General features: G+C 56.6%; 1 protein-coding gene and 2 long non-coding RNA genes across 6 annotated transcripts; 1 reads left to right on the top strand and 2 right to left on the bottom strand.

The window, feature by feature from the left end:
- Positions 1-57,709: 57,709 nt before the first annotated feature.
- On the bottom strand, positions 57,710-103,203 carry TLE3 (TLE family member 3, transcriptional corepressor). Of its 4 annotated transcripts, XM_064480766.1 has the most exons (21): positions 103,131-103,184; positions 102,115-102,980; positions 101,462-101,562; positions 100,929-100,992; positions 99,907-99,951; positions 82,804-82,866; positions 81,202-81,276; positions 74,163-74,367; positions 72,596-72,612; positions 68,970-69,089; positions 68,089-68,139; positions 67,326-67,478; positions 66,786-66,918; positions 66,101-66,300; positions 65,260-65,336; positions 64,241-64,490; positions 63,619-63,866; positions 62,679-62,826; positions 61,776-61,926; positions 60,773-60,849; positions 57,710-59,651 (listed from the first exon to the last, which is right to left on the bottom strand). In XM_064480766.1, the coding sequence occupies exons 2-21, from the start codon at positions 102,136-102,138 to the stop codon at positions 59,544-59,546; spliced, it is 2,310 nt and encodes a 769-aa protein (XP_064336836.1). In that variant the 5' UTR covers positions 102,139-102,980; positions 103,131-103,184; the 3' UTR covers positions 57,710-59,543. The 4 variants fall into 4 exon arrangements, with proteins under 4 accessions (XP_064336836.1, XP_031296783.2, XP_064336837.1 ...); XM_031440923.2 differs by having other exon boundaries at positions 102,115-103,203; XM_064480767.1 differs by having other exon boundaries at positions 66,116-66,300; positions 102,115-103,203.
- Positions 103,204-107,514: 4,311 nt separating this feature from the next.
- Positions 107,515-112,688, bottom strand: LOC135319581 (uncharacterized). The gene is made up of 2 exons (XR_010378351.1): positions 109,448-112,688; positions 107,515-108,207 (listed from the first exon to the last, which is right to left on the bottom strand). It is a non-coding gene; the product is annotated as an uncharacterized LOC135319581 (long non-coding RNA).
- Positions 112,689-115,222: 2,534 nt separating this feature from the next.
- LOC135319545 (uncharacterized) lies at positions 115,223-120,739 on the top strand. Its single transcript, XR_010378222.1, has 4 exons — positions 115,223-115,469; positions 119,145-119,375; positions 120,044-120,095; positions 120,304-120,739. It is a non-coding gene; the product is annotated as an uncharacterized LOC135319545 (long non-coding RNA).
- Positions 120,740-140,048: the final 19,309 nt, after the last annotated feature.

Here is a 140,048-nt window from a genome sequence, read left to right as displayed (position 1 = left end):
CTGAGTCTCCAGCATTTGTGGACACCTAGGAACTCGGTGCTTGAAAGAATTTAAGCACTGAAGTCCTGACCTCTCATTTTAACATAAAGGTAAGGAATCCCATTTCATTGCATGGGTGCTGGCTCCTAAGGGCATTCACTCGGTCAGAGGGGCCCAGGACACAGGGGACCCAGAATCCTGGGCTCTCCCCACTCTGCCGGCCTTTGGCTGCCCGCTCTCACCCTGGTGCACACACTTAGAGAAGAGGGGAGAAGGGGACTGGGTAACACCAGCGCACCTCCATGTTCCACTTTTCTCAGAAAGGGTTATAAGAGTCAAGCCAGATTATATGATATGTGGCTACGAAAGGATTGATCAAACTCTAAGCACCATCAAAAACCAGACATTATTGTTACCAGGAAATGACAGACTCAAGATTCCCTTCACACAAAGTCTGACTTTCCCCGAGGAAATAATGGTAAACCAAGCTGCGTGTAGGGTGGAGAAGTCACTTAGAAAATTGAGCCGACATCACCTCCCAGTGAGTCACCAGCTCAGTCCCATGCCCCTCCCGCCCTCTAACCCCCCAGCCCTCCTGTTGCCTGAACTTGGGGAGACGGGTGACTGACCAACAGTCCTGGTTTGTCTGGGACAGAGAGGTTTCCTGAGTTAACAGCTGCCTGGCAAGACTCACCAGCACCCGTACCAGGGCCATGTTCTTTTAACTTCCATCTCCCCCTGGACCCAGAGCCCCTGTTCTCTCTCTTACCCCAGAGCCTGGCACGTGCTCAGCTCAGCTCAAATCCACCCAACGTCCTGTGCCTCTGTCCGTGGTTCTGAAACTTTTTCTGCACTGAGACAAGGCTAGTTCTCCTAACCCGGGGATACCTGCTGCTTCATCCAGGTATTCATTCAATAAATATCTTTGTCTGTTAGCTTTGGCTGTATAGTAAACCATCCCAAAACTTAATGGATTAAAACAAAAACTTCTTTTCTGCATAATTCTGTGGGTTACCTAGACCATTCTGGTTTGGGCCATCTTGGCTGATGTGTGGTCAGCTGGTAGCTCGGCTGAAGCTGAATAAGCTAGGATGCCCTCACTCATATGTCTGGTGACTGACACGCTGTTGGCTGGGGCACCTCAGTATCTTCCATGCAGCCTCTCCAGCACGTTAGCTCAGACTTACTTGTATGGTGGACCCAGTGCCTCGCAAGCTCCAGTGCTCAAGTTCTTTTCAAGTCTCTGTCACATCTGCTAATGTTCCACTGTCCAAAGCAAGTCACATGGTCAGGGCCTGAGTCCATGTGGGATGGGGGCCCCCAAAGGCCCAGGCACAGGGAAGGGAATGATTGTGGCTGTTTTTTTAAAAACAATCTGCCACTTCTCCCATTATCCTGTACCCCCAAAGCAAGACTACAAATAATGGGATGAACCCACGGAGACCCCATGGAGAAATGAGTTTGCCCCTAGTGCAGTTTTAAGCTAAGAAGCTGCTTGGCCTCCTGAAATCACTTTCATAACTGTACCAGCAACAATTAAAAGGCTCTTTGAGCCCTCCCTCCAACACACAGGGCCACACTGTCAGTTCTCACTGCATCAGAGAAGAACTTTTCTTTTTCTACTTCTAAAAAAAAAAAAACCTTCTGAATTGCAAGCCTTTTCAACAATATTCAGCAATAATTTTGAGTTGTGCTTGGCTGGGCAATGAACCCTTAAGTTACCTTCTTGGATGAGTGCAAAAGAGGGGAGGGGTACAGTAGAATTCCCTGGTCCCCAGCTCCCCAGAAGGCAGGTGGCTTTACAGAGCACCTTCTAGGGGCCAGACCCTCACATAAATTCTCACTTAATCCTTACAACAGTCCCTCCTTGACAGTGTTTCCATCTCCACTTCACAGAGAAAGAAACTGAGGTTGGGGAGGCTAAATGTGTTGGTCAAAGTCAAAGAGGTGGCAAGTTGCATGGCAAGACTTCAGACCCAGGAGTTCTGACGTTAGTGTCAGAGTTCTTCCCACCACGCCATCACCGCAGGGCTGCAGCATGCTTAGATGCACGGCAGACTCAGGGTCTGGGGCACAGGGGCTTCGATCCCAGCTCTGCCCCTGGCTCCTGTGTGGCCTTGAAACACCCTCGTGTCCTCTTTGAGCTGTTGTCCCAACGTCACAACAATATCGGAACACCCGCACTTGCTAATCCAGGCTCCTACAGGGCACATGCGAAAGTCCTCAGGCTGCCCTCCGCCCCGCCCTGTGGAGAGAAAGTTCAACTGGCCTCTCTGGAGAGAGATTTTGGCAGCATCTTTCAAAATTTTCAATGTGTGTGTTCCTGACCTGGCAGCTCTACTGCTGCAAATTCATGTTAAAGATACATGTCTGCACGTGAGTTAGGATATACGTGTGAAGATGTTTATTCCAGCATTGTTTATCATATCCAAGAAGCCCAGAAATAATATAAATGTCCAAATGCATTACGCCTACATGTGCTCCAAGGAAATATCATTTTAAAAGGAGGGGAGAGACCCGCTGATGAAGAAACCCAGCCAACATACACTGCTGAGAAGGAATAAAGTAGACCTACACATGGCGGCACAGGAGGGTCGCCGAAACACACCTGCGTGCCACGATAAATGCTAGGATGGCAACGCTTACAAGTGCTCACTTACGCGGAGGGAGGGAGGGAGAACCGCATCTGGGAGGAGACACACCGGGCTCTGGACAACTTCTGCCTCCAGTAATGGTTAAGAAGAGGGTGGGTTCGTTTTTTTTTAATTTGTTTTCACTTTCCATATTCCCATACTATTGAACATGTTCATAACAAATACGTACTGTATCCGTAATGTAAAGAGAGAGCAGAATTCTAGTGCTGGAAGAAACTGTGAAGATGACCACAGCCCACGGGGAGAAGCTGGCTTGTTGCTGTCAGCGCCAACCACTGGTCGAGCCAGGCTGAGACCCCGACCTCCAGATACCCAGCCCAGGCTGCTTTCAGTCATAAGGGTGAGCCCATCAGAGAGCAGACAAGCCAGATCAGCCTGAAGAATCACGGATGGAGCACAAGGGGAAAGTCCTGGTCAGCCTGGAGAGCGTGGCGTTGGGGCGTGGCTCTGCCCCCACCTACCAGGCAGCCCCCCCGCACTTGTCCGAGCTCTGTCTCAGCAGAGCGAGCTGGACTGACGATGTCCACCTCCCACGGCTGTTCTAAGCCTCAGATAAGACAGGCAGCAGGTCCTGGCAGCAAACACGTGAACCTGACCCCTAATCAGGTCTGTGTTCAATTATTCAGTCCCCTTCTCTGAACCCTGGACCTAGCAAAACACATCTCACTGGGTTGTTGGAGAACCAAGATGACAAAATGCATGTCAAATACTTGGCATGGTCTAGGGACTCAATTCGGGAGCCACCATCACGATGCGAAAGTTCGGTGAAGACTGACTGGGGCTTCGCGAGGCTCACCATTGGACAGCAGGCAACAGGGTCTTGTGACCACGGGGCTGGCTTCCCCTTCTGGCCTCCTCTTTGTACCCTTTCTCATCTCCCTGAAGCAGGATGCAAATCCCCTGATACCCCGGGGCTCCAGCCTCATGGGAGAACTACTCTCCTGACACAGCTGCTCCCAGGCCAAGGTCAGGAGACAGCTGTACGTCTGCGGTCCTCACAGGCGCAGGGCCTCCCCTGCGGGAAGAGAGACGCACCTGGGATCTGGAATCAGAGACAGGTTCAAATCCTGAATTAGCCCCTTACAGGTCTTATGAGCTTTTGACTTCATTCCGCAAGCAACAGGGAACCATGGCCTGATTGGAGAGATCAGGTTTGTGTGTGAACTCTTGTCTGTGTTCACAGCCTCAGGAATGTAAGAAAGGCTGTCCTTCCCTGTGTCTTTTAGGATGGATGGAACCCACACTGCATCTCTCCTCCATCCAGTACAGAACGGGCTAAGTGAGAGCAGGAGACAGAGAGAGGCACCTGCCTCGGGGCGTGGAGCACGGGGGCGGTCTTTCCAAGTGCCTCTCCGTGCTCAGGGGAAACGCTGCCCCAGGGTCTCGGGTCAGGCCTCTGCTCCGCAAGTAAACTTCACGCTCCTCCAGCCATCCTCCCCGATCCCCCTCTGTTCCTGGCTCTGCCCTCCCCCTCAGCACCTCGGGCACCCTAGACACATGGCGCAGACGGCACTGGGTCCTGCCAGGGAGGCCAGGGATTGCTGGGTGGCACGTCTGGCCACTGCCGGGGAGGGAGGGGGGACATCTGCGCTCTGGGACCGACTCAGGCCAGGGTATGACTTGGCATTCAGCTAAAGGCCAAGACTGACCCACCTAGGCCCCCGCAGGGTGCCGTGATCAGCCCCCTTCACACCTCATCAAGTCAACTTCCCCATCTGTCCTGGATTCAGAGAACGGTCGTCGCGGGCCCGCCGTGGCCTCAGCCCAGTGTGGGTCCCCAAGCAGCAGCTTTGCTCCCCTGCCCCCTCCAGACACCCCCCACCAAGCACCACTAGAGCTTATGGCTCCCCCACCTTGAGAAAGCACGACCTGAACGCACGAAGCGGCGGCGAGTCAGCGGGCGGCGTGCGGGTCTGACTGTGAGCCAGGAGGGAGGGCAGGGCAGGGAAGAGCCCGAGCGGCCCCTCCCGAGCCCGGGCCCGTGTCCCCGCAAGGGCCGGGCTGCGGGCAACGCCAGCGCGGCTTGTGACCAAGGCCCCCAGGGAATGGTTTTCTATGTTCAGGTCTCTAAAGGAAGGCAGGGGCGGGGGGACCGTGAGGAGAGTCACACGGGTTGAGTCACTGAGGTCTGAGAAGAGACAACCGGAGTTCTAAGCATAGAAGGCAAAGAGGAAGCAAAGGTCTATTCCGGAGAAAAGAAGAAGCAACTCTGAGTCTCCTGCTGCCACTCGGCCTCTGCTTCTAGGTCTGGACATGGCTTTGCATATCCCTGCAAACGACTTCAGGAGGGTTTGCCGCTTCGCTTCTATCGAAGTTCTCGCCCTGCCCCGCGGAGCGAGGGCGGCAGGGTCCCAGGACCCTCAGTTCTGAAAGCGGAGTCTCTGGGCCGGGGCACCTCCTGGGAGCTTGTTGGAAGGGCAGTGTCTCAGATGCTGCCCCAGGCCTCCTCGGCCAGAACCTGCACTTGAGTGAGATTCTCAGGTGTTTCCGGAGCACGCCGTGTGCACGCGCGCGTGTGTGTGTGTGTGTGAGAGTGTGTGTGTGTGTGTGTGTGAGTGTGTGTGTGTGAGCGAGAGCAAGGGGCGGCCTGAGCTCCAGGATGGGGTCCCCCTTGCGGGGCGCCCTCACGCCACAGGCAGGCACGCCCCTGGCCTTCAGGGGCACGAGGGTGAACAGGCACTGTTTTAATAGCTAACTTTAACGCCGCTTGTAGCAAATGATGCATCACTTACCGAAATGGTAAACTGGCATGAATTGGTATGTTTTAAAAAGTGAGTCGACTTAAAGGAAACAGGCACTGACTAACAGTAAGGGCCTTCAGAGAAGGGACGAGAATGACTGTTTCCAGAGTGCTGACCCAGGGCGGGTCCTCACACGGGCTGCGGTGAGGAGGCGGCTGCACAGAGAGGGACGCGGCTTGCTAAGGTCGCTCCGTGAGAAGACGAGAGGCAAGACTGCAGCCCACAGCCCCATCCAGGTCAGCAGCCCGCTGCCCGCCCTCTGCCCTCTGAGCCAGTCACCCAGACCTGAGCCTGCAGCTGGAGCTGCAGCCACAGTGGCAGCAGGGACAGGGACATCTGCAGGTGACACTAGGCAAATCAGCACAGTAAATCGCTGTTGCTGGAAAGGAAGGTATCACGTGACCCGTGGAGGCTGAGGACGAGTCATTTCTAGATAAACCGTCTCCTGCCCCCCAGGGGCCCCCAGCTCTTCACACATGAATAAGCGTTTTGAGGGGCTCCGTGTAGGCTGGGAAGCTGAGTGTGTCCTCGGGTGTCGTTCGCTGAGGTTCTGCGGGCAGGAAATCTGAGGGAGCAGAAAGGTTGGCCAATTATCTTCCCAACCTGGCTAACAGAGGTTTGCTCAGACCGCTGGGATAAGAGCATTCAAGCTGCTTCACAAAACCAAAACAAAATGACTTCACAGCACTTTTAGGTTTTCTCAGCCCTACCTGAACCACCTGCGCCTTGGTGTTGTCTGTATCTGTCCAGCTTCCCACTTTTTCTACAACACAAAATTAAGGTGTAAAACTTGTCAAGTCTCTTGTCCCCTTCCCATCACCCTGTTCCAGGCTCCTTGTCCTGGCATTCAGTGCTGCCATCAGTATGGCCTCAGCCTAGCTTTCCAACCCAGCCCCCACTCATCTCTTCACCTCAGGTCCCAACCAAAAATATACCAGGAACCACGTGTGGCCAGACCATACCCACCATCCACAAACTTCCCACCTAGCATTCCACAAAAGCTATGCCACCTGCCTAGAACTCTCTCTCCACCCTTGAAATTCTTCTCCTCCAAGGTCCAGTTTAAATGCTCTCGCCTCCAGGAAGCCTCTTTGGATTGTTCCCAAGCCCTGCTTGAAACTCCCACAGCCCTCTATGGCTACCTTGTTACGATGTTTAGAACAAATTTCCAAGGTTGTGGGTAGGTCTTCCCTTATCTCTGTGTCCCAGGCTTCCTAGCCCAGAGCCCAGCTCCCAGAAGTCCCACCAGGATTGAAGACCCTGGGCCTGGACAATTCTTGGATTTGGCTGGCAGCATCAGTTCGAGTGTGACACTGAGCAACCACCTAAGCTGTTTACTTAGCTGTGAAGTGGGAACATGCCTCACTTCCTCACAGGGAAGCAGGAAGAAAACGAGGCGACACATACAACGTGCTTATTTGCGCACGGCCTGGCGCCTGCCAGCGACTAGCACATCCCGCTGCTGTGAGAGCCATGGGTAATCATAGAAGCCGACACCAGTTGCATAGAACCTGGAACCGGCTGAGGCCTGGAGGAGTCTGGACCCCAGCACGTCCTGCCCCCTCCCACTGGCCCCTCTGTGACGCTGTCTCTCTCGCATCCCAGCCCCTAGACTTGCCCCAGACCTTCCCCAACTCCTTCACCCTTGCGCCTTCAGTAGAGACCACAGGCATTTCAGGGGCCTGCAGTCTTCACTGGGTTGAGAAACAATGATCTGGCCCTGGCTCTGGTCTCCCGGGGGAAGGAACCCAGGCGAGCGAGGAGGAGGTGCTTGCCTGAGGTCTCATGAGCCCAGACCTGTCTGAGTCTGTGCTTCCCAGAGCAGCATTTCCTCCCCTGATCTGGCACAGATGCAGCCGCTGAGATGCTGCTGGACTTCTCCCTCTGTTTCCAGGGAACAGTGGCCCTTTCCATGTCCACATCTTCCTTAACAGATGCACTCATAGGAGGGAAGCAGAACTCTCAGGTCTTTCTTCCCTGAACTGGGAGGAGACCTCAGGACAAGGAAACTTTCCAAAGGCCTGCCCTGGGGCCAAACCCAGAACAGAACATGGGCCGGCGGTCTACGCCTGCCCAGGACAGTGCACGGGTGACCCCTCTGGGAACGAGCAGGTGCCTCCCTCCCAGCTGTCAGGCTGGCCCTGCAGATGAGGGAGGTCTAGGGGCAGCTGAGATGCTGGAGTTCAGCTTGAGCCAGACATCAGGGAACAAAGAAGAGAGGAATGGAGTGAAGCCAGCCTCTTTAGAGAGTCCCCGGAGAGGAGGCAGGGGCCCGGTCAGCTGACAGCTAAGGGCACAAACCAGGAGGCAGGCCCTCACAGGGGCTCCAAGGGGGCATCAGCTCCTCCAACCCCAGGCACCCGTGGGAGAGAGGCTCTCTTACCCCACCACCCCGCCAGGGTCAAGGCAGCAGACACTGCTTCCATTTCAAACATCACTCAGCCTCACTTGGTCTGAAAGAAGGAAAACCTGCCTAGTGCTGAGTGGACGGTGGGACAGGAGAGTGGGGCTTAGGGACCAGGACTGTCTGCACAAGCCCAGCCGGCAACACTCACGATAAAGTCAGTCTTCTGGGTTAAAGTGCCCAGTAACCTCATGAGAGTTCAAGGAGGAGAGAGGGAGAAGGCGAGCGCGCCGTCCTGGCTCCGCCGCCCACCCTCCCGCAGGGCTCTGGGACCCGGGGTTAGGTCCAGACAAACACGGCGGGGTCCGGCTCAGGAGTGTGGGGACCACACAAGAAAACCTTGAGAGACTCCCCCATGGGAAGGAACTGGTGGTTTTTCTTTTGACCCAGCCAACAATCTGGATTTTTTTAAAATCCCAGGGAATCCCTTGAATGAGACCAAGATCAGCAGACGGGGTGGGTGACGGTCCGCGCAGTGAGCTCAGCCTGTCCCAGAGGCGTTCACCATGGATCACGCTATCTCAGCGACGCCAGGTCGGGCAGAAGTTCATGAAGAAACTAGGTTATCATGTCAAGCACCCTATTAACACTGTAATGGCAGGTTTCACCTGGAGAATTCCTGACTTGAGTTGGTAATGCAGACCGACAGCTTTAATAGCCCCAACTGTATACACACACACACACACACCTTGTAGCCACAGCCACTGTCACATGACTTTGCACGTTCCTTTCAGCATCGAGCTGGAGACTGTCCCCACCGTTAAGCCCAGGCTAGCCTTACAATTTGCTCTAGCGGGTAGAATATAGCAGAAGTGACAGGATGCCATTTTCAAGTCAAACCCTCAAGAGGCCTTGTGCCTCTGTCATTGGTGTGAGCAGATGCCCGAGCCAGCCTGCTGGAGGATGAGAGACACAAGGAGCAGAGCCCGGTTACCCCAAATTGCCACCGATGAGGTCATCCTAGATCGGCGGGCAGAGAGAACCCAACCAAGAACCAGACACAGGAGAGAGCAGAGCCCAACCAAGGCGGCAGAGCTTCCTGGCCTCCCTGCAGCTGGCCGCACACCTGGAAGCCCCGAGCAGTTACTGTGCGCCTCTGGGGTCTGCGGTCGGTGGAAACGCAGCACGACTGCGGCGACAGATGCCTGAGGCGGTCAGCTCGTGGCTGTTGCTCCACAGTCGGCCATGAAGAGCTGTGGTCCCTAACCTTCCTCGTCTCAGGTACGGATTTCTAAGAAAACCTGGCCAACAAGTAGCTGGAGGAAAGAAGCTATTAGTTGGCTCCTGAATTTTAAATTAAGGCTAAACACTTCTTCTTCATTCGGAGACAATATGTGACTTAAATAATCCATTATTACACTCATTAAACATTCTTAAAATAAATCAATTGGACTTCCACCTCATCTCTGCTTCCTCTCAAAACCCTTATAAAAATTACAGTAGAGAGGTTTTAAAAGGATAAGAACCAAAAAAGGGGGAGAAGATGAAAAAGACAGTAAACTAGAGGGTTTAAGAAAACTTTCAAGAAACAGATGAACAACTGACGGGATGACTCAGATCTCAGCTTTTCCTCTCTTCAAGTACCTACAAGGGCTAAGCTAGAAGCAGCAAGCTGATTTATACACTGGAACCCTAGAAAGTCTCAGGATTCGAACACCGTGGTGCTCCTAAGGGTGCTGGAAGGGATGGAAAAGTACAGATGTGACTGGAAACTGTCTCAGCCACAACGAAGGAGAAAACAAGAGAAAGGAAAGGTGCAGAGAGAGAGCCAGCACGGAGGCGAGGCTCCTAAACAAACAGGAGCCGCCAGGACGACGGTGGGGGGACACCCAGGAGGGCAGCTACACAGCGGACTCGGAGCCCCAGGCCAGACTGAAGCAGAGGGTTAAGGGTTCCAGAAGGCTGTCTTCTCAGAGAAAATAAAACTGAACTACTATCTGCTACGTTTAACCATATTTAGAGGAGTTTAAAAACATTTTTTGGAAACTCTAGAGATAAATCAGTGACAGAAATATAGAAAACTAAGCAAACAACAAAAAAGAGGCAATCATTGATTGCAGGAAAAAGTAAAGCTGTGAAAGAAAGGAGACCATTGCAGTCCACGACACGGCTCAGCTATAAACAATTTTCAGATTGTCCTAACAGCATGAACACGGAACACTGACACAGCATCAAAATGTGCGACAGAGTGACACTGGGGGGAGGGAGACGAACAGCGTGCCTGTGTCTGTGCGCGCACGCGCCTGTCACAGAAAGCCGCATGCTATCACACAAAGTCAACGGTAATAATTAAAACTGAAAACAATCAGAAAACACAGGTATAATCATATTATTTTAAAATATGGAGATGAAAATACAGAAAAAAGGAGTTGAAAGAACGGCCGCAAGGAAGCGGGGCCGGGCTGGGGAAGAGCTGGGGGGGGCTGCTTCCCTCAGCTGGAAGCCCTGGATACCAGGTGGTTTTCAACAGCGTACGTCTGTCCCACTGGGATAAAAAGTTACATTAAAATTTAAGAAACCGATTGAAGACCACGGGTGTTAAAACTACAGGTTATAACATATGTTCATTAAGCATCACTTGACATCAGAGCGGGGCACATCCCTAGCTGGCCAGCAGGGCAAGCAGGCCTCCCAGGTGTCCGGGACCCAACAGTGCATGTACGGGGCACAGAGTCACAGCGGCACTGACTGGGGAAGCTTCGCTGGTGAGGCCACGCTGATTCTGGGCTTCTTCCTTCTACTGACCTGCTTCTTAACAACAGAGAACTCAAATTCTTCACAGCTGTATCACCTCCTTAACCCAGTCTGCACAAAACAAAGGCAGGTGGTCATAATCCACGTCAACAAGCTAACCTGGTCTCCACCTCTGAGAACTGTGCACAAGTGGAGGGGTACTGAGCCCCCAGGCACAGAGGTATCCAGGCTGACCCCTCCAAGGTCAGTAGCTATTTCTCAAAAAGTCTAGCAAGAGGTGAGTGGAGGACACTGCCTGGTGAGAGGCTGGATCACGGATCCCAGGCGCCCCCATGGACGGAAGGGACGCCACACAGCACACAGAGCAGCCCGCCCTCTGCCCTCCCTGACAGCCGCCGCAAGACCTCGGGGGGAGGCGGCGGCTCCTGACCGGCACCCTGACCACCAGCCCTGACCTGGAGCAAGTGCAGGTCGGGTTCAACATCCCAACGCCGTCCTCTGCTTCGTTCAAAATCAGACATCCTCCAATCGACCCCTCCGGGGAGCTGTCGGGCGGCTGCTTCCTGGTGTCAGCCAGGAGGGAAGAAGCAATTCATTTGCTGGGTCTGACTGCGGCTAAATGAAATCAAAGACAGAGAGGGCACCTTCTGCCAAGGAAACCGTCCACTCAGGGCAGCTATAAAGAACCACAGACAGAGGGGAAAGGGGAGAGGAAGTGGTGAAGGCAGGCAGGGACTTGGACATCCTCAAACTACCCCTCCTGACTTCACAGACGGGGAAACCAAGGCACAGAGGAATTGATTTGCTCAAAGTCGTAGTAGCTTAGGGGAGGACTCTGACTTAAGACAACAAAAGCCAGCATGTACAGAGTGCCTGTGGTGTGCTGAGCCACGTATACACACTCCCCAAAACCTCGGAGGTAAGGGTCTTCGTATAGTACATGAGGATCTCCATTTTACAGATGAAGAAACGGAGGCTCAGAGGTTTAATTATGTAGCCCAATACCATAAGCTTCTAGTACGTGGGGGAGCTGGGACTACAGCTCCGTCTGGTCATTGCCACCTAATTCCTAGGCTATAGATTTTGACACTGGACATACCACCTCTTGGAGTTAGAGTCAAGGCCCCCTGCTGTGAACCAGGGCCCAGCCTGCTGCCTCCAGTGCACGATGGTGCCCAACTCTGCTGGTTTACACCAGTACCTCCTGCGGCGGCGAGTGTGCTTCTCCTTCCTCTTCGTCTTTATAGGCACGTCCTCGGCCGTGAGTGTCTGTGCCTCCACCTCTGCCTCCCGTGTCTGCATCGCTGTGTCCGTGTGTGTGTCGGTGTCTGCCTTTGGTCTGTGTAACCCATCTCTGGGTACGACGTGTGTGTGTCTTTGTCTCCTTCTGGGTAGCCGGGAAGCAGAATTCCACAGCAGATGACGGACGGATGGACGGACGCGGGAACACATCTACCCACAAACAGCAGACGCGGCAATGAGCATCGCTGGCAGCCGAGCCCCACAGAGCCACTCATCTGTCTCCTCTCGAAGGCTCCCTCCCCGAAGCCTGAGCGTTCCACTTCCGTCTCAACCCGAAGCCGCTTCCCTAGGGCCTGCTGGCTTACACCCAGTTGCATTGTTGATACAGATCTTTATCTGCCTGGGGCTTATAACTGACATTTGAATTACTCTGCAAACAATGAATCAATATTTATGGATTCTCGGACCAATGTATTTGCCAAACCTGGTGTCCTGAGTTTCTCCCAGGCCATGAGTCAAGGTCGAGACTTTGTCTAATTAGAGATGGGGGAACTGGATCTGCCTCTAAGCGGAGGCCCTGAATTAGAACAGAGCTGTGTGCCCCCGGACTGTCTAACTAGACCAAGGCAGTTCCCCACTGGAAATCCAACTCACTTCACAATCAGTGAGCATTTCCTGTGTGTGCCAAGCATCCCGTTAAGCCTACGTGAGAGACAAGGACGAGTAAAACCAGAGGCTCCCACACTGGGAGGAGACAGAGCCACACACAGGCAAACATGAGAAGCCTGCACCCAGGGTTGCAACTGAGACCCAACACAGTCCTGGGGTGCAGAGTTGGAAAAGGAACTTCTACTAAGCGGGGCTCCTTGGAGGGCGCTCTGGAGGAGGAAGGGCGTTCCAGGAGGGGACGGCAGGGCCAGCAGGACCTGGAGGTCCAGAACAGGTTTCAGGGCTGGAAGAGAAGGTTCGAGGGAAAGCGTCACAGAAAGGTAAACTGAGGCCTGGTCCTGGAGAGCTCTGGAGACCAAACTGAGCCACGTGGCTTTCCTTCTGCAGGTGAAGGGGAGCCACACAAGGCTGTTGAGATAGGGAGGCACCCCAGCAGAGCTGCGTTTTGGGGGGTTCTCTGGGAACAGCAGGAAGCCTGCGAAGTGGGGGGGAGCGGGGCCTTCAACTGGCAAGGGCGGAGGGTGGGACCCGTGGAGTGTTCCAACACGAGCCCAGCATCCCTGGGCCTCCCTCGCCAGGGCCCAGCAGGATGGCTGGGCCATTTTCCTCTCCACCTTTTAAGGATAGCCCTCCCCTGCCTTGAGAAAAACAACAAACAGGAGACTGATGCTTCTGGGCCCTCTTTGGCGCTGTGAGTTATAGAGGTGGCCTCAATCGTGGACGCGAAACCGTTTATCACCCTGGTGGATTTAAGCTCTGGTTCCAGGAGAAAAACAAGCACTCTCTTGTCACTGCATCTGCACAGACACACAGGCCCAGGCAGTGATTTATCTGTCCAGCTGCCCTCACCGGCTCTACTGCCGAAGCCCTCAAGCTAAAGCTTCCCGGCGGCATCTCCCCTCGTGCAGAGCACAGTCTGGGAGTTTGGGCGGTGGGTTGTGAGCTCGGAGAGTTTGGGGACATGGCGGTGGGGTGAGCAGGAGCTGCAAAGTACCTGTGGGGGGTCAACTGGCTGCTTCTCCTTTAGGCACTGGGGGGCACAGGGCCCACAACTGGGGGACCACACGAATGCTATAAATCCTTCTGAAATCAGAGGAAGAAATGAATACATTCATCTTTATACCAAGAGTCATAAAACATAATTTGAATACTTTTTTATTCAATGGGGAGAAATGGGGCCCATGATGAAGGCAAAAGGCCCAGAGCCCATGGAAGTCATACTACGGTCCTGCTGCCCGGCTTGGGCACTCAGTTTCAATTTCCTGTCATGGGGATGGATAGAGCCAGGCAGAGCTGGGGTCCAACCCCACCCACATTACTCAATAGCTCTAATTCCTGCTCTGCACCTCAGTTACCTCATCTATGAAATGGGCTAGTGATCTGAACCTTGCAGATGGGCTGAGAGGGCAGGAGATGTGTATGGTATCTGGCAGAGAGGCATTGGTACCTACAACTATGGCCCATTTGCCCAAGCTCACTTCCGTCTTCCCTGGGAAGGCTTCCTGACCATGCCAAGCCTCCATTTCTCCTCCTGAACAGTGGGGCTGCTGGCTGCAAAGAGGCCCTAGGAGCCTCAGTTTCTCTTTGTAGTTCTCAGCTGGGCTGGGTCCAGGCCACACCCAGTAGGTGTTCGGTGTGGAGAGACTGTCCAGGTCAAAGCAGCTGTCCCCAGCTTGAGGGCAGGGAGCACACCTCGCACTCACCCGGTTTACCACGGCGTCAGGCGCAGAGCTGTCCCCAGGAGGTCCTCTGTGACTGTTAGCCGGCTGAGGATCTCTGAAAGTTTGGGTTGAGGGTCCTTGTGGTTTTCGCTCATTACATAGCCTTAAACTCTAACAATCGATGTTCACTGGTTCATTCAAACTCAGCCTCATGGCTACACATTCTGACCTGCCCAACTCGATAAGCCTGCCTTGCACCACTCTCTCCTCCTCCTGGCTCTGGCCACACATAAACCCCAGGATCCTTGTACATGCTGTCTGAGCCTCCAGGACTGGCCTGCTGCCTAGTCTGCACGTCAGATTCCTCATTCTTCAGGTGTCATAGAGACATCACCTCCACAGGGAGTACCTCCATGACCACCTTCCTAAATGCGTCCTTCTAGTATTTCTTTCGGCTCTGAACCTGACCAACTTCTCCATGTACTCAACCCAAGTTTCTTGCTTCCTCTCTCTCAACACATGTAAGATGCTTGAAAGTAAAACCGTGGCCAATTTAAATCATTAAATCATTCCTGTGCTACACAATACCCAGCACAGGGCTAGACTCTGAAAATGTTTGTCAAATGAATAAATGAGCAGATGGGGAAATTCTCTTGTTAAGAAGGACCACATAGACAGGCACTGAGGGTCTGTCAGAGGCTTCTGCGCCTTAGCAAGGTGACAGCCTGGAATGGCCAAGTGTGTAGGAAAGGGCAGGGCACCCCTATGAGAGACTAAGATGACGCTGAGAGAGCCAGACCCAGACACCTCACTTAAGGAGCTGGTCCCCCAGGAAGGACACAAAACATCTGTAGGCTCTAACATGGGGGTGGAGGGAAACAGCTCAGTGGTAGAGCAAATGCTTAGCATGCATAAGGTCCTGGGTTCGATCCACAGCACCTCCGTTAAAAATTAACTGATTGATTAAAAAAAAAACACCTGTGGGTCTAACATAGGCCCTCCACGCACACAGTGCAACACTGGGATTTTCGCAAAACTTCACTTGAGTCTTCCTGGGCTGATTATCATACACTTGTTTGAAAGAATCTGGTTTCACTCATTGAACTAACAAACACTTAATAAGGTCCTTCAGAGTGCCAGGCACTGTGGTTCGGCGGAACGTTCAGCGATGAACAAAAGCACTGCTGTCCGTGGAGTGAAGAATAGAGAAGACAGGAAATTTTTTTAAAAAAAGTTTTTTCAATAAAAACGAGTGTGGGGCAAGTTATCCAGAACAGCAGCTCTAGAGGGAATCTTAGACGTGCAACTAGTGTGCGCCAGAGTCCCCTGCGACCCTCCCCGGAGTCGCTGCGCTGCCCGGGTCTTTCAGCCCAGAGAACACCGGGCAGGGGCGGGAAGAGTGCCTTCCCGCAGGCAGCGGTGGGGGAGGCCTCAGAGGCGGACACAGGCCTGCTCTTTGGGCGGGGTAACTGCCTCGGGGCCACGGGTTCTCCCTGCCCTCCCACCCAGCCCAGTATCCTGCGGGGATACCGATGGGATGGTGGGAGCCTCAGCACCTCCGCCCACAGCATCCCTGCTCCCGTGCGCGTGGATCGGGCAGAGGGCCTTGCCCCGCCCCTCGGACACAAACGCCCCCTTAGCTCGCTGTGCGTGTGTGTGCGTGCGTGTGTGTGCGTGTGCGTACGCACGCGCCTGAGTGTGACTATGGAGACGCGCAGATGTGACCGTGGGCGTGCGCGTGCGTGTGGCCGGGTGCTCGTGACCGCGACCGTGTGCGCGTGGCCGCGGCTCGGGCCCAGCCGGGCCCCGCCCCCGCTAGGCCCCCTCCCGGGAAGGAAGCTGCAGGGAAGGGGCCAGATGGTCTCCTCTGACCTGCTATTTATCATCCCGGCAAAAGCTTATTCAGTTTAATGCTCTTCGGCAATTCATTTAAGGGCTCTGTTTGTTTCTGCTGATGAGGACTGTTAATTTGCACAGCGGTCTCATTAGGCCTAAACCACCAATTAATTCCTTTTGTTCTCATTAAATGGCTGATTCCTAAACATTTCATGGACAACAATGGGCTGCCCCGGCCCAGCCAATGCTGCGGGGTGGGGGAGCAGGTATGGATGGGGGCTCTCCTGGGTCTCCAGGGCTCTGGTACCGCCACCCTATAAACCCTCGGGTCCTGCCATCACACACCCGGCCCAAAATCGAGGTTCCAAAGCCCATCGTCAGGGCACAGCAGGCAGACGGGGTTGTGTGCAGCAGGCAGTGCCCAGCAGAGAAGGTCCTTAGCGCGGAGGCCAGAGCCTGACTCAGGCGCCCCTGGCTCCCCGGGAGGACCCTCGCTGGCAGGCCTCGGTCCAGGGCCTGCTCTCTGGGCCCCCTGCTTGCACTGGGCAGGACCTCCGGGGAACCCGCGACTGTCACTCAGCCGTGCAGAGCAGGAGCCCCTGTCTGCTGAAGATGCCAGGCCGGCTCTTCCATCGCCTCGGCCACGCTCATCCTGGAGCCCCGGGTGCAGGAGGGGGTGGGCTGGGAGGGGGGTCCCAAGACCCCCATCGATGCACTGGACACCCTGCTGTCCGGACCCCCAAAATCAGTCATCAGCTTTAGCAAATACAAATACAGGATGCTAGATCAATGTGAATTTCAGATAAATAATTTTTTAGCATAAATATGTTCCAAATATCACAGGTATGTTATATTTATCCTAAAATTATTTGTTGTTATTGAAAATTAAAACTGAACTGGGTGCCCTGTATTTTATCTGGCAGCCGTACCCCAACTGGTGAACTTCTACTCATCCTTACAGACTCAAATCAAGCGTCACTTCCTCCAGGAAGCCCTCGCTGATCCCTGATTAATGTAGCTGCCCCGTTGGTACTCTCATGGCTCCCTGGGCTCCTCCACCAACTCTGATCACACTTTTCACAATGTTTTGTGATTAGTAACACACATGCCCTGCCCTCCCACTACCTTTTGAGCCCCTTGGGGTGGTGGGGAAGGTTCCTCATCTAGCACACCCTTCTCCATTGCCTATCCCTAGCTCCTCCATCCTCAGTAGACACTGTACTCAAGATGAGGAACTCCCTCCTGTCCCCACCAGCAGACAAGGGGTGGCAGGCAGGAGGTGGGGGCTGGGACAGGGTCTAGTTGTCACCCAGGACATCCATTCTCCTTCTTCCCTAGTAACAAACCCCTGCCTGGGGCAGCGCTGCACTCAGCTTTGAGACACTTCTCAGCCTCCCTTGCAGCCAGGTGAGGCCTTGGATTAAGTGACAGCCAATGAGTGTTGTGCCGTAATTCCAGGAGAGCTGAGAGGTGTTGACTTTGTCTTTTCTCTTGCCTCTTTTCTGCTGTCTGGAATGCAGACGTGCTGGCTGGAGCTCTAACAGCCATTCTGGACCATGAAGTGACCTTGAGGACTGGTGAAGCAGAAATGTAAAAAGAGCCTTGCCTAGATCACTTTGTGGAGTCACCATTCCAGCCCTTTACTATATATCATCAAGAACTATGAAGGGTCTGAAATTGTACCCTACTGGCAAGTTAACAAGTTAGACTGTCATGGCTTTATGGGTGCTGGCAGAAGTCACTAGACTCCCGGGTCAGAGACAACGGGCCTGACGGCTCATGATACAGCAGGCAGTGTGAGCTTCCTGTTCCTGACAGTTTGCGTTAGTTCCCGTGGGGGCACATGGAGCAGTCCAGAGAGATGCTATAATCGCAGTGGGGTTGGGTCACAGCTGAGGAATCCCAAGCTTGGGAAACCCCAATCCTTTACAATGGGGCCACCAGCAATCCTGCACCACCTATGCCCTGAGCAAGACACTATCTTTACTAGACTGGACAGCGAAGAGATCCACCCTCCAACACAGAAAACAGCACTGTATCTACCTCCCAAACCTGTCCACTGTAAGATGTCCTCGAAGGCGTGCTCTGAGAACGAAAACCACCCGTGGCTCTTTTATAAGATGCACGAAAACACGGCAGACCTGCCGTCTCCCGGCTCACACCTCCAGGCTTCTTCGGGGAGACAGAGAGCCCCTGCGTGACTAAGCACCATCGCTCGGCTGTTGCACGCAGCTGAGCCAAATCCTAAGCGATACCATAAGAAAGCTTACTCTGTTTCTTTCACCTGCTAAGTGTTTGCTCTCTGTGCGAGGGGGCCCTTAAAGGAAAAGACCATGCCCCAAGCTTCGTCCTCGGAACTAGAATACTTGTCTTTAACAAGCCTGAAATAAAAACCAACTGCATGCATTATGCAAAGATTACATTTTTTCTCCTCTGAGTTCAATAATCAAAGACCAAGATGACCAAGATGGACTTCAGAGCAGCAACAGGACGTGGGGCTATGAGGCGTCTGCCACATTCTCATGGGCGTGGTAACCTGCTCATGAGTGAATATATGGCTCCCGGCGGGGCTTAAGGAAACAGTAGAAATAATTCAAGGAAGCCCCACTGCAACTCTGTTGACCCCCCCACAGCATCGCTACTGTGTTACCTGCCCACACTCCACTCCTTTTGGCAACAGCATCCTCGCTTCTTTGGGCAACTCTCCCTCCCCCTCACCTACCCACCAGCGAGGCTCTGGAGGAGACCGCCCACCAGAGCACCCCGCCGGCCACAGTGCAGGAGCAGACAGGGGAGCCCTTCCCAGGGACCTTTCAACTTGGGACAAGGATGGAAAGCGACAGATGGGAGTTACGGGCAGACAGGGTGCTCCATCTCACAGAGAAGATTGGTCTGAGAGAGTAACACTGACAGGAGAAGAGAGGCAAGGAGGGTCCTGTTGGCGATGGTGGTCTGGTCCCTGGGAGCCTACTGCCCTGTTCTTCCCACAGGTCAGGCCCACAAGTCAAAGAAGTTGTTCTCTTGCCTGACTGCTTTGAAATGGATCACCATGAACTGTAACTTGGAATCCAAACGACCACCTTCCCAGTTGGGTCTGGAGATCTTAGACAGAGACCGAAGGGCCTCCTATGTGTCCCCTCTGCGTCAGCCTTTGCGAGGAGGCAAACACCCAACCAGCCTGCCTGTCTGGACCATCCGCACACAATGCCATAGAGACCACGCCAGTGGAGAGTGTGCCTCCAACCACATGGTTAAAAGGAGATCAAAAAGCACCCCACCTGTCTCCATCCCAGTGTGGACCGAGCCAGCGAGTGAAGCAGGAAGGGAAGCCTCAGCTGACCTCTGTCACCTGCTGGCGTGGGAATACTCTCCGCTGGAGCCCCGTCAAAGCCACCCTGGGAAGGCAGGCGCCGCCTGCTCCCTGCACACTATTAGAATTCATTTCCATATGTTCCTTTCGTCTTCTCTCCAGGATAATTGTTCTTGTGGGGCTCAGGGCGTGGGGGGGCCAGAGGTGTGCACTCCTGTTTATCAACTCACTAAACGCGAGTTTTAAATTAAAACCCACACCACATGCTGGCTCACACAGGAACAGGATTAAGACCGACTGCCTGCCTTCTGCTCCCAACGCCAGTCCAGGTTCCACCTGCTGTTCCCTCTCATCTGGGGGACACCTAAGCAGTAACCTAGCTCCTACAGCTCCCAATCTTCTTTTCCCCTTAAGTTTGGGAGACTGCACTCAGCTGAAGGGGACACACAGCCTGGACGGGGCCCTTGCACCCGCCCGTCCATCAGCCAACCCCACTGTTACAGTGCGGCTGCTGTGTCCACCAGCAAGCATCCCTGCACCTTCTCCGTGCCCAGCCCAAAGCGAGACCCTTCACATGCACTGCCTCGCCGAATCTGAGCCAGTCTTCCCAGAGAGCCCGAGAGAGGCTCGACCGTCCCCTCCCAGAGGAGAAAGCGGAGGCCCCCGGGTCACACAGCTGGCAGGCGGCAGAGCTGGCATTCCCACCTGGAACTCTCCCGCTTTAAAGCCACACCCTCTGCACCGCCTTTTACCATCAATCTGGTCTCCGCTATCCAGCTGCTCCCCACCTGACCTGTGGCCAGTAGGGCTGGCTTGTGGCCCTTCTGTATGCACGTTGGGTCCAGCCTTACATTCAGACCATACTGGTGGCCATTCACCTAGAGTGGTTGGATCGACAGGAAGAAGGAGTCTGCTTCTGCTCCAAATCTGAGCTTCAGTTGCCTTCTACTGCCTGAAATGTACACATTTCAGGCTTGGGTTAAGGCAAGGGGTCCCTAGACATCCCCAGTTAAAATGTGTACACTCTCCATGTATCAGTTATCCATTGCTGCCAAACAAACAGATCCCAAACTTAGTGGCTGCAGACAACCACCTTTCTGTTTGCTCACTATTCTGTGGATCAGAAATTTGGGCTGGGCTTTTCCGGGCAAGTCTTCTGCTGGTTCCCCTGGCGTCACTCATGCAGCTGTACTCATCTGGCTGTCGGGGCAGATGATTTGAGATGACTTTGAAGAGGTGGCTGGCCTTACTGTTGTCTGGAGCTCTAAGGGGGTGATGGGGCTTTCGGGACTTCAGGGGAATGAGGGGCTGGAGCCCAGTGGAGCACCAGGGAAGTGGCTTTATAAGTGGAAAGGAAGTGGGAAGGAAGAAAGGGGTTGACCAGCATTGCTGTGGACTGCGTATTTGAATCCCTCTGAATGTCACTGGAGAAACTTGAATAAAGAATTAATTTTTTTTTTAATTACTGGAAATTGTTGAACTCTGCCTCCTAAACAGCATGCTCCCCAAGGCTCGCAAGGGTCACACAGGTGTTTAAACAGTGCCTTCCAGTTGGTAGAGGCTCTGCATGCATTACTTCACAGCCACAACCAACCCAAGAAATAAATGATATCATCACTCACATTTTCAGGTCAGGAAACTGAGCCTCAGAGCAGGACAACTAGAATCAGAAGGTCGAACAAGAGGGAGAGGTGAAACAAGGCTGTGACCCTGAGTCCCCTGTGCCTCTCTTGTGCCGCACCACCTCCCTCTAACCTGTACACTCAGAGCAGTCCACCTGGAGAGCCTGCAGAAAATGCATGTGTTTTGGTCCCATACCCAAAAGATGTGGATTCAGTAGGTCTGGGGCAGGGCCTGGGAGACAGAATTTTTAACAAGTAGAAATCTAATGTTGAGATACAACAATCTTGATCAAGAAGAACAAGCTGCAGGCATCACACTTCCTCATTCCAAACTATATTACAAAGCTATAGTAATCAGAACAGTACGGTACTAGCATAAAAACAGACATGGAGGCCAGGGAAACAACAGAGAGCCCAGAAATACACCCCCACACACAATCAACAAGCTCCTGACAAAGGCACTGAGAGTGCACGTGGGAAAGGACCATCTCCTCTGCAAGTAAAAGATACTGGGAAATCGGACATCCACATGCAAAAGAGCGAAAGCGGGCCCCTATCCTACAGCACACACAAAAGTAAACTCGAAAATGAATTAAAAACTTCTATGTAAGATCTGAAACCTTAAGACTCCCAGAAGAAAATGTAAGAAAGCTCCTTGACGTGGGTCTTGCCAATGAATTTTTTGGATTTGACACTAAAACCACAGGCAACAAAAGCAAAAGTAAGTAAGTGGGGCTATAATCAAACTAAAATGCTTCTGCACAACAAACACAATCAACAAAAGGAGAAGGCAACCTACTGAATGAGAGGAAATATGTGCAGACCACATATCTGATAAGCTGTTAGTCTCCAAAATACATAAGGAACTTACACAACTCAATAGCAAAAAAAAAAAAGCTAACTTTTTTAAATAGGCAAAGGACTGAGTAGATATTTTTCCAAATAAGGCATACAAATGGCTACCAAGTACATGAAAAGATGGTCAGTATCACTAAGCATCAGGGAAATGCAAATCAAAACCACAAAGTGATATCACCTCACACTTATTAGAACGGCTGTTACCAAAAAGACAAAAAATGACAAGTGCCAGTGAGGATGTGGAGAAGAGGGAACCCTTGTGCACCACTGCTGGACCATTTGAAAAAGGGCATGGAACTTGAGGTCTGAGGCAGAACAGAGGTCACCAGGATCTTACCCAGGTGTGCCAGGAGCAGTGATGAGCACCCTGTAGGCCTGGGGACTGGGAAGGTAAGGGAGCACAGCCAAGTTCCGGGAGACTTGGGGGCCATGCCTTTGGAACTGGAGGCCCCTGTCATCAGGGTCCTTGTGTGGTCCCAGCATCCAGTTCTATAGTCACGGTTTCCCTTTGATTCTTGCCAAGAGTTTAGAAAAGTTCCTCCTGAAAATTTCCTCTACTTTTTCTGTGGGGCACTAAGCACAAAGTTATTTAATGAACAAATTGTGTAATTGGTTGCTATGTTGAAAGTGCAGCTTGCTCACCCACAATCCACACCCATCTCCTGCTCCAGCGAGCCCCTCCGAGACAGCAAGTGCCTCCATGCACAGACTCCCTTGCTGCTAGGATTCCATATTGATTTGCGTTCCATCAACTGATGGACTCGTCTGAAACTCAAATTCAGAACCGGGCCAAGAGGGGAGAGAGGCAAACATGAGGCTCCTATCTTGTTGCAGAGTCATCAGGATTCTAGAATATGCAACTGTGGCAGGAGCTGCCCCAGTGTGGCCCGAATAGGACACTCTTAGCAGCGTGGTCCCTAAGAGCCACCCCTGGGACCTCAGCCTTGTGTCTATTTTTCCAGACCCTGCAGCAGTTCTAGAGGCCATTAACGTGTTTTTAATAAATAGAATAAAAATAATAAATACATAAAAATTTTTAAATAAAAAATGAAAATGTAATGAAAATAATTTTTTTAATCTTTAAAAATTTTTTTAAAAGGCCACTTAATACCCTGAAAGAAGTCCCCTTCTGCATAAACAGCCAGAGTAGATGCAGTTCTTGGCAACTCAATCCTGACTGACTCAGTCATTCAGTGCCAGTGTCTCCATGAAGACAGACTACAGCTGCCTTGTCCATCACTGAATCCCGTCTCCATCTGGAGCCTGGAACATAGTAGGTGCTCAGGAAACATTCATGATGCACGGACTAGACAAGTGACTTTTCAGGCTGCCTTACAGCTGCTGAGAGAAGTCCAGAGAAGAGGACTGTCCCTACTCTGGGTCCAACTTTCCAGCCAGAGACAGCCCCCAGGAGCTAGCAGGGACAGCGTGGCAGCCAGCCCTGTCCAACGGCTGGATTTCCCCCTAGCTCACTGGCCACCTTGTGAGAGCTGGAGGGTAAGGAGAAAGGAGAGGAACCCACTCCCTCTCCATCCCTGTCCCCGCTCCTCCTGCCACCCACGAGGGACGGCTTACAACGGGTCTTATTTCACCTTAAGTCTTCTCATAGGGAGTCCTTCAGGGCCCCTAGTCAGCCTCACAACAAAACAAACCGAGCCAGGGTGCCAATTAGCACTATTGATTTGCAATTAGAAGAATCAGTTTAGAAAAATATCACAGCAGTTGCTAATCTCTGCTATCAAAAAAAAAAAAAAAATCACTCCACTGGAAGGGTTCCGAGAGTCCACATCCTCCCCTGGGCTTCGGAACCGCTCTGTGTCGCTCTGCAGCCACTGCGCTCAGAGTCGGGCCTGGGCAGCTGCAGGTTCCCCTCGGGGCACCCCAGGCCCGCCTCCGCCGAGACCCGAGCCCCCAGCGCTCCGCTCACCTGGTCCCCAGGTCCGCCTCTTCATGCGTGCGAGATGCCGCCTAGCTCCAGGCGGGGAGGCGTCCTGCCAACTCCTGGGTCTCCGAACACTCTGCGCCGCGCCCACAAGCAGGGAGCAAGAAGTCCCTTGGTGGCCCGGCTTTTACGAGCAGGGGACCCGCTCCCAGGAGTCCTTCTGGGCAGAAGCCCCGACGGCGGGCCTGAACTAAGCACCCGCCCCCGGGGCCGGGGGCCCCGCACGGCCCCGGGAGGAGCAGGAGGGACGCGGGCCGTCCCCGCCCGGCCCGGCAGCGGGCGCGGCTGCGCGCTCCCCGGGCGCCGGGAGGCCCGCGGGAGGCCCGACCGCACCGCGCAGGCCCGCCTCGACGCCCCCCAGGACCGGACCCCGGGTCGCCCCCGCGCACAGCACTTCCGGGGCAGAAGGCGCGGGAACAGGAAGTACCCCAGCGCCGTGCCAGGGGCAGGACTCCTGGAGCAGAGAGGGTTACCCCAGAACCCGGATACCCTGACGGTGGGAACCCCTTTCTGCCAAGCACCAGAGGTACCACTGTGTTGGCGAAACTGCCTACCCTCCTGGCGCCCATGCCCCGCCCACCTCACATTATGCCCCGCCCACCCCGTGTCCATGCCCCGCCCACCCTGCCTCCGGGCTCCCCCTGCCCTCCTGGGGAATCGTTCCCCGTTCCCTGCTCCCTGCTCTGGCTGCAGCAAGCAGGACAGTGTAAACTGTCCCTTGGTACATTAACATCCGCCCAAGCAGTCATTAACAGAGTCACAATTGATTTCTCCAGAATGATTGCTATTGCGCAGGGAACTTAATGGAATCCCAGGGTCATTTTTCATTAAAAAAAAAAAATGCGGTGGGTAAGCAAAAGGAAAGAAAGCACGGTCTCCACTAGCACAGGACCGCTCCAGTCACCCTCCCATGGCGATCTCCAGGAGCCTGTGATGGGAGCACATGGCATTCGAGCTGGTTAATCAGCCAGCAGAATGGAGACCGAGGCTTATTAGGCAAATGGAGCATGATGGATGTTTTATTTCAACAGTGGAGTTGGGAGAAGAGGGGAGGCAGGGAGGAGTTTGCAGCAACAGCTGGACAGCTGGATAAAGCTGGTCAGGAGGGGCCAGGTTCTGGTGTTTGAGCAAGGGGAGGGGACACTGGGGACCCCAGCACCTGTGAAGAGCAGAGGCTTGGAGGTGTAAACAGTAGGAATTATAGCTCCAGTTCACAGCAGTAACAGGTTTCCTTTGCTGAATCAGAAACCTGCAAAGGATACTTTGTGCCTAGTACCTACATGTCCCAAATGGTAAGACTTAAACCAGATCAGGGACAACACAGGCTGAACAACACTCCTCATTCCCCATGGGGCTGTTTCCTCCCCGGGGGTGGGGGGGCCTGCCTTGCTGGGTTGCCTTTCTCTTCAGGAGGAGGGACAGCTGTGGGTTGTGAGCTGGGGGGAAAGCGGAGGACACAGGGGCTGTGGCCATGGTCTCAGGACAGCCAGTCTCCTCCCCTGCAGCCTGGACGAAAGGGTGACTGAAGACTTTAGGAGGGGAGGAGCCCGTTTCCCAAGGGCTGGCCGGAAGTCTCCTGGGGAGGGAAGCTGGTCAGTTCCAGCTGTCCTTGAGCACCAGTCAGGCCCTGTGTCACCTCGCTGAATGCGCCCCAAAGGTCTGCCAAGTGCCATGGCCGTCTGAGAACTGTCACTATCCTCCCTGTGCAGATGAGGAAACCAAGGCTCAGAAAGGTTAAGGGACTTGCTCAGAGTCCCCTTGGCAAGTGAGTTAGGGCAGGGGCAGACATGGGCCCACGTTGGCCTGACTCGAACTTGGGCGTGGATAAAAGGGCACCTTAGCAGGCTCCTGAGGGACGGTTTTTACTGAGTTCATCTTTTTTCTCTTTGTCTCCTTTGGGAGATGCTGGTACGTCCCAGAAAAGAAACTCATATTTTCTGCTCTTGAATGCATTTGTTCGTTCAGTAGACTTTAACTGGCCAAGTCCTAAGCACCTGGTATGTGCACTCAAAGCTGAACCGGACCCAGACCCACAGGGACCTCGGGAGTCTGACAGCCTAGGAAGGCTGCAGAGGGGACCGATGTGGGATCTTCAGTCGGGGGCTGCGACTTGTGTCTTGGCTCTGACCCTTATGGCTCTTCTAGCATCCAGGACAACTGCTTTAACTCCTCCAAGCCTCAATCTCTCTATCTGTACAATGGAAATAATGTTCATCTACTTTCCAGGGCTATTGGAAGAACTGAAAAAGAGCTCAGGTCCACAATCCCTTATCCAAATTCCTTGGGGCCAGATGCATTTCATGATTCCGAATAGTTTTTTTGGAATTTAGAGAGGGAATATGGTGGAAATACCACATGCTTCACATCACTCCAGCGCGATCTCGGACAGGGCCCTGTAATCAAATGCATTAACATTTCTGCAGGAAAACTGATGAATATTCACAGTCCATGGGTAAATAAAGACTAAAAATAGTTGCCAGATGAATTTTTAAAAAGCTTTTGGTGTTCAGAGTGTTTGGGATCTCAGGATTGTGGATAAAGGCTCTGGGTGGTAATGATAGTTACTATTTACTGAGCATTTACTGATTTACATGAATTAACTCATCAGATCCTCGCAGCAACTCCATGAGAGCAGGGACCATTATTATCCCTGTTTTGTAGTCGAGGCTGAGAGACCAGAGAGGTTAAGGCACTTGCTCGTGAGCACACACATGCTAAAGGGCAGAGGCGGACTGGACCTAGACAGGCAGGCATCTGCATCTGTGTCTTTGCTCAGGTTAGAATCTGACAAGGGGTGGGGCTGCTGGAGGGCCTCAGACGTCCCCCAAGCGGCCTTCCCGGTGTGGTGGACCAGCGCAGAGAGGAGCCGCGCCTTCCAAGGCCTCCCGCCCTCTTTCTACCAGGGCTGGAAGTGGAGCCAGGTTTCCAGACTATCCAGCGGCTTCACACACACACACACACACACACTCTTTGATCCCCACTTCTAGCTTCTGCCTCCCCAGACCCACCCAAAACACGCTGGCACAGACTGAGGTGTTAGGAAGGAGAGCGGGCTGCTCACAGCATCTGGCCTCCTTCCTGCCTCTTCTCTCCTGCTGTGTGGCACCCCCACCATCTCCCGAGGCACCCATCTGCCTTTCCCCAGGGGATTTAAAGGGGACAGTAGCTGTGAGGGGATGTCCCCAGGCAGCAGAGGCCTCCCTGGTTCCTGACCCAGGCAGCATAACTTCCTCCTGAACACATATACACAGACTGAGGTGAAGGGAGGCCCAGACACCAGGCCTGGAGTCAGACAGGTCCGGGTTTAAATCCTAGCTCCTTCTCTCACCAGCCTGGTGAGTGATGTCAGCCCCTTGAGGCCTAGAAAGAGTAACGGGTACTCGGAGGGGTGGGGCACACTTGTGAGTTGACAATGTTAGCTGGAGCCGGAGTGACCAGCCTGTCCCCCCAGGGGACTTCCTGCCAGCCTCTCCCAGCCCTTGGGAAACAGGTCCTCCAGCCACCTGGGAGCAGAGCCCCGGTGCCCAGCACGGTCCTTCACAGGCTGCTGCGGAGGGCTCCCCTCCCAAAGCCTTCAGTCACCCTTTCCTCCAGGCTGCAGGAGAGGAGACCGGCTGGCCCGAGACCATGGCCGCAGCCCATGTCCGCCCCTGCCCCAAGCTCACAGCCCACAGCTGTCCCTTCTCCTGAAGAGAAGGGCACCCCAGCAAGGCAGGGCCCCCTCCTGGGAAGGAAACAGCCCCACAGGGGTTTCCTTGGGGAGCGAGTGGTGGTGTTCATCTGGCTTAAGTCTTGCCACCTGGGAGGGACACTCACACGGCGGCCTCAGTAGTTCCCTCGTCCACCAGCTGTTATCCTCGGGCCTCGCAGGCGATAGCCCAGTGGTGCTCCTCAGAAAGCGGGGAGGCTGGGCCTGGGGCCCACCCACCGCCCTCTCACAGGAGATGGGGGTGGGGAGGGTCAGGTCTGCGAGCCCCGGAGCCGCGGCCCCAGCCTTCTGTCTGCCAAGAGGAAACTGCTCTTCCCGGCCGGACGGTTTATGGTTCACCTAAACAGGGTTGTGAGGCAGGAGCCTGAGTGTGAGCTCCAGCCCCACCACTGATGGGCTGTGTAAACTTGTTCCTCTCTTTGACCCTCCGTTTCTTCATCTGTAAAATGGGAATGATAACTTCTCTTACTTCCAAGGGCTGTTGTAATGATTAAGCAAGGTCACTGAGTCAACAGCATAGACTGACTGAGCCCCCGCGATGATGTGTCAGACAAGCTGCCGAACGCTCCATGTGGAGGATTCAGCAAACAGACATGGCTCTGGCCTCCCCTGGGTTATAGTCTGTGGGTGAGCAGACAGTCAAGGTGTAATATAACAAAATACAATGAAAAGAACTTGGCTTAACTATTTACAGTCGCCAAAACATGGAAACAACCTAAATGTCCATCGACATGACTGGATAAAGAAGCTGTGGTATATTTATACAGTGGAATGCTACTCAGCCATAAAAAAGAATAAAATAATGCCATTTTCAGCAACATAAATGGACCTGGAGATTGTCATTCTAAGTGAAGTAAGCCAGAAGGAGAAAGAAAAATACCATACAATATCACTTATACGTGGAATCTAAAAAGAGGACACAAATGAATTTATTTACAAAACAGGAATGGACTCACATAGAAAACAAACTTATGGCCACCAGGAGGGGAAGGGGATGGGAAGGGATAAACTGAAAGTTTGAGATTTGCAGATACTGACTACTATACATAAAATAGATAAATAAGAAGTCTCTACTGTACAGCACAGGGAACTATATTCAGTATCTTGCCTTAACCTATAATGAAAAAGAACATGAAAATGAGTATGTATGTGTATGTATGACTGAAACACTATGCGGTACACCAGAAATTGTACGACACTGTGCAATACTTCAATAAAAAAACCTGACTATACTTCAATAAAAAAAAGGAAAAAAGAGCTTGGCTAATAAGTAATAGTTCTTTTGTACCGTTAGGGGTGGGGCAGCTGTGCTTAGTTTATTAAACATTAATTACTTAACATTAACATTAATTTATTAAGGATTAATTTATTAAAGCATTGCTATGTATCAGTATTTATTATGTATTTGTAGGTTATTATGAGTTAAATGAAATTTTACATATAAACGCATAATGCAATCCTGTATGGTGTGTGCATAATCTCAATCAACCCTCAGAAAAACTTTCTGCAGTAGGTACCATCTGCAGGCCTCAGGTGGGGAAGCTGCGGCTTAGAGAGGCGAAGAGACTTGCCCAAGGTCACACAGCATGGACAGGGTGGAAGGAGGCTCCAGCCCGAGTCAGTGTGCCCCAGGGCCCATGTTCTTATCTGCAGGGACTCTGCTTCCTCTTAGTCCGGAGGCCATCATGTGTGTGGCAGCATTCTCTGCAAATTAAAGAGCCCCGAACAAGGGTAAGGGGCTCTTGTGGCTTCATTCCCTGGGTCACATCTGGTCCTTGGACACCAACCAGGCAGATGAGCGCCAGATGGGAGCCAGGGAGACGAATGAGGATTCTGGAGGAGGAACGGACTTGCCTTGCCGGCGGGGGACACCTGTCATAGAGAGGCAACATCCTGCTGACTGACGCCTTTGTGATTTCCTGAAGCTGCTCAGCCCCAGAAGAGCCATCCCTGGAGGGCTCATACTGTCTCCAGGGCAGCCCTTAGCTGGTCACTCTCTCCATCGTTGCAAAACCAGTTCCACCTCTGCAAAGAATTCCCTAAACCCTGGCTCTGCCGCTGGGAGGAGGCATGGGCTTTAGTGAGAGACTCGTTTGGCTCAGGATCCATGCTCAGCATTTCCCAGCTGTGTGACCTCAGGCAAGTCACCTAACCTCTCTGAGCCTTGGCTTCCTTGGCTGTCAGATGGGGGGAAAGTCCTGCCTGCACAGTTGTTGTCAGGATTGAAGGCCGTGTCCCCCAAGCACCCAGGGTGATGCCTAGCACCGTCAACACTCAGTAGACAGCAGGAGACAAAGTGGTTGGTGGGGGTGCCTTCAGATAGAAGCAGTGCCTGACCTTGCCTATTGTTGGGTGCACTTGGAAGAAATGGGGATGACACTGAATCCAGCCAATCAGGAGGAATCCCTATAAAAATTTAATTCTTCAATAAAATAGCACGAAACGACATAGGTGAAGCATTTTTAAGCTGTAAATTAATGATCTATAGTTACAGCCATAATAATAATAACAGCTCCCAGTTATGGAATACGGAAGGCTGACCCGGGCCAGAGCTAAACACACCATTTTCTCTCCCTGGTGGGAATAGGGTGGTTATTTCTCACCATAATTCAATTAGAAGCAAATTACATTTTGATGGCCTTCAACAATGTGTTTCTCAAAGAAAACGAAACTTGTTTCTCCTTCCATGTGCTTGTAAATGGACAGAACCATTTTACAAGTCACTCAGTGACTGACTCACCCAGCACCTCCCAGGGGTGCCTTTCTTCGGGGACCTCCCTTCCCCTGAGCCCTGTGCTCACACGTCCAGTGACCAGCCAGCCCCCGAATCCTGTTGATTTCCCTTCAAATGTCCCCCCTTCCTGGTCTTGTTCTTGGTTGGTGTCCGGGCCTCCCCTCATCTTGAACTGTGACAAGTCCCTTCAGGGCTTCCCCTTCCCGACCGACCCCACATAATCAGTGTTCCCTCTCTGGGGACCAGGTCCCTCCACAGAAACCCTGGGTGGCTCCTCAGCCAGCCCCACACCATGCTCGGCCCTCTAAGGCCTTCTTTCTGCCACAGCGTCATTCTGGGCAGCATTTCTCTCTCCCCCCACCCGACTGAAAGCTCTTGGATGTGGCTCTATGTTTGAGGTGCCTTGTGGACCTTCCGGCCTCCGGCAATGAATGCAGGGGGAGCACACTTCTGGCTGTCGGTGGAGGGGTAGAATCCAGGCTTCCAGCTGGCTCTGTTCTCAGTCTGGGAAATATTCTTGCACCTGACTGGCCAGTCTGAGTAACCAGGTGTGCTCCAACAATGTCAGCCGCTAATTGCTTTAACCACCGTTACTAGGCCTGCACTAATTACCCCTTGCACCGAGGCAAGATTTCACAGATGAGACGGAGAGAGGGGGAGAAGGGAAGGGCTGAGCCTGAGGCCACAGGCGCTGGGGGGTCGTCAAGATGGGGCTGGAACGCGGGGAGCCGGGGTCCTGGGCAGGGCCTTCCCCCCAGAAGAGGGGGTGAGGAGGGGGCGGGGCAGCCCCGGGGCTGCGGGGCTGGACCAGGGGAGGCTGTTCCGCCCGCCCGCTAGATGAGAGGACCACTGTGCCCCTCTCCTCCCCTCTCTCAGAGTGCAATCTCCCGAAACCTCTTATTAAAAGTATTCTGGAGGTGATAAAAGTGTCACCAAAGATTTGCTCATTTTCTAAACTGTCATTAAAACAGAATTTATTGTCAGGGGAAGTATAGGCAGTGGAGGAGGGAGGTGGGCAGGGAGAGAGGGAAGATGATTTAAAATCAGTCCCTTCATCTATTAAAGACGTCCGCTCCCAAGAGGGGGTTTGGAGAGGGAAATTGCTGGAAGGTCATCGCCTTCCCCACACCAGCTGGCCAGGGTCCCACAGCCTCTCCATCCCGGCTGCACACCACCCGTCGCCCAGCCCATCCACTCCGCCCAACCCCTCCTCCCTCCAGGCCCGCGCCCTGTGCCTCAGCCTCCTCCAGGGCCTCCTGCAACCCCTCCCCAAGGCTTCGCAGACCTGCTGTCTGAACAGAAACCAGAACCCAAACCCACACGGAAGGTGACGCGGCCGCTTCTCACCCGCGCTGAACAGTGAGTCTCGGAAGGCGGGCGCCCTGCCTCCGACTGCTGCTTGACTCTGGGTCCGGGCGACGTCCTCACGGGGTGGGCAGAGAGGAGTGTGGGCTAACTCCTGCGCAGTTGGGGCGTGTCAGCTGAGACACAGAACTCAGGACGCAGGGAGTTCGGACCCTCAGTATACAGCCCAGGAGCCTGAGGCTCAGAGCGGGGATGGGACTCACCCAAGCTCACACAGAGGAGCCGCCAGAACGCACGCCTCTGGCGTCCAGCTCTCTGGCTCAGGGGTCCGGCCTGTTCAAGAGCTCGGACCCTGGCCACAGACCACCTGAGTCCAGCTGTGGCCCCTCTCTGCTCGAGAGCTGTGTGACATTGAGCAAGTCACAGACCCCCCAGAGTCCCAGTCCCCCATCTGAGCTGTTGTGGGGATCAGGTGCGGCAAGGTAAGCGCTTTGCTCGGGACATTGTTATTTACCACATCCTTGTCATTGTCACCATCGTGACGGGGGTAGGCTGGTGCAGTTCAAAGCCGGCAGAGCTCCTGCTTCTCGTTCGGGCCCACGTCACCTGCTCAGCAAGTAGCCCTGCCTCCACTACGTGCTGAACCCTGTGCGCAGACCGGCAGCTACAGAGACAAACAGGCATGGTCCCAGCCCTGGGGGTGCTTCAGCCTGGAGGGGGTGGAGAGACTGTGGCTCCGAACAAAGACGTCTCTGCGGCTGCTCAGAGGTGCCCCAGCCCTCGCTCCTTCAGGGCAGGTGGCAGGCTGGCATCGCCCCCCACCCCCGAAGTGAAGTGGCCTTGTGCCTTGCTTTGGCCAAGCAGGACCAGCCCAGAAGGAGGCCCCTGGGGAAAGGAAGAGGGTGTGGCTGGCAAGGGTTGGGGGCGAGGGTGTGGGGTGCACAGCAGGTGCTGACCCACTGAGAAAGGGAAGTGAGAATAGGTCGGCCGAGCTGCAGCCTAGGCCCTGAGGGATGGGTTCTGAGGTCTGAGCCAGGCCAGGAGGTGCGCGCCCGGTTCCCCGTCCCCTGCTCCTGCACAGCACTCAGCTCTCACCAGCAGTGAGGTTCAGGAGGAAGAGCCGGGGCCTGGACTGAGCGTGCCGCAGACCAGCTCCAGTTCAGCAAGCTGCCGGCCTGGGCCTCTGCTCCCTCCATCCGCGGTCACACTGTGTCCTCTGTGCCAGGCGCCCCAGACTGAGGACCAAGTGGCAGCACTCACAGGAATGAGCCTGGAAGCAGCAGGAGGCACAGCAGAAATGAAGGCAGCCGCTTCAGAGCCCAGGGAGGCCTCTCTGTGCACACACCCTGAGGCCAGGGTTGGGAGAGGGAGAAGGCTTGGACCGAAAGAGGGCTTGACATCCAGAAGGAGAGATGGGAACAGATGCCACGAGCACGGCATTTAGAAGATAAATGCTGTGTCACTGAAAGCAACCCAGCACGTCCGGCAAAAGGAGTCTAGGGAAATCCCTGGGGCTGGTGGTGCTGGCGGGCTTCTTGGAGGAAGAGAAGCCTGGTCTGCACTTTGAAGGCACGGGGAGCACAGGTGGAGGGGAGAAGGGCAGGCCAGGGTGACAGGAGGGGCTGGGCACGTGGCGGCTGTGGCCACTGCAGGCCGGGCTTCTAAGGGGCCTGAGGAACCAGGACCCGGCCGGCCTCCCAGGACGAGTCATTTTTCTCCGAAGGCCACACCTGCGGAAAAGGGAGCAGGCAGCTGGGCAGTCTCCGCGCTGCATCTAGAAAGCAGGCCAGCCTCCATGTGGAGGGAAGGAGGGCAGTCCAAGGGGCCGATGCCAGGCCCAGGGGCGCCAGCTCCACCGGGGAAGTCCCGCCCCAGCGCCCCGCCGCACGTGGGCACTTAGTGGCGGTGCTGCCACGCGCAGGCTCCCCCTGGCCTCCCTGGTCCCTGGTCCCTGCTGGCGCGCGCTGATGGCTCACTTCATGTCTGTGGCCCTTTGTTTTGCTTTCTGTTGTTTTCTTCTCTGTTTCTGTCTCTGTCTCTCTTTCTGTCTCTCTCCTCTCTCTCTCAGAGCCCCCCTGCTCTGCTCTGTGTCTCTGCCTGCCTGCCTGACTCTGGCCAGCTCTCTGTCCCACAGCTCCACCCAAACGACGCTGAGATTCCAGGATAGAGGGTTTTCCAGGCCGGGCAGGCCTCCTGCGGACCTCAGCCTGCGGGGTGCTGGCTCCTCTGCTTTAATCTAGGGGTGATCTGACTTTGGCTTCTTCCACCTCCTTTGCCTTTGATCTTCATCTTTCTTTGAAACCCTATGTTGTTAGACACCTATTGACTTCAGATGTCCTCACCCTTCCCCAGTAGCCGCTGAGGTGACACTGGGCCAGGGGATCTGGCTGAGTGATTTCCCAGAAATGACAAGGGCAAAGGTCCTTGGAGAGCGTGGGCTGCAGCTGGACACCTCCTCCAGAGGAAGTGAGACATATGTCAGGAATCCTGCCGTCCTGACACACCGGAAGGCTGGCAGGTGTGGCACAGCGGGAACAGAGTGGCACAGGGGACAGTGTGCCACAGTGGGGGCTGCATGATGCAGGGGTGTGGGGGCACAGCAGGGACACAGCGTACAGGGGACAGTGTGGGGTGAGAAGACAGGCCTCCCTGAGCTCTGCCATGGCTGCCCCAGGGCCTCTGGACAGGCCACAAGTCCGAGTTTCCGGCCTCTCCTCCGCAGTTTTCCTAGCTGCCCTCTCCTGGGGAGAGCGCCGGCCATGAGCTACACTGAGATGCCCGTGGGTCACTCGGGACACAGCAAGTGCTCAGAGATGCTCAGGTCCCTCTGCTTTCCTGTCCCTGCACCATGATTTCATTAAAGGCCGGGCTCACGGGAGCCGCAGGACCTCCTCACCACAAAGGCAGGGCCTCGCCCATCGCCCTGCTGAGGAGGCGAGCTGAATGTGGCCCAGGAACGTGTAGTGACACAGAACCGGCCCCACGCGCCTGCCCGGTGCAGGACCACCTCGGGGCTGTTCTCACAGCGTTGCCGGGGTTCTCAGATCTCCAGGCCTGTTCACTGGAGACATCAGGCCAGGGCAGGCCCAGCAGAAGAAAACCACAAATACGAGAGCAACAACAGTAATAATAAAGCAGTCAATGCCGGCAGCAAAGTCGCCCGCAGACATCCCTGTGCTCGCTCCTCGTGAGACACTCCCGAGATGAGAAGGTCCCAGATGAGAGGCCAGAACCACGCAGGTGACCTGGTGGGTCAGGGCCAGAGCTGGGACTCAGCCCTGCCTGAGACACAGACCTGCCACGGTGCATACACCAGAAGGCCCCGGGCACCACCCTCGGAGGCGCAGCGGGTGGGGCCGCAGCCTGGGAATCTGCACGTCAGTGAGCTCCCACAGCCTGAGAAACCCCCTCCCTGCGATCTGCGTGGAAGGTGCTGAGTCCTGCTCAGCTGTCTCCTTGGGATGGCAGGCGCTTGGCTCATGGTTACTCACCCTGGCCCTTACTGGGGGCAAGTTAGGGGCAAGGGCTTATTGGACAAACTGGAGGGAGACCAGCTGGGCCTGGAGACCTGGGCGCTGAAGCTGGGCTCCCCATGTAATTCACTCTCTGGGGCTCCTTGCTGGTGATGAAGCGAGCGTCGCTAGCTGTCAACCCTGGGTGCACTTGGAGTCACCCTGGGGCTCTAAAAAATATGATGAGGGGAGGCAGCCCGCAGAGGTTGTGATGTGAGTCTGCAGGGGTGTGGCCCGAGCAGATGGGATTTTTAAAAGCTCCCCAGAGGATTCTACTGTGCAGTCAAGTTTGTGAATCACCGAAGCAGGCTCGGGGGTCAGCTCTACGGTGTCAGAGCCTGGGACTCGTGTCGAGCGGATGTGAGCCCTTCTGAGAAGCGCAGGCTCCTGAAGCTGCTCCTCGCTGCCGCCGCACCCCAGGCCTCCCAGGCCAGCCGGGGCCGCCTCCTCGCTTGGCACTTCGTCCCCTGCAGGATTCCAGCAGAAGGACAAGCAAGCACAGCCCCCCACGTTCCAGGCACCCCTCCGTCCTGGGCTGTGGGTTGGGATCCAGAGCGTGCGCCTCTAGTTACCGGGAGAGAGACCCTGGGAGCTGCAAGTGCGTGGGGCTGGGACCCGGGGGCCCTGCTCTTCCCAGCCGTGTGATTCGGGACACAGGGTAGCCCCGCTTCCCTCCCCTGGCCCACAGGCCTGCAGGACCCGCCCAGCCTCCACCTCAGGGAATGCCTGTGAAAGTCCCCGTAAGCGATGACATCGGAGCACACACCAGGCAACTCCCCGGAAGCAGCGGAGGAGCACCCAACCACTCCTTCCCCAAATGACTTCCCCACTCGCCACCTGATGCCGGCCGTCCCCACCGTTAGACCCTGAACTTCAGTGTTAAGGGTATTCAGAAGGTCTCTGCCGGGAGGGGAGGCTGGGGAGCGACACAGCCTATGGGCCCTCCAGGGAGGACCAGGGTGACATGTAGTGGGCTCTGCAGCAGGAGGTGACACACGGGAGGGAAGAGGCTCCCGCTGGGACAGGGACACGGAGGGCCTCTGGAGCACAGGCCAGAGGCTGGTGGCCCTGAGGCTTTCTGGGCAACAGGAGTGAGATACTGGCTTGAGTGCCCTGGGGACCTGGGAGTGACCAGTGGGGAAAGGAACCTTTGGCGGGGCGGGGCAGTGAGTCCACAGCTGGCTTGACCTGCAGCCCTGCCCAGTGTTGAAAGGACCCAGGTCTGGAGCCTGACAGATCGGGGCACGTTACTTAACCGCTTTGAACATCATGTTGCCATTAGGAAAATGGAAGTAAGGAACACGTCTATTTCAGAGTCATTTCAGGGTTAAAATACATCTGAAAGCAGACCCGCTGTTTTTATTCCTGACAGCTTTGCGGGGGTCTTTGTGCGGCAGACTGTGTACACTCCCCCACATCTGGGTGTTCACTCCCTCCAGGCTGGAATGCAGCGCAGCAAATACGACACGGGCTGGGGGGCTGGGAAGACCTGGATTCTAATTCTGCCCTTGCACTTGCCGGCTAAAGGACTGTGGACAGGTTCCCTGGCCCCTCAGAGCCTCACCTGTAAAATGAGGGTAATGGATGGGACAGCAATCGCTGACTCACTAAGCTGCTGTGAGAACGGCACAGAACAATGCGCCAACACTCGCTCCCGTCTGTCCAGCACCTACCACTGTGCCAGACATTGTCAAGGACTTCACGAGCATTATTTGAAAGGACCCCCACTACAGCCTTATAGTTGAGAAAACCGAAGCTCAGAGAGGTTAAGCAGTGTGGCCAAAGGTCACACAGCTTGCAAATGGGGGCGTTTGAACTTGAACCGAGGCAGCTGCTACTTCACCGCTTGGCTGGGCGCTGGATCCAAGCCCATCTAAGCTGGAAGAAGCCTTAAAGCACACCTGATCCCATCACCTATTTACTGCTAAGGAAATGCCCCTTCACCTCGACCTGTGTCATAACTTCCCCAATGAGTCCCTGAATCGGGCAGATCTTCACCAGCCTTACGGCATCCACAGAGCAAGTACCATTCCCTTCAGAGGAGGGCATCAAAAGCCAGAGAAACCAAGGGACCCACTCAGGGCCAGCGGGCATGTCTGAGGCCAAGCCAGGACTCCAGCCTCTTCTGCAGGCTCTTGGCTGCAAAGCCATGTGTTCTTGGTGGGGTTGGGGCCTTTAATGCCGGGCGAGGGGTAGTTAGTGTTCCTGAGACTTCTCTGCCTTTCTCAGCATCCAGATAAGACCCATGACCCTTTGTGGTCTAGGTTCCGATGAGGCGTAGGCAATACTTCCCCTTCCTTTTTCAAGACATGACCCAAAGAAGGGCGCTGCGTTCAGTTGTGGTGGCGTTCCTGGTGTGCCCATGCTGGTGGCAGGCCCGCCTGGATGGCGCAGGAGAACGACATGCTGCTGGGTGCCTGCTCAGCAGTCATCCAGATCCGTGTTCAGATGTTGACACACCCAGTCCCAAGTGATGACAAGCAATTGGTCTAAATCAGTAATGGTAATCCTTTTCTTCTGCCAGTGATTGGCTGGGCAGTGGCCAAACAACACAAGAGGTCGGGAAATCCACTAGGAAACTCTGGGAGTAATTTCCCTCCCTGAACAAAGAAGCAGATGAAAAAGAGCCCCTTGGCTCTCCCTCTCTCACCTCCACCTTCCCTTCTGCTGACAACACTCGGGTGAAGATATGATGCCTGGAACCATGGCAACTCTTTTGTGGCCATGAGGCAACATCTGCTGAAGATGGTGAAGCACGAGGATAGAGAGAACTTGGACCCCTGCTGACACTGCTGAGATGCTGTGCCACTCTTGGAACCACACACCACGTCCAGCAAGATTATACACATGTGTGCTGATTGTTCCACTGTCTGGTATTTTGTTACTTCCAGCCAGGATCACCCTAACTGATAAAAGGGACAATGACAGTAATACTAATGGGACCTAATTATGAAGTAGACACTCTGAGGTCTCTTTTACGTGCAAAAAAGCTGAGGTTTAGGGAAAATACTGAGTGTCCGCACTGTGTATATCCACCACTAGCAAGTAGAAGCAATGAGATTCAGACCCAGGTCCTCCCGACTCCCACATCTGTGCACCAAACTGCCTCCCAGTCCTGCCTCGGAGAGAGCTGGGCCCCATTGAGAGGACACCAGAGAGCAAGGTGTGTTTCACTCCTCTCCTGGACGCGTCTCTAAATTACCCCGCTTCTAAGTGTTCTGTGAGCGCCCGCGTTGGAATGTGTCCTGTCAGACAGATGATGCGTTTTGGAGTTGAAAAAAATAGAGACAGTGGATTGGGCCTGTGTGGAATGAGACCAGTCCTGCCCTTCAAAGGCCAGTGCTGTCTTTAAAGATCCGGGCCAGTCACCCTGGAAGCAGTGAATGACACCGGAAAGAACACACCTTCTGCTCCTGCCACGCTGGGTCCTCCAAGGCCCTTCCCTCCAGGAAGCTTGCTCTGACTGTCCCGAGCAGACCTGGCCTCTCACAGCCTCTGTTTGCCCCCTTCTCAGCATGAGCAGATTTTGCAAGCTAACTGTGTGCACACGTACCCCTGCTTCCAGCTGAGTGCGAGCACCCCATCCGCCCCCGTGCCCAGCAGGAGCTGAGGAATGCCTGCTAGTTTGACGTGCCATCGTTCAGGGCCAGCCACATGCTCTGGGGTCGGCTCCCCCAGGTCAAGCTCATTCCCCATCACTGCAGACACACCCCGCGCTCAGCATACACCTCGTCCCCCAAAGGGAGCTTATTCCACCAAAATTGGGGGTACTCATTATGGGGGACGCCAAGAAGTGCTGTGATCATGTGACCCACAGGGGGACCCACATCATGGAACAGTTCACAACAAGATCGCCTGGAGGCACTGGGACTTGATCTTGCCAGGGAGGGTGGGGCAGGGCATTCCTGGAGGGAGCCCAGCATGAACAGAGGCATGGAGGAGGCCCCATACAGGCGGGCAGGTGGGCGTCAGGGACAGACGGAGCTGGCTCCAGACCGCTGCCAGGCACCCCGGATAGGGCAGCTGTCTTCCCCATTCCTGCCAGGTGACACCACCTTGATCCAGGCCTGAGGAATGTTCTAGAAGCCGGGGATGCACTCCCCCCCCCCCCCCGGCCCTCCTCTTCCCTGGAGCACAGCGGCTTGGGCTTGAAGAGCCTGGGGCTTTGGATTCTTGGAGACGGCCAAGGACCCGCAGCTTCTGGGGGCGGACCCGCAGCGGCCCGTCTCCACGGGTATTTTTAGTCACATTTAATTTGGCAGCGCCAGCACTTCTGATTTCAGGATGATTAGTTAGAGCTTGTGTGCGCTGCTTTTCTTCTTCCCGCCCGCCTGTCTCCCCCAAGGGGCCTGGGTGTTGTTTTGACTTTTATGTGCTACAATAAAAACTTTCATTGTAGCAAAATGTTTGCTCGTCAAAATTAGCTTGGTTAATTCCAAAGAATTGTTTCATCTTGGCTCCACAGACACCGGGGATCTTTTTTACAAGACGAATTGGCCACCAGCCAGCTGTCTCCGGGACAATTCCTCTGCAGCGTTCCTCCCCCTGGAATTTACCTTTAAAGAGGAACGACCTGCCTTTGCTTCCCAACGGCTCCTCCTGCGGAGGCACTGCGCCCACGTGCTCGGCGCCAGGGCAGGGGAAGCGGGGAGCAGTGCGGGCTGGGCGGTGTTGGTTTTAAAGTCACAGACATGAAAGAAAGCCCCCCGCGGAGACAGGCTCTCATGGGTGTAATCCCGGCACGTATGCACATGCGCCCGCACGCACACACACACTCAGACATGCTGGGCCCAAACCCCCACCCAGAGATGTCACACTGCTGAGCACACATGCACACACACTCCCAAATGTACAGGCACGCTGGGCAGACACTGCAGACAAGCAAGCTGGTGGCCCGGCGCACACAGGACAGGAGAGATGTCAGGGCACGCAGACCCCACTCAGTAGGGCCCAGACAGGGAACTCCTGAGCCGCCCTCCCTGCACGCCTGCAGGGGTCAGCAGGCAGGCTGGGCCCAGAGACCTACCTGCATCGCTGAGGGAGCGGGTAGGTGCCACCTCCACACAGCATCAGTTGTCCTGGGGCCGGGGCTCAAGGCCCTCCTGTGCCCGAGGAAGGAGGCTCTCCGGAGCCCAGAGCCCAGGTCAGGCCGACTCCTTCCTGCAGCCCTCCCGCCGGCCTCGCCCCCTCCCCCACCGCCATCTGCCAGCCAAGGAGGTGGAGGGAGGCTGCAGAGGCCTGTGAGGTCAGCTGACCATTGTTAGGTGGGCGTCTGCTCTAATTGTCAAGGATCCAAGCTGGTGGGGGGGGGGAAGCACGCAGCCTGGGCCAGAGTGTGGGGACCAGGAACAGAAACAGGGTGCGTGGGAAGGAGGTTCGGGAGGACTCCCTGCCAAGGGACTGTCTTGCCCCAGCTGGCCCTGGGATGCGGCCTCAGAGCTGCCTTAAGATGATCTGGGTTATTAAATGACACTCAACCCCCCACCTACCCGCCCCTTCCAGCAGCCCCTTCCTCCCCTGTCCTCTCTCTGCCCTGGTGGGTTTGCAGACAGATAGTTCTGGGAAAGAGGCAAAGTTAATGTTATCTGGACCCCCCACCTCTCGCCATGTGCCAGGCCCTGTGCCTGGCAATTCAAATGCTTGAGGTCACTCACTCCTCAAACAACCCTGCGAGGCTGGCATCTTTATCCCCATTTTGCGGTCAAGGTAACAGTGATGGCGCTCAGTGTGGGCCCGAGGATGGCTGCTCTCTTTCCTGCATAGGACAGGTGGACGAAGAAGCTCAGAGAGGTGCAGGGACTTGCCCAAGGCCACCCAGCAGATACTGAGGGAGGCGGATTTGAGCTCAGGACTGTCTGGGGACAAGCATTTAGGACCCACTGCCCTGGAAACAAGGTGGCATGATCAGGGCCCCAGATGGCAAGCTCTGGCTGCAGTGTGGGTGGCAGATTGGAGGGGCAGACCTGTTCGGCTGCAGGGTGACGCGGGCTAAGAGCCCGACCTAGGGACACCGTGGCAGCAGGGGGGATGGGAGGGACAGGTGAGAGAGGCATTTTGTTGGTAAATTGGCTGACCTGGGTCCGCGCGACTGAGACACTAAGGATGCCCGGACAGGGACAGCCGCCCCGCAGAGTCCCTGAGAAGGCTGCTCTGTCCCCTGCCAGCCTGTGCCCCCCTCACCAACCTCTCCGCCAAATTCTCTCCTTGAAGAAATGGCACAACTGACATCCTAAGGGGAAACTGGCCTTTGGGCCATGCATTTGTCAATTTTTATCAGTGGGGCCTCAGCCTGAAGGACAAACCCACTGCGCTGAGTGGCACCAGGAAGAGGCCCCGCCTTCTCCTCTTTGTCATCATTTATTGAGCACATAATCTGTGCCAGACAGTACGCCCAGTGCCTTATATGGTTTAACTCGTTGAACCCTTCCAGTAGCTCCATGGATGCATCTGATTGTTTAGCTCTATTCAAAAGGGGAGGCAGTTGAAGCACAGAGAGGTTAAGTAACTTGTCCAAGGTCACACTGCTGATCGGTGATGCAGCCAGACTGGACATGGGCGTCAGGCCCAGAGGCTGGACTCCACCACTGCGTAACAACTTCTCCAGCAGGAGCGGCGCCGACAGCACAGGTTGTCACAGAGCAGATGTTGGGACTCCTCCTCCCAAGCTTACTGCTCTGTTTTACACTTGAGAAGTTAAGCCACTAAAGTGATAATAATTAATACCCACTGATTAGTCAGCAGGAGCCAGGAACTGCTCCAAGCACTTTGCATGTTTTGACTAACTTGGCCTCACACTGTCGTGACCTCGACTTTACAAAGGAGGAAACAGAGGCACGGAGAGGCTAGGCCCCTCCCCCAGGGTGCTCACTGGCAAGGCCGCCGTCTGAACCCGGGCAGTCTGGCTGCAGAGCCCGTGTTCCTGACCGCCCTGCTCTGCTGCCGTCGTGTGCACAGTTCGCAGGCAGGAACGCCGAGGCTCACAGCCAGGCCTGCAGGCCATCTGTCCCAAGTGCTGGCTGCGCCCACCTGCTCTGCCCTGGCGGTGATGCCCTCGCCAGGATGGGGTACAGAAGGAGGGCTCAAGCCTCACCAACTCCCATGGGTGGCTGGGGAGCAGATCGGGGGGGTCCCACACCCCAGTGCCTGGTAACTGTCATCCTCACACAGGCAGCACTCGGACCTTTCACAAAGCACATTTTTACGTCTTCTCTTCTCAACCCTCACAACCTGGAGAAGTAGGTCTATTTAGACCCATATCACAGACAAGGAACTGAGGGCTGGCGGTAAGGATTCCTCCATGTCACCAGCATATTAGGGCAGATCTGGGGCAGACCCCGCTCTGGCTCCCAGCCCAGCACGCTGCGCAGTGCACCGGAACCACAGGAAGAAGACTGGGTCAGCAGCCCCACCCCAGGGCACCGCTCCCCCTGTGGGGAAAACTTATGGCAATTCAGAGTCTCAGGCAGCAGCCACTGGCTAAGGCACCAGCTGTTAGCACTCTCGCAGGCCCAGGTAAACACCCTCATCCCTGGGGGAAGGTTTTGGTGCCAAAGGGGGAGCTAAGTCCCCTGGGGGGGGGGGCTAAGGGAGGGCAGGCTGGGCCCCCACAGAGCAGAACCTACCCCGGTCCTGGAGAGCGCAGCGAGGCCGCGGGGCGGGCCTGTTGAGCGCTCTGGCCGCAGTGGGGGTCTGTGCCGCCCGCACAGAAGCGGCTTTACAGCAGCGTCCAGCTGAGTGTCAGTGGCTCCCATGGGTCGCCTGCGTTGCGGGGCTGTCTTAGTCCCCAGGAGCCCCAGCTCAGGGATCCACGGGGTCTTCTTAATGAGACACAGAAGAACCCCTCCCCTTCGGAGGGCTTGCCAGCAAGGCCCAGCTGAGCGAGGCCAGCACAGGCAGTGGTTCTGTTGCAGGGAGCAGCGCTGTCATGGGTGTGCTTGCGGGGGGGGGGGGGGTGCGGGTGTTAAGTGGGAGGGTGCAGCTGTCAGTGGGGGCCCTGAGGGATGTCAAAGGTCCAGGCCTGTGGCTGTGGCTGAAGGACAGAAACTGTGTCTCATGCGTGCCCAGTGCCTGTCTCCGGACACCAGCACCCAGCTGTGTGGCTCCAGGCAACGTACTTAGCCTCTCTGAGTTTCGGACTCCTGTAAAATGGAGATGGTACTGGGACTGTGGGACAGATTTGATGCGACAGTGAAGAGACCTGGGAGGCTCTCTCTGCTGGCATTCCTTGTGCCCCCAGAGCACCTGAAGTCATGAAGGCTGGCACCTGAGCCCCTCCCGCTCACAGCCCCTGGGAGAAGGGACTTCTGGCCCTAGACACCGGAGCTGGAAAATGTGAAACCCAGGGACGCTGCTGGCAGGGAACACTTCACCAAAGTAATCATTGTTTTCTCGGAGAAGCAGCGGTCTGAAGGGCCCTTGAAACACCTCGCCAAGAAATTCTCCAAGAAGAGCGATCGGTGCAGCTTGTTTGAAGGCTGCCTCAGGCAGGAAGCCTCCCAGACTCGCTCGCGCGGCTCCGGGCGGGAAGGGCGTCCGAGCCCAGGACTGGCCAGCTCGCCCCCCTCCTCCCGCACAGCTTGGTTTTAAAACGCAGGGTGTAGGCACTGAAGCACCTACCTGTGAATGCACTTTGGTGTAGAAAAGTGCCAAACTCAGTCACAGAAGGACAAACTAAGCCCAGAGGCATGGTGCCTGGCACAGCCCAAGTCTCAGCACACGTCAGCTACAGTCATCTTATTATTTATGTATTATACATATTATTAGTTTATAAATAGACAAATATAAATAACATATTCTTTGTAGTAATAATATTGTCATGCAGTAAAAAAATGAATGGTGCTACCTGGGAGGGTGGAGCCATCAAGTGATCCCCAAATTCGTCGCCTGGGACAAGAAAACGGGGCGTGGAGGGGAAATGCGGCAAAGCCAGACTCACCAAAGTTAATCAGAAAGTCAGGCATGAGGCTGGGACAAGCTCCTAGCTCCTGACTTCAGGGTCCTGTCTGTCACACTCTAGCCCTGTCCCCTCCCTGCCCACCGAGGGAGCCCTTTGGGGCCCAGCAGAGGGCCCAGTGTGCCCTGCCGTCTCTGGCCGGTGCCCCGTCGGTCTCGCCAGTACCCCTCTCTGCCCAGGGAGATCCCCTGCCGCAGCTCAGCGCCCAGAGCCAGGGGACACCAGGGCCACACTAGCTGGCCACCCACCCTGCCAGGAGGGACCCTGAGACTGTCCCCTGTCACTTTCATATGGGGGCGACGACTTACCTACATACAGCCTCCAACTCCAAAGGGGCAGCCACCCACAGGGCCATGGGAATCTGGGAGGTCACTGGCCCCAGGAGACCCCACCCGGGAGGAGGCGGTGCCCACCACTCACTTCCCTGGCTGATGCTCCCTTGTTGGGGTGAGGAGGAGCTTTAACAGCTCTGGAGCCAGCTTGCTTTTCTCTTGGGCACCAGGGCTGGGAAGGTGTAGAGAGAGGGGTGACTGAAACCCACCCATTTCACCTGCCGACTTAGCAGGGGCCGGAAGACTCAGACACAGCTGGGTTTGAAACTGGGCAGCCCACTTACTAGCTGCTTGAGCTGGGGAAATTCTTCAAGCTCTCCCAGCCTCAGCTGCGTCCTCTGTGCAATGGGGTAATTAGGTGCTCCCTCCTGGAGTTGCTGGTAGAGGTGAGCAGGGGCGAGGCTGGTTACAAAGCACTTGGCACTCACATCAATACAATGATGAGGGAGGGGCAGCAACTCCACCTATTTGCCTGTAAAAGTCTGAAAGAATCTTCACCAAAACGTAAGCAGGGGTGGGGGTGGGGGTTATCACTCAGGGGCAGGATTTCAGCGACACCAATTCCTTTTCTTCTTTTCCTTTTCTTTTGGCTTATCTGAGTTTTCCAAATATTCCACTATGTTCCTGAATTCGTTGTCATTTGAACATGATGATAGGGTGAAAATAAACCGGCTGCCCGCTGAGATGCGGGCCGTCAAGTGCTGGGGTGGGGTGGGGTGGGGTGGGGGCGGGGCGGAGCAGGGAGTGGGAGTGAGGGCAGAGTGGGGTGGGGGGGCGGGGGGGAGGGGTGGGGAGGGTGGGGGAGGGAGCCGGGTGGGGGCCAGGGGAGGGAGCCAGGGAGGCTGGGCGAGGCCCCCTCCCCCCACAGGCAGGGAGGACCCCCCCCACCCCGGCGGGGGGCCCAGTGCGGGTGCTCTCGGGCTGCGCCTGGCGCAGACAATGCGAACACACAATCATTCATTATAACTCAATTACAGTGATTAAAGCTGGTGGCATGCAGAGGCAGGAGGGAGTGTTGCCAACAAAATTTACACTCCGTGTCATCAGTGAGAGATAACAGCAGCTGACGCGGCCGCTCGCCCCCCCTGCCATCTGCTCTGCGCTGGCGCCGAGGGGCGAGGGCGGACTTCACGGAGTGGGGGGTGCGCTGCCCGGGGCCGGGGTCATCCGTGCCCCTCCCTGCGGACACCGCCGGGAAACTCAACATCTGGAATGGGAGTGCTGGGGGGCCATGGCGCCGGCTCCTCTGGGTGGTCCCACTGTGGTGGAGGGTGGGACTCGGAAGTGGTTTTTGCCCCCACATTCCAGATGAGGAAACTGAGGCACAGAGCCATGAGAGAGGCTCACAGTAAGTCTAAACCCACACCTGCTCTACTCTCTCAGGGGTGGTGCAGAGGGAGGCGGGGAGGTTGGGGGGAGATGGAGAGGCCAGGCTGAGGCCTGAGACCCTGGGGGGGAGGGCAGGATGAGTCACAGGTGATGACAGTAGGGTTCAAGGGGGCAATTCAGGGGATACCAGCCCAGGGCAGGGCTGCCGGGGGGTGAGGCAGGAAGGAGATGTCCGTCAGTCAGCAGCAGCAGGTCAGACCCCGGAGGTCCTGGGCAGGCTGACTCAGAGCGACCAGGGGGACGAGACAGGCAGCGGCCACCGCCTGGGTCTGCGGCACCACGAGGCAGAGGGTGGGGAGGACAGTCGTCTTTCATGGGGCAGCAGTGACACCAGTCACCCCCAGAGCACCAGGCCTCCAGCTTTGCCAGCCACAGGAAGAGGAGCTGTGCCTCAGACCAGCGGATGAGGGCCCTCCCCCCCCCCCCGCCCCATCTGGAAAAGTCTGCATTCTGAGCCTCTGTGGGCTGGGGGTGGGTGTGGGAAAGGCGGGGCTCAGGGCCGTCCTCCCTAGTCACTTGTTCACCCAGCGTATTTTTCCAGCTGCGCCAGGCTCCGAGGCCACAGTCACCATGGGAGCATAGTGCCACAGCCAGAGCGCGTTTCCCCGGGCCCAGCTCCCACCATGAGTCACTGAACTGTCAGCAGCGCCTTGGTCCCCCGGGGATACAGCTGACCCACCCCCCTAGGGGTTCTCCCTCGAGCATCATCTTTCACCTTTGCCCCAGGGCCTTTGCACATGTCACCCCACAGACAGAAGCTCTGTCCCTCTGCCTTTGGCCTTTTCATCCCACTTGCCCTTCAGAGCCCAGTGTAGGCATCCACTCCCCCTGGAAGCCATCCTGACCCTGAGGCCAGGTGGCTCCCCCACCCCCGCGCTAGTGCCCACAGAGCGCCAACCATGGAATACTGGAGTCATCTGGGAACAGGGCTGTTGCCCACTCCAACCCTGGCAGCAACCCGGGGGAACAGCTGGATCCTGTGCCTCTCCGAAGCCTCAGGGCTGACTGGATAGACACAAAATGTGTGTGTGTGGGGAGGGGCGGCCCGGACAGGATGACAAAACCGCTGCCTCACGGAGACCGGCTCAGGAGAGCAGGGAACCAAGCCCACGGGTAGGGGCAGAGATCAGTGTCCTCGGAGTGAAGAGCGAGGGGGAAGATGAAGGGACAGGACCCACCCTGCCCAGGCCTCTCCCACGCCCATCGGGCCCCCCTGGGCATGCCCGACGAGCCCCCCTGTGCTCCCCTCTGGCTCCCAGGCAGGTGAGGCGGGCAGGGCTGAGGCCCAGAGTGGGGCTCGGAGCTGCCAGCTGCTGGGGCCAGAGACAGGGAACTCGGGGCTGCTGCCTCCTCTCTCCGGCACAGCACACGTCAGGCCACCTAGAGACGGGGCTCTGAGCACCCGGGGACACTTAGAGGCACGGTACAGGAGCGGGGTCCAGGCAGGACCGCACGGCCCTGCCCGAGGGGCAGTCCCTGGAGTTCCCCGGTAGGACTGAAAGAGGAAGGTGAGGGGAGGTGGCGGAGGCTGGGGGCCAGGTCGGGGAGTCTGCGATGCAGAAAATGCCCAGCGCTGAGAAACCCAGGTTTACTTTCAGTCTTGACTCCGGCTGCGTGAGGTTACTGGTTACTCATTCGGTTCCTTCTGCAGATGAAGCTAAGGGCACAGAGGGACCAAGGCTGAGAGGGGTCCTGCCTCCGTGGAACTTCCGTTCCCAGTCCCTGTGCTCTCTGGGCCTCAGTTTCCCCATCTGTGTTGGGGATAATGGACTCAATCTGGTTTTGCACAGTGTGGAGTGGGGGAGGGTGTTTTAAGTAAGATGAAGACACATTGAAAACCATTGACTTGCTGAGTAGCGACGTCATTCCCCTTCCAACTCTCAGTGATTCTGACGGGTCAGGGAGCAAGTTTCACTTGGGCGCCGACGACGGGTCCTCAGTGCCCACAAATGCTGCGCCCGCCTCCGTCTCCCCTTCCTTAGCACAGAGGGAGTCCCAAGGACCCGGGCCTCGGCCGCTTGGATTGGCTGGCGTTGCATTACTCGTGTGGAGGATATTTTTGCAGATGAGTGACGCCCATTTAGGATAATGACATAAAGTTTCCCTTTTCAATGCTTAAAAAGTAAATTTATTTAAAGAAAAGTAACTCACAGGCTGGTGGGCAAGTATCACCAGATGATAATTTACAAATGACCGCAGTCCCTTGATCCCCGCGTCCAGGGGCTGCTGCGTCAGGGGTAGTTCTGCGCACGTGGGGGCAGGTCTCGGAGCCCCGCAGCTGGCTCTTGGAGTGGGGCCTGCAGGTCAGAGGAGGGTGCCACACCCTGATAAAACGGCGATGGGGACTCAACTGGTAACATGGGTCCTCGGGGCTTCCCAGGGACCAGGGAGTGTGTCCCCAAAGCCTGAATGCAAATTACTTCCGTTGACAAATGAGCTGAGGTACAGAGAGCACGCACAGCACTTGGCATTGGTTTTCATACAGTGCTCTGCAGAGGGGGGCAGCCTCTCAGTGCAGTGCTCTGCAAAGGGACCCAGGCCTGTGGGCGCCCTCCCTCCTCCCTCCCTCCTACAGACCCCTTGGGGGAGACACTCGGGTCCTCCAAGGAGTAGCCTCCAGCCCCGGCACAAGGGGTCTGTGAAAGCCCTTAGCCATCTGGGCGCAAACGAGCCCAGCGCTGCAGGAGGGCCGGCAACTCAGGGACTAATGTGTCTAAAACGCCTTTCCTTCTCTGTTCACCCTTAGACACGCAGGACAACTGCGATCCCCTCGGGGAAGCCTTCCCGGGTGCCTCCCCACCCATCCCTCCTGCGAGCTGCCCGACCCGCTTGCCCCCACAGCTGCTGTCCATGCCGCTGGTTATTAACAACACTGCTGTGTAGCTGCTCTCATTGTTCCAGTTCCTTCTCCCCGCTAATGAGGACGGTGCCTGAGGCGTGGGCCGGTCACCCCTGCATCCCCGCCCCCGCCTCTGACACGGGGCGTGCTCTCTCTGCGTCTGTTGAATCGACGGCTGGCTGGATGGGTGGGTAGACTGGGCTTAAAGTTCTGAGTTAGTTTTCAGTCTGCATTCACCCTACTTCTCTATTTAAGGGGAGGAGACTTCGCTGGAAGCATCACTCTTTCAGGCATTCAGCAACTTTTTACCAAGCACCTACCAGGGGACAGGTGCTCTGCTAGGAACCGGGAGTACAGAGCACACAGGCTTGCTCTGTGTGCTCAGGAAGTTCGCGGTCGGGGTGGGGAACGAGGCAGGCGGCAAAGGGGTAACAGGGAGGGACTTCTCGTCACTTGGACGTAAACCACTCAGACGTTCATCTGCTTTGAAAGGAAATTCAGACAGAAGATCAATGAGTTTAGTAAAAAACCTGCAACTATGAATCTGAAGTATCAGTAAACCTCATGATGTGTTTTAATATACAAACACATGCGCGCGCACACATACACACACCCAGCTCTGCTCCTGAAAGGACCTACAAACAGTGACCAGTCCATTAGCCTTACGCACCCCAGGCTCCCAGCTTGTGGTCTCTAAATACTACCTCCCACTAAGAGGAAACAGGGCTCCCTGGGGAACAGCCGACTCCAGATCTAGGACAGAAGATGTACGAGATGAGCCAGAACGTCGTCTTATACCGGAAAGCAGTGCGGCTGTCAGAGATGACCAGAGCCACATCAGAAAGACGTCGGAGGCATCTCCGAGAAGTTTCCTAAAATAGGATGCTTTAAGGAGCAACAGGATGACTCCACTTGACCGAAACACAACAAATATGTATAAATCCACACGTTTAAAATACTTTTAAAAAAGAAAAACCTACTGATCAGCTTTTGCGGATACTCAGGAACTAACTCATTACTTTGAAAACTGAAAGATAAAGCAAGTAAGTTCTTATCCTACATTTAAATTCTACCTCAGAATAACCAAGTGGGTCATGAGGGGCAGGATTTATCGCAGAATTCAAGCAAATAGACAGAGAAGAAGAGGTAGAAATAGAGCATCACCACGCTGTGGCCCCTGACAAATTGCTGACCCTAGCCAGGACCGCCTGCGACTGCGGACATACAGAAGGAGAAGCAGTCTTGCGGCCCCTCAGCCCGCACACAACACGCCTGGATCTGACCGGGCTCCAAGAGCGAACTGCATCTTGGCCGTCAGCACGATCCGACCGTGAGAGGCTCTGAGGACAAATACTCCTGTTTCTGCAACAAATAAATGTGTGTGTGTGTGTGTGTGTGTGTGTGTGAGAAGCTGAGATATGAAGGAACCTAAAAGGCGTATCAGCTCTAGTTGCTTTGTATGGACTTTATTTTGGGGCCTAATTCAAGTAAAATTTTTTTTTAAATTAGGAGAGAATTGAGGGAATTCGAATGCAGAGTGGGAGTTTGATGACGTGGGAAATTGCTGTTAATTTGGGGGGTGGGTCAGTAGTCGTACGGTTGCACTTTAAAAATGAGCTTCCCCTTTGGAGATACTGAGATGTTTACTATGTGAAGGGGTGTCCGGGGTTCGCTGCTTACCGCTCTAGTGGTGCTGGCTGGGCGGGGCAGCTGGGGTGCAGGGAAGACGAGGGTGACTCTGAGTGGATACCTGCTGAAGGCGGATGATGGGTACGTGGCATCTATCAGACCATTCTCTCTAGTTTTGTGTGTTTTGTAATAAAAAGCTGAACAAATTTAACCCACGTGGTCTCTGCATAAGACAGGTGCCCGTGCGACCTACAAAACCATCAGACTCACAGAACACCTAGGCCGGGGAAGACCCAGGGGCTGCTCATCCAGCCTTCACCACTCCATAAAGCCTGAGAGCCGGGGAGGCCCGGGGGCAGAGCTAAGATGGCGTGGCGACCCTGGGCTCTGCTCCTCTGCCGCTGGGCACGCGCACCTGCTCCCGCTCTGCCCAGGGCTCTGCTGGGCGCCTGTGGTGAGTCCCTCTCTGGCGCTGAGTTTTCTGCCTTTCTTTAATCTTCAATTATGAAATATTTCAGATACATAGAACAGAAGATGGTATGATACTACCAAAGCCACCACACGGATTTTTAAAATGTGAACATTTTACGATTGCCCTCAGAGTTTTTTAAAGGTAATAAAACGTGGTGGGGATGAGTGAAGTCCCACTGAACCTTCATCTCCCGTCCTTCGCTCCCCACAGCTACCATCCTCCTGCTGGCGTGACGTGTCCTTTCCACTTGTGTCTTCATACTTTGATACGCATACTCGAATTTGGAGTCGTTGTGCGCAGATTTATATTCGACGTGAACAGTATCGTATCCTACGGCCCTTCTGCAGCTTGCTCTTTTCACACTACATTGTGTTTCCGAGGTTTGTCCACGTTGATGCATAAAGACCCAGCTCATGCATTTTAACGCCTCTGTACAATTTCATTACACAAAAATGCACACATCTTTATGCACTTCCCCCAAGAATGGACGGGCTGTTTCCAGTTGTTTTTGCTGCTTCCAGCAACAGGGCGGCGAGACTCCCAGTGCGTCCCTCTCTGCACGCCTGTGTAGGAGTCTCTGGGCTCGCATTGGGAGGAGAGCTACCGGGCCGTAGGGCCCGTTGCTTCTACTCGGCTAACTGTTGCCAAATGCCCTACGAAGCAGGTGACCCAATTACGCTCCCACGAGCAGTGTTTGCCGACCCGATGGGAGTGCGCTGTTGTTTGGCTTTGTTTTCTGAATTCGCGTTTCCCCGACGCTGGAGAGGTGGGGCATCGTCACCTGCTTCCTGGCCGGCTCCCGCTTCCTCTCCCGTGAATCACCCCCGTCTCTGCTCTCCGCCCGTTTCCCTGGGCTGTTTGCCTCCACGTGCTGGTCTGGGAGAGCTCATTCCGTATTCCAGACACCACTTCTTTGCCGGGCACAGGCAGTGCATTTTTTAATTTATTTTTTTGTGTTTTGTAACTTTATGGCTTCTCTCATTGTGCAGATGTTTTAAATTTTAGTCAAATTGACCTTTTTTTTTTTCAGAGGCCTTGCTTCCTGTGTCTTGTTCAATGGTCCTTTCCCTACTTAGAGTCCTAAGTCCAGTATTTTACCCTAGAAGTATAAAGACTTAAATCCCACAGGAGTTTTTGTGTTGTGTGAGGCAGAAGTCCATCCCCCCCCCCCCCCCAAGGATGGTCTATTATCCCGGAGCTACTTGCTCATAATGGTGCTTTTCTTCACTGATACACGCTGCCACCTGGTCACAGTCAGACTCTTACCTCTGAGGAGGCCCTTGGCGGCCGCCGCTCGGCTGCACTGGCCCGCCCGTCTGTGCACGCCCCAAGAGCGCACTCTCCTGCTGCCACGGCTTTGCCGTAAGTCCTGGTGTCCGGAGGACGAGTCCTTTCGTATTCAAAATTATATTTGCTGTTATGTTGGTATTGGTTCATCAAATTATATAGAAAACATCCTATTTGGGTTTTGTTTATAGATTTGGGGGAAAGACAGCTTTTAAAATGAAATTGAATTTTCTCACCCATAAATAAAGTATGGCTTATGATCTACATAGATCTTTTAAAAAATGATTTCTTTCCATAACATTTAATATTTTTCTTCATAAGGGTCTTGTGTGGTTTTACTTAGATGTAGTCATAGGTCATTTTTGTTGCTATTGTAAATGCATTTTATTTCTTTACATTTTGCAGTTGGTTGCTGCTTATCAACTGGAGGGCTACTGACTAATGAACACTGATTTCAGATCTAGCAACTGGATTGGCTGTTGTTTTCATTATTTGTCTATCTTCTATGTATATAGTCATCTCACACGCGAATAACTGTAACTCTGTTCCTTTCATTTCGATCATTGCACCTGTCTCTTTATTTTGTTATTTTGTCCTATCGCATCGGCTGGAGCCTCCAGCACTATGTTGAATAGAAGCGCTAATAATGGAAATCCTTATTTTGTTGTTGACTTTGAAATAATGCTTCTAAAACTTAATCGTCATCTGCCCAACCTCACCAATGACTGCTGGTCTGGTTTAGTTATCCATTGTCAGATTAAAGAGTTTTTCTCTTATTCTTAGTTTGGTACTTTTTAAAAAGTCATCAGTGGGTGTTGAATTTTATAAAAATGCTTTATCTGCTTCTCTTGATTGATAAAACTATCTTCCAGCTGTGCTGGAAAATAATTGTATTTTTCAATAGTTGGTTGAAGGGTTCTGCCTCAATTATGTCGTTCAAATCTTCGATATCCTTATAAATTTCCCTCAGCTTAATGTACCAATTTCTGTCAGTGGTCTGTCCAGACCTCCCATCCCTCCTCATCGAAGTCTGTCTGTTCTTGACTCACAGTTTTAACGCAGTGCTCTGGGCTTGGGCGCGCCCGCCCTCCCTTCACAGTCTCTTATCTGTGATGTTGAAGAGCTCCCCTTTCTTTCAAGGTAGGCTGTTAAAACCGTTTTACTCTAATTTTATCCAGCACGTCTGTCTGTCCACATGGGTAAAGGGAATCCTGGTTAGCTTGCAATTCCATTTGCCGGAATTGGACATTCCAGGCCTACTTTTTTCAAGTCTTGTCACCTGTGGCCGGCAAACCTTTGCATGGGCAGCTTCCATCTGTGACATCCAGGACAGACAAGACCATAGCCCCATCCGCGCTTGTGTCTGGCCCCTGCAGCCCAGGAGGTCCCCAGGGCCTGCTTCTGAGCCATCAGCCCTGCCCTGTCTGACCCGCCTGGGAGGGGAGTTCAGAGTCTGGGTCAGGGTGAGCACACTGTGGAGTGTTCTGTGCATTGACAGATGTGCCCTAATGGATGTGAGGACGGCCGAAGCCGGGCAGGGGACACTTCTGTCCTCCTCGGACTTCCCCTCCTATGGTCTTCACCTCCAGATCACTGATCCCCACTCTGTGGGATCAAATCTCTCCAAGTTTCTGGGCCAGTCCTCATGACGCAGCCAGTTCACCATCCATTTATCCATCCACCCAGCCACCCATCCATCATTTACTCAGCCAGCAGCAGCAACATCATACAAACACCACGAGCTGTGCGATCTGGGAACTTCAGTTTCCTTTCCTATAAAATGAGTATAATAATAGCATTGACCTCATAGGGCAGTTATGAGTGTGGAATTAGACACTGGTGGACACAAAGTAAGTGCTCTGTTAATAACAGCTGTTATCATCATCACACTCACTGATTCATTCAACAGACATTTCCTGAGCATGTGCTATGTGCTAAGAGCTGGAGACACAAGTCACGGTCCCGGCTCCCGGAGCTCACACTTGGTGGGAGGGCCTGGTGGACACCAGGAGAGAGGATGGCATCGTTAAACTCACAGTCGCAATGCACGCGTAGTGTGTGCTACCGAGAGCTTCCAGAGGCGGCTGTAACAGCACAAAGGAGACACAGCCCATTCAGAGTAGAGGAGCTGGGGATCAGGGAAGGCTTCCTGGAAGAAGCGAAACCGAAACTGAGTCGTAAAGAGTGAGCAGGGGTTCAAAGAAGGATGCAAGGCACTCCCGGCCGGAAGAGAGGCACGTACGAACGCAAAATCGGAGCGTGGCTTCTCAGGGCGCTGGAGGCACACGTGACTGGTGCACAACGTCAAACAGGAGAGGAGCTGAGGTGTGACCCTAGAGACACAGAGCCAGGCCTGGGGACAGTCAGACACTGCTGTGCAGAGGGCCACTAAGGGGCTCCAAGCAGGGGAGGGTGACAGACGAGCAGTTTACAGAGGTACCGCGTGAGCGCACACCCAGCTGATGGTCACGTCCGGTGATCCATCGCGCAGAACTCCAGGTCTCTGTATGTCAGTTGAGTTGGGGACCCAGAGCCTGGGGCTCGTTACAGGCGTTCTCAGCCCTGCAGCCCACCCCTTTATTTCCTCCTCACCCTCCTGCCTCTCCGGGCTCGGGCTGAGCCCTGGCCTCTGCAGGCTCCCCCTCCTGAGTGTCACCAGCCCGCTTGGCTCAAATCCTAGCCTGGCTTCCGCGCGGGAGGAGACTGGCCAGGGAGAGGCAGCAGGAGCTGGGACTGAAGCAAGCGGGACTGGAGCTAGAACAGGGGAGGAGCGAGAACTAGAGGGGGCTGGGGAGCCGTGTGGGCGGGACGTGCCCGCTCACCCCAGGCCTTAGCACATGCTGTTCCTCCTACCTGGAACACTCCTCTCCTCACCCTCCTGGGCACGGTGCCCCTGCAGGCCTCAGTTCAGCTCGCCTCTTCCAAGAGCCCCTTGCTCTGACTCCACGCCCCGGTTAGTGTCCGTCATGCGGTGTGGTATCTGTGACTGCACACACCTCGTGGGATGTCAGCTGTCCGTGTGTGTGCCTGTTTCTCCCAGCCGGCAGAGGGCTCTGTGCGGAGGGCAGGCGCTGTGTCCTGGTGATCTTTGCACCCCAGCACCCAGAACCATGCTTGGCATGCTAGGTCCTCACTGAAGGAATGCTGGTTGGATGGACGGGCGGACGGAAGGATGGCTGGAGAGACGAGTGGATGAGTGCATGGCTGGATGGATAGATGGAACCATGGGCAAGGTGGACTGGGTGAGTTCTCGAGTGTTCTCAAGGCAGGAGGCTGGTTCCCACGACTGTTGTGGGCCAAGCCCCTTCCATGAGGAATTTCTTCACCAGTCCTGTTGGAGGAGAGGCAGGAGGCCTCATCTCATGCTTACTAATCTTCCAAACAGTATCACTCAGTCCGGCCCCCTGGGCAGCTCCCTCACTGAGGGTGTGCTGCAGGTTTAGGGGGGGAGGGGGTGTGAGGCACAGTCTCAGCTCAGGCTGTGTGACTCATGGTAAGTTACTTACCCTTCCTGGGCCTTAAAGTGGTCCGATCTATAAAATCAGGGGCTCCGTATAGATACCTCTTCAAAGACAAAAGGTCCAACTTTGATGTCACGTTTAAAAATACTTCATGAATATGGTATATTTTATAGAGTACATTTTATATTGTTATCACCAAAAAACGCAAGCGATGCCTAATGGTGCCAATAAAGGATCATCAGGTTCATCTGCTATACCTTAGATTAAAAAGAGTTAATTCTCACACACTGTATTCTTGAAAAAAAAATTCACACTCCATCATCACAGGCTGTTCCATGGCCAGTTCATAACATTCAAGTCTTGCTAGGGCCACTTCTTGCCCCAACACCCAGATCTTTGCATCTCTGCACTTCCCACAGACCCTGTAAGTTAGAAGAGTCACTGCCCCTGCTGGGGCCGGGCTGCCTAGGGGTGGGGGACAGGGACGGGCAGTGACCCAGAGAGAGGCTCGAGAGTGGCCTGGTCTGCTGTTGCTAGCAGATGCAAGGGGATCTTGGATCTCCAAGCTAGGGGATGCTTGGAACTTAATCCAGTGTGAACTAAAGCCGTGAAAACTGGCTTCTGAAAACCACGCCCTCTCCATTTGCTCAGCAGACCTCCATGCTCTGAGCAAAGGAGGCACAACACAGCTGGAGGAGCTGCGGAAGCCAGTCCCCTGCCCGGGCGTCGGTCGTGCGCCCGGGCCAGCCCGCTTGCCCTGAGAAACGACAATCTCAAGCCAGTGAGAGCTGATCATTTATTCACTCGTAAGGCCCCGGGCCAGTGAAGCCCTTGTCTAGCTGGGGAGAAAAGCAAACAAGTGCTGGGAAACACTGCACGTGCTGTGATTGGGATGAGCCTGGATTTTCGCAGAATAGGGGGTGACTTTGAAAAAGGCGAGAAAAATGGTATCAAGGCCTCTGCTGCCCTGCTGAGTAGAGGCGTGGGCAGGCTCGGGGGGCGAAGGGTGGAAGCCAGATGCTTCGCGATGAGTGGGCCCCTCCCCGTAGACCGGGAGAGACCTCACGAGCTGCCGGGCGCAGAGGGATGACCTGCAGGACAGTCAGAGGCAGGCCGGGCTTCAGTAGGACAGAGCAGGGGCTGAGGTTCTGCAAGGTGGGTAGTGCTGGAGGGGGGTGGTGCGGGCGGGGGCGGGGGGTGGGGAAGCAGAGGGGGAGCGTGCGCAGTGTGAGGCTCATGTGGTGGGTCTGGAGAGCCTGTGTGAGGGCAGCGAGGACAGGCAGGAGTCCAGGCAGCAGCAGCCCAAGGACACGTCCCCGACCGCACTTTCATGGGTCAAAGGACGGGGCTGCACCGTCTCTCCTCACCCTCACTGTGAGCTTCTAGGGCTGGGACTGAGTCCTGGCCGTCTCTCCATCCTCGGCTGTGCCCAGGAAACCTTGGTAGATCGGCCTTTCTGGGACCGCCTCCCCTACTCAGAGGGGGGCTGACCCTGGCGCCCACTCCCAGCAGCACCAGACTGGTGGTGCGCGCTCCCTGAGCGTCATTGTCCTGTCCTACCATGGGGGCCTGCAAGCCACAGCTCCAGCCCTACCTTGGGCAACCTACTGGGCAAGTCTCGGGCACACGCAGAATTTTCTGGCTGCAGCCTGCCCTGCGGCCCCTCTGGCCCTCCACTGTGACGATCAGACATGGACGAACAAGGAAAGTAGGGTCCACAGGGATCGTGATGCTTCACTCAAGTCCGTGCAACCAGTACAAGACAGAGCTGCTGGCCAAATGCAGCCCCACAGCGGTGAAGCGTGCCCCGCGCAGGCCCCGGAGGGCCGCCCGCGCCAGCCGAGTGAGCCCTGCGTGCGCGCAGCCCAGCCGTCCTTCCGGGGCTTATAACGGGGCCCGCTTTATCCTGACTGCCGCTCCTTTTTTTCCAACGTTCAACTCCCTTTCTTGTATGAACCAACAGCAGGCAACCGTTTGCGCTGATTTACAATGACTTTGACAAAATAAGGATTGGAAACCATGTTAGTCCCGAGTTCTGGAGAGAGATCGCTCATGGGTGCGTGAAACCCCGAGGCTGGGAACCACCCGAGGCCAACCCTGCTCCCCAATCTTGCCGCCCTTTCTGTAAATCCCTCCTCCTCCAGAAGGGCACCTTCATCAGCTTGCGAGTGCGCACCCCTCCCCCAACACCGCCTGAATTTAAGCTTGAAAAAGGTGGAGGAGCTTCTCAGGGTCTGACACTTGGCAATTTCACCAGAAGTTCATCACATTTCATTTTCCCCCCGAAGTTTTGCAGCGACAACTGCCAGGGCTGGGCTCGTGGAAGTACTCCCTGACCACTTTTTCGGGGATGGGGGCAATGCCGGGGTGCTCTGAAATGACGTCTATGGATGACAAAGGAAATCACGCAGGGCCCAGGATGTGGGGTGGACAAACTACTGAAGGGGTAGGCAATTAAAACGCAGCAATCAAACCAACCTTTAAATAGTAACTTTTAAAAATATAAAAACAGCTCATTACAATGACTTTTCATTTTCTTTTTTCTTCAGGAATCACCTTTCTCCTACCCTTGCCCTGCCTTGTGGCAAGAGTCATAACAAGAGTTGGAACATGAACATCTGAGACCCAGAGAGAGACAGACAGACAGACAGAGTCTGCACACCCTCCCCAACCTCAGAAAGGTGCAGGGCGCTGTGCCCATCTCTGCGCCCGGGAGCAAGACACTGAATGGGGGGCTCACCGGAGCCCCTCCTTTCTTCAACCAGACGGAGCCACACATTAGACAATAATCCATAAAAATGCAGTATAAAAAGTATCTTCCATACGCTACATCTGCAGAGAGCTGCACCAGGACCCAGCGGCCTCCAGCTCTTCCTTAAAGTAAGAAAAATAAGACCAAAAGGAAAAGGAGGGGGGAACCCTAGCCAAATTCTAATTCCTCAGAACACTTTGGTACCAAAAAAGTGGCACCTGCAGCAGACAATCTTCTACCTGTAATCTGTTTGGGCTCCTAAGAGAGACAGGAAGCTGTGAGAAGGGCGCACGGTGTCCCCGCCCCCCGCAGGCCCCCCCCCCCCCGGCGAGAGGGGGCACGATGCTCTGACTCAGGACCCTGTGGGTTAATACGTGGTTTTCCCTCTAGGGGGAGAGGAAGGGGCAGGGGCAGGGGCAGGGGCGAAGGCATTTTCATAAAAGGGTATCACTTCTAATTCTTTTTATTAAAAAAAAACCCAAAAAAACCCCACATCAGTTGCTGTTCCTTCTCTGGTAGCTCCCTGAGCTGAGCTGCTATGCTCTCCTCCAACCTTTGTCCTTTAGGTGGTGTCCAAAGATTAGGAAGGGCCGGAGATGGAGTTCCTTTGAACCTCCACCTCTAATCAGGAGAACCAAGTGTGCACCAAAGCGAGCCCGAGGTGGGGGGGGGGGGAGGGAGGGTCAGACACCTGAGAGGGGCCCCAGGGAGGCCAAGAGGCAGGTGGCGCTCAGGAGGCCACAGAAAAACCTGCCCCTCTGCTGACGTCAGCCCAGGCGGGCACCCACCTCAAGTTCTGTCTGTCCATCGGTCTGTCTGGAGCGCGGTCTGGTGCGCCTCAGAGGAGTCCCAGGTCCACAAGGAGATGCGCGCCCCCAGGGCGAAGCTCACGGACCCCGTGGCTGCCAGCTGCAGCCCCTCCTCCACCCCAGAAGTCTTCTCCCCATCCCACCCCCGCCTCCCCTCCCAGATGGGAACTTCTGTTTCAAAAAAAAAAAAAAAAAAAAAAAAAAGCCACCACCACGAGTGGATTACAAATACAGCAGGCGAAATACACGGCTAGCGTTTCGGTGGGAGGGGCTCCCTCCCGCCCTGACCAGTCCGAGATAGGAGTCTGTTATTTACACTTTTCACAATCTTGTGCGCTGCACAGTCGGGAACATGAAACCCATCCCCCCACCCCGGGACAAACGTGTGGTCCACACTCCAGCGGCCCCGAGCCAGGGCAGGGGGACAAAGCAGACAAAAGGGGAAGGGAGGACAGATCCACGAGGGTGTCTGGGGAGCTGGAGCCGCGAGCCTCCAAATAAATCTATTCGTAGCATCTGCCAGAACTGTTAGAGGGAGGAGAAGAGAAATCCGTCGGAGTTCGTGAGACAGATCAGTCCATGCCCAGAAGTCCAGACCACGACGGGCGTGTGCCCTCAGGCCACGGAGCGCAGCGCGGGGCCGCAGGGACGCTGGCTGCCCGTCCTCTGCATCCGCAGGGCCCCCGGCTGGCCCCCGGCACGGCCGAGTCTGTCTCCCAGGGTCTGCCAGCCCTGTGAGAGTCCTCGCTCAGTAGATGACCTCGTAAACTGTGGCCTTCTTGTCACCAGAGCCAGTTACAATGTATTTGTCATCCGCCGAAATGTCACAACTCAAGACAGACGAAGATTCCTTAGACTGGAGGAGGAAGACGAGGAGCAGACGCAGAAGGGGGTGGTGAGAGAAAAGACAGAAATTCACTTTCTGGACACTCAACACCCTCTCGATGCTCCCCGAATCCAAGTGCCCTCTACCCGCCCTGGAGCACACCCTGCGAGGCCTTCAAACACCACCTTCCTCCTTGAGATGCCCCTTCCACCTGCTCTTCCACGAGGAAAAGCTAACAGGGCCCAACGTGATCTCTAAAGTCAGCTCTGAGGATCGAACCAGAAGGCTCCAGCGTGAGCTCTGCTCCCGAGTTTACAAACAGGGAGAAGCAGTTCTGACCCGGGAGCAGTGTCAGGCCAGCTTCTCAGCCTGCTGGGCCGAGACAAGGATTCGCACCTGCGTTTGAAGCATCCAGTGTAACCTGAGACCCTGAAAGTTCCTGTGCGAAACACCGGACACCAGACTTAGGGCCTGGATCCAGAGAGCGGCTTGCTGGCTCTGCGAGTGTGTGTGTGTGTGTGTGTGTGTGTGTGTGTGTGTGTGTGTGTGTGTGTGTGTGTGTGTGTGTGTGTGTGTGTGTGTGTGTGTGTGTGTGTGTGTGTGTGTGTGTGTGTGTGTGTGTGTGTGTACGTACCTGGGAGTCTGTGGGGGGGGGGGTGGAGGGGTGGGAAGCAAGTGAGAGAACAGTGTCAGATCCCAGACCTTAAAACTCACAAATCTCCTTCTGGACCCGTATTCTCCTACTCCACCTCTCTCCTTACAATGAAGTGTTGAGATGAAATACGAACTTACTTGAACATCAGATAACACTGCTCAGAAAAAAAGCTGCCTCCTTTGCTCAAGTGCCCAGCACACCTGTGCGTGCTCAGCGTGCAGGCCAGAGCCAAGAGCAGGTTCCCCCCGTCCCTGCTCTAGAAAGCCTGCACAAGCCCCGCTGACAGGCTCTCGCCCTGAGGGGTCAGGTGCTGTCAGCAGCCGTGCGTGCGTGTCCTGCCGGCGTGCCCAAGTCCAAGCCCTGCCTGAGAACCGCCCGGAGCCCCCAGCAGGCAGGAGCTGGGGGTGGGGCCGGGGGGGCACTGCTTAGCCTGGCCCTCGCTCCCCCATCACTGCGGACAGGCCTGGACTCCGGGCCCCCCCACGAGGGGCGGTACCTGGAAGATGCTGGCTCCGTACGGCGTCCTCCAGGCGTTGAGGAGGTTGTCTTTCCCGGTGCTCACAAACCACTTGCCTGCAGGTGGGAGGCAAAGGAAACGCCGTCAGGCGTCGGCCTGCTGCCCTCTAAAGCGAGCCCCGCCCACACGGCCGGCTGCCATGGAAACACGGTGTGAGCCGCTAGCCAGTGCCGGCCGACTCTACGTTTGCGTGAGGCGTTTTGTAAGCGAGACACGCAACAGACACGTGGACACCCAGAGGACGCCTTCCTCTGCAGTGACGGGGCGGGCTGAGCGGGCTGGGGCGGAGGAAGGTAGGATTTGCAGTTAAGCACAGGGATTACACTTCCCCAGAAGGTTCTTTTTAAAGCCACTAGGGTCGGCTGACCCATCCTGAGTCTCCCAGTGGAAGGCGCGGGCAGTGCGCGAACTGGCAGAGCTCTGTCCAGACGAGGGGCGGGAGGCCGGGCCAAGGCGGCAGTCCGCGGGCGGCCCCCCAGCACAGGCGCCTGCCAGGGCTCTGCCTGCGACAGCTCCCAGGGGCCCCCAAAGCCTCGTGGGGCGCCTGCTATTCCTGGTCCTCAGACAGACCTGTCGCAATTTGGCGAGGACGGGGTGTGTCCAAAGCTGCACAGCTAGTCAGTGGGGGGCAGACATGCCCACCTGGGGCTACGGGCGCCAGAGCCTGTGGTCTGAGGCACCCGGAGGACTCACGCAGCGCTGAGTCCTGTTCCTCTGCCTCAGGCCAGCGAGGACTGGCTCTGGCCTGGGGTCACGAGTGCTTGGTGCCCAGTGGCAGTGTCTGCATCCGAGGATGTGGTGGGGGACACCACTGGGCGGGGGACACCGCTGGGGGGGGACACCGGGCGGGGGACACCGCTGGGCGGGGGACACCGATCAGGACGGCAAGGGGCCTGGTCCCGGGCAGAGCGCGTGTCAGGGCTCCGCCCCTCTCTGGGCGCGGGGCCCTCCTCTGCGCACAGCAGCGGCCCGGTCCGCTCACCGCAGTAGGCGAACTTGAGGGACAGCACGCAGCTCTCATGCAGGTGCAGCTGGTACTTGTCGGGCTTGGTGTGGTGCAGCACCTCCACATTGCTGCTCTCCATGCCCACGGCCAGCCACTCCCCGGTGGGGCAGTAGCCCAGCGAGAAGATCTGTGGGGGTGGGGGGAGACCAGCACCGTCTGATCCCGAGCGGGCTCTTCCCAAAGGCCCCGAGGGCTCCCCCTCCCTCGCCTCCCCCACCCCATTCCAGCAGCTCAGAGAACAGGACCTCATCTTCCACCACCACTGTGCAGGTGGGGAAGCCGGGGCTCAGAGCTGGCTGGCTCTAGAAGTAAGTGGCAGAGCCAGGACTCAAACTCGGAGGTGGCACAGATAACTTACTTTCAGAGTTACTTTCTGCCTCAGTGACTTCTGTCTTTCTTTAAGCAAAATGTATATAAAACACTAACATATTAAATACGGAAGATTAAAACGAGTAATAAAACAACAACAGGAAACAGTAGTACCTAGCGTTTTCAGAACGCTCTCCATGAGCCAGGCTCACGCCTAAGGCTTCTGGAAGGACCACTTCAGGTGCCCACACCGGGCCGATGGGGCAGCTAGTACTATTCCCATCCCATGAGTGACAAACCCGAGGCAAAGGGCTCAGTGCTAGAGGAGCTGGGATCAGATCTGAGCAGCTGGGTGAAGTGTGTCCAGCTCCCAGGCCTTGTCGATTCTACTTCATTGCCAGTTCCTCCAGGAAGCCTTCCCAGGTTGGTTTTAGGTCCATTTGCAATGACCACCTGTGAGGGGCCCTTCATCCCATTCCGTTCCGACCCAGCCACTGGGATCAGGGGAAGGAGGGCCCCACACTGCTCTGGGGGAGCAGAGGCGAGGGGACGTGTGTCTCGGGCACACACCTGGGAGGTGAAGTCATGCTGCTGCAGCTGCCGGCCCTCCCGCAAGTCCCAGGAGCGCACGGTGTTGTCCAGGCCCCCGGTCCACAGCTTGGTGCCATCATGGGAGATGTCTATGCAGCTGGCCCCGTCCGTGTGGCCCTGGAATTGCCTGGGAAGGCCAGGCAGGGATGGGGGTGAGCCACGGGGAACACTGACTGCCAAGCTGCCGGCCGTCCCAGGGAACGGGCCAGGTCCGCCTAAGCGGAAAGGGAAACTGAGGCCCAGGGTCCTCTAGTGAGCTCACAGCACAGCCTGGCCATGGACCCTCTCCCGCTCCACTCAAGGGTCTCGGACGGGGCAGTTCCGGGGGTGAGGGCAGGGTGCGTAACAGGAGGACTTAGCCTGACACTCCGTGTCTTCTCAGTTTGCATTCTGAACCCTCCTCACCCCGCATGCACCTGAGGCAGAGGCCATGAATAAGCCGCACGGTTCTGTGACTGACGGGGCCAGGCCCTGCAGCCTCCGCGCTGGGGTCCAACTCCAAGGCTCCACTCTGCCCATTTCACGTGGGGGAAACCAAGGCCCCGGGGGCTAAGGGGACTTGCACAGGGTCATACGGAGGCAGGAGTCAAACCCGCTTTGCTCCCGAGGCCCCACCCTCACCCACCAGGAGATGCCGCCCCTCCATTCTGGTCTCAGTGCCTCGCTTCCTGTCTCCGCCGCCTGCGTCTCCACTCATCTGAACGCCACCCTCCCAGGCCTGCTCCAGCTCCACCTCTGCCCAGGGCCGGCGCAAGCTCCTAGACCGAGAAGCCCTCCATTCCCGGCCCGGCCGAGCACCTGGCACAAGCTGTCTTTCCACCGAGAGCCCTCGCTCCACGGCACCTCGGACGGGCCAGCGCCGCGTTCCCGAGGACGAGACCCCCGCCCCCCCGCCCCCCCCCCCCCCGAGCGGCCTCACCTGACGAGGGTCTGGTTGTGCAGGTCCCACACGGCAATGTTTCCGTCGCTGCAGCAGGAGAAGCAGACTTTGGCGTCGGGGCTGATGGCCAGAGCATAGCAGGCGGGAGCTGAGGATGTCAGCTCGGCCTTGATGCGGGGCGTGGGCGAGGCCAGGTCCCAGATGGTGAGCGTGCTGGCCTCACCGCCCACGATGAGCGTGCGCCCGTCGGGGAGCAGCTTGCAGGAGCGGATGTAGTTGTCCCTGTTCTGGAGGGAGAAAGGGGTGGTCAGCACCGCCTGCCTCCCCTCCTGGGACCAGGGGAGGCACACCAGCAGGACGGAGCACCCTGGCCACTTCTGCTCACTTCCTGCCCTCATCACGGCAGCTGCCAGGCTGTCCCTGGTCCTCTGTCACCACCTTTCAAACTGCCACTCATTTCATCACAAACCCCTGGAGATCAGTATCATCTCCATTTACAGACAATAAAACTGGGGCTCAGAGAGGTTTGCCAGCTTGCCCCAAATCGCCCAACCAATACAAGGCTGAACCAGGCTGGGCCGATGGGGCTCTCCCCCTGGTCCAGGCTGCCCAGGTCGCCTACACCAGCTCGAGGAGATGCCCGCAGCCCCAGGACCCTCACCAGGCAGTCCAGCTGGGAGATGGGGCTCTTGCTGCCCGGCTGGCTGATGTCCCATATCTTCACACAGCCCTTGCCGCCCGTGTAGACGTGCCGTGTGGGGTTGCTGATGGTCACGGCACACACCACCTCCCCGTGGCTGAGCGTGTTGATCTGCCGGGCGTGCCTCGGGATGCCGGGGCCTGCCAGGGCATCGTGGGGGAAGGGCACGGGCTGCATCTGCCCGTCGGCGCTCACGTGGAAAGAGTATGCTCTGGAAGAGGAAACCATCACTGCAGCCGACCCAGCCCTCTGACAGCTCCCACAGGTGCTGCCCAGTGCAGCCGGCGCCACGCCTGCCCGCCCTGCCTGCCTCCAGGTGTCCCCTCCCCAGACCTCAGGGAGCCCGGGAACCCCCACCTCCTTGGCCTGGCTCCACCAGGGGGGAGGCTGTTTGACAGTCCAGCCTTGACTTCCGCTCCTGCTCACACAGCCTTGCTCCAAACCAGGCCTCTAGCCCCGCGCTGCCTTGAGCAGCCTTTCCCACCGTCCGCAGAACCTCTAACACTGACCCGGGAAAGGACCCAGCTTAAATGCTGCCCTCCCCCAGAAGCTGGTGGTGTTAGGGAGGAAACTCTGTCTGACCCCCAAAATGAATCCGAGCACACGTCGGAGCCAGTGGTGAGTCGGCACGGTCTGCCTGCTGCTGCGGGTCACGGCGGAGGCCAGCTGCGGGTAGAACCCACAGGAGCCCCCAGGGCCGGGGCAGCTCCACGGCACCTGAAGTGTTCCTTCTCTCTCTGAGCCCAAGAACCACACCCTCACCCTCAACCCCGTCCTGTTCTTTCAGAGGAAGCCTGGGGCTGATCAGGGGCATAGCCAGCCAGCCTTTGCTGGGGCTGCAGCCTGGCCCATGGGTGCCCCTGGCGGGGCAGATGCCTCTTCCCCGGGAAGGTCCCCCAGGGCAGGGGGTGGGCTGGGTGGGCTGAGGGCTGCCCCCTGCCCTCCCCCAGCAGCACACAGCAAGCAAAGCCCGAGCTTACGGTTTTCCACCAGGAATGGAGGCGAGGCTTGAGGGCAGGCCTGTGGCCCGCATGGGAGGGTGAGGGTCAAAACCAACCTGTACGGCAAGACAAGGCCAGCCCTGAGCGAGGGGGCCGCCAGACGTCCCCTCACCACACACTCCCCCGCCCGGCCTCCTCCCCCCCCCCCCCGTCCTGCCCGCGCAGCGCGGCCTCTCGGAACCCGGGAGACGGCCCAGCGGAGCCGAGCCCCTTGTTTCACAGAGAACACAGCCCGGGATGACAGCAGGGACAAGGTCACAGTCCAGGCCCCCCACCTCTGACCCAGTTTCTTCCATCCCCACTCCCACTTGTTCTCCCCCCACACACTTCACTGCCTCCCCTGGTATCCCTGTGGGCCTGTCATGTGAGGCGGCGGCCACCCCAGGTTCAGGAGGGCAAGAGAAGCCAGTTCCTGAGGAAGGACCCTCCCCTCTGCCGTCCCAGTGCCACCGAGCGGCTCTCAGGAGCAGCAGGCAAATCTCGTGCAACAAGCGGCCCGTCTGCCCAGCCCCGCCTGGCGGAGGTCACCCGACCCACCTCAGGACGCCCGCCCCACAGAGCCAGGAGGACAGGTGCCAGCCCCGCTCGTGGCGGGGAAGGGCGGCCAGGGAGGCTGCCTGGGTGAGGTCTGCTGGCCCCCAGGGGTGTGTTCCCTTCCTGTTCCTGACACACACTCTACCCCAAAGGCAGCTGCCTGGGTGTCAGATGCCAAGGGCCCCCTCTGCTGAGCAGTAAGGGCCTCCCTAGCGTCCTCCCCTGATCCTTGCCCAGCACCGCGCCCCCCCCACCCCCGCCAAAAGGAGCCAAAAGGTCTACGTACAGCTCCAAAGCTCACCATTGGCGACCGGCCATAGGCGGCGGCGGCGGCGGCGGCGGCTGCGCTCATCTGGGGCGGGATGTTGTGGAGGCTGGCGTAGGCGCTGGGGCTGGTGAGGGAGCCGTTCATCTCGTGGTGGCTCATCATGGCAAAGGGTGCGGCGTAGGAGCTGGTGATGGAGATGGGCGTGCGCAGGGCCGAGGCTGCGAGGAGTGGGCGTCAGCCGGGAGGCGCCTCCCGCCAGGATAGAGCCCAGGCGGCCAGGCTGCCTCCTGGCCCAGCCGCACCCCCTACAGGGGGTTCCCATCTCCACAGCCCAGGAAGGTCGGAGCTGAGAGACGTGCCGTGTGCTCTAACAGAGCAGGACTTGGAGCCCCAGAGGAGGGGGCTGCTCAGAGCCTCCCAGAACTGATGACGGAGGCAGGACACACGTGGGCATCCTGACCTGTCTGAAGCTCTTCGCGCACACTGTGCCCAGCGGTGGCCCCGGAAGCCCTGCCGTCGGTGTCGAAGCACCTGGAGTCCACCTCCCCTTCAGACCCGACCACCACGTACCCCCGAGAGAGGCCCTGGGAGAGCCCCAACTCCGACACCCTCCCTGGCGCTCCGGCCCATCTGTGGGGCTCCAGCCCTGCCCGGGGCAGCACCCCCAGCCGGACAGCCCAGCCCGCCGTGCTTCCCGTCATACCTATCGGGTCCATGCCCGGAGGCTTGCCCGGCATGGACCGGAGCCCCGGGGTCGTGCTGGTGCCTGGGGTCGGGGCGTCATTCCTTGGGGTCGGGGTGTTGGACTTGAGCCCAGGGGTGGAGGACTTGTCGTTCTGAAAAGGGGGGTGCAGAGACCAAGGGAAGCCATGAAGACTCCTTTCTCCCAAGCGCTGGGCACACGCCGAGGGTGGTCACGTGGAGCTTGGTGCCTGCCCCAGCTTTGAATCTTCTGCCCCTCAATTCTCGCCCAACTTTGTTTAGCAGGAACCGTGGTGACTGTTTCCATTTTATAGACGCAGAAACCAAGGCTTAGAAACATTAACTAGCTAGCAGGGAGCCTAGCCTTTAAGCAGTAAAGTCGAGATCTGAACCCAAGCTAAGCCCCAGTCCATGTGCTTCCTCCCCCGCCCCCCCACCTTCCACCTGGCACCACTCCAGCTCCAGACCCTCTTCCCTGCCGCCCACCCGCGCCCAGCCCTCTCCCCCAGCCTGTGCGGCACCAGGGGCAGGCCCCACATACATGACCAAGGTCTTTGGTCTTGGAGGAGGGTGTGCTGCTGGAGGAGGCCACCGAGGCAGGGCTGGTGGGGGCGTCCTTCTTCAGGCCACGGGCCTTGTCCAGCCCATTTTCAGGAGGGGAATGTGCTGGGCTGACCCGGGGCGTCGCTGGGTCCTAAAGGCACAAGTGATGCAGAGATGAGCTCAGAGCAGCGACTGGCCTGGAGCCTTCTCTGGGAATGGGAAGGGAGTGGGCACGGGGGACGGGAAAGGGAACTTGAACTCAGGTTGGGGGACCAGCCCTGAATGACTCAGCCTGACCCCTCTGTCCCACGGATGGGGAGACAGAGACCTGGGTGGATGGGTGGGTGGAGGTGACCTGCCCAAGACCCAGTTACAAGCCCAGAACTCTGACCTGGGCAGCCGGGCCTCCTGGCTGCGTGGAGTTCCCTTCCAGCCCCTCTTCCCCACTGAGGCTGACCCGGGGCTCGCACCAGCCCCAGGGGCGGTGGGAAGAGAGCCGGCCTGGAGGATGGCGGGCAGTGGGAGCTGGCCCTCCCCAGGATCTCCCTCTGGAGACCCATCCTAGGAACCCCTCAGTGTCACAGATGCCCGGCCACCACACAGCCAAGCCCGGCTCCGTCCTCCAGCCTGACGCCCCAACCCCACAGGCTTTGCCGCCAGCTAGGCTGCCAGTAACGGTGCAACAGCCAACCCACCCAGCACAGAAATAATCCCCCCGTGCGCCACCCAGAGAGCCGCCCGTGACCGGGGCCTGACCTCACCTCATTGGACACGTCCACCACCAGATCGTCACTCTTGTCCCCGTCACTGTCCTGCACGGGGGGAGACGCCAGGAAGAGGTCATGGCCACCCCAGACCGGGCCCTCGCCACCCCTCCCCCACCGGCCAGGGTCTGAACCCGGTCAGACCCTACAGCTCACGCTCTCTCCACTCAGCCCCACCGAAGTCACCCCTCCTTGCTGTTTTCAGCCCAGCTCCCAATTCCTGGTCGCTCTGCTCCCCAGCCCGCTGGCTGCCTCACTGACACCTGCCCCACTGTAACATTTCTAAGCCCCCTTTGACTTGTCCCTCTGGAGCCAGACCCCTCTCTCCAGCTGGTCTGATACCCACGAGTCTCATCTCATGGCTCCTGTGCTGGGCGGGAGGGGTGATCAGCCTCGTCTACCAGAAATGCAGCTGACGCCTCGGCTGGATGTGTCCAGAGCCCCAGAGCAGCCATGTGGCTGAACAGGGAGGGCTGGGCACAGGAGCACCGGGCCCCGCACCGCCTTGCCCCCTGCCCCCTGCCCCAGCTCTCAGCCCAGCCCAGAGCAGAAACCATGACCACCTCTAGGGTCAGTGTGGGGGCCCCAGGGACGTCCCCAGAGCAGCCTGGAGGGTCTGAGAGGGCCATGATGGCAGCATGGAGTTGCTGGCCCATCCAGGGAGCTGTGATCCTGTGCGGGCTGGGATAACCCTCTGTCCGCCCGCTCTGGCTGCAGCCCACATGCTCACAGTGCACTGGTCCATGGGCCTTCCCTGCCCGGACACCAGCCTTGTGGGCGGGGCTGCCTCTCCTGCCCAGCCCTGCCCCAGGCCCGGTGGGGTCTCCCACCGCCTGGCCTACCAAACCCCAGCGGGGCCCGCTGCGCCCCAGACGTACGTATCGGCTCAAGCTGTCCTTCTCCTCCGCTTTCCGCTTCTTGGCTTCCATGCTATAGTCCGCGGAACCCCGGTGCTTCTCACTGGCCCGCAGGCTTTCCGAGGGCGACACCGAGTTATTCTGGAGGCAAGAAGGAAGTTCGGTGTGAACACCTCATGCGTACGTCGTCGCAGATAAGTGTGAGTGGACGCAGGCCAGCTGAGGTGTTGTGTGTGTCCTGTCGGTCTTAGCTGCATCGGAGCCTCGCCAGGGACGCCTCCCCAGCCCCCAGACTCAGCACCGCTGGGAAGGCCCTGGGAGCACGAGCGTTCTCTGCAGCGACGTTCTGCTATCAGACAATCAACTGTGCACAAGCCATCAGCCTCTGTGTGGGGTGCACACGTCACGAGGGCGGGGCTCATGCCTGTCTCCTCCATCACCCGTCGGTGCCTCCACACGTTTGCTCGAAGAAAGGATAAGCTGAATCTGCACTGAGTCCTGAGAGATGGATCTGAGCCCACAGGCTGGCCACAAGCAATACTTTATCTGCTGGACCCGACAGGGGCAGGGAGACTGGTATGGAGGGAGAGCGCGGGGCTGCCAACAGGCCTCCCAAGCGTAAGGGGGTGCGTGGATGCTGTGCAAACGCCCTGCTACTCCAGTGTGGTTTCCCACAATTTTAGGGTAACAGCAAGGTTATAGAGAAGCTTAAACATGCCACGTTGCGAAGCCTTTCCCATCTAAGAAACGAGAAGACGTGAGATGGAATCCCCTCTTTGTAGTGACAGGAAGCAGGGGACCCAGGATGGAGGGCGACGTGCCCAAGGCCCCTGGCAGGAGGCAACATGAAGGAAACCCAAGTGTTTTCGGCCTGGAAGAGCCAATGGGATCCCCTACAGTTACAAGGCAAGTAAGGACGAGGAGTTGGAATTTGGGGCCTGGGGAAGGAGCTGTCCTGGAAGGTGAGAGTCACCCCCAGACAGAGACCCGCTGGCCCATGGAGCAAGGGGTGAGCAGGGGCAGCGCGCATCACGAGGCGTCAGCGCCGGGCTGGGGTCCCTGCCAGCACACCCCGTGCCAGGAGGGCAGCATCAGAACTGATGCCCCTCTAGGGGCTGCTGAGGGTTTACCCCTTCCTAAGGGACCAACCACAAGACACCTTCCTCCTGTCTCTCAGCCCTTGCCCACCCTCTCCTGGGCACCTGCCCTGAAGCAGGCCGGGGCTGGACTCCAGGCAAGGAGGAATGCATGCGGCACAGGCCCTGCCCTCAAGGAGCTCCCAGTCCAGCCAGAGGGAAGTGAAAGGCCAGCTCACCCCACCTCCCCGTCGCCCTCCCCCGAGGGGCATGAGGAGGCCGCGTGGGGACCCAGGGGACCCTCTGATCAGAAGGGGGCATCAGGAGGCAGGTGGAGTGTCTGCCACTTCCCCGGAGGCCAGGGCCTGCATCTGGGGGGCAGGGCGGGGTGGGAACCAGCCGCAGAACTTCATTTCCTCCCCTAAGCCAGCTTCTGGGCAGCCCTTCCCTGCCAAGTTTCTGCCTGAAGCAAATTGAAATGGCAGAGTTATCAAGCCTTAAAGAAAATATGGAGGTTAGAGCGGAGCTGCAGCTCAGCCAGCCCCGCAGCCGGGCAGGCGCGGCGATGCGCGCACAGCCGCGGTTCAATTAGCCGCTGCGGACGGACGGGCACCGGCAGAAAAATCACCACCATTTCACCCCATCTCCTGCGACACCGGCCGCCCCGCGCTAAGCAGAAGCGCTCCCAGCGCCTGAGCCCGGGGGTGGGCAGCCGCCCGGGCTCCACCCCGCCGCCGGTGCCGGTGCCGGGGCGCGCAGACAGCGGGCTCTCTCTTCTCCCGCAGTCGGGCTGAAAGCCCCCCCCCCCCCCCCCGCTCCCACTGCTGCTGCCGGGGTGGGGGTGGGGGGGCGTGTCAGGCGTTCAGCGGCATCGATCCAGCCCGCCTCTGCTGGCAGGCGGCCAAGGGACTAAGTGTTTTTCATTGCCTCGGCTAGGCTCGGCACCATGAATGAGGCTGCCTCTAATTGGGCTGCATGCTAACCCCGCTGGGACGGCGTCCAGCCCGTCCAGCCGCCCCCTCCCGCACCAACACGGCCCTGCCTTTCCTGCCGGGGCCGCATCTGTTGACAACCTGGTTTCCAGAGGGCTGATGACGTGAGTCTACACTCCCTCCAACACGAGGCCGCGTGCACACGTGCGAGCCCCTCCTGCCTCTCCCCAGAGAAGCCCACCGGGCCCAGGACAGTGTCCTCATTCATTCTGTGGGAGTCCCCAGTGGCCCCTCTGCTCTGGACGTGGGTGAGCACCAGGGAGTGAAGAGCCCGCTCCTGGGGGCTCCTCGAGGGCTTCTTTCAGCAGCAAGCGCTCACAGACAGCCCCACGAGGCCAGAGCGGGGAGGACGAGGGCGCGGGAAGGCAGGGAAAGGGTGGGCTTCAAACTCCCATTTCCCCTGCAGCGGGGCCCTGTTAAGCCCATAAGCTTCCAGATCCCAGGTCCTGTTCTGAGGCCGTCTTCCTAGCTAAGCGGAGAGGCTGGCTGGGCGGGAATACTCCCGTGTTACAGACAGAGAAACAGGCTCGGGGAAGCCAAGCGGACTACCCAGTGTCCCATGATGCTGGGACCAGACTGAGCTTTGGTGTCCAGCCCAGCCCCTCTCCTGTCAGGCAAACGGCGCCTCCAAAAATACTGCCCACTAGGACGATCAACACTGAAGCAATCAAAGTGGATTTTCAGCTTCAGCCGTTCCTTTCCTACATACGGAGCCACTCCTGGGCCCAAATAACCTGGATCTCCGAGCTCGCAGGAGTCGAGAGGACACGTGAGCACTGCTGCTGGTGGGGACTCTGACGTCAGCCTGGGTGGAGGTCTGGGAAGGGGAGGAGGGTCGGGATGGAGGAGCTGCCTGAGGAGTTGCCGTCTAGATGGTTAGTTAACTGCCTGACCTTCCAAGTCCTACTTAACATGAGGTAATAACCAAAGCCACCCTGACAGATTAGACGGCCCCAGACACAAGGACGGCGATGAGGAATAAAATAGCTTTGCTAATCGCTGGAGGATTTCTTTTATCCAGACTCCACTGCGTTTATTCAGAGGCTTATTCACTTGAAACAGAACCTCTGAGCCTCAATGTGATCAGAAAGATTTACAACAAATCTCAGAGCTGGCAGACACGCAGGCAGCCTGGCCTCAATGCTCGCTCGCTAACACTTTCTTAAACCGAGTGAAAGCCTGGAACAGGGAGAGGAAACGAGGAAGACACAGGATCATGTGGGGGCAGCCACCCTGGGGAAGCACTCCAGCCCCAAACGAGGGACACCTGGGGCCTGAGCTCCGGGCTCAGCCCCGTGACCCCACGACCCTCCTTGGCAGCCTCAGGGCTGGCCGGCTGACCTCTCCAGCAATCACCCTCGTGTAAAGGGGGTCAGAGCTCACTCAGCCCAGCTCTTCATCTGACAAACGATGGACCTGCAGCCTGCAGAGATAAAGGCTCCCTCGAGTGAAGGTCACTCAACAGCTGACAACTCCTGCTTCATGACACCCCTCCCCACCTCCCAGGACCCCACACGGTACCCACCCTCCTCCCAGCACCCCAACCACACCCCACAGGTTCCAGAACGCTGGCACTTACCGCACTGGATTCTCTTTCTTTGGGGACAGAAGGACAGGACAGGAGGCGGGTCAGGTCCCCCAAGACGGAAAAACAAGAAAGAAAGAAAGAAAGGTCAGTCTCCTCCAGGGGGCTTTTACAGCTCCTCTAGTTCACAGGTTTCAAAGTGGGCAGCAGGCCTTTGAGTCGCTGCAGGTCAGCCAAGGCAGGGCCATCAAGTGACATCTCAGCCTGGAAGTTAACAGCCCCAGTTCCAATGCTTCACATGGCCCCCAGTCCCGGGTGCAGCGGGGTTGGGGGAAGCTGTGGCCCAGCTCGCCCTGACATACCGAGAAGGCCAGCAAGGTTATTGGTCAGTGGGTTTTAAAAGCCACCAAGCTTGGGAAGGACCGTGCTATGCAACATACCCGGGGGATCTGGGAGCTGAGAATACTATTGTTTATTTTGTTTTTTTTTGTTGTTTTTTTTTTTGGTAGTGGTGCTTTTTAAACGAACACCATTCTATTTCTTTGCCAAGAAGCCCCTGGAAGTTGAGGTCTCTGATTATCCACCCAGCCAAGACTCACCCCCGGACTCTCCTATCTGCTGTGGGGAGGTCCTCTTCCTCTGCCAAGAGGACCATCCTACTGCAGGGACAGAAAATTTAGCCTCCAGTTCCTACGACCTCCTACTGCCCCATAGCCCAGCCCCGGCAGGATGGTGCCACTCCAGGCCCTCGGCGCCCAGGGCAGGCTCACAGGCATTGGCCATGTGCCTAGTCAATATCTAAGGACAAATCAGATCATCACGTTGTGCACCTTAAACTTACACGACGGTATATGTCAATTACATCTCAATAAAGCTGGAAACACACATCTAAGGGCAGACCACACAAGGCGGCAATTTTTGCAAAGGGTCTGCCAGGAAGCCAGGTCCTTCCCTTTCTTCCTGAGAGCAGCCTCCTGGGTCCTCGTGGTCAGGGCCGGGCGAAGGGTCGGGGAGGCGCTCATTCCCAGTCTTTACCGTCCTCTCCCTGCAGTCGTGATTCCTACCCCCCTCTCAAACAGTCCACTGACAAGCCTTTACTTCAGTGCCAACTGGGCACCTTTTCCAAGGACCCTGTGTGGCTGAGACACAGATGCTAAGGTAAACCCCCAGGAACCTGGCCTCTGTCCTCAAGGACTAATGATCCTGAGGATAAAACATTTTCCAGGGCAGGACACAAGACGACAGTAACAAAAGGCCCCATCTTGGGACTTAAATTCTTATGGGAATTTGAAAAGGGCCTTAGCCTGGCCAAGAAGGCCTCCTGAGGGAGCGGGGCGGGGGCTGGCCCTGGAAGGATGGGCAGGGTGCAGCTGGGAAGATGGGAAGGTCCTCTGGGATGAATGGTCCCAGGCAGAGGACATGGGTACACATTAGGGGTTGGGGGGTGGGCATGGACAAACTCGGGCCTCTGGTTTCCATGCACCAGGAACTAAACAGATGGTGCCACGTCTTCTGCTAACTCCTGGTCCTCGGGTGTCAGCATCTGCAGTGTGCACTCACAGTGGGGCCTCCAGGACCCCCCACCCTGCCCTCTGCCCCTCACCCCAGACCCTGGGCGCACCTCTGTGGTCCAGCTCATGGTGGTTCTTCTCGTCCTTCACCGACAGGTGGGCCTGGCTGCCCAGGGCACCAAGCGCCAGCAGCCCTGAGCTGCTCCCCGTCACTGGGGGGATCCCTGGAGGCTGGAGGCCTGATGGGTGGGGCGGCAGCTGGACCGGGGGGCCGTGCGTGGCGTGGGAGAGGTGCTGCGCCTGGAGCTGCTGTTGCTGCAATGAAGTTGGTGGTGAGCACGGCTGAGCAGGGAGGGTGCGGTGCCGGGGCCAGCCCTCTCACTCCTCCAGGTGTGGCAGGGGAAAAATGCCCCCAAACCTTTGCCCCCAGCTCAGTCCATGCGCTGTCAGACCGGAGGAAGTCTGTTAATGGACTGCAATTTAGATGCAAGATTTATGATTGCAAACATTCCACCTCTTCCCCAACCCTAGTCTCAAGACAGAATTTCTCAAGGTATGTTTCCAAGCCCAAGATAAATAAAGCATGCATTCAGAAACCACACAGTCATCAGGGCTCCCTCTCTGTTGAGGGGGATCCACTTTCAAGCTGCTGGCAGTCAGTTTTTGCTCATGCTTACATGCCTGCAGACAATTAGCAGCTGGCGCCTCCACCCGAGCCCGCACCCTGGGGAAGACGCCCGAATCCTGAGGAGCTCCCCCCCGGTCTTGCAGAGGTGGGGCAGGACCCAGGAGCGGAGTCGCGAGAGCAAGAGACGCCGGGGGCCAGCGGGACGAGAGCTAACGTCACCGGACATCGGCGCGGACGACAGGGCAAGGAAAAGAGGGAGGCTTTGGGGTCGAGACAGACCAAGATGCAAATCCCAGCTCTGGCACTTGCTCGCGGAGCGGCTTTGTAACAAGAGCTTCCGTTTACCGCGGGGCTTTTCAGGGCACCCTCTGTGCCACAGCCGAGACCTGGATTGACTCCGCCATTACACCACCAGCAAAGGTGGCCCCCCGTCAAGGGCTCTGCCCCGCACATGCCCGGGACCCGACCTGGCGCCACCCTCAGGGTCTTCTTCCCCACCCCACCCGTTCCCCACCAGCAGCCAAGAGAAAGCAATCACCCCTAAGGCCACATCAGGAAGCGCGGCCGCAGGGCATTCGCAGGGGCTGGAGGGCTTCTTAAGAACGGCCGGGGCCTCGGCACGCACACGGCTTTCTTCTCAACGGGCTCGAGAGGAGGGAAGGGAAGTTCACTAAACACGAAGCTCCCGAATGAATGCCTGGGTGCTTTCCACATATGTCAGTGACCCTTCCAACTACCTGGCAAAGGAGGCACTGAGCCCATTTTACAGAGGACAGACTGGCGCTCAGGGGGCCGCAGTGGGCAGCCAGTGACTAGTCAAGTCCCACCACTAGTGTGGGATCCGGACTGAAATGTCAGCCGCCAACCTCATCCAGAGAATGTTCCTAAGGAGACCTCTCCCTGAAGCAAGAAGGCTGGCGGGGGTGACTAAGGGCCAAAATCTAACTAAGCTCGCCCGTGCCGGGGACCGTGACTCGCAGGTGAAGGCCCACAGCTCTGGACAGACGTGAGGCTCCAAGAGGCAGTAAGTGTTTTCGAGGTCAGGGGTCAAAGGCCCTGCTCTCCCCCAACTAAGCCACAAAACTGCCAATCTGGTGTCCCCCCGCCAAAAGTAAAGGCAGCCCCAGCCACACCACATTCCTGGCCCCGGAGGCCTCATTTCTCAGTTTGGTGGGGGGAAGGCTGGGACCTGTGGCCATCGCCTGGGACCTGGGACATCTCCTGATGAGCAATTTATGGAAGCTGCTGGTGGGCACTGGCACCAGGGCGGCCTGACCCCACATCTGCCCTGAGATGCCAGAGCGGAAGCCAAGCCAAGTGTCCCAGGAACCCCTGCAGGACGGGCCCACCCCAGCCAGGCGCTCAGACTCGTCTGGGACGCAAGCTCACCCGATTTCGCCCACCTCTTCCTTCTAGAGAAAATGTAACTTCTATATCTTACTAAAAACAAAAACAAAAACAAAACTCCACATACTCATTGTCAGAAAAATATCAAAAATAAGTGTAGACTGAACAGTTTTTCTAACAACATTACCCGTCCACCTGCTCCCCAGAAGTGTCCACTGTTAATCTGTCCAGGTTTCCTTTATAAAGTTTACATGCTTCTGAACAAATGGGCTCTTGCTAAATTAAAATCCACTTGTACAGCAGGAAGGTTACGAGTATTCTGAACAAATGTACATGTCCCTTCACTGGCGACATGGCATCCTCGGTGTGGCTGGGCCATCCGGCCTTATCTGGAGGCCCAGGTTTTAAGAGTCCACTGGGGACCGTGTGGTTTCAAACAATTGCTGGTAGGTCCTTTAATCCCACCAGTGTTAACTATTTAGTCAAATCCCAGAAAGCAAGGACTGAGGTATATCATTGAACCCACTTTTTACAGGGCCTGGCCAGTAAGACCACGAGAGGAATAGAAAGGAAGAGGGTGGGCAGCTTCAAAGCAGCTTTGCTGCCTGGGTGCACGGCAGCCTCCTCCCACAATCCTGTTTTTAGAGAAAGAGCTTATTGAAGATTGGTGCCTATGGGAAGACGCCGTTGAATAATTGCAAGCACGCGATTCCGCCCTCTTGCCCAGCCTTCTAGGTTCAGTCTCGCCCAGGTCAAGCGCCCCATCATGCTGGTGGGAACCGGCTCCTCCCTCCTGGGAGGCCTACCAGCGCAGACTCGAGCCGGGCTGGCCAGGGATGACGTCCTGCTCTGTCTTCTACCAGCAGCGAGACCTCAGATGCGTCAGTGGACCTCTCTGAGCCTCAGTTTCCTCAGGGCGCAGCCCACCTCTTCGGGCTGCGTAAGGCTCACGCATGTTACTGCGCATATAGGCAGCGTCGGTGCTTAGCGAGCACCGGCAAGACTGTGAGAGGACCACAGACGGAGCCATTTCTCCCATCTTTCTGTGATGCTCGGCAACTCGTGGCTTCCGGGGAGGGACCTTGTTTTACCCACCCAGCACCTTGAGCGGCGCCTGGCACGTGTGCTCAGTACACATTTGCTGGGTGAACAGGTGAGAATGTTGGAAAAGGTGGACAAGGAGAGGCTGGGAAGTCAGTCAGCAGAGCGGCTCTGTCCAAAAGCCGTCCACCTCCCACATCCGAGCCTCCTCTCCAAGCCCCAGCGAGACGCAGCTCAGTTTGCTGGGACAAGGAGCATCAGTGGGGCGCCCTGCTGCTCCCGATGGGGAACCGTGAGCCAGCATCACAGACTCGGAGCAAGGCCGTAGCTGTGGTGGGGGTTTAGAAAACAGTGGCTTTCAAAGCTGCGGAGCTTCCGTGGCAGAGAGGGCAGTTTTCCGTGCGGCACGTCATGCAGAACTGTCCTCTTTGCCAGAGGGAAGGTGACCTCCACGTACCCCTCATCTTCAAGGACAGGAGCACCCCCTGCACAGCCAGAAATCCCCCCGAGGGCTGCTTTGGGCAAAGACGCCGGCAGGAGCGGCCCAGCAGGCTCCAGGAAGCAGGGACACTCAGCCGACCTCCAAGGCCTCCCTCTCGGGGCGAGAACAGATGCCAGGGCTCATTGGGCAAAGGACCTGCTACCGACGGTCTTGACTGTGACAGAGTGAAAGTTCCTCTGCAGGGGGGCAAGGGGCCACCGCCTCCATGCCCAGGTCACAGCCTCGGCCCCTCTGCCGGCTGGGCCCAGCCAGCCCCAGGCTGCATGTCTAGCCCTGTGACGCATCTCTGACTTTAGAGGACCACGTGCAGAAACAGAGTGACACCTGAGTGGGAGGGTGACAGTGTTTCCAACTGGGGAGAAATGGAATCAAGTCCACTGTCCGAGGAGGGCCCTGGCTCACCACCCGGCAGCTGCCTGTCCCCCACTCCCACCATTCTCTCCCACGCCAGGACTTCTCGCCCACGGCAGGAAGCGGCGTCAGCAACCGCGCCCGGCCTCCCCCACCCCGGAGAGGGGCGAGGAGTCTGGAAGCAAGCCCACTCACGAGGCTCACTCCCTTGACCTTTCTCGCCAGAACAGCAGCCTGTGAGAGAGCGGCCCTGTGGGGCACACGCGTGTCCCTGTCCTCCTCACATGCGCCGAGTGCCCGCGTCCTGGGCTCAGAAGGTACGGCCACTCCAAGGAGAGGCTGGCGGGGGGCTCTCACCAGCCACATCCGTGTCGCTGGGTAGTGAGCATCACACCTGACGTCTCTGTCCCCTGACTGAGAGCTCCTCTTCTCAGGGTCACGAGTGGGGTTAAACTTCATGAAGCTGTCCAAGCATTTCCAGAGCCAAGGCCCTAACTCCCAGTCCAGGGGGCCAGGCAGCTCCTCCCCTAGAGCAGCAGGTCTGACAGGGCCCTGGGGACAGCCATTCTTAGCTGCTCTAAGAGCCTCCAGGCCGTCCCCTGCCCTTCACTGTTGGGGCAGGACTCCGGCTCCCCGCCACCCTCCTCCCGTCACTTTCCCAGGTCGGCCCAGGAGCCGGCCCACTCTCCCCTCTCCTTCCTCCTCCGCTGGATGGAGTCGGGGCTCCCCGCGCGAGCCTGCCTCCACGTCCCCGTGATTCCTGCCGTGTGAGGCTCTGTCAGGCGCAGCGATTAGACGGCAGCTGCTTAATGACGGGGTGATGGTGGCGTTCGCTCAGAGCTGGAGAAGCAATTACCCTGAAAATGGGGGTCACAGGCCCCACTCGTGGGCTTTAATTGAATTCCAATATCTGCCTGGAGCTGCCTTGACCTAACGTGTAGCTCCCTAAATACGACCTGATGGACGCGGAGCTCATCCAAGCAGCGCCTCCTCCCCAATTCCACGCTTCTCTTAGAACTTAGAAAAAATAATTTTCATAAGAGGTTTTCATTCCAAAAGCAGGGGGCAGAGGGGGAGGGGGACCCCACTGCGGCCACGGCAGGGATGGGAAGGCTTGGCCCGGAAAGCAGGTGGTGGGGGCGGGGGGGGGGGCGAGCAGCCAGAAGAGGAGGAATTTCAGGGGACAGAGCTCACGCTGTGCCACCCACCCCTGCGGCCCCTTCCACCCCGGCAGCAGAGCCACCAGGCTGCGTGCTGGTCACCGAGGAAGACACAGCGCCACACCAGGCCTGGACTGGACGGAAAGCGGGGGAGAAGAGCCTGAGCCGAAAGGCAGCCCCGGGCCTCTGGCCTGCACAGCGTGCGACCACCCTTGAGTCACCTCCCGTCTCTGTAAGGCCCAGGCGTGGGTCACATTGGCGGTTCTCCACCACGAGCCACTCTGTGTGCCCCCCCAATGCCAGGACACTGGGCAATGTCTGGAGACATGTCGGCGTCACACTGAGTGTGTGTGGGGGGAGCCACAGGCGTCCCGAGGGTGGAGGCCAGGGCTGTGGCTGAACACCCCCCACGCATCCTAACCAGGTACCTGGCCTCTAAGTTCACCAGCCCTGGGGCTGAAGAACCCTGGGGTTAGATGGTCTCTGAGGAGAACTCAAACTTTACAGTATTGTGAGTTCACCCCTGGGGGCTCTGCCTCCCAGCGCAACTGCTAAAAACTGTAAAAACCGACCACTCCCCTCCCCTCCCCTTCCAGACTCCTCGCTGCTCCTCCCCCAACATCGTGGGAGTCAGAGGAGGCTGACGCTCCTGCTCCTGCATCTGCCCCAGCAGCATTCCACAGCCGCCAGGGACGGACACCAGGGACAGAGACCAGAGGACAGGCCCACATAAGCATCACGGTCCCGATGGCGGGTCAGAGGGTCAGGATCCGCCAGCATCATTCGGGCACTCCAACCCTACCCTCCTGGCACTCCTGGCCCGAAGAGAGAAGCTGGTCCACTCCCTCCTTTAAACTGCCTGAGGTCACACAGGAAGAGGCACGACCAGAATACAGGCCTCCAGGTTTCGGCCCCAGAACGACAAGCCCAGAGGCATCATTCATCTCACCAAGCAGAACACTCTGGGCCTTCAGGCCCACCTCAAAACAATGACCCCACTTAAGAACCAGAGGAGGAATGAGGACCAACCAGAGGGCTGAATGGACCTCAGCCAACCAGTCCACTGCTTCCCAAGACTGACTACCCTTCAGAATGATCTGGAAAACTTGAAAAACACAGAGTCCCAGCCCCACCCCAGACCTGCGGAGAGTAACTCTGGGGTGAGGGTCCTGGATTTCCTGTTATTTGGAAGCCCCCTCGGGCACGCACACTCAGCCACTGGTGAATGGGAAGCAGGGGTCTCGCCCACCCCCTTCGTTTCAGGGACCAAAAGTGGACAGGTTCATCCTGAGGCCAAGGGATTTGCCCCAAGCCACATTAAAAAGACTGTTCCTCCTCAGCTGCTTGTCTTGAACGTCCTTAGCCTCACACCAAAGCAGCAAGCAGGAGAAAGATGCAACGTGAATCCAAGAAATGCAGTCAAGATGCAAGCCAGGCGGGGGCACTCAGGGGAGAAATCTGGCTTCCTCCTTCCACCGAGGGGACAGACCAGGAGTGGGCGTCACAGAGCGCTCTGCGTTACCTTTTTCTGCTCCCGGGTGAGACGGGCCGTCTAGGACGTCAGGGAGACCCACCCAGGTGCCCTGGCTGGAAGCCACCCAGGCACACGGCGAGCACGCGGCCAGGCTGCCCCGCGCACAGACGGCAAGCCCCGCCCCGAACGCCACAGCGCGCTCACAGCAGCAGCACAGCAGAGACGGCGCTGATCCCAGGCGGCCAAAGAAGGGCAGACCTGTGCCCGGGAGGGGGCAGACCCCTGGGGAGGCGAGGGAGGAGGCCGGGCACCCCAATCCGTCGGGTGGGCCTCCGAGGTGACCCCGGAGCCCACCCCGCCTCAATGGCAGAGACACCGAAAGCCAGGGGAGGGCGGGGCTGACGAGTGCAGAGGTGGACTGGGGCGTGCTGGGCACCCCTTTAATTCGGGGAGTGGGAGGCAACAGGGGAGCCAATGGGGGAGATCTCTAACTGGGTCCAAGCCCATGAGGTGTGGGGGAGGCCGGAGCCCTGGGGCTGCCATTCTTCGAGGCCAGCTAAGGTCAGGGTCCACCCCCAGTTACGGTCAGCGAGAGGAATGAAAGGGCTATACACACGGCGAGAGGTAGACCGGGGAGTCCACGTACCCCGATGATGGCGTTCAGCTCCGTCACGGTCACCTGCTTGGCCCGCTCCACGGCCTGAGCCACCTGCTGCTGGTGCTGGAGGGAACGGGGCGTGGGTTAGAGGCGGCCGCCTTCCCCGACAGAGGGGCCCTGGAGGGCCGCCCAGGACAGCGGCGGGCACAGCCCCCGAGGCGGCAGAGGGCCGCTGACCGGAACAGGACACAGGTGGGCCAGGAGACTTTCTTCTGTAAACCCTTTCCGACCAGCATGTAACGAAGACCTCCTATAGTTTCAAGTTAAGATATAAATGAGCCAAAAGATGGCTGCTGGTCAACCGTCTCCCTCCACTGCACAAATTCCCTTCCTTCCGTGCCTTTGAGAATGAGCTGGACGCTGGATGACGTTACTGAACGATGGTTCGTTTTCTAAATGCGGTGACAAGGCTCAGGCCTGCAGGAGGACGTCCTGTGCTCAGGAGACACGGGTAGAGCGGTGAGCACCGCGAGCCGTCACCGTCTCTGCAGCTGACATTCAGGGGGTTCGGAAGAAAAGCACACGTATCTACACACGCTCAGCCTACATCTGTCTAAGTGGGAAACAAAAAATACGTGTCTGGGAGAGAAAGACGGCCTGGCGAGCCCCAGTGCCGCTCGGGACGCGGTGACGGCGAGTTGCCGCAGGCTCGCCAGTCACTCCGCTGAGGGATGCTGATGGGGGGCCGGGGGACGCCCCCGTGCCTTCCACTCAGTTTTGCCGTGAACCTCAAACTACTCTAAAAAATTAAGTCTATTAATAAAAATTTTTTTTTTACTGCATTCATTCCCCTCAGCCTGCTTCACAGGCAACTGCCTCTCCTAAAAGGCTGCAAGCTTGAGGACAGCGCCGTACCTGTTTTCTCGTGAACTCAATCACGTGTGGGTCACTGCTCCGTTTCAGAGACCCAAGACTCCAGGAGGGAGCCGGGTGGGCCCAGCCACCGAGGGGGCCTGGAGGGCGGGGCCTGCCACAGCTGGACCGAGCTCTGCTGGACGGAAGAGGCCCCTCGGGCAGCCCCCATCTGCCCTGCACCAAGGCGCCTCCATAGAGATGGTTTTCTCAACTGCCCACTGGCCCAGCCCTGCCTCAGGCTGGGGGGAGGGGTCCTCTTGGAAAGTGTGCTTAGAAGATGTGACCAACTTGGGCGTGCCTCTGACAAGGACACCCTGTCCTGGGGGCTGGGGTCCCTTTGGGTAACGGAGCCCCTCACATGCTCTGGCCCTTGGCACCAACTGGCCAGGCTTCCTTGCTCTTAGATGTTTCCAGGTGCAGAAGCTGGGGCCCAGGGAAGCATAGGCTGGAGATGCTGGTTTAGATGGGGCCTGGAGGGGCCACAAAAGTACCCACTGCCCATTAAAAGCCCTGTCACAGGCCAGGGCCCTCCTCTCAGGTCTCCAGCAGCTCCAGAGAACTGATTCCATGGGAAGAAGGAACGAGTGGCCCCTCTGACGCGCCGGAGAAAGTTCTGTAAACCCCCAGGCTGTCAACTTCAGTCCACGTGAATGGACAGGGGCCGGGGCTCCGGTCAGAGTTGGGCAGCCACTGGGCTGCTCTGGAAAGAAAGGACCCAGTAAAAGAAGGTCTTACCTCCTGGGACAGGAAAGGCATGATCTGTGCTAAAATCGTGTTCAGTCTCTTCGCAATCTCTGTCTGCAAAAGAGAAGAGCCCGCGTGAGGCTCAGGCAAATAAATCAACTCCCCAGAATGCAGACGGTGGAAGGACAAACCCCCCGAACCACAGACCCTCGATGGGCTCCACCCTCCCACCCTCGGCGGGCCTCCCGCAGAGGCCTCGCTGTAGTCCACAGCCTGGAGAGATCCCTTCCACCGCCCTCCAGCCAGGCTGCCCACGTTTCAGGGCGCTCTGATCTCCTATCAGAGGCGGGCTGTGTTCGCTTCAGGGTACCGTTCGCCTCCTCTGGGTGGAAACCCTGATCAAAACAAAGCAAAATAAAGCAAGCTCCAGCCCCTCAGCGCACAGTGCGGTGAGACCCACCACAGCAGAGAAGCGCAGGGCGGTGAGAAGGGGCCGCTCGGCCCAGAGGCCCAAGGGCGACAGCGAGACCGGCGCTCAGGCTCCCAGACCAATCAGGTGATGGGAGGCCACCAGCCACACGTGCCAAAGGGCTCCCCGGGACCAGACTCACGCAGTGATGAGGGGCTTAGAGGGTCTCCCTCGCCCCCCACTTTTCACGGCTGCCTCTCCCCCACCGGACCAATCCCTCGCCCTTGTGTGTGCTGTCCAGCCCAAAGTCCATCTCCTCGTTAACCCTTCATTTTTTTTAGGGTAACACTTTAGTTTTTCATTTGCCTTCCCTAAGATACTGCTCAGGACATAACTCAGTGGATCCCTGGCCCCTCACATAAGTTGACAGTCAAAAGACAGATCAGTTGTCTGCCCACCCCAAACACCCCAGGCAAGATCACATCCAGAAGAGCCTCAACTGCATTGCCACCATGTTCTGTGTAAGCCATCTCAGATGAAGAATGGTCTTAAAAGAGAGAGAGAGAGAGAAAGAGCGAGGTTACACGGTTAACCGAGTCCAGACAGAAAGGCCATGGACCACTGGCAGACAAGTCTCAGAATTGCTTCTCTTATCTCATTCTAAATCCCGAGGCCGCCAGGACTGAGGTCCCAGAGCTGGCTTCAAAGCTCTTGTCAGCACATAGCAATCTTTCAGAGACAAAACCATGACAACAGCCTTTAAAAATCTGTGATCATCTGCATGTCAAACGATTCTGGATGAGAAATCCTTGTGCGCTTAAAATTAAAACAATGCTGTCTGAAGGCCTACAGACAGACCCTGGACCTCAGGAGAATTCCTGGGGCCAGCACCCCCACCTCCCCCCAGCCACTAGTGAGGACGCCTCTGGTTCAGGGCCGCCGGCTGCAGTGCAGGCTCCGACAGAAAGCCTGTCCGTGGCGTCGGGGGCTCCTGGCTGGGGATCAGGGACCCCTCCTCTCTCCTGGAACACTCTGGCTCCCCAGGAACAGGGCCAGTGTTTCCCACGGTGGGCATCTGGGGTAAAACAAGTCTTTGGTGCAAAGGACTGTCCCTCGTATCCAAGAGCAACCGAGTGCTGATAACCATCCCTACGTTTCCAGACTTCCAGGGGAGAGAGGGTGTCCGCCCTGGTTGGGGCCCGTGGGCCTCCCGTCTGCATGTCTGGGGTGCAGTCTGGCAAGGACACTGTAAGGCGGGGCTTGTCAGCATCAGTGCTACTGACTCGGGGCCGGGTAACTCTTCCCCGCGTGGGGCTGTTCTGTGCACCGCAGGGTTTTCAGCAGCACCCCGGCCTCTGCCCACTGGACGGAGGCCTGTCGTTCATACTGCAAGGAACCTGGGAAGATTACGAAGTAATTGCTTTGCAAGCTATTAATCTAAGTAAGCGGGAAGGAAGAGTTCTGCTCCAGAACAGGGTCCTTTCTCAAGTCTGTTCACTTTCCCCTCCCCCCAGGTAACTGACGGCGGGGAAGGGAACGGAACCGAAGAGTCAGGGCTGTCCACGTCAGCTCTAGGAACAGTCGGCTCAGTCCCAGCCTGTGTGGAGAACACAGTCACTCAACCGCCACGTGTTTACGCGCCAAGTAAGGAGAGGAAGCTTTACTAAAAACAAAAAGCAAAGAGAATAAACTAAACTATTCTTACTGCTTAGGAAGCTCATGGGTCCAAGGCCTCTCCCCTCAAATGACCAGCAGGGAAGTGCCTGGAACAAAGCAGGTGCCCAGGAAACGTTGAGCCAAGCCTCTCACCGGCCCCCCGCCTTTACTTCTTGAGGCTTCACACAGCAGTGCCCCCAGCCGTGGGGGCTGGGTCTGCCCCAGGGTGGGAGGGGCAGCGGTGGGCTGAGGGCTGACGTACACCCGGGAGGCGGGGCGGCAGCCCGAGTCCTCTGTGACAGGGCGAGGTAGTGGTCAAGCCGGACCAGCCACGAGCCACCTGGTGGGCCCCTGGCTGCCGCCCCCTCCCCAGCCAGGAGGGCAGGCGGCAGGCTCGGAGCCTTCCTGGTCACTCTGACCCACAACGGCAAGCCCCTCCGGCTCTGGGGTGGCTGGTTCTAAGAGAGTCCCAGCAGTTGTCGACTTCCTCCAGCAAACAGCACAAGTGTCAGGCTCTTGGAGGGTAAAGGAGAAAACAAAAAGTAGCCAACCTTCCTCTCCCCCACGTCTTTTAGCAAACACGTGGCCACAAGCTGCCCCCGGCCGGGATCTCTTCTGCAGGGCCTGGGCCAGAGCCCAGCACCTGCTGGTTACGAGGGAAAGGGACCTGCTGGGGTTTCATGGAGCCCTGCCTGGCTCAAGGCTCAGCAGGCATCCAGGCCACCAGGTGGCCGCTGCTGTGGGGGGGCGCAGGGCAAGTTCCCTCTCATCTCATCCTTCCACCCCCTGAAGGCAGTTCTGGCCTCCCAAAACCACGAACATCAACCAAGAGCCAGCAGAAGAGCTCCACACCGATCTGGAATGTTCCAGAAGCCTGGGCTACCAGCCTTCAGGCTCTCTCCTGGGGCCCAGACTCAATGAACAGCACCGCCGCGGAGTGGCAGGGAGGACTCTGGCTGCACAGGGCTGGGGGCGGGCAGAGGGGATGGGGTGGTGTCACACCTGGTCCCTGTCCCTGGGTCTGGGGTGTTTTTCTGGGGGGAAGAGGGGGTGCACGTCCCGTCCCTCCAGCTGAGACTGGGCCACCACCTGCTGAGGAGCAGCACACCCCCCCCCACCCCGTCTCCCCAGCACACGGGAGCAGGAACTGCGCCTTCGTCTTCTCTGCGTAGACCATCCAACCCACAGGACGGGCTAGGCGCACGCCGGTGCATCAGAGAACGAACAGGAAAACTGTTCACTGAGCGACTCTCTTTTTTTAATGTTGACTTTTTGAGGGGGGGGGGGACTGCAGGAGGGGAAGCTCCTGCAAACAGAAAGTTGGCCAGACAGAACTGCTCTCAACAACGGTAATAGTAGCGGCCAACGTCCCCTGAGCAGCGGCTCCCGGCACGTCATGGGTGAGCTCACAGCCCCCAGCGGGGAGGCACTTCTCACAAATCTCCAGCTTTCAGACGAGGAAACTGACACTCGGCAACTAAGCAACTGCACGAACAGCTTCCTGCCAAGAAGCCAAATTCCGACATTTTGAGAGAAGTATTTTTGAAAGAAAAACTATCATCAGGGTTAATCATTGACAGCATATCCGATTAGAACAGCTGTTAAAACAGCATCTGATCCAACTCAAGCGAGCTGTAAACATCGGCTCCAAGAAAGGAAAGGAAAAAACCAATCAAGACGTGGGACAGGTCACACATCCCAGACTGGAAAACCCCTTTCGGCAATCCTGGGCCCCGTGTTCTCCATGAGGCGGCTGGGCTCCCAGGGCAGACCTCCAGCCTCGCCTCCGTCCTGGTCCCGCAGAGCCACTGCCTTTGAGCCAGATCCTCAGCCGAGAGCCTGGGAGGGGGTGGGTGCCGCGTGGCGGAAGAACAGCTTCCTCTGGAGAAAGGTGTTTGGGGAGCCTGGTACTGCCTTTGAAAGTTTCCTTTCAAGTGTGGTTCAAAGAAGGCAGCTTTGCTGGTGGAAAAACAGTGTTCCTCAGAAGGAACTAATCTACCAGACACAGGCAGAGAAGCAGCTCAGAGAAGAAACGGGCACAGAGATCTTGTGAAATCCAGAATCTGCGCTCCCGACTGGGAGCTGGGAGTGACACCTGCCCCGAGTCTCTGTCAAGATTGTCAGGCAAATAAGTGACGGAACACAAGACGGGGGGGGGTAGGTGCTCATGTCCTTTCTCAATCTGCTCAACTTGCCTTGGTAACTCCCATTCACACGACCATCTCCTCATCTCCTCATTAAAGCGGGACCTCGAAAACACCTGCCGTAAGCGGAGGGTACTCGAGCCTTCTCAAAGCACACTGCTCCAGCAAGGCTCTGGCGCTCACATTTGGCGCGGGACACTGAAGGAAAGGAGACGGAATCTGCTCTGGGTCCACACCCCCAGCGGCCTCCTGCTCCTGGTTTTCTGCACCCAGTCTTCAGCTTTTTTTTTTTGTTTTTAAATTTAACTGCTTAAGACACAGCTGCCAGCCTCTTCCACAAGACCGTCTCTCCGGTATTCAGTTCTAAACTGCCCCATCGTCTGTACTGATGGGTTCTTGAAAATGCACACTTCTTTCTAACCTCAGCCAAATAAAAACAAGGAGAGGGAGAAACCCAGCCACGCTAAACAGCATGTTGTGACCCCAAGACACACAGAAACGCCCGGCTTCTACTCCCAGCTCTGCCTCCAACCTGGCTTGTGCGGCTCTGGGCAAGTCCCTTCCCTCCTCTGGGCGTCCATGTTGCTGTCTGCAAAACAGAGGGACGCATTGGACAACTTATAAGACCCGGGAGGCATCACTGGGAGCCGGAGACTGCTGAACGTTCCCGAGCTGCTCTGCGGCGCGTCAGTTCCCCCAGAAAGCTCAGCACAGCAGAGCAGAGCATGAGCTCAAAGGGCGGGCAGAGGAGAGGCACGCCACGTCGAGACGAGGGTGGATGCCTGTGGCGGGCTACGCTGAGGCCAGCTGGGGCTCGGTCCCGAGGACCAGTCTTCATGGCCCAGACGGTTCAAATGTGTCCATCAGCAGAAATGCACATGACAGGCACAGAGCAGGCCAGAGCAGGGATGTCCCATCCGTAAGTGTCGAGCAGCTGCTGTCCAGGCTCTTTCTGTGACTCACAAGGAGCTGAAGACGGCCAGGCAAGGGCCCTTCAAGGTGCTTCATTCCGTGGGAAGTAACCGCAGTTCCATGCCTGTGAGATGACAGCCAAGGGGGTGCTGCTGGGTTCCTGCTTCCACTTCTCAAACAAGGGTTTCTTCCTGGGACAGTCAGCACAGCATCTTGGGGAGAGCAGCGTGCAGGGAGTCTGCAGACGTGCGCAAGGAAAACGCGGCGAGGAGAAGGCACCCCCGTGAGAGGCAAGTTACACGCGAAGCCACGTGGAAATGGTGGTTCTCCACCCAGCTCCGTCTGCCGTGCCATGTGACCTCTGGAGAGTCACATCCTGGTGGCCGGCCTCGGGCTGCTCCTCCTGAAGCACATGTGGGTACTTCGTCTCCTCTGGGGCTCTCGAATTTTAGTCAGGTCTTTACCTAATTCTCTGACTCAGGTCCTGGGGTGTTCAAAGTGAATCAGCCTCATCTTGAATGAAAATCCAAGGGAGAGGGTGGGGTCTGAGCAAAAGGAGGAAGCTCCAGCAGCCGGGCACCACCACCAGCCGGCAATCAAATGTCGGAAGATTCCAGAACAATGCGTCCGGGCAATTTTAACTCAAAATACCCCACTGCATTTCCTAGGCAATTCTAAACTGATAGGCCCTCAATTATCAGACTAAAAGATGGAATTTCCTGCCAGGCAGTTTCTCCTCGTACCTAGCTCGGAGAACACGGAAATAAAGCAAGTGGGGGTTTTATAGCCGGTGAGGGGGGGAGTCCACGGACAGGGAAGGGCAGAGCCTCCAGCAAAAACAGGCAGGGGGCTCCCAGGCCCCGCTCCAGCCCCGCCACGCGCAGGCTCCACGGTGTCCTTCTGAAGGGGGCAAGCAAATGATCCACTTAGCAGCCAGAGAGATAATGACCCCTGCTCCTAGAGGGGCTGGGGAGGCTTACATCGCAGGTCGCTCGGTGATAGGTGAGCCTCCTTAAAGGCCCTTTTAGCACTGACATATTGATCAAATTATATATAACTACACCGCCATTAAATATTTATGCTTCTGAGGAAGCCTGCTGAATTCTTTATGCTGAGAGGGATGGAACAAGGAAAGGCCCGGCCCTGCCGTGACCCTGCGGACCCGTCTCCCGGGGGAAGAAGCGGGGCGATGGCTGGGGCCGGCCTGTGACACGGGCCCGTGACCTTCACACAGGGTGAGGATGGCAGCGAAGATTTGACACACTCGCCCTTGCCCAGCTAGGGCATGAAAGGCAAGGGAGTCAGAGGGCCGAGCTGTGACGTGTCCCTCCCGTGGGCTCCCCTGAAGGAGTCCCGCCTTCCTTCCCTGTGCCCACCAGAAATCTCAGACACTTTCTGCCCAGAGTCCAGGGAGTAGGGGAGTTGGGAATAGTGAGGCTGAGCGAGGAGGCGGGGCGTGGTGTGGGGGGGGGGACAGAGGAAGCGTCTAGGCCACTGACCCTGGGGTGAGTTGGCAACACCAAGTCCAGAGACCTGCCTTCCCACCCCAGGGATGTCCCGCACTAGGGTCTCAGCTTTCAGGCCATGAAGGAGGCAGATCTGGGCCCAAGATCATAATCAGAGCTCTCAGAAATGAATCAGGTGGCGAGTGAGTGCCCCGTCCTGGGGGCATTCAATGGCAACCCAGCAGCGACACGAGGTGGACACCACTCCCTGGGAGGGGCCTGGAAAGATGACAGCCAGGGGCCTCTCGGGCTCTAAGACTCGAGACTTTCATTTCTCAGACTCTCAGTTTCCATCCACCGGGCTTCCTGTTAACAAGATCCAATAATCTTTAAATATTTGTTCACTTTAATTTCTTGGTTCCCAAACACATTAAACTCTGCTTGCCTCCCACCCCAACTCCAGGGAACAGCCCTCAAAGAGCTTGCTTGTGTAGATGGAACAGGGAAAGCCTTTTCAGATTACACCTTCCCCCAACACTGCCCATTCATCTCAGGCGCCGCCAACCCCCCTCCTCTCCCTCCCACCCCTCCCGTCCCTCCCCTCAGATAACCCCCGCCCGCCTCCCCCACCTTCCCAGACTCCATTGGCCAACTACTGCCAGGAGGAAAAATTCTCAATTCATCCCTGTGGGGTTGCCATGGCAACCCCCAGCCACCTAATCCCCCTTGGAACATTATGCAAATCTCCCTTTGCCCCTCAACAGGCTGTAAAAGTCACATTACCCTTGCAGACGCAGCTCATTAAATTTGGGGGGTCTCCTGTAAGGTCAGTGCTACAAAGGAAGTACTAGCTATGACTTTTTAAGGACAGGGGCTCTCTGGGAAACCTGGGTGGGGCGGGAAGGGGAAAATGAGGTGTCAGGGAAGAGACAGACACTGTGGGCAGAAACAGCCCCATTTTATCCACCGGCCACCAAGAGCATGTCCCTTCCTTAGATTGAAAGGGTGAGAGGGGCCGCTTTTCCCCAGACAAGGATGGCAGGAATGGTGGCATTTCATAGGCCATAAAAATCATGATCAGTTATTCAGAAACTTGTTTATATGATCAGCTCTTTCTCAGACTGGCCTCCTCCAAAACCACCATCACATCTCATTGTACATACAGATGAGAAAACAAAGCCCAGAGAGGGCCCAGTGGCCCTAGGTCACACAGCAAGACAGTGGCTGCAGAGCCAGAATTCCTCCCCCTCCGTCAAGGGTTGTCACCCAGGACAGACTTCGCTCCCCAGGGGACATTTGGCAACGTCTGGAGAGATTCTTGGGTGTCATATGAAGTGTTGCTACTGAAAACCAGGAGGTAAGGTGGGGGATGCCCAGGACAGCCCACCACAGGGAATTACCCAGCCCCCCACCTTCGGACAGACGCCCAGGACAGCCTCACTACTGGGAGTGACCCGGCCCCCAAATGCCGACAGAGCCCAGGCTGGGAAGACCTGAGCTACACACCACTGGTGTACCTGTTTGACTGAACTCTTAAAAGCTTTGTCTGAGAGCTTCCCAACACTGCAGTCAAAGCCCCGAAGCACGAACGGGTGGGTCTGGGGCTGGGCAAGTGCGGAGAACACAGACTCCCACACGGCCCCGGATGAAGATCACCGGTCCAAGTGAAACGAGCCTTGTTTCCAGGTCTGAACCTGCCCCTGGTCCACCGTGAGGCGATGATCGAGGCCCCGGTCCACCGTGAGGCGACGATCGAGCCCCTGGTCCACCGTGAGGCGACGATCGAGACCCCGGTCCACCGTGAGGCGACGATCGAGTCGCTTCACCTCTGGAAACGTCAGTGTAGCTACTTTCGGATGATGCGCATGACGTCTACACTGTGGGACTGGCAGGTGGTGCGCGTGGTGCCTACGCTGCGGGGCTGGCGTGTGAAGCCAACAAGTCCCCAGCGAGAAAGGGGGCTGGGAACTCTTACAACACCCACAGCACCAAGGAGCTCGTCCTGGCACCTTTGTGAAAAAAGTTTTAATCAAAGACCCACCAGCAGGAGGCCTGGGATTAAGAAAGCGGCCTGCTCAGGGGAGGGTGAGGGAGAGCCAGGCAGAGGCCCCTTGAGAAGCGGGCAAGGAACAGGTAAGAGAACAGAAACCAAAAAGGTCTACGAGAGAGGACCCCGCACACCCACACCCTGCCCCCTTAAGGAGTGCCTGCAGGCTTGTCTCCTTGGTGCCACACACAGGTACCGGGGGACAGGGAGGCCAGAGTCAAGCCGTCAACCGTCGGGGCGGGGCAGGGGTGGGGGAGCCCTGGCAGGGGCGGGGCGGCTTTTGGGGCTGTAACGCTTCTCCTCATTTCAGGTCAGCTTCTTGGGGGCCCTGTTTCTCTGGGATAAAGTGGGCAGCACTGGGAGACAAGGCAGTCACCCTCAGCCCCTCCTGGGTCTTGTCCTTGGACTTCTGCTCTTAGGAATTGGACGCAGCCCTCTCCAGGGTGAGGGAGCTCAGAGAAGGGCCCCCTTCTCTTCTCAGAGTAAGGGTTTAAACAGAAGCTAGTGACCCGGTGTTCACCGCCTCCACCTGCCCCGTCTCATCCCACCAGGCCTCTCAGCCCCTCCTTCTAGACCATCTGGTACCACCTGTGGCTTCTTCCAGGCCTAAGAGTCTGCCCGACCTCTTCCTGGACAAAAAGTCTGATGGTTCCCGGACCCCACCCCAACCTTAGTTGGAGGATGGACTCCGGTCCCTTGCCCCTCCCAGCAGAAATCAGCCCTGGTTCAGAAAGCACACCCCTGCCAGGATGACCAGGTTGACTCAGGACAGACCTGTTGAGGGCTCTCCCGAGGGAATTGTTCGGGGTGTGGGCAGAAGGCCCCTTCTGCCCACCCCTGGACAAAACACACTCATGTCCTGGCTGGGCGGTGTGGAGGAGTCTACAACCGAAGCCCTCCCAGCCGACCAGGAAGAGGCCCTCCTGGGCCCCCACGCTGCAGGCCCCTCCCTCCACCTGAGGGAACTGAAAACACAGAGCAAACTGAGAAAGAATCTCTTCCACTGGGCTGGCAGAGTTCAAACAAACAAACAAACAAACAAACGAAACAGCCGAGTAGCTGGGAACCGTGGTTAGCGAGGACTTAAAAGGGCAAGGAGATAAGGCCGAGGCCCAGACAGACAAGCGCCGTCGACGTTTATCTCCAGGCCCTCCGCCCCAGTCTCCCGCACTCGGTGCATCCAGTCTGCACTCAGCGGGCTCCTCAGCTCCTCCCCAGCCCTTATCCCCTCCCCTGTGTCTCTGCTTCATCGTATCTCCCCCAGCTATCTCCTTTCTCACCACCCCCCTTTCTTCTCCTCACACTAAAACTGCCATGTGAGACAGGAAAAAAAAATGCTTAAGCTACATTAAAAATGCGTTGAAACAAAGGTTTATGACACTTCCACATTTCTGCCTGCAGTCACGACTCTCACAGCCACAGGCCTCTCTCAGAAACCCAGGGAAGCCTTGTATCCTGCCCAGAACATCCGTAATGCTCCACAGCGTGGGGGAGACCCCCAGCCTGGAACACACCCATCCTGGAGGCCCCCACAAAACGCACACTGTGTGTACAGTGCAGGCTGTTAGCACAAAGCGGCTTTACCCCCAGGGCAATGCCCTCCCCACCTCCCACCCCGGCCCCAGTTTAAGCACACAGCCCCTTGGCCCCTGGAGTGTACAGGTCACCGTCACACCCGGGCCCCTTGGGCCATGATCCGGTGCTTTCCTGGGGGGGGGGGGTCCTGGACCCAGTGCCTGTGGTTTAAGGAGAAGGTGGAAATGCCTCCCGTGCTTGGCAAACGAGCGAGTGCTACAGAGACACGGAAGGGCCGCGCTGTTAGGGTCTGGTGCTCGTCACATCGAGATGCTCACGTTGTCCCCGATCCAGGCCCGCTCCTGGGAACTTGGGCCCCCCGCCCCCACCCCTGTCAGGCACAGGGCGTCCCTGGCAAGGAGCTTTGCTGACAGCGGGTGTAGGGAGCCTCTCCCCAAAAGGCTGTCCTGCCTTCAAAGTCGTGAAGTCGGCGGTGGGAGGGGCAGGGAGGGGTTTGTTCTCAGGCAGTCTTCAGGGCTGGTACACGGTCCCCCAGTAACCCCCAGGCTGGGATGACCCTCGCTTGAAGACTGGAAGTCCCTGTCCTACCCGTTCGCATGGTCTCCAGAGGGGTCTCCTGGCACCTGGTAGGAGGGGCTTGGAGGTCCCTGATCTGATGCACCGAAGGGCGACCCCTTCCCTGCCAAGGTGGCCTCTGCCTATACAACCACGGTGACAAGGTGACAGCTTGGAAGCCTGCCCGCTCCACCCTCATGCTGACTGTGCAACATCGTTAGCAAACAGTAGAACTCAACATCGCTGCGGGTGAGACCCGCGACTCCCCCATCCCCTCCTCTAGGAGACCCTGGGGGGGAGGCACCGCCCCTCCCCACGCCCCTCCCCGCATGCTGCCCCCAGGGGACGATGCCTCAAACCTTCCACGTGTGGCTGCAGGAAATTCCCCTTCCCCAAGTTTCCCCTTGGCCCCAACCTGAGAGGGAACGTTCACTGTGCAAGGCAAGAGCAAGAAAAGCAAAAGCCAGGAGAGAAGAGCAAAGTGAAGGGGAGAGAAAGCGTCTTGGCTGCGCGTCTCAGGGAGCATTTGTTGAAAACAAGATATTGTCCCTCTAAGCATATAAAAACAAGGCCCTTGAGCGCGCAGTTCTCACTCTGGTGCACAATCACGGTGCTCTCAGCTGTCTCGCGCTGCTTCAAGTGCTCTCTCCAGCCAGCCTGTCAATGGCATGTTGAAAGCTATTTTGCTGGCTGCTGTCATTAATAGCGAAGTGGAGAGCTGGGCTGATGAGAATTAAATATGGGGGAGGGGGCGGGTCATACCCAGTCATTACAGAATTACCAGTGTGCGAAAGAAGACAATGCCCCTCCCGGGGCTGAAGTTCAAACCAGCACATGACGGTGGGGAAGCTGGCGGGGGAGGGGGGGCACAGACGGCAGGCAGCGTCCCCCAGCCCCGGGCCCAGCAGATGGACGCGGGCCAGCCCTGGAGAGCCATCTGCGGACGGAGGAGCCACAGAGTCGGAGTGTGAGAGCAGAGAGGCCTCAGAGATCACTTTGCTGCCACATGTCACCACCTTGCCTCACCCCCAAGTGGAGCCCCCCTCCACCACCCACTCGGAGGACGTGTGGACTTGGGGCTTCCAGACACACCTCGCTGCCTCTCCCAGGGGAGCCTCCTGCCTAACGAACGCACTCCTCCGCTTTAAGCTGCGGCTCAGGGGGCAGCCCTTTCTTTGCTGACCGTGTAGTCTTCTCTTCCCTGATCCAACGACTCCCCTTTGCGGGGAGGAATGAGCCGCTCTGTCCCGGGGGCTCCCGGGGCTCCTCCGCCTGTGACACTGGCCCTGTTAGCACTTACCTCGCTGCATTGCAATGACTTATTTAGATGCCCGACTCCCTCCTCACCCTGCGGAGGAAACGGTGTCCATGGAACCAGCCTGGGCCCACACCCAGCACAGCCCAAGCCCCTAATAACCATCTTGGGAACCAGTCCAACCCCCTCATTTGACTGATGAGGAACCTGGATGCTGAGCGGCAGAGGAAGCCTGCAGGCCAGCCCACCATGTACAGCCCCCCTCCTCCTCCCAGGGCTCAGGGAATGGGAATCCCACCCTCTGACAGCCCAAGAATGCTCAGTGAAGAAAAGCCAGCGTGCTTACTGAGCAGCTGGTATGTGCTAAGTGCACGTGACAGGCCTCAGCGGAGGGGCTTCCTCCAGATAGGCACGCAAGACCCTGCAGCGTGGGGGGCCTCCCGCACGCTGATCACAGCAGGGCACCCCACCACCACCTGGCCTGGGCCACCTGTTTGCCCCTGGCACCCCGGTACTTTGTACACACAGGAGAGAAAAACATTTTCCTGCACAGGAAGGAGAAGGGCATTCACCCCTTGACTGACTCACTCCTACAACAGAAAGGAAATAAAGGGCCTCTGCCATAGGCTAGGCCCCTCCTGTACTAGGTGGGGAAGGAGGAATCCCCAGACAGAACGGAGAGACCCGTGCCTTCCAGGAGCGCCTGGCCCAGCAGGCCTCACGGGGAGTCTTCAGTGAGTAGCCAGGCCCCACCAAGGACCAGCTCTCCTCGTCAGCAGGCCTGCCCACCCCCCAGGTCGTCTCCGTGATACATGTACGGGAAGGAAGAGAGCCAGAGGGACACCCAGACCCTCACTCTGATGACTCCCCCAGCAAGAAAGAATAGGGTCCAGAGCAGACTGGGGAGGGGACGCTCCTCCTAGGTGGACAGGACGGGGCGAAGGCAGCTTTGAGCTCGGCAGACCCCAAAGTGGAGCGAGGCAGGCCCCCAAGGACAGCATGACGAGAGAAGAGGCTGTTCTGGAGATGAGCGACCAGGCAAGAAAAGTTAGATAGAAATTAGGGCGTAGAAGGGCTCTTGGATGCCAGCATTCTGGCCAAAGTAAATGACACTCAAAGGCATTTTCTCTTACTTAACCCAGATGCCACACAAATAGGCCTGCCCTGTATGGGGACCCATGTGTCCCATTCAACTTGAGGGGCCCCACCTTCTCCCTACCAAGACAGACTCCTGTGCAGGGCTTTTGGCAGGGTTTTTATAACCTCGCCACCTGCTGGCCCCTCTCTGGTCACAGAAGTTCAAGTCTGGTACCTGGAGGTCTTCCAGGCCAAGCCCCTTTCCACGCAGGCATGAAGACGCAGAGAGAGGAAACCACAAATGGAGACCTCCCGTCTCCCTCTTCAGCCCTGTGCTCACGGCCACCCCCACGGCCAGACCCATCCTCGGGTGAAAAGTTCACAGGTTTTACCACTTTACCTCACCCGGGAACCTGACCTCGGGGATTGCTAGTCAAGCGCTGGGTTTATTACTACGCGCATTGAATCATTAGTTGTGTAAATAGCCGGCAATTCGGAAGAGGACCATGGGCGAAGACGACCCAGCTGACAGGGTTATACAACCCGGATTACGGGACTTTGGACTTCAGTGTAGCCACATTTGTGGCCTTAGCCTCCCGAGATAACAACGCAGAGAGAAGCAACAGCAGTTAAAGTCCCAGAGTGCTATTAGCACTCTTCACTTCCTGAGCTTTGCCAAGAGACCTGGGGTTGGGGGAGGAGTTGCAGCAGCTCCTCCGACAGCACGAGGCTGGGTGGTTCCAGATCCGTCAGCTCCCGTCTGCGCCTCGGTTCCTTCCTGTGTAACTTTAAAGGTTTGCAAGGGAAGCCAAAGGGCTCTCTTCCCGAAGCCAAAGGTCTCTCTTCCCGGTGAGGAAAGAAACTTAGGGGCAGGCGTGCTCGGTGACAGGAAAAGCATTGCCATGACACTGCCCCCAACTCAGAAGGCCTCGGGCCCCCTCCCAGAACCCCCGCGCTCACTGACACTCACTGACGCGGGGGGAAGACGGCCCGCCCCAGCTCCCCAGCTTCTCGGAGCGTCAGCGCCTCGAAGCCAGTGCACTAGAGCTCCCTGGCGGCGCTCGCCTCCAGGCTGGCTCTGCGACTGCGGCTGACGATGGAGAGCGTCGTCTGCCCCTGCGGGAACGGGATGGGAGCTGACAAGCTGGCCCGTCGGCGCCTCCCCAGCCCTGCTGAATCGCCCCGCCACTCCACCTGGAACTGGACGTTTGGCGGAGGTGGGTGTCCTCTTAAAGCCTTGGGCCGGGCCGTGATTCTGTAATTCTCACTTTGCCACAACTCAGGAGGGAGGCAGAGAAGGAAGGAGAAACCATTCACTGCTTCCCTGGGATCTGACAGCTTGGAAAAGGAACGCAAGGGAGACCAGAGAAGCAGCCAGGAAGGGAGCCAGCCACGGTGAGTTTAACCTCTCAGTAAAATAAAAGTGGGCCGGACGCACCTCGTCAGCTGCCCTCTCTCAATACTCAGGCCCATCTGGCAGGACCTGAGGTTCTCAATGAACAGGAATTTCCCACAGAGCCAGCAAAGAGCTTCTGGAAAAAATACGTGGTGGTGCTGGTAAGGGGGTGTATGTGTGTGTGCGTGCACGCAAGAGAACTGAGGACTGCCACACTTCCCAAGGTGCTAGCTCTGGAGATCGGTCTATTATATAAAAGCACAGACAGTCCCCACCCCCACCCGAGCCTCAAGATGAGGAATCCAGCCTGTTTGTTCCAGGCAGATGTGATCACACGAACAGTCAAGTCTAGAGGGCAGGACACTGCATGAATAATTCAAGCACTCCAGTCACTTGATTGTGTGTGCAGATAAAACACCAGTCGACCGCTAAACAGGTCAGCTGATAAACTTGTTTGCTCAGGCCTAACCACCATCCGCCAAGTGCACCCGAGACCCACGCTACAATTAGTGGCCGGTTTTCTTCTGCAGAGCCCTCGCCCGCCCAGGGAGTGGCGGGCCCCATGAGGTCAGGCCTGCATTTCTCAGTGCCAGGTTTCTTCACCTCCTTGCCTCTTTGTTCCTCCACAGCCACAGGGTGATTTCACCAACTCCAAGATTACCATAAACCCTGCAAAGGCTGTGCACCCAGAGCGCACACATTCCTGCTGGGAAGCAAGTCGGGGCGGGGGCTGGAGGGCAAAGGTGAGCGGCACGCGGGGCAAGGCCACTAGTTCTGGAATCCCAGGCCCAGACTGGAGTCCCAGCTCTGCCCTCCTGGCCTCCAAGCCTCCGTCTCCTCGCCTAGAAAAAGGGGGCAGAGAGTCCCTCTATCTGCCTCTGGCAGCTGAGAGAGGTCACTGGGACCCTGGAGCCAAACTTCAGGCATCCTCCCCCTAAGAGCCCGGCTGGGGACCGGCCAGAAGTCCCAGACGCACACAGCTGCTCTTCATGTAAGTGGGTTAAGAAGGTTCACTCCTCCTGGGCTCAGAGCGTCCCCAGGGCTCCAGGCCGCAGTTTCGCCCCAGCAGCCGAGGTGGACTCTTTGTGCCAAAGAACCATCCACTCACAGACACGGGGAACACCACTCCTGCAGACCTCAACACGCATCGACGTATTACGCCTTAATTGTGAAGCTCTTAGAAGAACGGCTGCTATGAATTTTCAACCTACCTTCTTAAAACACACCCAAGACACCAAGCGCAGGAAAAGAAGGGGTGCAGAAAGGGGTAGGTGGCAGCCCCCGGTCCCTGCCCGCCAGGGACCCTGGCTGCACTTCACGCGTTCCTGCGGGATGAGTCAGACCCAGTCAGCCCCCCTAAAGCTGGTCTCACGCGGACTCCTGGGGAGAAGCCGCCTTCCGTACAGAGTGGAGTCAGGAAGTAAAAGCCTGGTAGCCTTCATGGGCCTCCCTAAGGAGCTGATCCCTGCCCCGCTCCCCATATCACTCAAAAATCCTTCCCCCAGTGCTGCGGTGCCCCCGGGGAGGGGAAAGCAAACTAGGCTCTCTGAGGAGCCACTGGGGCGGGCCGCGATGGACAAGCACTCCAGAGGTCACCTGCCCTTCTCACCTGCCCTGGGCCTCACCCCCTTAGAGAGCAAAACTTAAACCTTGTAAACCACTGTTAATTTAGAGCAGAAAATCCATTCGAGTCACGGTCACCAAAGGCTAGAATGAGTCAACAGTCTTCTGAGATTTCAAGAACACCAATTGTTAAAAAGAACAACCGGCCCGCGCCATTTATCCGTGCCAAGTCAACGCTAATCGCTGGCCAAGCCAAATTATAGGCAGCCTCTCCTCAGAACACAAATACACAAACAGGCCTCTCCCACAGCCCAGCCCAGCACCCAGGACGAGTTACTGATAGGCACTGAGATAAAGGTGCTTGTATTTGCCCGGTTTGAGGTATACTGTTATTAGAAGAGTGACAATACAGGGCAGTTTACATATCCATCAAACACCGCCACACTAGCTAAACTGGTTTGACTTCAGGGTTTCAAAGCTGAGCTCAACCCCCAGCCATCTCAACAGTCCTGGCTGGGCTGCCCCTGGGCATGTTACTTCACCTCTCGGCTTCACCTTCCTTCTCTGGAAACTGGGAAGGACGGGGGCTGCCTTCAAATTAAGATGAGAGGAGAAGGCTTTCTCACACAGGGAAGGCCTTGGGTTGGGTTTCATTCTGGCTTTATATTTTTAAGCAGTTGGTGGCCTGTTCCCTTAAATTTTGACAGCTCAGCCTGGCTTTTAAGATTCTTGAAGTTTAATCTTATCAAGGCAGAACATCACATTTTTGCAAATACACACACACACACACAAACCCTTCTGCCTTTCCTCTTGAGAATTTTATATTAAAACAGATTAAAAAAAGCAGCCAGCCACCTCTAGGTTTCAAGAGTCTGTAAAGCAGATCCTGAAGGGAAAACTTCCCTTTTCCTCCTTTCCCCTCCACCAAGATCGAAGACCGGGACAAACTTCACAAGCTCAAATGGTATAAAAGCTCAACATATCCACGGAATTGGCCAAGCCTCAGACCCTGCGTGTCAAGGGGAGGATCCATTCACTCTTCAAGGAGGAGGAGAAGGAATAGAAGAAATAGGCTCATTTTCAAAAGAAGGGGCCATTAAAAGAAATCCTCGTATTGTGTCAGATGTTTTAAACGAGATACGTGGCTTAAAGCACTCACCTGCTTGTGCATCTCAATGTTCAAGCCATAGGACATCTCGTAGTACTGAAAGCAAGAAGAACTGCCGTTAACGCACGACACCGAACCTGCTCGCTTTCCAAAATCAGCTTTTCGGAAGGTTTTGACCAAGTGATGCTTTTATGATACACTGCTCAAGTTTAAACCAAACCCAAGCCAGCTAGACTGGGGCTGAAGAGCTGACGATTGGAGAGCCTTGTTCACATCACAGCGGGACATCCCACGCGCAGCAGTGTGAGAGCTGGGCCCCCTTCCCGCAAGCACTGCCTGGGCACAGATCCTGTTTATACAAGGTGCAGGTTCACCAGGGACCAATCTGTACCCTAGGACCCTCTCGTCCTCTGAGACTTATTTAGCAATGTGTTGAAGGTCTCTTATGTGGAAAGCAGTGCAGGGAGCCTGGCTTAAGTACTTTCCATGCCCTCTTTGCTAAGGGAAGATTTAAACTCACTGGAACAGACTCTGGGAAAGGAGGGGATGTCTATGTACTGCCCAGGGCTGGCAAGATTCTCAGCTAGGGGATCCCTGAGAGAGGAGTAGAGGCAGAAGGCTTTAAAAGGCTCCTCAGAAACCCCTCGGAAGACAAGGGGTAGGCAGAAGGCTTAGCCCCACTCTGGCTAGATCCCAGGGTTGCAAAGCAGCAAAGTTTCCAAACAGCCCCAGGAGGTCTCTAGGGGAGATTTCCAACCAGCCCAGACGTGGGCTGATACAATCCTATCTTACCAGCCAAGACAGGGCAGCCAGCCCTCTGGGGAACCTTCAAAACGCGAATGAAAGGGGCACAAAGGTAGCACACAAGTACCTGGCCTGCGGTTGGGTTTCCCTTTCTGCTCCTCCTCTCACCCACCCTCCTCCAAGTGATGGGGCCAAGGGAGGCTGGGGAGGGGTCGGAGGGCACACTCGGATGACACCCGCCTGCAGGGCTGCCCTGCGGCGAGCCAGGCAAGGGGACGCGGCTCCAGGCTCCCCAGCCCCTCGCCGCCCACGGCCCCGGCCCTTCTCACCATCACGTAATGGCGCTGCATCTCCGTCTTCTCGTTCGCCAGCTTGTCGTACTCCACTTTGAGGCTGCGAGGGCAGGAGGAGCCGGCTCAGGCCTGCGCCTGCACAGCCTCCTCCGAGGCCCCGACCCAAGGGCGTCTGGGAGCCGCTGCTCCACTTCCCTGACGTCCCCCCGGGGGGACCCCTTATCCCGCAGCCTCGGTCCCCGATACGAGGAGAGGGAGAGAAACAACTTGAAACTCAGGCGGCCGTGCGAGTGGACTTATCCTGGCCGCGGTGGGGTGGCCCCCCGATGTTAGCCTTCGACCCCCCGAACCCGGAGAGGGCTCGTCGGCGGCTCCGACCCTCGCCCGGGGGCGGCGCGCGCGGCGCGGGGAGCCCGAAGCTGCAGGCAGCGAAGGGTTAAGGCGCGGCGCTCGGAAAGGGGAAACAAAAGGCGGAGGCCGGGCTGCCCCGCCGCCCCGGGGCCGGGAGCCGGCTCTGTGCTAGGGGTGGGGGGCAGGACCCGCGGCGGGGACGCCCCCACCGGCCTTACCTGTGATACTGAGCTTGCAGGAACTGGAATTCGTCTTTGATCCTGTCACAAGACTCAGCCACCGTGAATTTAAATCCCGGCTGCCCGGGCTGATGGGGAGCCTGGAGCCGGCGAGGACAAGACAGGGGAGGGGCGAGGGTGTGAGACGGGGCTCCGAGCTGCCCAGGCCCCTCGCGGCTTCCCCCGGCCCCCCCCGCCCCCACCCAACCGGGGAGGCCACCCTCACAGCCCAGAACCTTCCAGCAAGTTTCTCAACTCCCCAACGGGGAGTGGGGGCGCCCCGATCTCTCCCTATTGGCCGCGGGGCTCCCATCCCTTTCACGAAGGGGCTCCCATTCCCAAGTAAGACGGGGGCGGGGAAGACACGCCGAGTGAGTTGGGAGAGTTCGGCGAGGGGGCGGGGGACAGCGTGAAAACAAACAGTTCCCCGGGAGCACAGGCAGCCCCCGACGCCAATCGGGCGGAATTAACCTCCTCTCAGCGGCGCCCCCCCCATCCCCATCCCCTTTGTGTGAGCGCGCGCGCGCACACACACGCGCGCACACACACACGCACCATAAAGGTAGCAACAAGCAAAATGGAGGTGCCAGATAAACTGCCTCGTTTACCCTGCCATGATAAATGCTTAAATAAACCGAGTTGCAATTACTCACCGGATGTCTGCCTTGCGGATACATGGCAGGGAGGGGTCGTGATTCCGAGAGCGTGGAAGCGCCGAGAGCCCGGGCCGGGGAGGTGCGGGGGAGGGGGGAGCCGAGCCCCAGCGGGGGGCGGCCGGGAAGCCGGGAGCTCGCCCCCGGCCCCCCCAGCCCGCTCTCGCAGCGAAATCCCAGAGTCGGGCGCCCGCCCCAAGCGGAGACAAAGAGCCGCGGAGCAGGCGGCAAAGTCGTCGGCGGGCGCCGAGGCCGGGCGGCGGGCGCGGGCTTTGTACACCTAGGGCTCGGCGGGCTGCGGCCGGCCGCCTTCCCCCGGCTGCGTGGAGCGAGTCAGGGCCGGGGGCTGCGCGGACATCGTCGTTTCCCCGGCGGGTCCGGCGCGGGGTCCCGAGGTCCCGGGCCCCTCCGGGGGCGAGCGCGGGCGCCCCCCGGATCACTCAGTGCGTCGCGCCGGGACGGGGGCGCGCCGGGGCAGCCCCAGCATCCGGGGTGCGCGGTGCGATCCCAGGGGCGGCTCTCGGCGAGAAGAGGAAGGAGGCAGGCACAGAGGTGGCGGCTTGGGGCCGCAGGAGCGCCGAAGGGTGAGGGCGGGAGCCCGGCGCGGGCGCTTCGACGCCCCCCCTCGGAGAGGAGAGCCTGCTGTTCCGTCTGCTACTGCCGCCGCCGCTGCAAGCCCTTCCCAGGGCCGCCGAGGAAACTCCGAGCTCAGTAGGTGGGAATCAGCCGGCCTGGCATCCTAACTCCAGCAGGCACAGGAAGCCGCCGCAAAGGAGTCCTCGCTGCTCGCAGCTCGAGCGCCGTGTCTCCAGCGAGGAGCGCTCGGCGCCGCCGCCGCCGCCTCGGAGCGCCCAGGCAGGAGAGCGCTGGAGGGGAGACGCGGCTGAGACCCGGGAGTTCTGCGGCTTCCTTCCTTCCCCGCGGCCCGGCTCTCCTCTCCGCGCCCCGCCAGTCCCCCCAAACACACACCCAACACACACAGACACACACACACACCAAAAAAAAGTGCCCCGGACCTGCGGATACCACACACAGACAGGCGAGGGGGACGAGCACGAGGTCTGAACTGCCGCGAGAGCAGTTCCAAATAGGGACTGAAAAGTAACAAAATAATGTGGCAGCTTCGCCCGGCGCTGGCCAATGGGAGCGCACGGCCCCCACGTGGGGCTGCCGGACTCGGCCCGCGACTGGGCGCCGCCGGGCGCGACGTCACAATGCCCTCTTGTGTCTAAAACTATGCATGAAAAGTAGCAATCAGGCCCTACCCGCTGGTGACTTTCGCATGGGAGTGAAAAACAGCGCTCCTCAGATCAGGAATTAACCGAAAGACATATAATAAATAGATATATATTATAGTCCTGGTCTGCTAGGGTGTTTTCCCCCTCCTGTCTTTTTCTTTCCCACGATCTACAGGCAAATAATTATTTGTCAGGAGGGGTAAAGAGGGAAGATAGAGGAATAACAAAAGAAAAAAAGACAAGCTGTACAGTCCTCAAAACCTGTGGCTGGTAGTAACGTATCAGTTTATTCTGCGGTGGCGGCGAACGATGCCCCCTCTAATCTCATTAGGTCTGCAAAGCAGCCCAATTAGATACTATAAAACAAACAGAGTCACTTTGTCACTTTAATGTTTTCACTTCACAAGATTTAGGACCGATAAAATGGTGGCTCCCGAAGTTGCTTCCCACCTTAAGAAATCTGCTCGGAACTGAGGGTGCCCCTTTCTGTACCCCTTCTCCTGCCCCCCAGCCCCCCATGGCCCCCGGCTCTTCTTCTTTGTTCCTTCGTCTTCTTTTCGGAAAGCCAAATAAGCAGCATCTTTGATGTGCGGCGGCTGCCCGCGAGGAGAAGTCCGAGGAACTCCTGCTCGGCCCACAGCGGCCACCCGTCCCAACCCGCGCTGTCCCCATTCGGGACTCCTTCGCGGTAGAGGTGGCTACGCCCTCGACTCAGCTGCTTACTGAGAGCCGGGCCGGGGAAGCGGAGTCGGGGACGCAGTGGCGGCCTGGCCCCACCGCGGCCCAGGCGCTCCGAGTTCCGACCCGGTTTTCTCAGCCTGCTCCCGGCAGTGTCCCCGCGTCGGCGGAAGCCCGCGGAGGGGCGCGTGCGCGAGCCTGTGGGTGTCTCGGCCGCCAGCCTCGACGCCCCGGGAGGCGCAGACACACACACGCGCGCGCCCGCGCCGCCCGCGCCTCGGGACTCCCCGCGGTCGCCCAGGCCACTCGACTCCGGGGGCCAGTGTGCCTGCAAACCGATAGCCTCGATGTCCTGCGCTCAGGGCTACATCAGGGCGGACGCGCTGGGGGAACGCGGCCCTGGAGAGGCTGGGAGGCTGGGAGGCTGGGAGGCCGGCGCGCGGGCCCCAGACCCCGCGGGCACCGCCGGGTGGGCAGGCCCAGGCGGGGCCCTGGGTGCCCCCCCCGCATCCCCGCTAGCCCGCACGCACCCCGGGCCGGCGGCGCGCCCCGGATCTGTATTCTCCCTCATTAGGAGCCGGAGTGCTCTTTGCATCTTAATGAGGAGCTGAGAGCGAGCGGGCGCTCGGAGGCCGGTGCGAGGGGGTTGCACGTGAGCGCCCGCCTCGGAGTTGAGCCTCCCCGCGCCCCCTCCGGCCGCCAGACCCGAACCGCGCTCCTCTCTCCGTTTATTTATTTTCCTAAATAAAAACATAAATAGTGGGCGGCACGCACCGAAGAGGGGGGTGGGGAGAAGCCCGGCTCGACAGATGCGAGCATCTGGCCGCAGGATTCATTAGACACAAAATGGCTCCTCTTCGGAGCTTCCTTTTCCCCTCCCCCTTCTCTGCCCTCCCCCTTACGTCACGGGTGGGCGCACCCGCTTCCTACCCGCCCCGCCCCTTTCTCGCCCTTGCCCCCCACGTGGGGGCCCCTGACCCCGCCCCTGAGCGAAGCCCAGAGGGCCAATCAGAGGTGGCTGGTGGAACTCTCCGTTACCGATTGGTGAAGCTGCCGGGCGCTGTCAGTCAGCCTCAGAAACTGTCAGTCAAAACCACGCGGGGTGGGGGAGCGCTGACAAATGCCGAGGCTTCTGAGCCTCCCGCTTGCAAATAGTGCTTGGAATGGCTGCTTAATTAGCTTTGAATGGCTTTTCCTTCCAGCTCAAACAATCTGTCACTACCATGTGGTATAAAGGAGCCATGCATAAAAAAGTAAGCAGAGGCTAAATATCAATTTGATTTTGTGTATCAAAGGAATATTTTATTTTTCTCCCTAGTAATGAAACGTATCAATTTAAATAATAAAAGGTAAAAAACACACACACAAACCAAAAAAAGAAAAAAGAGAAAGAAAAGAAAAAAAAAGAAAAAGAGAAAAAGCCAAACTGCACGGTTCTCCGACTCCAGTGCAAGCCTGAAACAGGTAATTTCTACGGCCCACGTTCAGGAGGAAGCCTGAAGATTCCTCCCCGCACCAGCCCCCCATTAAAAAAACTTGCATTAAGAGTTTTGCTGTTGTCTTCCCGAAGTCTAGGAGTGATGGGGGAGGGGTGGCCTGTAAAAGGGGAGGTGGGGGCGGGGAAGGGGCAAACTTTAAAGGGAGCTCTTTGAAGCTGCTAATCAAAGTGGAGGGGGGTTTTAAGACCCCATAAAATGGGGGTCCCACAGCAGCTCTCGATTTGGGAGCTGAGAGGAGAGGGGGGAGAGCCGGTGTGCGTCTCGCCCGGATTTATTAAACACAATGCCTTCAAGATGCCCGGGACACGGCCCCTGGTCCGGCCTTCCCTCTCTGTCTCACTCCGGCCTGGGAGACTGGCTCCGACGGCGCTCGCCCGCAGTCCGCGGCAGAGCCCAGGGCCCCAGGGCGGGTCTACCAGGACTGTGGTCAGAAGGGCATAGCAGCTCTGCCTCGAGTCTGGCTTCACTCGTGCCCCGACGGCCTCTTTCCCGGGGACCCCACGAGCCACGGCGCTCCTGCAGGGCAGACTAACATCGAGTTGACCTGTGAGTCTCCGCGCCGGGCCTGGCACCTCGGAGGAGCCCACGGGACATGTGATCGACCTGGTTTTGCAGGGAGCCGCCTTCTCTGCAGAGCCCGACTGGCGGACCCCGCAACGCAGTCAGGAATGATAGAGGTGCCAGAGCGCTTTCTATATACAAGGCAAGACACTGCTACTCGGGCCGGAGGGAAGGGGCCTGGCTGGTAGCCCCACTTCACAGAGTTAAAAGGAGACGCGGAGAGAGAGCTCAGTAATTTGCCCCAAGCTGAGCAAAAGTATGATTCGAATCCCGGGCAATCGCATCCCAGCCAACTTCAGCGCCCCCTTTGCTTGCTGGAGCTGGATCCGTGCAAGCATTTGCTGAAGGAAAGGCATTCATTCATTCACGTTCATTCACTCATTCATTCTGAGGGTCTGGCGGTGAGGTCAGAGGCCCAGCTCCCAGCCCCTGACTTCCACTCGCTCGGCACCCAGCGTCACTCCCGGGCCTCCAGAGCCGTCAGAGCAGGAAGAGGAGCCGAGAGGTAAGCGACCGGGCCAGCACCCTTTCCAGCTCACCACCGCTCTACCCCCAACCACGCCACCCCGCAAATTAGGGAAAGCAAGGAGAAAAGTAATGTTTTATGCTCGAGAAAGAAAAGAAAAGAAAAGAAAAGGAAAGGAAACATGCATACAACACCCCGTCCGAGGCGCCGAGCAATTACTTTTAAAGGAGGGGAGTGGAGAGAGTTCAAACGTCTCTGTCTCCAGTTCTAATTGGAAACGTTTCAACTGTTTATGTTACAAGAAGTGTCAGGGTCATTTGCTACCGGAGAGCTGACTTTTCATTGGCTGCTTAATTGAGTACCTCGGAGTCTACCCCACGTGGGAGAGGAATTCCTGGCACAAAAAAAAAAAAAAAAAAAAAAAAAAAAGTCACCCGGTGAGACAGAAAGCCCGGCCTGGATTTCCAGAGCGGGGGTTCCCCAGCCTCTCCTTTGGGGCGCAAGGTGGCTGGTGGGCAGCTGATTGCTGGCTCCAAGAGTTGCTTTCGGTGGTTTTTAAAACACAATTGCCAGACACTTCAGAAAGAGTGTCAGTATGTTTTCTCCCTTTCCCAGGAATTAAAGGGTCTGGCTTAGGTCAGCCACCAGGCTGTGGCCTCCTGTTTGAGGAAGATCGCAGTGCCTTGGGTGGGGTTTCACATCGCCTCCTCATCCCTTCCCCCACAGCTTCTGCTGGCTTTTATTTTCTGAAGGTCGGTCGCTGGGACTGCCCAAAGGGAAGAGAAATCTCTCCTCACAACCCTTGACCCCTTGACTGATTCTGCGAGGCTTCTGTGATTGTTGGCCTTTGACCCCACTGCTAGGGCAGTAGGGCAGGTCTGTCCCCCCACGCCTGCACTGCCCGTACGCACCAGTCGTCCCCAGCCACCCTCCACAAGCAGGCACCTCACCACTGAGCAAAAGGAAAAGGATTTTTTATTTATTTAACAAACCCTTACATAGTGCTTAACTCTGTCCCAGACACTGTTCTGAGCGCTTGACAAATATTAACATACTTAATCCTCTCACCGCGAATGAAGTAGGTACTATCAGTATCACCCCTATTTTACAGGGGGGCAATTGACATGCCATGGTACAAAGACTTGCCCAAAGTCATTTCAGTGGCTGATGGACTTGAACCCAGGCAGTCTGGCTCCAGAGTCTTTATCTCCACTCTGCACCGGCTCTGCATCTTGGCTTTCCCGGGAAGGCAGAGCGGGGCTGCAGGGCAGGCCACAGGAGACCTGAGGGCTCAGCAAGTCCCAGAGGGAGCCAGGAGCCCCTTTGGAGCTCATCCTGCAACCGTCTCGTTTCAGGGAAGGGAACTGAGCTCTGAGAGGTCCAGGGACTTCCCAGGGTCTCCCAACCCCATTTCCAACTCTCTGGCTGGTCCGAGCTATGCGACCTTGCTCAGCCTCCATTTCCTCATCTGTAAAGTGGAGATAACAGTCCTGCTCACCTCAGAGGGTTGTTCTGAGGATCGATGGTCGTGTGCATGTAGTACCGAGAGCAGAACCTGGCACAGTGAGTGATCAATGACAGCTGGCTATGGTGGCCATGACGGTGATGCAGAAACGCCGTGTGACTCCGCTCCTCGCACGTTTGCTGGCGCCTGCAGAGGTGAGGAAGGTCTGCCGTGCCAGCCCTTGCGGGGAGTGAGCCAGGCAGCAGCCAAGCCCAGGTAGGAACACCAGCTCCCTGAAGCCCCTCCTGAGGTCATCCGACCCTTCCCCTCCCTCTCTGGATTCTCATTCTTTAAAAGCATGGGCCTCAGATGACCTGGGACATCCCTTGGGCCTGTGTGGGAGGAGGAGGAAGGAGGGAGGGGCGATTCAGAGCCAGGCCTTGGAGGGCTTAGGAGGGGGGTGCAGGCCGGGAGGTGGGGCTGGAGGCAGAGAAAGCTGACTGCCACGCAGTGGGGGCCGTAGCATTTCGAGAAGACAAGCCACGAGAATGAAGTATGCGAGGACAAAGCAGTCTGGCTTTGAGGGGGAACAGGGGGGCTCTCAGAGGGCTTCCTGTAAGGGCGGAGCTTGAGCTCAGCCCAGAAGGGTAGACGGAAGTTCCCATGGGTTAGGGGACCAGGATGAGCGAACACTTGCAGCAGGAGCCCCTCCCCATCAGCCTGCACTGGGGGTTCTCTGCTTCCTTAGATCCTTTCTGTATTTTGCCACCTGATGAGGTGTTTTGCCCCCTCCTCTAAGACTCACGCCCTCATCCCCACTTCTATTTCAGGCTCCAGTGAAATCTGTCTCTAAAGTCTCCTAAAGTCAAGAGAGAGGAACCTACTCATTAGTGCCCAGCCCGGGCATCAGGAGGCCCGAGGGTCTGTAAGGCCCTGTGCAAGGCCCTGAAACTCTCAGGGTCTCGGTTTCCACATCTATAAAATGGGAATAGTGACACTTGACTGCTTACCTGGAGAGACTCTACAAAACGCCTAATCTAGATAAGACTTCACTGGAGGTACCAAAATCTAAGGGAAGCCTTTGCCTTTGGAACATACACAAGGCCGGACAGCCCCTAATCCCAGGCTGCGAGCTGAGCTGAGTAGGGTCTAAGCAGGGAAGCAGCACTGGACAGAAGGAATGACGGGGGCGACAACCTGGCAGGCTGCCTGTAGAGGGTGGCCCTTGGTGCGACTAAGTGGACAGGAAGGGGCAGAGCTCCAGACGGGGCCAAGATGCCCAGCCGGCACGTTCGAGAGAGGATGCTGGGGATGGCTTGCGTGGCATGGTGGCAGAGGAGGCTACTACCTCCCTCCAGAAAGCTGAGGAAGCCAGGCAGGGACTCAGTGAGGACCTCGTGTCCACCCGGGACTCAGCGCAGAGCAGGCATGGGATGTGTTTGCTCACCTATCTTTAGCAGAAGTGGGAGGACTGGAAACGCCCTCCCAGCACTCTGCATCCAGAGCCGGGCCCGGCCGCATCCCGCTGTCCCCAAGGCGCACTGTGCCGACCTCCACTGATCGAGGGCGCAGGGTTTCCGTGCCTCATGCGGAACCAAGTAAATATTTATTGAAGTGATTGGACGTCCTAATTAAGAGATTGATGCCGTTTCTTTCTTTCCTTTTTAAGGATTCAAAGTGGAGGCTTAGGAGATTAAGAAATATTTTGCTGGTATTAATGCATCCAACTTCACAAGGGTGAGGCCCACGCCGCAAGAAGTATCCAGCCAGCAGAGGGGAGCGCTCCGGGCCGGGCTGGGTGGTTAAGGCCAGGCTGTCGCCAAGCGCACCTGGTCTTTGATGGCAGGTAGGGTGGCAGGAGGAAAGAGGAGAGGGTCTGTGTTTGCCTGACAGCTTTGATTTTCACTCTCAAAACTGCTCTCAGCTTTATATCAACTTAGTGAATGAATTGATAAAAGTGTGCTGGCCACATCCAGGCAAGGCAGCGAAGAGTTTGCTTACCTGGTGTGTTCACATGTACCAGTGCTTTTCAGCTGGGAGGGATTTTGCTCCTAAGGGGGTGCTGGGAATATCTAGGGACATTTTTGGTTGTCACAACTGAGGGCAGGGTGCTACTGGCATCTGGTGGGGACAGGCTAAGGATGCCTCTAAGCAGCCGACAGCACACGGAGCAGCCCGCACAGCCACGGTCTGTCCAGCCCCAGCCGCCCCGCGCTGACGGCGAGGGGACTGCTGTGCCTGCCTCGCCCAAACCTAACAAGCAGCAAAGGTCCCTCTGCCCTGGTTTTGCAGATCAGCAAAGTGAGCTACGAGAAGGGAAGCTATCGCATGTGCAGGAAGGGGAGGAGAGATTGTTGAACCCAGACCCTCCGTCTCCAGACTCTGGAGCTGGATCTTCTGACCCCTTTCTTCTCGCTCCTCTATTCTCAGTGCTCGCTCTGCTAGAAAAGAATTACAACCCACTGGCTTTGGCATCCTCCCCTGTGTAGAGTGTAAGCCATTTTAAAGGTTGCCCTGCCAATTAGCAATTATGTCGTCATTCAAATAAGGTCTCTCTATGAAGGGCTGGCTCTAGACAAGGTCGTGGGATTTCTAGCTCCTACAAGTGAGGACATTAAGCCTGGCCCCTCGGTCATCTGTGTTACATGGGAAGCAGTCATGAAAGTAGCTGTTGGCCCGGCTCTGAAAGATGCCAAGGTGGGGAGCCGAACAGGCCGAGGCTGTCCGGAATTCGGTGGGGGGAGCGGTGGCGCGGGAATGGTGGATTCCTTGCCTTCTTTGGAGGTACACCTGCTGGAATGACGGTCCTGCAGGAGGGACTCTGGGGCGACTTGAGAAGGGTGGGCTGGGGCAGGGCTGCGGGTGCAGAGAGAAGAGAGTGGTGAAGACTCTGACCATCCAGGCTGCAGGTAGACCTGGGGTTCCGAGACCACAGAGAGCTGGGGGCAGGAGAAGAGAGAGGGACTTCCATTGCAGGAAAGATGGAAATAAGGCAGACAGATCATTTCACATTTTGGTGTTAGAGTAGAATTGCAAAACAGACTCATTTTGTTATAAAATAGATAAACAACAAGGTCCTACTGTACAGCACAGGGAACTGTATTCAATACCTTGTAATAACTTACAGTGGAAAAGAATCTGAAAAAGAATGTATTTCTGTATCTATCTGAATCACTTTGCTACACACCTGCAACTAACACAACATTGTTTAAGTCAACTATACTTCAATAAAAGGAAAAAAAGAAAAAAATAGAAAAAAAGACTCATCTTGAAAGTCTGGAGGTCCAGCTTATCATCTGACTACTGACCCAGTGAGATGCGTCTGCAGGAGGAGACGAGGTGCAAACCAAACCGCAGCTGTGTTTTCAGCTCACAGCACTATCGTACCTGTGGACTCCGGAGCGAGACAAAACTGCAGAGCTGGGGAATTGTCCCCATTTGATAGATGAAAAAACTGAGGACCAAAGAGAGAAAGTGGTTGGTCCACCACCACACAGTTGACAATGGTGAGCTCTGACCAGAATTAGGCCTTCTGGTGTTGGAATGACTCTCGCCGTAGACCAGTCAGAGTTTCAAACTGTGCTTTCAGGAGGTCCTGGGATCTGCAGGAGTTGGTGGGGTGGGGACAAGATGGGGAAGTGGAGAGGGTGGCAACAGGGATCCCCTCCCCTACCGCCGTCGGAAGAGCTCCAAGTTGTATCTGTTTAATACATTAGATCCTACAAAATATTTTGTTTGCAGAAATAAAGAAGAGGTTCTTGGGCTAAAAAAGAGGTTTTAGAATCACTAACCCACATTAATCTCTGTTCGGGTATTCTCAGGTGTGACTGCAGAATGTTCTCCTGCTTACAGAGAGGGGCTGCCCACATCCCACGTGCGGGGAGGGGCACTGGTGACGCCTTAGAGCAGAAGGCCTTGTGCTGCCTTCACCACCAGGGAGCCCGTTAGTGCCAGTTCAGGCTCCCATGTGCTCTCGTGAAATAGCCTAAGAGGAAAGGGAGACTCTGAGAGGCTGAGGGCCGCACTCACACCCTCCAAGCAGATTGGATGGCTGCAGGTCATTGTGGGCCACCTCCCTCCCCACCGTCCATCCCTGTCCTTTTACAGAGGACAAAAGGAAAACCCAGAGAGACCCAGTGACCTGCTCAAGTCCCTTAGCTCGGGCGTGGGAGACCTGGGATTCCACACCAGTCCTGCCTAGCTGCAGGGTCAGTGCCCATGACCACTGACCTCCCCTATCCAACACTGCCCTGCACTCCCTCTTGCCTAGAAGGTCACAATGAAGTACCGCTCTGCTGTCTGCTGAGCAGGGGCCTGGCCCTTCCTGCTACATCACCTAATGTATTACCTTGCACGCCCCCCACCATCATGCATCCTCCCTTCCTTACTGGGCCCCACCCTGTGCTGCAGACAAGCATCACATTCTAGACTCCTTCACTGCGAGGGCCCTGAACAAACAGTTCTGCAATCAGACGTTCTCAGTTAAGATGAAAGCAGCAGTGTGGCAGAGCCACCTCTGGCTGCTCTGGTGATTTCTGACTCGTGATGTGTTTGTGCAGGTGGGTTTTTCTGCACCCATGTTCCAGTGTCTAATCATTAGCTTGGTGCAGCCATTATGGAAAACAGTATGGAGATTCCTCAAAAGACTGAAAATAGACTTACTGTATGATCCAGCAGTCCCACTCCTGGGCATATATCCAGAGGGAACCTTAATTCAAAAAGATACATGTACCCCAGTGCTCACAGCAGCACTATTTACAACAGCCAAGACATGGAAACAGCCTAAATGTCCATCAACAGATGACTGGATAAAGAAGCTGTGGTATATTTATACAATGGAATACTACTCAGCCATAAAAAGGAATAAAATAATGCAATTTGCAGCAACATGGATGGACCTGGAGGTTGTCATTCTAAGTGAAGTAAGCCAGAAAGAGAAAGAAAAATACAATATTATATCACTTATATGTGGAATCTTTTTAGATATGACAAATGACCTTATTTACAGAGAACGGAAATAGACTCACAGACATAGAAAACAAACTTATGGTTACCAGTGGGGAAAGGGGGTGGGGAAGGATAAATTGGGAGTTTGAGATTAGCAGATACTAACTGATATATATATATATATATATATATATATGTCATATATAAATATATATATATATCATATATAATAGGTAAACAACAAGTTCATACTGTATAGCATAGTAGTAACTTACAGTGAAAAAGAATATAAAAACGAATATACGTATGTTCATGTATGACTGAAGCATTATGCTGCACATTAGAAACTGACACATTATAAACAGATATACTTCAATAAATATATATACATATATACAAAAAAAGAAAAAATAACAGGTGTTAGTGATGATGTGGTAAAATTTGAACCCTTGGGCCTTGTCGGTAAGAGTTAAATGGTACAGCCACTATTCGAAACAGTATGGAGGTTCTTTAAAAAATTAAAAATAGAATTACCACGTGATCCAGCAAATCCGTTGAAAGCAGGATCTTGAACAGATATTTGTGCAACTATATTCATTGCAGCATTATTCACAGAAGCCAAGAGGTGGAAGAAACCCAAGTGTCTAGCTACAGGTGAATGGATAAACAAAATGTGGTATATACATACAGTGGAATATTACTCAGTTTTAAAAAAGAAGGAAATCCTGTCACATGCTACAGTATGGATGTACCTCAAGGACATTATGCTAAATGAAATAAGCCAGTCATACAAAGACAAATACTGTATGATACCACTTATTTGAGGTATGTAGAGTGGTCAAACTCATAGAAACAGAAAGTAGAATGGTGGTTGCCAGGGGCTGGGTAGCGGGGGGTGGCGGGGAAATGGGGACTGAGTTTCAGTTTTGCAAGATGAAAAAGTTCTAGAGCTCTGTTGCACAACAACGTGCACAGTTACCACTACTGAACTGTACACTTAAACGTGGTTAAGATGGTAAATTTTATGTTATGTGCTTTTTACCAGAGTTGAAAGGAAAAAAAGAGGCAGCCCCGCTGGCAGATGAGTTCTGCGCAGTTCCTGGCCCAGCCCCAGCCCTCGGCTCCAGCCCCGCTGGGGCGTCTCAGACACCATTCCTCCCACTGAACGCTGTCTGTGTTGCATCATCAGAGTGACTTCTGTCCCCTCACCTGACTCCTGGCTAGTACCTCCTGCTTCTTCCAGCAAACCTCTGACTGGGCCAAGTCAGCCTGACTTGGGCTTTTGGGGTGTTTCGTCTTTCCTCTCTGTTTACCTATTTCACAAGAAGAGTGATACTGAAAATAACAATGACTCAGGGCCATCAATCCTGGGCATAAAGAGATGAAACCATGTAACCTAGGAGAGGGTTCTTCTGCTGCTCAGAGCCCAAGACCTGTTGGTGGACAGATATGAGCTGGAATTCTGACTCTCCTGATTGTGTGTGTGTGTGTGTGTGTGTGTGTGTGTGTGTGTGTGTGTGTGCTGTGGAACCTTGGGCCAGACACTTGCTTTTACTAAGCCTCAGTTTCCTCATCTGTAAAATGGGGATATGCATAGTGCCTTCCTGACAGGGTGGCTGTGAGAATTAAGTGGGATAACATGGACTGGCAGTGAGCTTTCAATGACTGTTAGTGTTTCTGAATGAATGAGGGCATGTCAACTGCTTTGTCTCAATGTGTTCAGACCCTTTAGCCTCTTTATCTAAATTCAAACTTAGCTGCTTTTCTACTAGAGCCAGATTCTCGGATCCTGGAACTTCAATATCTTTCACATTAGTAGGAGACATGGAAAGAAGGGAAGCTGGGGACTCAGAGGCCCAAATGCTGAAGGTCAGTGTTAATCAGCAGGCGCCTGGAGTCCTTGCACAGCGGGAAAGCAAGCAGGGGTGGGGTTTCGGTGGGTAACAGATACGGGTTGGGTGGGTGGGTTGGTGACATGAGGCTGGAGACTTGCCCATCCAGAGATAGCAAAGGCCTGACAGAAACGCAGCCCCTGTCCACCTGCCCATAACATCCTACCCAACCAATGCGAAATCCAGAGAGACATGGGGAACCAGAGCCGGGCTGCCCCCACAATTGGCAATGCCAGGATCACATTTTAGCCAACGAGGAGCATGCCCTCTCCAATCCAATTAACTGCAGCCTCATAACTCCTAACTGAGTTGATAAGGAGAGGAAGACCAAAGCCCGCCCCCCACCCCCAGCTGTGATTAGGGCTCTGAGCTTGAGACAGAGTCTTTAGAAGACCAGTGTTGTGCTGTGGGTTGGGGTCTGCAGAGCTGAAGGCCAGAGTGGGCTTGGTCAGCAATGCAGAGGGGTCGCTGGGAACACAGCCACCCTCCCAGATGTTGAAATCAACAGGACTGATTTTATGGAAAAGGCTCTCAGAAAGGAGCTGAGGGAGATCAGAAGAGCAGGTGACTTGGAGCTGGATGGTTGACGGCCCTGAAGGTCAGGCCAAGGGACCTGGCCTTTACTTGAGGGTGAGTGAAATCACTGACCTATGGGTCGGGTCCATGCGCAGCTGTTTACATAACTGTCTCGTCAAACTGTAGAACCATCAGGTCAGGGCTGCGGGGGTGGGCTGCTGCTCAGACTCCCCGGGGACTGAGACCCCAGACCCCAGCTGCAAGGAGTACTAGGGGTTCCCAGAACCTCCCTCAGCAGAGGAGAGCCCCCTCAGCCAGTCACACTCCCGCCTACCAGGGGAGCCGGAATCCAAGGACAGGTGGGCTACGGGAACGTGAGAGCCCAGTGCCCTAGCCTCAGTGTGGGCCGCTCTGGAAGGCCACCTGGCTCCCCTACAGGTGGGCCGAGACCTCTGTGGGACAGCATCCCAGCTCCCTGTCTTCTGCCTCCACCCACCCTGCAGCCCTTCATCCTCCACGGGTATCCACGCTGAGAGCAGCCCTCATAAACCCCCTGCATCGAAACATTCTCCGCTTTACAGTTGTTGGATTTAACAAAGAAAAATCCAGATTATCCATTTAGATTTCAATTTTGGTTAAACAATGAATAATTTTTAGCATAAGTATATCCCAAATATTACATGGGACACACTTATACTAAAAAAAAAATGCTTTGTATATCTGAAATTCAAATTTAACTGGGCATCCTGTATTTGATCTGGCAACCCTGCTCCATCTCAGAGTCCTTTTTTGGGGTGAATCTGACCTATAGCAAAGACCATGAATTGGTACCGTTGCAGCAAAGTGTGTTACAACTCAGTTGTGACAGCAACCTGGATCTGGGAGAGAGACCAAGCAGCTCTTGGAGGATTGGAAAGCTCAGATTTATTACACCAGCAGGCCAAGAGGAGTTAACACTCCAAGCTCTGGACCCCATCTGTAGGTTTACACAGCTTTTTATAGGCTACCAGTCTAGACTTTGAAACATTTTGCAACATCATATGCAAATAAGGTATAACAAAGGTGACTAATTAGTAACAAGCTTTGTAGAAATGGACCAATCAGAACTGAGGGAAATGGACCAATCAGGAGTGAGAGCCATGCAAATAAAGTGCTACAAATGGACCAATCAGGAGTTAGCTCAGGGAACCAATAGACTCTTATGGGTAAGTTCCACTTTCCTACAAGTAAGCCGTTTCAGAGGCAAAAAGCGAGATAATGCCGCCAGGCCAGGGAACCAGATGGTGCTGGCAGGAGAGTAGTGGCCCTGCCTGGGGGTCCTGCCGGTCTTTTTCATGGGGCTTCCCACCTCAGTACTATAATTGCCCCTTTTCAGAAACAAGACTGAGCCTGAAAGCAGTCGCAGTCATTCGTGGTTATTACCGGAGGAGTGAAACCAGAGGAGTCCAAGTGGACTTGGGAGCCGGATCCGCTGGATTGGGGCGGGGGTGCAGAAACTCCTCAACTGTTGGCAAAGCCTCACCTCTAACTAGGCCCGCAGCCCTTGAGGAGATGGTTCCTCCCCAGGTTTTCCAGCGAGCCTTCTGGGGGCAGAGCTGAACAACCCGGGAAGAACATTTTAATCAGCCACCTTGTCTCTGCCTCTCTTGGCCTTTGCTTTCATTGTCAGCGTCTGTGTCAATAGCTGGAAATCCAGGCAGCAGCACAAGTAGACGTCTCGCTCCTTCCTAAGCAGAAATCTCACAAAGGGCAGGGCTCCCCTCTTTACAAGGAAAACAAACAGGTCTCCAGGCTCCCAGGAGGTGGGGGTGGGCTGAGGGGAGGGGCTGTGGGCCGGCAGCTGGCTCAGCCGTGGCTCCCACCCTCCCGACAGCTTCCCACTTCCATCTGCCTTTCTGGGAAGATCTGGACTGTGGACTGTGGACTGGTTGAGGGCGGGGGTGTAGGGGCGTAGGGGGAGAGTGGGGGGTGGGGGGTTGGAGGGTTGGAGGAGAATGGAGGGTGGGAGGGCAGGGGAGGATGAGGGGATGTGGGTGTGGGGGGGCTTCCCCTCTATGGAGAATTCAGTGCGGTGGGTGCAAGACTGCGTGTTGCTCAGCTGGGCCACAGCATGTCCACTCCTTCCCTCCCTGGGAGCCAGTGTGACCTCTAAGGCAAACCTGGCCCGCCCCTCCCCCGCCAAAAACCTTTCCACAGCTCCTAGGGGGTAGATCGCGCCTCTGGCCATTGCCGAAGCCCCTTTCTTCTGTTTGCTCTCATGGACTCCCAGCTGCTCTTCAGGGCACTTTCTTCACTGTCTCCCCCTCTTGGCTCTGTGGCATCTTCATTTCTGTCTGATGCCCTCACCCCAGGGTGCCCCCTCTGTAGTTAGCTGGGCCTGTGTGGGTCTCTGCCCCTACGCTGTGAGCATCACCTGAGCTTTGGACAGCGCATTCCAGTGTGCAAGTTGTTCTCACCCTCCTGCTCCCTTGCAGCTGTCTTGGACAGAGATCACTCTAAAGATGACACAGTGGAGGCCTGGACAGTTTCCTGGTGAGCCCGAGGCCAGGTAGCTAACAGCTGCAGAGCAGGACTGCCCTGCCCAGGCCTTCTTAGATGCCCTGCTGTTTCTCCCAAAGGTTGGACGTGTGATCTCATATGCAGACAACATTGAGGGTAGGCCCATAGCAGGAGCTCATTAAATGCTGAATGAAAGGCACTGAAGCAGAGATTTTGCAATAGTATCCAGGAGTGGGTCGTTTGGAGATGTCACGTGGCTTTTGATGACGCTGGGAGAATCCCTTCCTCTGCCTGTCCCTACCCGAGGCGTGCCCAGCCCCCAGCAGCGTGGGGCTGCTGGGCAGGAGTTCCACTTCCCGTTCTGCCCCTTCCTCTTTAACTGGAATGCTGAGCCCGGGTGACTGGGAGGTCAGCCTCCGGGGTGGGAGCAGGAAGCTACCATCATTGTGCCATCGACGGTAACACCAAGCGGAACTGGGACTGGGGCCCGCGTGGGCCTGGGAAGGAGGGTGGAGGGGGGGTTTCCACTTCTGGGGTGGCCCCAGCATCACCAGCCTACCTGGGAAAGAAGCAGATGTGGAATCTCCCACCTCCTGTGGGCACTCACAGGGCTGCCCCTGAGGACAGGGCCTGGGTCAGGGCTCCACCCCTAAATCTTTCCTGTGAACAACAGCTCCCTCCAGGATTATGATGGTGTCACCTTCCAAGGAGATCCCCAGTCCCACCTCTTGTGACCCCCTCCACTGGCCCCAGCAGGTCGCAGCCACCGTCGAGTCCCCGCTGGGGGACCAGAGCGGTACGAGCAGGCCTCAGCTTTCCACCCTTCCACCCCCTCCCCAGAGTCTCCTCTTGCACGGAAGGCAGGCTCATTGCCTGTCACTCCGCTGCTCCAAACTCTGCCAGGCTCTGCAGTTCTCTGAGAAAGGCCTGAGACCTTACAGTGGCCCCCAGGTCCTTCGTGAGCTGTGCCAAGTGTCGCGCCCCATTTACTCCGCCACTGGCCTGTCCCGGCCTGCTCCTCGGTGCCAGACACAGTCCGCCCCTGAGACTTCACTCCGGTTCCCTCTGCCTGCAAACTTTTCCCCCCAGAAATCCACTTAGCCAACTTTCTCTTCTCCTTCAAATTGTTGCCAAGAACCCTGCGTTCTCAACGAGCCCACCCTGGAGAGCCTGTTTGACCCTGGGGCCGGCCCCGCCCGCCCACGCCCCTCCAGCCCGCCCGCGCCCCTCCACTCCTGACCCCTTTCCCTGCTCCCCTTGTCTCTCTGTGGCGGTGCTTTCACCCTCCAGCAAACTGTGGCGCTCACCTGCCTGGAAGGCTCACTGGCCGTCTCCTGAGGCCACGAGAGGCCAGCTCCAGGGAGCCGGGGCCTCTGCCTGCCTGGCCCACTGCTCAGCCCCAAGACGGCGCCTTGGCCTGAGGAGTGCACGCAAGACAGACTTGTGGGCTGAACAGAGTCTGTAAACGTGGATGATGGCCGCTGCTACGATCTCAGGCCACGTCAGAAAGAACCCCACACAGTAAGGACACTGAGCCCAGCAGCTGTGTGCTAAGTGCTTGGTGATGTTCTTAGAATGAATACGGTAAAGTGAATGATTTAGACAGAAACAAGGTGCAAAGGGGCGTCCCCAGTGAAAAGGGGCGGCGCTCCACCCTCCTGCTTCGGTTGCTGGGGCCGGGGGCCCCTTTCTGTGAGCGGGACCCTTGGCAGACAGAGACCTGGCCTTCTCCCCTGCAGCTGCCTTCTCAGCCCGTCTTCCCTGGGAGGATGGGGAGGGGGCCCCACCTGATAGGGGTCCTAGGATGGCCTGGCTTGGAGGGACTCAGAGGGCAGCTAGTCCCAGCCCTGTGCTTGTTTCCAAAGGGGGCATCAGGGCTCCAGGCGAGAGAGCGACCAGGCCGAGGCCAGACAGAGCACAACTGCCACACTGTCTGAGTCTCTCTCACAGTCCCTCCAGCAACTGCCTGTTTGGGATCCCAAAGCAGGGGTGGGTATCCGGCAAAGGGCATTTAAAAAAACCAGTTTGTGAAATGGTTTAACATGGAAAGCCTTACACAGGCATTTTCAATCTTCATTTGATTATCTTTACAATAAATCACATTTGTTGCAAAAAATAAGATGAAAGGGAATTTAAAGTGCCCTGGAAAATCTGAGATGGGTGATTGCAGATGCTTCTCATTTCCACAGCTCTTTATTGAGGACCTATCGTGTGTAAGTCTTGGAGACAGAGAAGTACCAGGTACGTTTGTTGCCTTTCGAGGATCTCCAGCTGGGGTTGGGAGAGGGTTAGGGACGCCGTGCAGAAGAGCCATGGGATGGCCCAGCAGTCATGCTCCTTGGGACTGACCCGGATGAGTTGAAAGCTGACATCCACACAAAACCTGCACACAGAGCAGCCTCAGTCACCACATCCCACACTTGGAAATAACCAAGATGTCCTTTAGCAGGTGAACGAATGAACAGACTGTGGCACATCCAGACAATGGAACAGTACTCAGTGATCAAGAGGCCGTGAGCCGTCCAGCCGTGAAAAGGCGTGGAGGAACCTCGCGTGCACATCACGAACTGAAAGAAGCCCGTCTGAGGCGGCACCCGGTGTGTGGGCCCAGCTATACGATGTTCTGGAAAAGGCTAAACTGTGGAGACAGTGAGAAGGTCAGCGGCTGCCGGAACTTCGCGGGGATGGGGGGATGACCTGCTGGAGCAGAGGGGGTTTTAGAGCCGTGGCACTCTTCTGTGTGACGCCACGATGGTGGATCCGTGTCGTTACACCCTGGACGTTATACATCCAGACCCGTGAAACGCACAACACCAAGCACGAACCTAATGCAAATTGACTTTAGCTGATAATGTATCAACGCTGGCTCATCAATTGTGCAAAAAACGTACTGCAGTAATGCAAAGTGGGGATGGGGCGCCGGGGGAGGGGGAAGGGGCGGTACCTGGAAACTACGTGCTTTCTGCTTAATGTTTCTATAAACTTAAAACTGTTTTTTTAAAAAGTCTATTAAAAAAAGAGCCCCATGAGGTGTGGTTATAGAGAAATGAATGCACGGGTGCTGTGGGGTGCAGAGGGTTTGGGGGTGGGGATCGGTGAAGGGGTCAAGGCCCTGTGTGTGAAGTTACATCGTGTTTCATATCTTACCTCTGCCACTTACCTACCATGTGGCCTTAGCCAAGTTATTTAATGGCTCTTAAGCCTCAGTGTACTCCTCTGTAAAATGGGCTGGTGATGCCTACTACAGAATCGTTAGGAGATTTAAATGGAATGTGAATCGAGCACTTGGCACTGCCCTTGATGAGAGTCAGCACTCCGCAGAAGACAGCCCTCCTCATGTTGCAGAGGAGAAGAGCCACCTCTGCGTCTTCTGGGCTCGGGCGGAGCTGGGCCTGAAGGAGGAGGGGAGAGGGACCAGGTGGAAGAGCAACGTGCGCCAAGTCCTGGAGGCTGGAGAGAGAGTCGATGCGAATAGCCTGGCCCCGCTGAGAAGGGGGTGTGTGGAGGCGGAAGAGGCTGGGTGCCGGGGGCCTGCGGCGCCATGCCAGGGAGTTTGGGGGTCCTCCCGAGGACAGATGGAAGCCACAGGGTGACCACCGCAGGCGAGGGCCGCGAGGGGGTTGGCAGTTTAGAACCATCCCTCTAGAAGCCACAGGAGGATGAGTGGGGGGAGAGGGAGGAAGACAGACAATGACAGCAGCAATCCAGCCCTGGGGGTGACTTTTCTGGGGCCACTCGAAGTAGTGGGAAGAGTGGGACTGTGGGGTCTGGCAGCACTGGGTGAGAATCCCTGGAAGGCGGCTTGTCCGAGCTCGCACGCCAGCTGGCGGCGGGACTTTGGTCAAGTCACTGACCTTTCAGAGTCTCAATTTGTTCTTCTGTAAGGATGCTAGCTCCTGGGGAGATTCTAAAGTTGAAAAAAGGTGATAAAAATTAAGAAGGTCTGGGGCAGGAGAGACATGAACTGTACTTAAATCTCCGATTGCGACAGTCTAAAATTGCCCTGGTGAGGGACGAGGGTGTAGCTCAGTGGGAGAGTGCTTGCTTAGCATGCACGAGGTCCTGGGTTCAGTCCCCAGCACCTCCGTGAAAATAATTAGTAAACAAATGAAAACCTAATTACCTCCCCCCAAAATAAAAAAAAGAAAACCAAAAACCAAAACAAACAAACAAAAAAATAAAATTGCCCGGCTTGGAACAAGGACCCTGGGCCTAACAGCACTGGGTCTGAACACTGGCTCCACCAGTCAGCAGTGTGCCGCCTGGGTGTAGCCCCTTGGCTTCTCTGAGCCTCCTCTTCAGTGTCTATCAAACGGCCACAGTAAGCTCTGTCCCACGGGTGCTGTGGAGGGTCGTGCGAGACGACCGCCAGCACCCAGAGCACCGCAAGTGGCCCAAAGATGGGGCGGGTGTCACTGTCATCATTATTATCCACATCCTCAGAGGAGCAGAATCAAGAACATTTTTTCTTTTGATTTTTCTGTTATCAACATGTGTATATACAGTAATTATTTTAATAATGAAAAAAATTAACTCATCAAGGAATGAGAAGACAGGCCACAGAGTGGGAGAAAATATTTGCAAAAGGTACATCTGATAAGGGCATGGCATCCAACATAGACAAAGAATTCTTAAAACTCAACAGTAAAAGGAGACTGTCGTACTAAATGAGCCAGGAGAGAAAGAAAAGTGCCATAGGATATCATTTACATGTGGAATCTAAAAAAATGACAAATGAACTTATTTACAAAACAGACACAGGCTCCCAGACATAGAGAACTTATGGTTACCAGAGGAAGAGAGGGGAGGGGAGGGATAAATTGGGAGTTTGGAATTTGTAGATATTAACTGCTGTATATAAAGTAAATAAACAACAAGCTCCCACTGTACAGTGCAGGGAACTATATTCAATGTCTTATAACAACCTATAATGAAAAATATGAAAAGGAATAAATATATGTACACCTGAATCACTATGCTGTACACCAGAAATTAACACATTATTAACAACTATACTTTAATAAAATTAAAAAAAAACTCAACAATAAGAAAATGAACACCCCGATTAAGAAGTGGACCAAAGGTCTAACAACAGACTTTTCACCAAAGAAGATACTCAAATGGCAAGTAAGCAGGTAAAAAGATGCGCCACATCACACGCCATTAGGGAAATTCAGATTAAAACAAGGACGGCCCCAGTCCACGCACCGACAGCACCGAACGCTGGCGAGCCCGGGGAGGAACAGGAACCCCCGCTCGCCGCTGGTGGGACGCGGAGCCGTACGGCCACGTTGGAAAGCACTGGTTTGGAAAACTAAACGTGCTCTCGCGTCCAACCCAGCAGTTGGACTCCATGTGATTTTCCCGAAGGAGATGAAAACTTATGTCCACACAAAGGCCTTCACACGGATGTTTACAGCAGCCTTATTCATAAATGCCAAAGCTTGGAAGCCACCAAGACGTTCTTCAGGAAGTGAATGGATAAAGAAACTGTGGCCCATCCAGACAATGGGTATTTTTCAGCACTAAAAAGAAACGAGCTATCGAGCCAGGGCAAGGCACGGGGGCACCTTAGGTGCCTGTTACTGAGTGAGAGAAGCCCATCCGACGAGGCTGCGTACAATACGGTTCCAGCTCTGTGAGAGTCCAGGAGGGGCGACACCACGGAGACAGTGCAAAGATCCGCCGTTGCCAGGGGGAGGGAGGGACGGATGGACAGGTGGGGCACAGAGGGTCTGGAGGGCAGGCTCAGAGTGGGAGAATTAGGGTGGCCTAGGGGCAGGCGCCAAGGGCCGGGCCTTTGGAGGGGCACAAGTGGGCTCTCCACCTTCCCTCCTCCCCAGCCCCCCAGCCTGGCTGCCCAGCCTGGCATGTTGACCCCACAGCTTGTGTGTGATCTGGGTCCTGTCACTGCCTGGAAGACACAGGCACTCCCAGGGGCTCCATCCAGAGCTCCTGCCCCTCTTAGCAGATGAAAAGCTCCCGTGAGGAGCTAATTAATGGATCCCTCCCCTCCTCCCCCTCTCTGTTCCTAAATGCCAGGAACTCTGGGCCCAGGATGTAACCTGGCAGAGCTCCGAGGGGGACGGGAACATGATGCGGAGACCTGTGGTCACAGCCTGCACACGCCACTTGATGGCTAAAGCCCACACCCCTGCAAGGCCAGCAACCTCCTCGGGGGCCCCTGCTCGGTTCCCCTTCCTTCAACCAGCCAAGCACCTGCCCGCCCGCCTGCCCGAGGCTGCACACACCAGCCAGGCGCCTTGTGATCGCCACGTCTTGGTCTTGCCGCCACGAGAGCGTTTACACCGTGGAAATTGGCAAACGCCGCCAGTCAACTGCTCCTCCAGTTGTCACCAGTGTTTTCACTGGCCAGTCGTTAGACGTTTACCAGCACACACTACACGGCTGCTCCTGTTGCCAGACATGCACTCCCTCACTTCATACCGCACGTCTCAGTGCGATGAGGCTTCCCCAGAGAGGTCTTCTCTCTTCCCGACCGGAGTGTGGGGCACACAGCAGGGACTCTTAAGGAGGTGGGGGTGCGTGGGACCAGCTAAGTCACGGCAGCTGTGAGAAGAGGCGGCACGCCGCCGTCCTCCCGGGGGGCCTGCCCTGCAGGCTCCCTCCAGCCGCTCTGGGCAGGGATGATGTCTTCCTCCTGCACCCCCACCCCAGGAACAGAGGGCTTTCATTTTCCTGCCTTGAGAGCCTCAAATTGCCACCTGTCTCAGGCGTGCACCCTTCCTTCGCACCACTGGGAGTTTCTCCCCACGCCTCCAAGCCTGCCTTTCTGGTTTTAGCCAAGCCCTCGAAAGTTGCAACAAGTATCCATATCTCTGCAAGGCTCTGCAGACTTCCCAAGCCGTCTCCTTCCCTGCACCATCCTTCTGTTCCTCCCCCAGAGCCTCCACACTACCTTCAGGTTGCCTGTGCCCTTCCACTTACACGTCTTGCTTCCAGTTAATCATTTACACCTTAGTAAGAATTAGCAACACAACATTGTAAAATGATTATAACTCAATAAAAAAATGTTAAAAAAAAAAAAAAAAGAGAGAGAGAGAACTAGCGGTGGGATAGCTGGGAGCAGTGGAAAGGCACCAGCTTCCTCTCACCTGTCATCTTCCAGCGCTAAGCCCAGGCCTCCTCAGAGAAGACTTCTCTGAACAACCTCCTCTTTGGTTGTGATCCTAGCACCTGTTTATTTTCTTCCCAGCCCTGATCACAACCTGAGGTCTTTATTCATTCACTCACCTTTCTCTGGCTCATTGTCTAGTTAGCTCTAGAAGAGCCAGGACCATGTCAGTCTCATCTCTGTTACATCCCTGGGACCTCACCTGCACAAATGACTGCTCATCCATGTTCAAATCTATGCTCTGTCCTGCCCAGCTGGGTCACTAGACAGTGCCCTTGCTCTTTGTGCCTCAATGTTCCCATCTGTAAATGGGGAGAACAGTACTTGCCTTTCTGGATCTCAGGCTTGTTGTCAGGATCAAATGTGACGCTGATTAGGAGTTCTGAACACCTGCGACGTGCTGGGGGGCTGCCAGGGCGGCTGTCCAAGTTCACCTGCCTTCCCAGCGCCCCTCCCTCATGTGGTGGAAGGCTTAAAGAAATCCCAGGAGGCAGCGAACAGTGACTATCTAACTAATGACAGTAGTGATTAGTAACTAATGAATAATAATAAAAGTAGTGATGGCCAACCCAATACCATACGTCCGAGGCTGTCCTCGCTCTTCACGGGGATTAACTCATGTAACTTAAGAACCAGCTCAGGAGGCAGGTCCTGTCACTACCCCTATTTTACAGGGGAGGAAACTGAGGCACAGGGAGGTTAAGTGATTTGTCCAGATAGTAGAGATGGGATGAAGTTTTAATTTTTGCTGGGACTTTCCCCAAATCTCTTCAATCTAATAACTTCACCAGTTCAATCTCATGATGGTTTACTGGATCGCTGACACCAGGAATTTATGTTTGTGACTTTGCTCCTGTGGCAGGCACTGGGGGTCCGGAGTGGAGCGGGGCCAGTCCCGGCCTTTGGGGACCCCACCATAAAGGAGGAGGCAGGGAGCGCAGGTCCTGCTTCTGAGGGCAGGTGCGTGGAGGGGCCCCCTTCAGAGTTCCAGGGGCCCCCGGGGCACTGCCAGCCATGGCAACCTGGGATGAACCCCAGAAAAGCAGTGCCGGAAAGGCTCCTGGAGGCAGCAGTATTGATGGCTCGCTCTGTGCTGGGCGGGGGCTGCCGATGCTGGGCATGCGTGTTGGGCGGAGGGCGGACCACCTCAGTCAGTTCGTGAGGCCAACCCAATGGCAGGGCCCCCCCCGGGTCAGAAGCCCAGTCAGCGCAGAGCCAGGCCCCGGATCCTCATATCCTCCCCCCCAACCCCCGCCACCCTGGCCAGGGGCCCCTGAGCCAGGGTCTCAGGTTGCCAGCAGGGACAGCTGCCTGCACCATGAAAAAGGCCTCCGGGCCGCGGGCTGACCCGGTCACACATGCTTTTAGCTCAAGACAGCTGGGGTCTGCACGCTGGAGGTGTGAGTGACCCGCCCTGTGTCCTCCACCCTGTCTCTCTTTATCACCTTGTTAAAAGATTTTTACTCTCCATTTGGAGCCTGGAATTTCATGAGTCCCTGTCTGAAGCTTCGGGGTAACAGGCTGCCCCCTGAAGGCTGCCTTTCAGCTTCAAAGCCCCCCAGCCCCCGGGGTAATTAGTCCCTCTGGTTCCCCGGGATGGAGGGAAGTGTTCCCGGGCTGGGGAGGGAGACCCGGAGGAAGCTGAGGGGCTTCCCTGGGGGAATGTGGGGCTGAGCAGAAGTCTGAGTGGGAGAAGGGGAGCCCTGACTGACTTCAGGAATCTTCCACTAATGCCTTCTCCCCTGTTAGGACAGCAGCACAGCTGAGGGGGTGGGGAGGGAGGGGCAGAGCCCCCTGGAGCAAGGTGGCTCCAAGAAGCTTCAGAGCCAGACAGCCCGAAGTCGGAGTCGAAGCCTCCACCAACAGCAGACCTTGGATCATTAATGTCTCCAAGCCTCCGCTTTCTTCTCTGTAGAGTGGGGACAGCAATAAAGCCCTGCTCCTGTGGTTGGCACTGAGTGAGCTGCCCCCTGAGTGGGGGGGTGAGCGGTGCTGCTGTAGGAGAGGAGCGAATGCGGGTGAGCGCTGGTGACTGGGAGTGGGGAAGATTAGCGTACAGAGATGAGCGGGGGTCTAGATGGGAGGGAGGGGCTCCCTTGCTTCCTTTGCCCTGCTTTGTCCTTTCCCTCGTGGCTCTGCCCTGAGGGCCACCACCACCCACGGCCTCGCATAGCTGGCCAGAGAGGAGGCGGATTTCGTCCGCCATTGTGGGGCCCTTGACCTTCCCAGCAGCGGTCAGCGCCCCCTGCGAGCCGCCAGGTGAGGGTGCGCCTGTCTTCCTGGCCTCCCTACCTGGCCGCTGTGAGGGCCCAGCCAGGCAACTGGTGCCGCAGAGCAGCCCTGGTTTAAGGCCTCCCAGACCTGGGCTCAAGTAGTCAGCCATTCCTGCTGGACAGACGCCCCTGCTGAGACAGGGAAGTCACCCCACCTCAGGACGGCTGAGTGAGCATCTGCAGGCTGCGTGTGAGCACCACGTAGCCCACGTAGCCCACGTCAGACATGCGATAGCCAAAGTCACCAGCCACAGTGTGGGAACGGCGGGTGGGGACTGCGAGATGCGGGGACAGGGGGTGGCCACATGAGATGGGGGTGAGGCTGCCACCGGCCAACCGGTCGCCTGCTCCATCCTCCGCGTGGACAGCACGGGGCGAGAGTGGGGGCTGACAACCCGTCCCCTCGCACTCTGGTGCCCTCCACCCTTCCATGCCAGGGACCCTGTGCAGCCCTTGCTCACCTTACCTCGGGCCCCCGTGGAGGCCACTTAGTGACAGTTTTAGCTTTCCTGCCCTCTCTCAAACCCATTAAAAGCAAGGATTACTTTGGGGTTGTGTCTGGGCCCCCAGTGCTGTTAACACTCGTTGTTGGTGACAGTGTGAGAGGTGGGGTCTGAAACGTGAGGGCCAGAAGGACGTCATCTCATGAGGATGTGGAAGCACTGGTCCTGCTTCCTGTCTGGATCAGAAAGTGAGAACCTGCTGAAGAGGGCCAGGGAGGACGCCCCTGAGAGAAGCTGGCACAAGCCGGCCGCTGCTGCCACAGCGCGCCCAGCCCGCCGACATGGGAGAGGGGCTCGGAGGGGTTGCCAAACACACAACGGCCGTGGCTGGAAGGGGCAGGCCCTTCCCTTGCTCAGAGTCCCCGCTGGCTCCCCAGTGTCTGTGCCAGGAGTCCCTGGTCTGGGAGCCGGGAAGGTAGTTACGTGGGTAACCTGTGGGTTGTTTTTCCTCCTTCGGAAAGGTTGATGGGTGTGACTGGCCCCATAGGGTTGGCCACTGGGGCTGGGGTGGGAGTTGGGTAGGGAATCCCTGCCCCCAGACGAGCAAGCAGAGCATGCCCACACGGTGAGGTCAGCGCTCAGCACCCAACCTGGAGGGGGGCTCAGGCACCTCTGCCTGGAGGAAGTACTAAGGTTTGAGCCCAGAGAAGCCAGGAGATACGGGGGCAGGAAGCTAGGAGGAGCGAGGCTCCGTGCGGAGCAGCAGCGCCTTCCCGAGTCCGAGGAGGAGGAGGCGTGCAGCCTGAAGCGCCCAGCTGAGCCCCGCGGGGCCTGGAGGCCAGCGGCTCTGCGCGCCGGACTGCGTCTCAGGGGCAATGACAGCCACTGAAAGAGCCTGGAGCACCAGAGGGAGATGTTCAGAGAAATCTTTTTCCTCTTGCTCTAGTAATCTCGACTGAGCCCACGCTGGCCATGCCCACGGTGGTGGGAAAATACGTGGGCTACTGCTTAACAGACGGGGTGTTTTCAGTGGAGAAGGCCGGCTAAAGATGGGATTCGTGGAGAAAACCGAACAAAAGGTCTTCTTCGGTGGTGACAACTTTGGTGACCGCAGGCCAGCGGGGTCAGGTTGAACCTCACCCCACCACCCTGGCTTTGCCTCCACTGCTTCAGACAGACCCTCGCTCCTGTTGGGACGTGTGTGTGTGTGGTTGTGCCTGTGACTTGGCTCCGTGGTCACCCTGCCTGTTTGTGTCCTCCCCCCTCCCTACCGGTCCTTGCTCCAGGAACCTGGTCCTCACCCCCTCTGGGAGGTCTGTCCTGGCAGCTGCCAGTCCCCGGGACTATTTGATCTTTCCGCTCGGAAAGGTGGCAGCAGGCTTTCTAAGGCCATGGGAGCCCTCCTGCTCGCAGCCTGGATCTCGCGGCTAGAACACAAGGGACCCGAGGGCAGGGACGATGCCCCGTTCCTCTTTCCATCCCACAACCGTCCAGCGCTGAGCCTGGCAAGCAGCGGGTCCGTGTTCAAGCATCTGCTCAGTGGAACCACGTTTAACTGTGTGCATCCCAAGCCTGTCTGGAGACACTGGGAGTAAGTGTAGGACCCCCTGTGTTTCTGCAAGTCCTCTTTCCTCAGTGCCTGGTGGCCCTGGTTTCCCGTCTCTGGGCCGCCTTGCCTTGCCCAGTACCAGTAGCTGCCCCTCGGCTGGGCTCCCGTGTCCCTGCGCCTGTCTACTACGCTCCTGACCATACTGGGTCAGAATCATTTTTCAAAAGTGTCCACTCTCCCCACCTCCCCTCCCCCACACCCAGCCCAGCGCTGAACGCACAGTAGATCAGTAAGTGTTTGTCGAATGAAAAAAAAAAAAAGGCCTGGCAAGAGTACAGGATCCCCTCTTAGGTATATTGATGGGAACACAATCGCCAATTGAATTTGTTTCCTTCAAAAGAGCCATATATCTTAGAAACTCCATTCCAGATGCCCAGATGGCAAGGCCTGGGAGAATTCAGAGTTACTCCTAATTGAAACTGTTTCCTCCTGAGGGTCCAGAGTTCAAAAGGGAGGCATTTGCTACGAACAATTGAGCCAGTGTGAGAGGCTGTGGGCGGCACATTTCCAAGGCCTCAGTGGCACTCTGAGCAGTTACCAATGCAAATAGAAGAGAAAGACTTGTCCCCAGGGGCAAATGTGAGCGCCCAGAAATGGAGCCTTTGGCAACGAGGAGAAGGAGAAAAAACCAGGTCAGCCACGGCGCGGGGCCGTGCAGAGGCCACTGCACTCGGAGCCGGGAGGCTTCGGGTCTCAGCTGGGATCCGGGTTTCAGATCAAGGTTTCTGATAATCTAGCCCCCGGGACAGTTTCCAAGCCAGGAATGAGATGCAGGACACATCAAAGGGACTTTTCTGATTTGTGAAGTGTTGCCGTGAGCTCAGGCTTTAGAATGAGGCCGTTCTTCTATTCTTCGAGGAGACGCCCCCGTGAAGGTAGGACTGTCCCTGCAAACTCTGCGCTGGTGAACTGCATCTCAGCCTTGTCCTGTCCCCGTGGCTCTCCAGCCTCCCTGCTCCGTTTGCGCGTCTCCTCCTCCGGGAGCGCTGCCTCCCGGCGCTGCGGCGTCCCCGTACTGGGCTTGACCGCTGTCTTTCTCTGAAGGCTTTCTCTGATCACCACAATTTGTAGGGATCCTGAGGGAGAGGGTTGGTTCTAAGTGACTACGGAATGTTCCGCTGGAATGTCCCTGCAGTAAGCACGGACTGAGCGCCTGTCCGGCAGCCGACGGGGGCCGAGCACCGACCGCGAGCCGGCGCCGTGCCGGCGCCATAGGCTGAACCAAGCTCAGCTCTCCCAGCAGCCCGGGGGAGACGGCTCGGGCACCGAGGTTTAAGTCCGAGCTGGTGGGGGCCGTTAGCGGCGTCATCTCACGCTGCTGGCTCTCCTCGCAAGCACCAGGAAGGAGTTCGCTTCCTGAGCCCCTTGCAGCGGGTGGGGCCGGGCAAACAGCCTGCCGGCGCCCTGTGACGGGGGCGACCACGTCGCCGCAGGCTGGAGAATGTCTCATTCTCCCCCTAGCGTGGTGACGGGCCAGCAGCCTTTGAGAAGGTGACAGCCCCACCAGTCTGCTGCTTGTCGAGGGAGCAGGAGGAGCAGACACTCAGGCTGACCCACGATGGCCACAGAACATGAGCAGAAAGTGCATTTTGATGGCCGTGAGCTGAGATGTTCAACGTGCTTGTTACTGCTGCAGAGCCTAACCTGTGCTGACCGAGACACAATCTTACAGATGAAGCGATCGAGGCTGCATGGGGAGGCACGGGTGAGCCTGGGGAAGTGGCAGCTGGAGCCCGCGCTGTGCTCGGTGCCCTGACTGACTGGCTGTGATGGCCTGGAGGGCCAGGCACGTAGCTGGCTCTACGCGGTGATCTCCGGAGTGCATGGGGCGGGTCTGAGCACAGGAGCCGCACAGTCGTCGTGCTTGGGCTTCAGAAGGGCCACCTGGCAGCTGCCCCTGGCTGAGAGGTCACTGCTTGTCCCGCTGGAAAGAGCAGTCCTGAACCCCCCGAGAGCCCAATGCCCAGCATCCGCAGAGACACCCGGGGCCAGTCTGCTGAAGGCCTGTGATCCCCTGCACCAGGCGGACCTCCCGTGCCTCCCCCGCCCCAGCCAGGCTGGCTGGAGGAGGGCCCACTACCACTGAGGGAGGCCTTGCTCCCATGTCTTTTTAAATGACCATAAAGCAGCATGGAAATGAATGCCGGCTAACAAGGTTAAAGGATCCTTAAAAAACAAACGATGCCATTTTTTCCCCCAACTCACTGCTGAGTAAAAATTTGTCACTTCAGTAAGCATTTTATTGGTAATTACAGAGTTACTTTATTTGCATATTACAGAGCTGCTAGCCACCCTGGTGAAAATGCTTAATGTCGCTGAGCATCTTGGAAAGGATTATTCAACCCAGGGAGGGAGAATTCAGTAATTATTTCCTTAAAACCGGAATTTGCTAATAACTTTGCAGTAGATCACTTTGTGCTCCCCCATACAGCAATTAAATGATAAGCAATTAAGTGCCAAAGTGACTCAGGCATAGGACCGGCCCCCAGAGAGGGCCTCTGCTTCACTTCCTTAGAAAGGGGAGCAGAGTTCACGTTAACCCCTTGACTCCTGAGCCACGGGGGAACTCTGATTCCTCTCGGGGCCAGCTGGAGGGGGCTGGGGCCCAGGCTGCAGCCAGGGGAGGCTGGCTGTCCGGCCTAGCAGCTGGGATCGTGGGGGCAGAGGTGAGGCCTGGGGATTCTGGAGTCAAACCGATTGGGTCTGTAACTCGGGCCCAGCTCTTACCATGCAGGTGTCTCGAACAGATTACTCCGCCTTTCTCCATCTCAGTTTCCTCCTCAGTAAAGGGGTTCACGACGGCTTCTACTTGCCTTGGCAGTGGTGGCGACCGAGTGCTGCACACAGCAGGGCCGTGCACACTCGGAGAGCAGGAGGTGCTCGCTAAGTGTGAGGTGGCACTGGCTTTGCCCCAGGGCCCAGGGTGCTGCCAGCTCTGCGGGGGAACGGGGTCCGAAGGTTAGGTCAAGCGTGGTCGCCAGCCAGGGCCCCCCAAATCCCTCGACAGTGGGGGTGGGGTTGGCACCCACTGTCTGGAGTTTCAGTTTGTCTGGGATGAAATCCTGACCCCCAAGTGCACACCTGGTAGCCGTGTGGCCTCGGGCACTGGCACAGCCTCTTGAGAGCCCCAGGCTCCCGCTGGCAAACCAGGGAGAGGGACACCCAGCAGAGTGGCAAGGGCACTGGGTGTCCCGTGCTTGACCTCACGTTTTAGTCGTTTAGCTTCCTGCCGGGCTCATTAAAAAAAAATTTCAAGTGGACACGGGCCTGTCCCTAAAAAAGGAGCGTTGCAATTTCAGACTCGCTGGCTTAATTCCTGATGGACACTCAGCAGCCGCTCGGAGCGCCGGCTTCCGGTCTCTCCCTCTGTTAAGTATTCAATGATCTGAGAACACTGGAGAAGATGCTACCTTCAGAGGCCCTCGGTCTTTCTGTGCCCCAAGGGGTCCTTCCGTGATGGGGCTGAGTTCACCCCCTAGTTCATCGGTCTGCAAGGCCTGCTCAGGTGTGGTTTTCTGTTTAATATTGTAAAATGCTGCTCCGTGGGCGGAGGGGAGAGTGCAGAAATGTCTATTTTTCAAGATTCACCTCTGCGCTTCCATGCCAGGCCTGGCGCTGCTGTCAGGGGGGTCTATACAGAATACGTAGTGACCCTCGGGATGTGTCAGCCCTCCCCCCCACCCCAGAGTCACCTGCTCAACGTCTACCAGCACACGGCTCCGGCTGCCATCCGAGGGCAGAGTCTACCCGAATATCCTCCCTTCCAGGGCAGACTCTGCCCTGAGGGCGCCTGGTGTCCGGGCTGGAGCCATGACCTCTGTGCCCTTGCATCTGAGTGGGGAGAGCTGCCGCCTCTGTGGTACACGTCTTCTCACTAGGCTCCACTTCACGGTGTCAACGTGGAGCGCTGAGCAGAGTCGGGAAGAGACGTGGACAAGCGGCCCTCAGGAGCCTCGGAGCCGGCTCCAGCCCGCCACTGCCTCCCCACGTCCGAGGGCCACCCTGCCGCATGTCCCCGCGGTGCTTCACCCCTTCCTTGGCTCCTGAGGCTGCGCGGGTCTCCTGGTCCTCCTCCTCGCCAGCTGCCCTTCAGTCCTCCGTGGCCCTGTCCCTCTCCAGCCCTGCAGAGCCGTGGCTCTCAGTCCTGACCCTGCATCTTAGGGATCGTGGAAGCTCCCGATGCCCAAGCCTTTCCCCAGACCCACTTACTCAGTCAGCATCTCTGGACGTCCATCTAGCCCTCAGCAGGTTTTGAAGCTGCCCAGGTGGTTCCAATATGCAGCCAAGTCTGAGAGCCATTGTTGAAAAAAATACCAACACTGGTTCCCACTCCAGCCCAGTCGAACCACTCTCCTCTGGACGCGGCTTGGCTCACTTCTGTGCCGGCCAGGCTCTCTAGACGAAGCCTGTGTGTTGCTGTCATGGAGGACCCCGGGCACGGCACAGCGTCTTCCTTACAACTCTCAGAGGGAACCAACCCTGCCAACACCTTGATTTCAAGGCTTCTGGATCGAAACTGTGAGACAAGTTTCTGTTGTTTAGAACCCGTCGATCAGTGTGTGGGACTCCGTTGCAGGAGCTATAGCAAACTAACACAGCAGGTAACTAGTGTGTCCAGTGGCATTCGTCTTCCCACCCTGCTCTCCGCCCGCTTCTTTTCCAATGGGGGAGACAGGCCTTAAATAAACAAAGAAGTTAATAGCTAATGACAAAAGTTGCAAAAGGTCTTGGGACATGGACCCTCATTTCCATGCTCTTTTCCTTACTTGGGTTGTGAAAATTCATGGATAAATATTTCATCTCTGGGCTTTGTTTGCGTGGGATCGTTGAGCAGAAGATGAGATTTTAATAATCAAAGCGTCTTTTGTTTTCTTCTTCTTGGCCCTCTGGTTAAAAATGGGCTAATAAAACAAATGAAACAAATCCTTTATTTTTATTCTTTATACAAGAAACCATTCAAAACCCTCACAAGGAGCCGTGTGCTCTGCAGGGCGCGGGGTGAGAGTGACTCTCCCAGGGTATCAGGATGTGGTTAGTAGATGTGGGGAGAGGAGGGCACTTGCTGTTTCGTGCAGAAATGGGCTGAATGGCCTCGGGGAGCCGAGACAACGTGGGGGCAGGCATGTGGCTTTGGCTGGCTGGGGCTTGAAGCAGAAATCTTCCCACGATGCCAGGGACTAGTTGCAGCTGGGCCCAGCCACCTGAGGAGTGGGGGCAGTGAGACAGTGCTTCAAATCCAAGCCTCGGGATCTTTTTTTTTTTTTCTGGGTGAAGAATCACGAAGACTCTAATTTGAGAATCTATAGAATTGTGACACCTCATTTAGCCAGTGTCATTAGGGAGTGAGAAGTTCCACATAAGTGAGTTTTCCAGATAATTGAGCTTTATTCTCCTAAGAGGCAAAGCTGAAAAGAAATTAACCATTTTGATAGAAAGCTTTCTAAAACACGTTCCTCTGCTTTCAGACCCTGGGTACCCAGATGGAGATTCAGCCCCTTCTTGGCAGCTCTGAGGAGGAGGCCCCTCAGCGTCTGATTCTGGGGTGGGCTGGGCAGCAGGGCTCCCAGGTGGGGGTTCTCAGCGTGTTGGGGTCACCTGGAGAGGGTAAGAAGTCCTGACACCCAGGTCCAGCCTCAGGCCGTTTAACTCACAATTCCTGGGAGGTGGGGCCCGGCGTGAGTGCCTGCTAAAGCTCCCGGATGATTCTGGCGTGTGGACAGGCTCAAGAACCCCTGCTCTAGGATGCGTCGTGCTTCCTCCGGGGATGAAAATGCCGCCCAGCCCAACGTCCTGATACAAGTGGCTGTTCCCACGTCAGGCACCCCGCAGGTCACCCCCAGGCTGCATGGCCTCTAACGCCTGCCCGCGGGCCGAGGCCTGCTTTCCCACGGGGACACGGGGCCTCCACCCCCTCTTAGCCAGACGGCAGAGCCAGGGGGCTCTGTCTCGTCCAAAGCCCCTCTCGGTAAGGCCGCCCTTGACAGCCCCACCTTCGAAGCTCTCTCTCCACTTCGCTTTGGTTGTCCTGTCCTCATCTTCACAGTTGGTTTCAGCAACACCTTCTTGCCTCTCACCTGGGCCACACGCTCTTGGGCTGGGAATTCAGGTCACTCAGAGTAAACAGTCTCATTGCGCCTGACAGGAGGGTCCTTTCTGTGGGAAATGCACACGAGCTCTGGGGCGGCAGCTTGGGACTCTGTCTGCATTGTGGAGAGCCCAGGAGATCACTGTAGAAATAAACCAGTTCCCTTCTCTGCCTTTTGTCTGCTCCTTGAGGGATGCGGAGGCAGGTGTTGGGGGCCCACCCAACGTGTTCAGCCATTATTTGCTGCCATCTACCCGGCAGAGGGGCCCCTGGCAGGAGGGATGGAGGAGGGAGGAGGGATGGGGGAGGGGTGAGGGAGGGATGGGGGAGGTATGGGGATGGAGGAGGGATGGAGGAGGGATGGGGAGGGATGGGGAGGGGTGGGGGATGGAGGAGAGATGGGGAGGGATGGAGGAGGGAGGAGGGATGGGGAGGGATGGAGGAGGGAGGAGGGATGGGGAGGGATGGGGGATGGAGGAGGGATGGGGGATGGATGGGGAGGGATGGGGGATGGGGGAGGGATGGGGGAGGGATGGGGATGGAGGAGAGATGGGGAGGGATGGAGGAGGGAGGAGGGGGGAGGGATGGAGGAGGGAGGAGGGAGGAGGGATGGGGAGGGATGGGGGATGGAGGAGGCATGGGGATGGAGGGGGGATGGAGAAAGGATGGGGGAGAGATGGAGGGATGGAGGAGGGATGGAGGCCCTTCTTCGGTTGGCTCCTGTCCCTCTTCTGTCCTCATCTCCCGGGTCTCCTTCCTCTCCTGCCAACGGGGCACCTCGCAGCCCTGAACTTGTCCCTAACAGCTCACCTTGATGCTCCTGGGCTGGCTTCCGCTGAGGTCCCTTTTCTGTGAGCCCTGTGCCCACTTACTTTCAGCAAACACTTCCCAGAGCCTCTGCCTAGAAGGGAGGTCATGGGCCCTGTCCTGGGAGCTTCCACCTGAGTCCTGGCCCTTAGAGGAGGGGCCCAAACTGTTCTAGCATCAGTTTTTCCATCTGTGAAATGAGGATGTCACCACCCATCTCATAAAATTTCAAGTAAGCAGGATGTATAAAGTGGCCCAAATGACCACCTAGGACGCGGGGGCTTGTCTCCCTTGAGGACCAGCTCCAACCCACTGGGTCCCCAGCAAGCCAGCCCCGCCCCCCTCCGGCCCCTTCTAGCTCTGCGGGGCGGATGGCTCCCAAAGCCCTGCAGCTCAAGTAAATGTCCGTTCCTCTCAAACTGGCTCTCGGCCTGGAAGTTTTCGGGGGGGGGGGTGTGGAGGAGGGAGGGGCTGGAGGGCGCGCTGGGGCCCTGACTTTCTGCAGTTAGGGATGTGGGAGGCTCAGTTTCGCTCCAACTCTCTGTCTGAACCTTAGCCCGAGCCTGTCCTTGTGCTTGGCTGGCCTCACATGCCGCCCTGGAGCGTCTTGCATGCCTTTGTCTGCCTCCCCGGCAGGATGTGGACCCCTGGAGGGCGGGGGTTCCCCGCTTCACCTCAGGCGGCTCCAGCAGGCCCGCCCAGGGAGCAGGGGCTGTTGGCTCCCCCCACGGGTTGCTTGACTCTGTAACCACTCGGAGCCTCCAGCCTCCCTGAGCGCAGGCCTGGAGGGACCCGAGCACGTCCGGGCTTCCGAATGCAAACAAGCAGCGAAGTGTTTCACAACCTGGTGTTTCACCAGAAACGGCCCTTCAGAGGGGCCCAAAATACACAGCTCAGCGTTTGCACTTCGAAGAGCGGGAGGCCCAGCCCCAGGCTCAGCGGCCAGGTCTTCCCCGTGTCAACAAGGGAAAGGAAAACAGCTTGGCTGTGTCTGGGGCACCCTGACAAAGGGGTTTTCCAACCGGGGCTGGGGTGGGGGGGGCCGGGGCGGGGTGCGGGAAGGGGGCTGCCGCTCCCCTGGGCGCTTCCTGCCAGTGTGGAGACCCTGGGGCTTTCTTGTGAGTTCAGGGAAGACCCTCCCAGGGAGTTCCCTAATGATAATGATGGTGGTGACGGTTGCCAGCTACTGTGCTGGCTAGCACTTCCCTGGTTCACCCCCTTTCATCCTGATGAGGAGTGTAGTATCATCAGCCCCGTTTTACAGATTTGAAAACTGAGGCTTAGAGAGGCTCACAGGTTGGTGAGTGGTGGAGCTGATCTCAGCGGGGGTGGGCCTGGCGCCCAGGCCTGTGATCCTATCGGTATGTAAAGTCTGTCCTTCCTCCCTCCAAGGAGACTGAGCCCCACCATAGTCCAGACACTGAAGATGCTAAGCATAAAATAGAGCCTCATGGAGCGACCGGTTAAAAGGACAGCCCTGTAGACGGGTGGTGGCCATGCGAGAGCATGGAGGCGCTCACTGCGGGGTATTCACAGGGCCATGGGAGTGCGGCCAGGAAGCACTTGCCTCTGTGGGGCCACGGCTGGCATTCTGACCAGCTGAGGAGAGTCGGCGCAGACAGGAGGGACCATGGGACCCTGCGGGCTGGGCCCGTCCGACAGCAGGGTGGGCCTGGGGGCGGATCTGGAGTGAACCACCCCTACTGAGGTCTGGAGAGGCTGAGTAGGGTGGGGCTGGGCCTCGGCAGACATTCGAGGACAGGGAGGAGCAAGCCCAGAGGATGAGCCAGGCTGCTGAGGTCCTGGATGGTCAGTGGGACGCTGAAGGTGACCGGGCACTGAGCCCTCTTAGCACGTCAGCCAGTGGACTCCAGTGACGAGTTCTTGAGGCCCTGCCCGTGCAGGCAGTGTGGGCAGTGATGACACAGGGGTGGTGTCCCAGTTGTGCCCAGAACTTGTCAGTGCCACCTTTTTGACAGACCCATCCTCAGCACGGGCCTGAGATGCAAGTGTTCTCAGGGGGACGGTGGCTTGCATCACGGAGGCTGCCCTGCCTGCACCAGGAGGTGGGACAAGCCTGGACCAGGAGACCAGCCATGAAGGAGGCGCAGCGCCGTCCCATGCACGATGCGTAACCGGGGGCAAGTCACTTCACTGCTCTACAATGGAGACGATGCCCTCCCCACCGGCGCACTGACGGGTTCTTGTGAACATCAAATGAGGCAACAAGCGTGAGTGTTGTTTCAGCTGAAAGGCACGGTGTAAAATTGAGTCACCTTCTGGTCTGGGGACCTTAGTACCCATTTTAGCCCAATTCTCTTACGTTCCAGAAGAGGAAACAGAAGTTCAGAGTGGCTGTGGCTTGTCCAAGGTTCTCCGGGCAGAACTGAGACCAGCTTCCAGGTGCTGCCTCTTCCCTTTAACCGCCGCTATTGCTGCTATGATTCACCTTGCCACAGAAAAAACTTTAACCTCGTCCCAGCTGACCCTCGGCTTGGAGCATCTCTTTGCCTTCAAAAGAGAAGAAGAAAGAAAACTCCAAACCCCAGCGCCCACAGAGCGGCTGCTTCTCAGGAAAAGCCACCTCCCGCTGCCACTAGGTCTTCAACCCGGCAGAAGCGGGCCTCGCTGCCGGCCACCAAGCAGACGCAGCCTGCTCTGACGGCTCCGTGGTCAATGTCTTGCTGTCACCAAGCTCCTCCAAATCTCTGGGGGGGGGGGGTGTTGTGATGTTTGATCAGCCACAGAGAGCAGCTCCGGAGTGCTCGGGTGAGCCAGTGCCACAGCCGTCACCGCGCTGAGTGCTTCGGGCTGTGAGAGATACCGCCGCGACGGGAAAGTGACGGTGGGCAGGGCTCCAGGAGGAAAGATAAGTGGGCTGTTGGGAGAAATTAATATGAGGAAAGGAAGTGGTGGACGAAGCCAGACGGAAACAGGGTCCTGTGATGCCCATGACTTGTAAGCTTCATTGACACGCGGGATGCGCGTTCCCCGCTCTCCCTGGAGGCAGCGAACTGCTTGTCCTCAGGGCGACCCTGCCAGAAGATCCATGGGTGGCGTCGGGCCAGGACGTGGGAGGGGACCGGCCCCGGAAAAGCTGTGTAAGTCTGAGGCTGAGCTCACAGGGTCCCTCTGCTCCCGCAGGGAGAGCCCATCTAGGAAGCGCGGCCCTAGGCGGGGCGGTGGGCGTGTAGGCCAGCCCAGGGCCGGAATGGGGGGGGGGGTGGTAAGAGATAAAGGGACCATGCAGCAACATGGATGGACCTGAGATGGTCATACTAGCTGACGTAAGCCTGAAAACACGATGAGGTATCACTTACGTGTGGAATCTAAGGACAATGAGACAAATGAACTTATTTACAAAACAAAAACAGACTCACAGACATGAGAGCAAAGTGTGGCTGCGGGGAGCGGAGTTGGGGGGGACACTGGGAGCCTGGGGTTTGCAGAGGCACACTGCTGCCTGTAACACGGACAAGCAGCGGGGCCCTGCTGCGCCGCGCAGGGAGCTGTGCTCAATACCTTGCAATGGCCTGTAATGAAAAAGAGTAGGAAAAGGAACATGCATGTGTGTATGACTGAATCATCACGCTGCACGCCGGAAATGACACATTATAAACCGACTCTACTTAAATTCAAAGTAAATAAATAAAAAAATAAAAAGGGGTGGGGGGGCAATGAAGGCGGGCGTGGGAAGGGGGCGCGAGGAAGCACAACGGAGCCCAATTTCCTTCCGAGGATGCTCGGCTAACCTGCTGCAAGCTGTTCACTGCAAAGGGCCCCTTTTATAATTTTGAACAACCATGAACCCCCTGATGTGAAAAATTGTGTCTTCCAAATGA

Source organism: Camelus dromedarius, chromosome 29 (genome assembly GCF_036321535.1).
Source record: "Camelus dromedarius isolate mCamDro1 chromosome 29, mCamDro1.pat, whole genome shotgun sequence".
NCBI lineage: Eukaryota > Metazoa > Chordata > Mammalia > Artiodactyla > Camelidae > Camelus > Camelus dromedarius.
The sequence above is the reverse complement of the archived record's forward strand: the minus strand, read 5'-3'. Positions and strand labels throughout refer to the sequence as shown.

Excerpts from the sequence above, each read along its gene's own strand:
- TLE3 (XM_031440923.2), bottom strand. The coding sequence starts at position 102,138 with ATGTATCCGCAAGGCAGACATCCG. Across the intron at positions 82,867-99,906 it reads ACATTGAGATGCACAAGCAG|ACAGAGATTGCGAAGAGACT; the intron begins GTGAGTGCTTTA and ends TCTCTTTTGCAG. Across the intron at positions 64,491-65,259 it reads TCCATTCCTGGTGGAAAACC|AGCATACTCTTTCCACGTGA; the intron begins GTAAGCTCGGGC and ends TTCCTCTTCCAG.